Source organism: Pinus tabuliformis, chromosome Q (genome assembly GCF_031772625.1).
Source record: "Pinus tabuliformis cultivar Carrire ecotype Pingquan chromosome Q, CPIR1, whole genome shotgun sequence".
In the NCBI taxonomy this organism is placed as follows: Eukaryota; Viridiplantae; Streptophyta; class Pinopsida; order Pinales; family Pinaceae; genus Pinus; species Pinus tabuliformis.
This window is the reverse complement of record NC_142296.1, coordinates 1,013,008,906-1,013,153,084: the sequence shown is the minus strand read 5'-3', so window position 1 is coordinate 1,013,153,084 and position 144,179 is coordinate 1,013,008,906. Positions and strand designations below refer to the sequence as shown.

General features: G+C 37.9%; 1 protein-coding gene across 1 annotated transcript; it reads right to left on the bottom strand.

The window, feature by feature from the left end:
- Nucleotides 1-57,679: 57,679 nt before the first annotated feature.
- Nucleotides 57,680-129,111, bottom strand: LOC149222930 (U-box domain-containing protein). The gene is made up of 17 exons (XM_089385673.1): nucleotides 128,860-129,111; nucleotides 127,072-127,891; nucleotides 109,059-109,263; nucleotides 108,815-108,963; nucleotides 108,356-108,674; nucleotides 107,217-107,369; nucleotides 92,138-92,341; nucleotides 91,906-92,018; nucleotides 91,676-91,790; nucleotides 91,220-91,309; nucleotides 90,843-91,046; nucleotides 90,587-90,682; nucleotides 68,977-69,099; nucleotides 68,745-68,837; nucleotides 58,528-58,692; nucleotides 58,295-58,384; nucleotides 57,680-58,066 (listed from the first exon to the last, which is right to left on the bottom strand). The coding sequence occupies exons 2-17, from the start codon at nucleotides 127,887-127,889 to the stop codon at nucleotides 57,962-57,964; spliced, it is 3,042 nt and encodes a 1,013-aa protein (XP_089241799.1). The 5' UTR covers nucleotides 127,890-127,891; nucleotides 128,860-129,111; the 3' UTR covers nucleotides 57,680-57,961.
- Nucleotides 129,112-144,179: the final 15,068 nt, after the last annotated feature.

The window sequence follows — 144,179 nt, the reverse complement described above, 5'->3', positions numbered from 1 at the left end:
AGCCATCTACTCGACCTCTGTTCAGCTCGTTTACCTTCCAACTCTTCCATTGTCCACGTAACTCCATTTTCTTGACCTTTCGTTGCTTCCATCCTTCTATCCACCAACCAACTTCGTGCACTCTTTCTCCATCTAATCTCTCTGTCCCTGAGCCATCACAGCTCCATCTCCACCTTACCTATCCACCCATACCACTCCATCACTTCACCATCACCTAAAACTCCCATGGTAGAGCATCCTGTAGAAGTTAGCAGACTTCCTGTAGAATTCCTGAGTTTCCTGTAGGATCCCCTGCAGACATCCTGTAGAAGCCTGCAAACTTGGTTGCCGAGCATCCGAACATTGTGGACTTCTGTGGACTGATGCTAAGGATCCCCTGGGACCTCTCCTAGCCCCCCTGACCTTTCCCAAGCTTTCCTTCCTTTCGCACCACCTCTGCACAACCAAACCCTAATAAGAAACAAAATCATAATCACTCCAACTATTTAAGCAAAAATACAAAAACATGTTCTTTTCAATAGAAGTAGTTTAAGTTCATGCATTTCACATCATTAGAAGTAATGGCATCATTTCCAGACACTTGCACTCCCACCATTGCATCATAGAGGTTAAGCTAGTCAGATTAGGGTTTACTAGGGTTTCCATGTTTTGGTTGGCTTTCAGTTCATTTTTGCAAAGTAGATTAATTTCCTTTGAGATAGCCCTCGTCCATCATTTAGCAAGCTTCTTCTGAGAGCATATAGAAGTTGGCTTGAGCCCTAGCGGACTTGTGCCAGCTGACCAAGTGACAGCTGCGACAAGAGCTAGTACTTGTGCATACAGCACCGTCGCTTCCAAGTTTGTACGAACTACCGGGTTGATAAAATTAGAGATAGGAAGCCCCAGGAGTTGTAGCATTATTGCTACAATACTGGAGCCCACCAATTTCCTTTTCTTTTAACTAGGTCCTTCCAGCTTTAGGCACAAGGACTAGAGCACAATTGGATTTGCCACAAGGTGAATGATAGTGAGTTTAGCCCATGAAAGGAGGTTTACTTGTAAACAATAGGTATCGGACCATTTAGTGTGGTGGATGGGACTAATGGAGAATGATTGTAAACCTTACAAGCAAGTATAGCTAGGTCTGAGTGGGATTTATTCAAAATGCAGCGTTCCTCCATGCCAGTCCATCTATAGTTACACATTTTGTTTTTAAAAAAATGCTCCGGATATCCAAGTTATCAACAGATCTTACCCAGTTCTCAACAGATGCCAATGAGTGGCTTGGTCTGAATTTCACACCTGATTTTCAAGTTCTCATGGGCTGATAAGAAGTTTGTTTGATTTGCAAGGTAATGATGGATTCAGAAACAACGGAATCATCAGCAGGTTAATGAGGAATGGAAAAGCTGGAGGCGCCGCATGAGGGAAAATCTGGGAAGAGTGAGAACAGGATGGGAGCGCCGAAGTCAGTTGGCTGAAAAAGCACTGTAATTCAAAACAGCAGGAAAATGAACTTTGTAGAAAACAAAAAGTAAAAGACAGAAATACAAATAAACTAACAGAAAAATGAAATGAACTCTAATCTACTCAAGAGGTAACCACCATGTGGTGGCTACTGGAAGTATATCTTCAGATGTTGGCCATTAACAGGGAGTTTTTCATTTTCTCCTCGCAAATTTTTCAATCTGTAAGTTCCTTGACCAATTTTTCTTCCAACTTGGAATTGGTTCAGCCATAAGTGTTGGAATGTCATCTTAAGCTGATCTCCATTAGACTCCAATTCTCGATTATATCCTGAAAACACATCTAATAGGGATAACATTTCAATCCCAAAAACGCACTGGAGAATGTGTTCTATAGGAGGGACAGGATAGCTATCTTTCTGTAATGCTTGGCTCAGGTTTCTGAAATCGATACATAGCCTGATGTTCCCAATTTTCTTTCTTATTTTCACGAGATCAGCTACCCAAGGGGTGTGCATGACCAGAGAGATGATTTTGGCATCCAAAGTTTTGTTAAACTCTTTCTTGACCAACGTTCTTGGGCGTGGGTGCATCTTTCGAAGCTTCCATTGGTAGGGCTTAACCTCCTCTTTACTCCCATTCATAAGCTTGTCATCTTCGAACACCTGCCAATTTGAGATGTTATCAGGGACGGATGGCCTAAAAATCAATTTAACATAACATTTGTTCTTATTTAATCTAAAATCAAGTGAAAGTTTAGCAGCCATACTAGCCATCAGATCAGATTTTTATTTTGCTCTCGAGGTATATATGTGGTATTAAAAGAGTCAAAACTGTCAATTAAGTTCCATACCTCATGTTGGTACCTTACCAGGTGTGGTGAATTTCAATGTATCATTTTCCTTACCCGATCCCTGATTATATATGAGTCACCAAAGGCTTTAAGATTTTTTACATTCATATCAATGGCTTTCTTCAGGCTTTGCAGCGAGCCTTCATATTCTATTGTATTGTCGATGCATACAAACTCTAACCGGGTGGCCATCAAATGTTGTTTCCCTTTCGGGTCGATGAGAATGCTCCCAATACCTACACCTTCAAGGCAGTCAGAACCATCAAAATAGAGTGTCAAGAACATAGAATCCAATGTTACATCAATTGAACCACTATCTAAGAGACTATTCCTATCATATACTATAATACAAGATAGTTTATCAGTTGGATTATGGGAGAGAATTTCCAACTGCGTGTATGTCAAAGTTTCTTCATCTATTTCTGCAAGGAATTCTCCAAAACAGGTTTTTGTAGCATAAACATTGAAACTATAGTTCCCAAGGATGGAGTTGGTAAAAATTACAGGTTCATTGGGACCATTTAGTTCCATTACCACATACTTCATGTATCTTTCCCTATCAACTCTTAGCATATCACCTTTTCCCTTCTCAAGCAACAAGAGATGGGACCAATCAGTCGAGAAGTATCCATTCAATTTTGCTGACCAGTCCCTGCTAAGCAGCATTTCATAAGCCTTGAGTATATCGACTACCACTATATCAATGACTTGTGTGTACTGTGGTTTAGCAACTATCCGAATCAACATATTTCAATTCTCCAATTACTTTCATATTTGTCCTATCTAATTGCATGATTCGAGTTCCAATTTTTTCAGGTATGGCCTGAAGTCTTTTAGCAACAGCATAAGGCATAACAGTGGATGAGGCATCAGAATCTACCAAGCAATTGTGGACGTTCATGTTGAAAATTTCAAACGTGATGAGGAATGGTGGAGTCATAGATTTCTATTTCCTCCCTATCATGGCTACGCTAACATCTTGGGGTTTTCGATTCATTTTAGATAACGTGGCCTCCATAGCTAATGGTATTTGGGCTGCACTAGTGGTACTAACAGCTTTGGACATTGGCTTCTTGGTTTGGGTGCTTGGGGTGGTGGGTGTTTTGCAGTTCCACTCATTCATAGCTTTTAGCAGCAAATCTCTTTGTTGCGTTAATTTTAACAAGTCAAAATATGTGATATTAGCCCTAGACTTCTTGAGATCATCCACAATATTGTAATAAATGTTATAAACAGGATAGGGTGGAGTAAACATACCTTTTTTTCCATTCTTAGGTGGGATTTTACCATCTTGAGTAGCCTTTGTTGCAGTGGGAGATGCATTTTCTTTCTCTAGGTGACTTGCAACAAGGGTATTCTTGGATTGACCGCCAGGCCTACTCTTCTCGATAGGAACTTTGGGAGCGGATGCTTTCATAGGGTGAACATCTTGCTTTGTTCGGTCTAAGGGCTTTATCGCACCTGGGAGCGGCCCTTTACTTCGCGTGTGGATTTCATTAGCGTTGATTTCTACAGTGTTATCTCCTTCATCGTCGTTCTCATTACTATGGAAATCCCACAACACATTAATTTGGGTTTCCTCATTCGAGGGTTCTTCTACTTGGTATTCCTCCTCATCTCCTTATCCTGGTTCGATCTCTAGCATAGGTTCTTCTTTGTTAAGGAGAGATCCAATCATATCCAACTCTTCTGTGTTTAAAGCCCCTTCATTAGGTGGAGCAGGCAATGCAAGTTGACCATGACCACCTTCTATTTTCTTTCGATAGAAAGGTTTGAACGGTTTTCTATTATTATAATCTCCTCCATTCCCGCTTGTACGCTCTCTAGCATTTCTTTTCATATTGATCACTGTATTTTTTAGTTTCTTAATGATCTGATGCAAACTTTCCACATCTGTGGCATCCTTTTCTTTGGTCTCATCCACTTTGTTGCCACTCCCACTACTCTTCTTGGATGATTGAGAGGCTTTCTTCACTTCAGTTGTATAATGACATGCTGTGAGGCTGCTCATTTCATTTTCAACTTTCACCACTTCATCGATAGCACCTTGTAAGGTTTTCACATTACTCCTTTTAATCCACATCGTAAGGATAGGGAGAGCAGAGACATAGAACTCCATGAGCACTTCATCAATAGGTCTAGTATTAGCTAGGATTATATTGAATAGAGTTTTGAATTGAATGTTAAAATCCTTTACTTTCTCGTTGGTTTCCATTTTCAGATGGGATAGTTCTAAAACTAAGGCTCCAGGTGTTTTTTCATCATCAAACTTGTTTAAAAAGGCCTGTTGAAAAGCATCCCAAGAGGTGATTGACCCTATTCTCAAGTTGAAATACCATGTGGAGGCTGCACCAATCAAAGTAAAAGAGAATAGGTGGCACACCACATCTTCATCGGTGACCCCCAACCCGCGCAAGGCTAGGAAGAAAGAGCGAATATGGTTATCAACAGTATCTCCCCGCTCAGGGTCGAAATTAGGGAACACTCTTTATACATTTTTGGGTAAGGGATGTTGCTGCCCAGGTACCGCTATAGCATCTTGTGCAAGCTAGGGAAGGAGTGCTCCTGGAGGAGGTGGGGGTTGATTCCCTCCCGGAGGAGGAGGTGGAGGTTGATTCCCACCTAGAGGGGTAACGTTGGCCATACTATGGACAGGGAAGTTTTGGTTGGAGGCTTCTTTATTAGGATTCTCAAAATCAAGCGAGGAGTTACCTTTAGAAGGGGAATCCTCAGGAATTTCTTCCCAAGGGGTGTCGATAATTTGCAAGGATTATAGCACAATATATTCGACAAAGGTGGTTGTAGATGTATCTTCGCTTAGGGTAAAGATCCTTGGCTTTCTCTTAGTTTTCGGAGGTAAAGAGTGAAAGATGGGAAGTTGAGAGAGGGAATGAGTGTAAGCCTGAGTAAGCGTTCTGACTAGTTGTTCCTGAGTAACAGGATACTCCCACAGTCTCTCTTCCTTGGGTGACTCAGAAAAAGGACTTAGAGAGGTCTCTGTTTCTTCGAAATGAGGCTCTTTCAAAAGGGTGGAGTGGTCTTTTCAGCCTTTACGATCCATACATTAATCCTTTTGAATCCATGTGTGGCACTTATAGATGAAATTTTAAAAAGTTGTGGAAGGTGGTTCAAGCCCTCCTTCTAGCGCCAATTTCTTGACATGGTTAATGTTCGTTGTGCCAACAAAGGGAACTAACATGATTGCAAGCCCCAATTAGACCTGCTTTCGTTTGGCTAGTTCCAACGGGTTTAAGGGACCCTGTAAACTGTTAAGTGCGTTGATAGATTGCTTCCGGGAGGGAGACTTCGATTAAATCAACAAAATAAAACATCTAACATATATGTATTAAATCCTATCTATACTACTTCTAAGTACTCTAATCTAGTCCTAGCTATCCTAATCTATCCTGCAGAAGCATAATACAGCGGTTTAAACATCATATATATGTTCGGCAGGAGTGCAATAAAGAAGATTAAACATCATGTATCGATTCAAGTCCAAATGAATCAATCATTGAATTCACAGCTGGACAAGACTGTATTAAAGCTAAATTGCAATCCAATCACTCATATAGGAATCCACATTCTTTTATGGAATTAAAACTTGCAACTGATGTTTAACTTAGTTTCAAATCAGAGACCATTCACAAGTTAACCATGAAACTGAATCACATTCAATTTAACAAGACTAATATTGAACTATAGGTCATCAATATGCATAATTACAAATGACATTTACATTCATGCCAGCAACAACACTCTTATCCAAAACATATAATGAATCTGAAACTACAGATCCTCCTTGAACCAAACAGTCTCCTTTATTCACAATAAATCAAAATTGTTCTTCTCCGAGCCAAAAATCCCTTCTCCTTTCTTCGAAGGTAATATTTATGTAGCCTTGAACGGCCCTCAGCCTTCCATGACCTTTCAGTTCCCTCTTGTTGTTACACATATTAGTATGTACAGATGTGAAAGGTTGGTGAAACTGTCGACAAGCTAAGGTCACCCTTGGTGGAGCGTTCTCCTTCCTGGGGAAATGGATGGATCTCCTTGGAACAAGGGAGGACTGTGTATCATTTCTTAGCACCTGTGAGGAGTGGCTATCATTCTCTGTCTTTTCTTTGAAAGAAACTGAAGATTCTTCCATCATCCCCACATCTGGCATGCTTTGTAATGTATCTTGTGATGATGACATCTTGGTGGATTAGCGTTGTCCTGAACGCTTCCACTGAACTGCAGGAGCGCCTTCATTATGCACTATGGCAGTCTGTCTCCCCTTTAGCAGAGTGTGTTTTGCAATACCGACACTGGTGGCGTAGAGGTGTCATCCTGACATATAGCGCCTTCATCTGCAGCCGGATCCACTCAAACTCGCTTGTAGAGATAATTCGTATTAGCTGTGATTATAAAATATGATAGAAACGCTCAAGAACAGCTCTCGCCATCATCGAAACTTCAAAAATGATAAGGCGCTGTGAAATCAAAAGGAGTTATCGTGAAAGAAAATGGCCCCTGGTTTAGCCAAAAATCATGCCGCCAATGAGTCATAATGGCATATCCTGATGGCACATTACACGCAACATCACCCCTATTGGATTTCATTTGAAAAAGAATCACCCTCAATATCTTTCGAAAACAAAGAAATACACAGGAAAACCCGAGTCTAGCCGTTAGGCCGGACTTGAAATATTATATGCCAGATTCACAATTTTCGGCGGGTCCGGCACAGATAGGCACGCTATATATATAAGCTTTGGGACAAGGCCGATAGTGATGTGCGATATAGCCCCGGATCTGAAACATATATGAAATATAATTGATAATACTGTCGAATCTAGAAGATCGTGATGCATATGTGCATAAGACCCGAGCTCCCGCCGATATGCGATATGTGATATGCGATGGGGCTACGGACCCGAAACACATATATGTTAAGGTTCATAAATCCCTTCAGGTCCGCAATGTTACCCTTCCCTTTGGAAAACCCCGACTTCAATGTTTTTCCGGAAACATAAGGATATAAGCGAAAAACCTGTGTATCCGGCCATAAGGCCGAACTTGAAAATTAATGTGCCCGGTTTTATAATCATCAGTGGGTCCAGGTGGTTATGGTGCACCATATACATAGATTCTAAACCCCACCGATAGCGATGAGCGATGGGTCCCGGATCCGAAACATAATATACCTCTGTTAATATGGCCGTCGGGTCCGGAATATTTATGCACCCTTTATATATAGCTTTGGGGCTTGGCCGATTAGCGATTTGCGATGCGGTGGAGGACTTACTCGCATCGCTCTTATTCATTCATGATAAACCAGCCTTCGCCCTTTGATCAAGGCAAAGTGCGATGAGCGAAAAGGGATGATTCATGTATGCTTTGCGAAGCACTTCGGCTATAAAGAGTTATGAAGGCAAATGAGGTGTGATAGAGGGTTTTGTGCGTTAAGTGCATGAACAGCCATAGTAAGGGTAGGGGTGATTATATATGCGGGCCTATTTTGCCAGAGACACTTATGAGGATTAAGAAAGGTCTGACGAGGGAACAAGAGTGAAGGTTATAAATAAATCATACTGCGGAGATATTTTCAAGGGGAGGTCTTGACCATTAAGAATTGAAGGGTTAACCCGGCATAGAGTTAGAGTTTCTGAGATGAAAGCAGATCATTCGGGGAAGTGAAAAATCCAGCTTCAAGGGGACCCATTTAAAATTGCTATCAGAGAATATTTTAATAGGGTGGTAGTTATGGCCACAATAGAACCCTCCACTAATTCTGAAACCACCATGGTCCAAGAACCCTCCAATGATTATGCAACCACTACGGTCCAAGAAACCTCCACCAATTCTCCAATCATCATGGTTCAAGAACCCTGTATTGACTTTCTAACCACTAAAGTTCAAGAACCTCTTGTTGACTCTTTAGCCACTATGGCTCAATAACCTCTTTTCAATTATCCAGTTACTATATCGCAATACCTTCCTGATGATTTGTAGAAGATGAAGTTCAAATTCCTCGTATTGTTCCTTCAACAACCCCTTCTGGATGTTATAAACAAAAACCTAAGAGTCCTACAATTATGAGAGACAAAAAGAGGAACTAACTTTTGAGAAAGGTTGTTACATCAAATAAGGAAAATTCCACCTTCAAAAGGAATATACAAGAGTTGGAAAGACAACTGGCAGCTAGGAAACATCACACTAGTCAAAAAAGGAAAGTTACGAGAAAACATAGGGCTAGTAAAAAGAGGAAACTTTTTTATTGTCAAACTATGGAAACACAAACTGAAGAAATCATTTTGATTGAAATTGGAGTAAAAACAGACGTTGTTCCTTCATACTCTCCATTAATATTGGAAGTTTAGGTTCAAAACTTGAAGAGAATTGTTTTCAAATACCAAAAAGAGATAGTCCCTCAAAGCCAATATTAGAAATTGAGTAAGCAATTTTGTGAACTGCAAAATGTAGAGTTAGAAATAGTTGTAGAATTAGATGTTTCTCAAGAAAAAATTTAGAATTTACACGGGCAAGTTCAAGAGATAACTCAGGAGAAAAATGAAATTTGATCTATGATTCCAGGTATTATGGATTGTAGGGCTCCATCTTGTATTTATGCTTTATTTTTAGTAGAGCAGTATTTGATGCTAAAAATTCAACTTTTGCAGTATGGTTTTGTCTTATGAATTTACTGATGTCCTGGAATTTATATTTATCTTCCATAAACAAAGTGAACCTATAAAATATATTTTATGTGAATTGTACATGCACAATTTCTTACTTATGGAGCAGAGGGATCAAAACATTGTGCCATTTTTTGGGGATGTTCAACTCCAAGATTATATACTCTTTGCTTAGAACTAGATCAAGTGGAAGAAGGCTTGTAATACTTTTTAGAAAAATGAGAAGAATTGGGAATTATGGGTTAGAGGAGAACCCAAAAATGCATTTTTTTTCATTCTGTGGACATAATAGATTTTCCAAATGGTCAGATGTTCCTTCTACCCTCAAATCCATTCACGTGAGAGTACTAATTACAGGAAAATAATACCTAAAATATATTTCAAAAGATGCAATCAAAGGGGCTAAGTTGAGATGTACAAGATCCTCATGAGAATTTAAATATAGAGATCCTTCCAGCCTTCATAATTTTCAACAATCCCTTTCTCAGATTGATTATTATATTGTTATTGTGATGGAAGTGGATGCCAATTGGATGGTATGTAGATATCCTTGCTCTATGACATGATGTACATTGTCACATTATCAATCTAATTATGAGCTCTCTACACAAGGTGAGTATTTCGCTTTTCAAGAGATCAAAACTAGAGTTACATTCAGAAAGCAAGGGGAGGAAACTTATGAAGCCTATTCCCTTACTACTCTACATGTCAATTACATGTTTGCTCCATAGAGAATAATTGCATGACGACATGCAATCAGGTTAGTTGGGGGTGATGTTTGGCCTTGTAATTTCTTTATTTCTTCTATTTAATTCCTTAGTTCTTATATCAATCTATTGTCCTTTTTATGCACATTTATATTATTTTGTTTATTATGATCCAAACCTTAGTGAAATTTATTTATTTATGAAATTATGTTTTAATGAAAAGAACAGGGTCATTTTACCTATAATTAAGCTAACAATTCGTGGAACAATACTTTACTGTAAACAGGGATTTCGAGGATGGACGTGGGCCAGTTGAATCAAGGATGATTCTTGGTTGATCTAGGTGGGAGTTGCTCCTATAATGAGTTAGTTACAAAAACATAGTTTTTGGTATTTTTGTCGAAGATAGAAGATTTATCTTAATTTAGAAAGAACGTCCTGAGAGTCTCTTATTCTCAGGACATTCCTAATTTTGCAACATTCTATTATAATTCCTTTTTTTAATATAAAAGAGAGGGAGTCACCTTTAGGAAGATGATGAAAAGTTGTTGAACATTAAGTCGGATTGATGAATTAAGTTCTAATTGTATTTACTTTTTGAGAATTCTTAATGCAAAGAACTATCAATTGAATTTCAGTTTTCGTTATTCATATTTTAACTTGAGTTTCTTCTAAAGACAGAATGACATTGGGCCCACTCTCCTGGACAAGGTGTTGTCTCATTCGTGTAAAATCAATTAGTTTAGTTTAGTGTTGTTATTTTTTAATTAGTTTTTGTTTCTCTATCTGAGTGATAAATACTTATTGTGAGTTTCACTTATATTTTTGATAACAATCTAGTTTATTGCATCATTTATTAATTGGTGTTCCTCATCTGTGTGTGTGTGTGTGTGTGTGTGTGTGTGCGCGCGCGTGCGTGTGTGTGTGTGTGTGTGTCCTTATTTCCTCATTTTCGTTTCTTGAAATAGGAGTTGTTGTTACTTAGTGATATCTTTTGGTTTATCTCTTGACTGTTAAATATCTGAAAGTGTGTCAAATTAGGATTTAAGTCTTTGTATGTTGTCCCTTGATTGAGTTCATAGATTGAATTGTTATCTAAAGTAGTATAATTGATTAGTTATATATATGAATCTCATGTATACAAGCAAGTTTTTGATTTAGCTTAGACATAGAGTTATTTTCATTCTTTTCATTTACTCTTTGCACTTTAATTTTTTTATTTGTTAAGTGTTGCTAGATCTAAGATATTGTAAGGGTGAGCATAGGAAAGAGTAATACCATAGAGGATTTCATGCAGTACTAGTATTTGCCTCTGGAAGTTCTCTGCATAGATTTTGTTGACTGGCTTGAAATAAAAATATGCTTCCTAGGTTGATAAATTAATGTTTAGGTAGTTAGTTGTTTATTTTGAACAATTAAAATCTCCAACACCCTCATCAAAATTGTTCTCATTCTCTGCATGCCATTTCTTCATGTTGGAACTACACCTGAGTTTTCTACCTTCTATGTTTGTCAATTGAAGACCTAATGCACTTGACTACCCCTTTGCCCATTTATGTCGTAGCTCTGAAAAATGCTCATCTTCATGCTTTTCAAATCTCTTTTGTGTATGCTTAGGAAACATTGGCATTTTGATGCCTCCTCCAATCTTGCGCCCATTCCTCTCTCGCATCATTTAAAACCCTAGAAATGCATGCTACTCTTCTCTAGTAGAATCTCTTCTATCTATTGTAACCCTAATTACCTGCAATTATGCTTCAGAGACATCCATATCCATATCCAAATAAAATATCAGTTCTTTATGTGCAATAGTCATCCAAAACTAGTCTTGGATATGAAAATGATGTGTCCTTTCATATTCCATAATACTCTAAACCATCAACTTTCATACCATTGGGTTTCTTTAGGACAATTCATCTTCACTTTCTCCTCTTCCACGACCACTAAGTCAGACTCTAAAATGTTAACATTGTGATCATGTTGGCCATGTGAAATATTAGTTTTTTTTATCTTCACTCTTGTGAGTATTGTGGAAAACATAGCCACCATTCAGATAGATGCTCTAGACATAAGACTCCCACAAGAGTGAATATTCACATTGTATGGATCACTTCTTGGCAATGGTCTTCAACATCCAAGAAGATATATTGGTCATACCCCAGAATTCATTCTCAATTATTGACATGTCTTGTAGTGGAGATTTCTTCATATTCTCACCTTGTATCTAACCCAGGGGGGATTGATGGTTAGCTACCAAATTCAGATATTTATCAAGCAAGCTTGAACCACAACCTAAACCAAAACCAACTGCTAGATCCTAGAACCAAAGTTAGTTTTTGTACACAATCTTGGTAAGCACGAAAAACTCTTCTGAAAAGGTAAACCGTGAGAAGAGATGGCAAGTCGGACTAGGCGTAGAGACACAAAGATGCACAAGGATAAATTTGAGAGCCAAATCGACTTGACAAGGATGGTGAAAATTCATTTCCACTTAACATGGATGGCATATAGGAATGTTATATCAAGTTGGAATTACTTATGCACATACAACAGACACAATTTTGACATCTCAAAAAAATTAACTGCGAACAGGGATGAAGATTTTTTATCATCTTTTTGTCCTTTGAAGTTTTCAAGGCAATTGGAAAATCTTCAACCCTATCTAATATTAAATTTTCTAATATGTTATAATTGTGTCTATTATACCTACAGAGATAATTCTAGCCTAATATAACATTCCTATACACCACCCATTTCAAGTGGAAATGGATCTGTGTCATGCCTATAAAGTAAATGTGGCTCCCATATTTGTTGTTGCGTGTCTTAGTGCCTCTATGCTTAGACTCAATTTCCAAATCTGCTCATTGTTTACCTTATTAGAAGAATTTCCTCTGCTCACCAAACTTGTGTATAGAAATTGACTCTAGCTCTAAACTCTGGTAGTTGGCTTTGGTCAAAGGGTGAAGATCAAAACATTGATCTTTCACATGGCCAACACGTTCACAATTTTGGAATTTGATAATATGATTTAATGATTTTCGAACAGGAGTAAGTGAAGGCGAACAACCCTTAGAAACCCAACACTATGAAACTGGATGGGTTTAGAATAGTCTAGAATATGAAAGGATACATGACCGATTTTGTCCTTATTGTTGACAACTTATTCCCAAGGTCTAATGATGACCTTTGGAAATGCAACTTAAACCTCTACATCTTCATCCAAATTTTCTCCCGAAATTGCCTCACTGATTTTATCAATTTTTTAGTGTTGACGGAAGTTAATTCAAGCAAGCTCTGATACCATGTTAAACACATGCAAAATTGATAGGTAATATTTAGATAACTCATGTTATTTCATTCTATTCACAAGATGTACATATTACTACATAGTTTTCTAACCTTAGTTTTCATCTTCGAAGGGTTCATTTGGACTTCAATGATTGTTGGAAATCCTCCACACCAACCCTAATGTATTTGGTGTCCAACAGCTACCTATATTTAGCAGACCCCTTCTGTGTTTAAACTCAAATTTTATTAATTATTTTGATTTAATTAATGTCAATACATGCTTCTCTTAGAAATTTATTCTTTTGAAGCTTAATATAAGATCCCCACATTTAAAGTATAGCATGTTGATTTAACTATCAATTAAAAAGTTAACTCATAAAATTGTTTTTATTTTTAAGTGAATCATATATTGATATTTATATAAATTTCATTAAGTTATGATTTATTATGACCTAAAATATATTAATAATGAGAACCATCACTACTCACTTTATCTTAAGTGATGCAACACATACACCATCACATAATTATCACATATATTTTTTAATATGGTTCACGGACATTGAGTGGCCACTACATCCACTAGAAAATCCAGATAGATCAACACGAAGGGATCTACACTCCAACAAAACTAGCAAGGCCTAAACCCAAGGGCATCGAGTATATTTGACCTCGTGACCTCCCGATAGACGAGATACTTAGCAACAGGAACTCGACCAATTAAACTCTCCCTTGGGGCTACATAATTTTCCCATATATAGGATCATTAGCTAAGATATTGCTAACTGGTCACTAAGTGGAATAATCATGTCATGGTTTATTGGGTCATTTCATATTTTTGTTTAGTTACATAGATTATGTCTTGATGAGGTAATGATGATTATATGATTCTCTACATCATAGTCAAGGCACAATATGTTATCATCCTACAAGAGCTTTATGCAATGCATACATGCTTAAAATGGCACTATTTCTACCATGAAATAGTAAGCACTTTTAAATCAAAAATTATTTTCCTACTATGATCCATCCTTTTCTCTATAATTTCTTTTGTTTAAGATTAATTTTCTCAAAACTAAACTCCATACCTATCAAGTTTATAATATATATACCTACATGATACTTACCTACATAGGTCAATGCAACTTTCAATTTTCAATGTTTCAATGTAGGAGTGGAATTAGGAGTGCATGTATTCTAGACACATTTGTAACCTTGGAGAAATATTATTCAATGAGGAAAATCCTTGAACCTTATTTCCAATTTTAACATGTATCAATCCAACACTCATCATTTAAGTGTCCATACTTCTTGTTTTAAAAACATCACTTTGCTTCTTAAGTGTCCCAGTAGGAGTGGAGTTAGGAAAGCCTATTATTCTAAAAATTATTGTTTGGTTACCCCTTGGAAGTGACAAAAATATTAGAATTAGATTTCTTCAAGGTGAGAGAGTTAGGTTTTTGTAGCTATAGTTGATCATTAAACCTCACTAGAAAGCAAGATCCTTTGATTTAATAGGAAAGAGTTACAGCTCCTTCTAAATTTAGGAAAGGAGTCAAAAATAAACTCATCATGGGTAACATTTGAAAACTATCTACCTCTAATTTTAAAGACATTTAGACGAAAATTTCAATGAATTATTGAATTATTTTTATCAGGATCTGACATGTACATATCTCTCTCCATCACCACTTTGAATGAGGAGGGACACTTTGTCAATTTTTCCTTTGAATTGAACCCTTTGAAGTTACTTAACTCATTTTAATTTGAAATAATCCTTGTTTCATGGGTCCACCATGGATCATAGACCACACATGACACCTTTTATGAAGTATTAGTGGTCCAACTTGAATGTTCTTGTATCGAGTTACCCTTTGAAACATATTACCTTAGTTCATTTGAATGTAATACATAATGACTAGGTCATTGGGTCATACTCCATCTTTGGCCCATTTAGCTTATTTAATGAACCCATAAGTCTCAATCCAAATATCATCCTAATACCCACCAAGACCATTGGACCCCTTTCAAATAACCCATCAAGCCTATTCAAAATTTCACATCGATCCCTTCTTAAAGATAAGCTCATTTCCTAAGCAAAGGCCATTGACATTATATAGGTGTTCCATCCAATTTGAGGGCAAAGCCATTTAGCCCTCATGAAATGTCACCCATTGGGCCCTTTTAAATGTTCAAATCAAAGCATAAAATATTCGTTGTCATACCTATTATGAAATATCTACCCCATAGACCATAAAGCCTCTTAAAAATATGTTTATTGGCCATGTTTTTAAGATCTTCCCAAATAGATAATTTTAAAAGATGTCATTTCAAAATATAGAAACAATCCCATTGAGCCATTTTTAAATATCCCATAGGGCCTCTCTCAAAGATGTGCTTAATCAAAAGCAACAACACATCAAACCAATTTGAAGGATGTCTCAAAATTCTATTTGAAATAACATCTTGTGAATGCTCCTAATAGACCATTAGGATAATTTAAAAGAACATATTTTAATCATCTTGAAATCCCATCAATCCAATTTAATAGAATAAATTTCAAACACCCTTGGTCAACCATCCACATAATTCAAAAGAACAACTTTCAAATTTTAGCTATAAGCCATCAAACCTCTTTCAAATGTGTCACTTCAAAACATGGAGACAAGACCATCAAGAAATTTCAAAAAATCCCATAGATCATGTTGCGAAGATGTTCCCAATAAAATGAAAAGGGCAATTGAGCCATTTTGAAATATTCAACTGATCACCTTCCCAATATTTCATCAAGACTTTTCCAAATTTCTTCCTAACTTCGAAAAGGAGGAGGTAAAGACCATACACCACATTTTTTAGTGACATTTTGAATATAAATAATGGGGATTTGGCCCATTGAAAAGCACTTTCAAACTAAGGCAATTGGCATAAGCACACTTCAAAGAAAAACAAGATCCAACCAAGCTTCACTCAAATCTAACACTTCAAAGGAAAAAATTGGATCTAAACTTAAATAAAGTCTTGTAGGCTTCAAATAACTCTCAAACTTAGAATCTTTGAAGGCTCCTTTGAAACACCCCACTTTATATTAGCATTTGGCATACAACCATGTCAATATGCACAAAGGATTTGAATTGGATCTTAACATACAACTTGTGATAGAAAAATTATTATAATGAGAGGGAGCAGTAAATTAGTATAATGGCCGATTTTAACAATTATCAACAATATATAGTATTTCAAATCATTCAACAATCAATTATGTAAACAGCGCATAAAAAAACCAGATGTACATGGAAACCCATAAAGGGAAAAAACCGCAAAACTTATGTTTGAATATTGTTGTAGGTTGCAACCTACTATTACATTAGCATTTCTGGATCCAACCAGAAGAAGACACTCGTCCCCTGAATTTACAAGCATGCACTTGAAATAAGCACCAACTTCATGATCCTTACAGACTCCAACCTGAAGGAAGTACCAATTCCTTGATCTTTACAGTTTCCAGCCTGAAGGAAGCACCAATTCTTTGATCTTTATAGGCTCCAACCTGAAGGAAGCACCCACTCCCTAAAATTTACAGACACCAAACTTAAGGAAGCACCCACTCCCTGATGTGTAGGCACTAACCTGATTTTGATAGTAGATCCCTCTTTCATTCAAACTTATTTGATTTTACTCCAAATTTTCGTTGTTCTAAACCGTGTACTTCCCACACTCCTATTCAACTGACTGTCAACACATTTCATTATGTCCTTCTGGAATTTGTTCAACAACTTTTCTTTTGACCTAGATATGATTACAAAACTCATATCTACATTTCCCTCTTTAGCCACAGCAAGCTTAACATCTCATGTTTGGATTTTGTGTGTATACCACATTTAGGTCATCATTATGTAGCTTACACACATCGTCTCTCTGTCTGTTGCAATACACACAACAATTTCAGCTTTGTATTCACCTCCAACATAGCTCAAATCTTACATCCCCAATACTTTTCATCTCTTATGATTATTTAAAAATCCATGTGTTAATTTCTCATCGGAGAACCACACTAAGTCTTGTGTCATTCTCTTCTTCTTTTATATATTTAGTCCTTTAACTACCGTGGGCATAAATCCATGGTATTTACCCATAGAATTTCTGACTTGATTGTATCTGTATTTTCACCTTCACAATGAGAATACGAGTCACTTCATATTCACTCGTCAAAATACCTTCAGCATTTATATCTTCTATTATCAACCATACTTTCATTAGAGCCTTCTTTCGACTTTAACAGTTCGAGTGTTTTTCCAATTTTTGTCCCAAAACCACCAAATTTTTAATCATCAAATCTAGCACCCGAACACCAAAATTTATCCATTATATCCCTTTATATTCAACTCCCTTATGCATAATATTTAGGTCCAAAACCATGGGCTTAAACCCAAATCCTCTTTTCTCCCATCGAACTGTTAGGATTTTCTCCATGCATTGTCACATCCCAATGACCTGAGGCCAATAGGTCCCCAGGTGTTCATTCCATATCGCATTGTGACTGAAGGCCATGACTAAGGGTTAGTACTCCATCAGCCCATCACTCACCACTCATCATCCTTTGTCTATACCTATTGTTGCTTTGACTGTCTATGGTCGATATGCCCCTAAGCACTCATATGCCATCCCCTACAACTGGGGGTTGTGACCACTACGTTGCTTCTCATCGCTCGCTACCTAGAATTTGAGTCTTTTCTACCCTTTACTGGTAGTCTAATAGATAGAACCATCATAAGATGATGCTACAATTGATGGACCAAACTCTGTTTGATGCCTCATCGCTTGTCATCCTACTCTTGGATGGCATTCACATTTCTTATTCTCATGCCAATGTGCATTGGGTGATGGCTGATGGCCCCACTACATGAAATCACGAAGAACACAAAATTATCTTAACAATGTGAATATTTTTAAAACCATTCCTTGGCGCATATCCTGAGGTATCCCAAGATGCCATGCATGTCCATTTGCACCAATTAAATCCTAACACATGTCCTTTGTTTACATTTACAATTTCCAAATCACTTTCAGCCACATGTTTTTCCATGTCACTACTATGTGTCATTGAAAAAGGGCCACTTGTCCACCCTAAAATGAAAAATCCACCTGTCCTATGTCACGTGCATAGAGTTACACTTTTCATCCTATACACGTGCACCTACTAGTTATCTCCACATCATTGCCACCTGCCACATGGAGGTGCCACATTGTTCGCTTTCTACCTCACCATTGTGTTCATTTACGTGCAAAGTTTAGACTTGGAAATTTGACAAGTGCTTAGGCATTGGATGCCTAGCCCCTTGTGCCCAAGGGTTGTGACCGAGGGCCTTTCCACTCACTTTCTATTGTTGTTATTTTCACATCGAATGGACCAAGAAGTGTGATAAGCATTTGGGAACTTAAGCCCAACTCCCTGTGATCATAGGCTAGGAACAATGACTTACCGCTCCATTTCTCATTGGCCTTCGTGCTTCCTCCTGAGCTTCTTTCAACTTTGGCAATAGTCTGATGAGGGGCCCACGTTGGAATGATGACCATTTAGAACCTTTCTTGAACTGCAATACTTAAAATTGATTTGTCTTCTCATTCCTTGGGATTTAGGTCAAGTTCCATATACCATTGGAAAGCTCTCTAAGAGAGCTAACTAACCAAGCAGTTTTCATGTGCTTTTGAGAAATTCACATATAGATAAATGCCTTCAAATATAGGCTACTCAACAATAACCAAGGCATCATAGGCTTAGCACATTTTTAATCAAAATAACCAATACATCAATAACAGCATAAGACTTATGCATTAAAACCTCAACAAGCTCCTGTTGAACTTGGCACTGCTTGACATCAATGAAAATAATTGCCAACATGCTCAACAACTTGGAATGCATCACATAATTCCAAATAGGTGTAGTATAAATTTGAATGCAAAAACACTAGTAAGTTGGTCTAAATTATAAAGGCATGTAGCCTATTAATGTGACCATCATACATACATAAAACTTGAATGCAGAAGGTAATCCTAGCCAAAAAACTCTAGAAAATTTTCAAATTCACCAAATAGAAAATTAAGTAATGCAAAAAATATGCATGAAAACATTATGCATTCACCATAAGTTATTTTCCAAATTCACACATAAGCAAAAAATAGTTTAACTTTAGAATTAAAAACATAATTTTATAACAGCAATGGAACACTTATCTTTGAACAAGTTGGGTGAAGGAAACTAGCTACTAGCAAGTAGTTTTCCATCCAACCATAAGAAATCCTTTATTGATGTCACCTCCAATCCAAGCTCTAAGACCAATAAGTACAAAGAAACTAATCAAGGACATTCAAGTCACTTAACATAATTTCTCCAAATCTTAGCTAAAATATTCACCACAAAACTCTCCAAGCAGCCTCCTAACCAACCCAACCATGGAAATCCCTTACATAATCCTACACTAGAATTATATCATTTCTTTGGTAAATAATGTTATGGGTGTACTAGAATCCCTTTCCTCTCTTTGTTAGAGTACCTCATAAAACCCCCCTCCCTCTTTAGTGTTCCTAGCGTGTGCAAAATGAGCCCAACATGTTCTTTACCTTGATGATCAACCTAGCTAAACACTCTTAGTTCCTGAGCACTCAATTAGTACCAATCTGCAAAGAAATGAGAATGGCATATTATTAGCCTAACCTCTATGCTCCTTTGTAGCTTTCCATTTCTCTTCTTAGATTCCTAATCTTCCCTTACTCAACTTCATAGTATTTCTTTCCTCAACTCTCCTTGGTCACTTATAGGTTTGATTCAAGTGTCCAACTTAAAAACACAGATTCAAATGGATGAAGGGATGAATATAATGGAATAAAAATAAAAAAGTTACCAAATTAGTGAGAACTGTCCAGAGTTCTCATTTTTTTATAGGTCACATTTAGTGGCTATTTTTACCCTTGTTTAAAAAAATGGTGTTCCCAATATGACTCTTTTTTCATCAAAGACAAAATTTCAAAACTTTGCAACCTTTGCCAAAAAAAAAAACCCTAAAAATGATAAGTGGTGTTCACAACATCACCCTTCTTTTCAAGGTTAAAAATGCAAATTGGTTGGAACTTTGGTCTCAATAATCAATACTATTTCGAACAAAAACCTTAAAATCAACCCTTTGAAACTAAAAATGTTGCTACCAATAGCATCCCCTTTTTCTTTGGGTTAGATTTACATCTTATTTGGAATCATGATCTCAACAACTACCATCATTTTGAATCAAAACTACACAATCAACCTCTAAATAAAAATGTGATGCTATAAGTAGCACATGTTTTTTCTTTGGGCAATACTGTTGCAAATAAAAACATTAAAAAAAAAAAGAATTAATCAATTAAATAAATAAATAAAAAAGAAATATATGGAAAAACATAAAACAAGGGAGAAAATTGTGTTTTTTTTAATATAATATTGATATATGAATGAGCATTTTAATTGGAAAAAAAAATTAATGAAATAATATAATAATATATTTTGAAGGCCACATCCAAACGAAGCACCATTAGACACCATTAGAGAAAGAATAAGAAACAAACAAAATAAATAATATTTGAAGATACTAAAAAAAGAATTATAAAACACAATTACAAGAAAATTAATAGTTAAAACTTAAATTTAAAACATTTGTAGTTTTTAGTCTCATACCCAAAGCTTTAAAATATTATTATTATTGATTTGCAATTCATAAAATTACTTCTTTTTTTTCCCCGAGAGAAAAATCGTAATTTTCATTATCAAGAAAAATACATGTTGTAAATGCCCTTGGCATGTGCAGTAAGTTGACCATGGTCAGCGATATGAATTTTGTAGAAACTTGTATCAAAATTTACAAAAAAAACCTTGATTGGGTAGACTGATAGATGTTCAAATACATATATATTTACATATGCATATAGTTGTGCAAAAATATAACAAAAAGACTGTAACTAGGGCTCATCTGCCCTCTACAAAACTTGGTCTATATACAGTCTGTGATAGTACGGATAGAACTGTGTCTAGGTGTGTTCTCTGATCAACCATTCTCCTCGAGGATGATTTATTGCCTCTTTCGATAACCTATCTGCAGCTGCATTTCGTTCCCCGAAGATGGAGCGGCTTCTGCCGTAGATCTGGATCTGGTCTTAGGACGAGATGGAGGCGGCATCTGGGAGGCACTGGAGGTTTGGATAGTGTTCCCAGCATCTTCCTTTGTACAATCCGGATCTGTGGGTTGCACGTCCACCATCAGCTCTTTTGATTGCCTACGCGATGGACCCTTTGCTGTAGAGGCGGAATTCATAAGCAGGGGGCAGTCCCTGTAGAGGTGTCCAACCTTGTGACAGTGTCGACACAGTAAGGGCACCCCCTCGTAGTCCACATTTTTCCTGCGAGCGAAATGTGTCCATAGTAGGGTGATCTTCTCCTCCAGCCTGGCTCTAGTATCCAAATGCACCAATATTCGGGCCATGGTCATGATCCCAGTTGATTCGAAGGATTGATCATGATCGAAGTAGGTACCAAAGGCATCCCCAATTCTCTTGAAAATTGTGGGTGTCCAGTATTGCAAAGGGAGACCCGGCAGCCAAACCCATATAGGACCTGCCCCTAGCTGTTCTCTCGGGATCGAACAAGGGATCCAAATGCTTCAGCAATACTGGCACTAACTCTATATGCCAAAATCTGGAGAGGATCCAGTCTGTGTATTCCTCCCGATGGAATCGAAGGGCAAACCAGCCCTTTGCCAAAACATGGATGATGGGAAGTTCTTTGAGGAGGGAGCCCCAAATTTCCTCAGTCCAGAGTTGTAGTCATTCCACGGAGTAATTCCTCCCACGGACGCACCCTACCAAAACCTTGTTGGCAGTATTTTCCACTTCACTGATCATTAGATCCTCTTCCGGGGCGAGCTTGATGTCTTTGTCTCCAGCCCTAAGGCACCTACCCTTTTTTTGCTTGTCTTAGTGCCTGGTCGTCAGTAGTCCTTCAGTAATCCACGAATCCCTTGGTTAACAGCCTACAAGGTGGAAGGGGTGGATTTAGGGGTGGGTATAGGGGAGCTAAAGCAGCCGGAGTGAAAGGGAGTGTTAGGGTTATGGACAATAGGGTTTTATGGGCCTCCACGGGGATGAGGGTTAGGGAGGAGGTTTTTCAGGTAACGAACCAGAGATGGGTGCGAAGCCGGGTGGGGTGGAGACGTGAGGTAACTAAGGGAACAGCACATCAAAGGATGGCAAAGCTTGCAAGTAGGAACCAAGCAGATTTGGGGTCGCAGGGGAGAGTGGGGGGAAATCCAGCCCAGGATCGTCTTCAAGGTGTGTTACAGGGAAAAGTGTCTATATAGAACTTCTCTATCCCACTAAGGTGTGGCATCTGCCTTAGAAACAAACAGAGAAAAGCTACTTTCGTTTTTCCTTTATGAATTATAGATAGAGAGGAACAGAAAGACCAACCTTTGTCTTGCGCTAATCTCCTAATTTGATTCCCCTCTTCTTTGATAGTCTTTAGCTACCTGCTCCCTTGCACGCCCAGCTTCACAAAGTACCTGTAAGATCACAGTAGCATAGCACTATACAAAGACATGGATCTATAATCATAAACAATCTAGGATCAGATATAAATTGACCATACAAATGTAGCAAGCATCAATGACACAAGAGCATGGAGGAAAACTTGAATAGCTTTTATTGATAAACAGGAAAGAGCCAAGAGGAGTTACAACCAGTTGTTCTGACCCAGCATCAATCTCCCAGCAAAGAAGCCCCTCTTCACCTCAAACAAAGCTTAGATCACCCAACAATCTGATGTTTGTCTCAAGAAACCAACAACAATTCCTTACAATATGCAAAATTCCAGCCTCTGGATCTCTGGGATGAGGGATCCATATATAGATATCTGTAATGGAGATGATTCAGCTTATGATTTGATTAGTGTCTTCCCTCTGATATTTCTTGCTTCCACTTGGAGATTGATGATTTCTTACTCATCCTTGGTCGAATTCAGTGAGGCAAGTGTCACAGGAGATGTTTCTGGAAGCTTCCATTGCCTCTCCACCTCGCGGAATGACACTGCCATTTGTCATTTCTCGCCCATCGCACCCCATAGAAGGGCTTTTTTAAATGCAACGCACCCTCACAGTATATTTAGGTGAGATGCAATGCACTTAGCCAGTGGAGCAGCTGAAATGATCCTGTTTTGACCAATTCTGAGCAGTTTTTAATGGAGAACTTCTGGGAGAAGCTGTAATCTGTTGACCTTGTTCCTTTAGGGATTAGAAAAACACTTTTAGGGACTTAGGAGCCCTTGGTTTATAGACATTTCATGCTTGGTGTTGTAGGGCCCAAAAATTTCTATAACAGTTTCACCCTAAAGCATGAGGTCGTTAATCTTTTGATGTCGGGTGAAATGCTTTATTATGAGGATTCGAAGTTCTTTCAAGCTAGGAGGAGACCTGTAATAAGATACAATACAATACATTATCTTCATAATATTTTCATGATCTAGCTGAGGCGGGCATTCCCATGCTCAGCTTTATAAATTCATTTTCATGTACATAGGACAGACAATCGTCTGATTGTAGACTGATGATTCTGGTAGAACCATCATCCCTTTGATTGGATGATTATTTGTGCAGCAATGATGTACATTTGATGTCTTTATTTCCCTGAATATATCGCAGCCCGGATGGATGAAACTAGATTCGAGGTCTTCAATCTCGTTTGATCTTCACGTGAAGAACAAGTCGATCCATGTGAAGGATGTTCTGGAGTCGAACATGGAAAGACATCGCCTGATTACCAGCCAATGATGTAAGTTGTTAACAGGCGCGAGAGGAATCATTGATAATGATAATGACCCTCAAGGTACTGCAGTACAATTCACGTGGTGTGAATAAAGGACTTGGCGTCGAACACCACGCAAAATCTTTCAGTCGAAGGTCATTGATGTAAACCTGTCGTCGGAAGTGAGAAACTTGCCATTGAGGCATGCAAGCTTCAATGTACTAAATGGGGTGTTCCTAGATCGACTTCTTAGATAATGAGCTGATGTCAACAAGAAGCGATCCGTCACAGGAGGGCCTTAATGAATCCCACATCAATGACACGGAACGGAGCAAATGATTTTAATGGAGGTGAAAACAATCTGGTGATATAAGGTTCAGGGTGGCGGTCATGAAAGAATGGAGTATAAATGTATGGTAGTGGGTGAGACACAGGTGAATTCTATGAATGACTTCTCTTGAACATATCGGCGACACTGATGTGATGGATTGGTATCATTAACCCCAAATGTGGATGGTATAATGGGACCATGGTGATGTGACCGGTGAATGAAACAACCCAACCCGACTCGGACACGGAGTGGAAGTGTCATGTTCAAGAGCGACTTGCTACCAACAAAGTTTCTTCAAGTTTTCTTCCCAATTTTCCCCAGTCATTGCTGACCAATACCTCTTTATTTTTTTCAAGCTTGAGGAGGATAACATATTCTTATTCTATAATTTTCCCTTCGGGCAAACCCATCGCTATGTTTTAACGAGCCTAGCGATAGTGAAACTCGTTCTCGTCTATATACAAGTTTGTCGCTATTAATATTTTAACGAGTTTAACGACAAAGATAACTCGGTCCTTTTCAATTTTAGAGAGTCTGAAAAGTGACGTAAAGGTAACTCCAAAATTCCTTTTTTGTCATCTAATCCCTTAAGTCCGAAAAAGTATAAAACAATACAGAAGGGATGAATTTTCGATACTTTTAACGAGCCGAACAAAACAAGCGCTCGATCTTTTTGTGTAATAATCTCTCAGGTCCAAAAAGATTAAAATTTAGAGGAGAGATAGCACTTCCGGTCCCTTTAACTAGCTGGAGAGGCCAATGGCTCAGCAATATTTTCATATTTTACGAGTCAGTTGAAAAGAGCTTAAAGGAGACTTGTCTTTTGAGGAACGAGTGATAAAATGGGTAGCAACTGATTCTAGGTAAGGTTTGGAATTTTCCAATCACGGCAGTGTTACAAGGATGGCTAGTGAGATCACTCTTCGCAGTTGTTCCTCAAAATCGGTAAACAATCAAATGGAGGTGAATGATCGGCCAATGCAAAAGTGGAGGTGACGGTGCAAACACGACCAAGGTTTTAATGGCTGAAGTATTACATTCACGATGGCTATTTACCGGTGAATAGTTCATTTTTTAACGAGCTTAAACATGGGGGGAAACATTTGCTCATGTCTTATGTTTATTTTTTAACGAGCTTGAACTATGTGCTAAAACTGCTCGATGAAATGGTCTCTTTTTTATTTTACCATAAGTATCTTTGTTCTTTCAAAGATTGTACTATATGCTTCATCAAACTAGTCAAAAATGAACAATATATGCTTGAAAAATGAGTTAGAACACTAATATTTTACTTTGAACTACGTAAAAAGTAATTGAAAAGTGTTTTTACCTCTCATTTTACCATTTCATTTGAACTTTGGTTTGTTGGAGCTTTGGAGGTGCTTTTCCCCCTTTGATTTTCATCAGTTGATTTCGCGAGATTCTGTGGACGATTCTTGGCGCCGTCTGGACCAGGTAAGAGCTAAATCTGAGCTCTTTCATTTCATGTTTTCCATTTTACATTCTGAGCTTGATTCCTGGTTTTTCTGAGCCTATGGGGTTTGAAAAACTTGTTCTGCCTTCAGCGCACCCTCTGTGTATCGAAAGGTGCATTGGATGTTGGCCTGTCTAATGGCCATCTGACATGCAACGCACCTAGAGCACTACTGTAGGTGCGATGGGCGCAGAGAAGGAATTTTATGCACAGTTTTTGATGGAAATTTTGCCTGTTTCTTACCAAAATCAGGATCTAACTCTTCTCTTGTTTGTTTTTCAGAGATCTTTGGAGCAAGATGACCATTACATGGCGAGAACGTGAGCATGAGGAAGAGGACATGTTTGCCCTACATGATCTGATTACAGTAAACGCACTGCGGAACTGTGGCTTGCTGAAGTTTTTCTGCATTTCTAGCATGAGACAACAGATCAACTTACTACAGTATTTGCTCGATGCTTGGGATCCTACCAACCAGGTGTTCCAGATCAGGGGCAAATCTATCCCTTTGACTGTAGTAGACATCTATTTCTTGACTGGCTTGTCAAGGCGGGGTGCCCCCATCTCCTTATCAGGTTCAGCCCAAGGAGGTGACTCTGTGAGAGATTATGTTCGCTGGTATTGCAGAGAGGGATCTCAACCGAGTAAAGACATCAAGATCATCATCCGTGAAGTCACTGACAGGTCCCTCAGGACTATTCTGCTTACTTTTGGTAGGATGGCTGGTGGTGCGGCTCTTCATGTAGCCAACCGATCTTATATGCAGTATGCCTTGGAATGCCTCCAACCGAAGGTGTTCAACTGGTGCGACGCAGTACTTCTTGTGATGAAAGAATAGTTGACCAAGATAAAGAGCGGGAGGTTGAAGAACTTTGGGTATGGTTCTATTTTGACCGCCTTTGCCTTGGACAAGATACCACTGATGTAGCCGCAGTATATTGCACTCGATTTACCTTCACCTACTGAACCACGTATGCAAAGATGGGTTGACCATATGTCTAGGCATGCTGGTCAATCTCAGATTTCATTTTCTGATACCTTCTTCAGGTGGTTTGATCGTCAGGAGATGGTTTATTCCGAGTATCCATATGCTGGCATGGACTTCCGGGGTGATCCAGATTTAGTACTGCCGGATGGCGAACAGTGGGGCGCCATTGGTAAATCCTTTGACCATATTCTTGTTTATCGTTTTTCATTTATAATGTCCTTGTGCTTTATTCTATCAAGACTTTAATCAAACTCATGTGTACATGCAGATGTTGGTCCTGTTCGGCCCGTAGCACGCCTGAGAGTGCCAGCTGCCGCCCCAGCAGGAGAGGTTGTTGGAAGGGCTATCCTTCGCGACCTCGATGTGGCCGAGACTCTCACAGCATTACAGGAGCAGGTTGAGGGCCTCACTCTTGGTATTCCAGATGTGAGGACTGATGAGCTGCCCTTGAGGTTGCAGCAGCATAATACTGGTGTGCCAAGACGATGGACGCGTCTCTTACGCATGATCGCACAGGTTGTGACTTGCTATCACGAGCATCATTAGGCTAGGGTGCCTCCTAGCATTTTGAGCTTTTTGGTCATTTGACCAATTTTGTCTTGGTTACAGAACATTATGTGTAAACCATAAACAATTATATATATTTTTGATTTTCGGAGTTTTATTTTGGTTAAGTTACACGATCCAAATGCAAACATTGATGGTATGTTTGTTCTTATAAAATTTGCAAATGCCTATCTAACACATAATTTTCCAATGAGTCAGTTAATGTATTTAAGTTTCTGGAAATATGTTGATATTGAATAACATCAAATTGTCTTTCCAAAATCTTAACCCTTAGGAACATGCGATAAATAGCTGGATTTCGGACAGAATAGATACTAGTGAGTTGTAGTATTACGAGTTGTGAGTCTAGCCTGACAATCAGTCGGTGTATACCATGTGTGATGGCATCAGAGATGTTATAGGCATTTTTGTGCCCTACAACTCTAAGCATGAAATGTCCATAAACCAAGGGCTCCTAATTCCCTAAAAGTCTTGTTCTAACCCCTAAAGGAACAAGGTCAACAGATTACAGCTTCTCCCAGAAGTTCTCCACCGGAAACTGCTCAGAATAAGTCAAAACAGGATCATTTCAGCTGCTCCACTGGCTAGGTGTGTTGCATTGCACCTAAATACACTGTGAGGGTGCATTGCATTTCAAAAGTCCCTTCTGTGGGGTGCGATGGGCGAGAAATGACAAATGGCAGTGTCATTCCGCGAGGTGGAGAGACAATGGAAGCTTCCAGAATCTTCTCCTGTGACACTTGCCTCACTGAATTCGACCAAGGATGAGTAAGAGGCCTTCAGTCTCCAAGTGGAAGCAAGAACTGACAGAGAGAAGACACTAATCAAATCACAAGCTGACTCATCCTCCTTACAGATATCTATATATGGATCCCTCATCCCAGAGATCCAGAGGCTAGAATTTTGCATATTGTAAGGAATTGCTGTTGGTTTTTAAGACAAACATCAGAGTATTGGGTGATCTATGCTTTGTTTGAGGTGAAGAGGGGCTTCTTTGCTGGGAGGTTGATGCTAGGTCAGGAACCACCGGTTGTAACTCCTCCTAGATCTTTTCTTGATTATCAATAAAAACCATTTGAGTTTTTCCTTCATGCTTTTGTATCATTGATGCTTGTTACATTTGTATGGTTAACTTAAATCTGATCCTAAGTTGTTTATGAATATAGATCCATGTCTTTGTATAGTGTTCTTCTGTGATCTTACAGGTACTTTGTGAAGCTGGGCAAGTAAGGGAGCACGTAGCTGGAGACTATCAAAGAAGAGAGGGATTGGATCAAAGGATTAGCGCAAGACACAGGTTGGTTCTTTCTATTCCTCTCTATCTATAGTTCATAAAGGAAATACAAAAGTAGTTTTTCTCTGTTTGTTTCTAAGGCAGCGGTCACACCTTAGTGGGATAGAGCAGTTCTAAATAGACACTTTTCCCTATAACAAGAGATAATTTCTATCAATGCGCTATATTCAGCGATGTTATTTGTTGATCGACCGATACATACCCCTCTGAAACTTACTAACTCGCCGCTTGGATCAAAAATGGCCCAGGCTGCGGAAGATAGGTTCCGCGAACTACGACTTGCTCCGTCGGCATATCCAACACATGACTCCAACAAGTTTGACATCTGCAACAAATGTAAAAAGTGGATTACTTGACCAAAATAAACACTTTAGCGAAAACAAAAACATAACAAAAGCATACAGGTTACCATTACGTATAGTAACGCTTGAGGTACAACCCATTACAAGGTTGCGCCAGTGGAATTCCGCCATAATCCATTAACTCGTAGGCTCCTTTTGCTAACACTCGTTTAACAATATAGGGGCCCATCCATAAAGACTTAAATTTACCTACTCCCAATTTATCGAATTCTTGGTCATAAAGCAATACCAAGTCACCTTCTAAGAAGACACGGGGTTTGACATTTTTGTCGAACTATGCTTTGACTCGTTTCTTATGGGCTTCGTTAGCCAAAGCCGCATTACGACGGGTTTCATCCAATTGGATTAGTTCCAAGAAACGAGCTTCTTCTTCTGAAGTTCCAAGGAGGAGATCAATTGCGAGTTTGAGAGACGAGATTTCGCACTGGATTGGTAAGACTGCTTCCAGGCCATATACCAGTTGGAAAGGTGTAAACCTGGTTGCATTCCTTACCGATGTTCGGTAAGCCCACAAAGCTGAAGACAGGATTAGGTGCCATCTTCTTTTGTGAACTCCAATCATCCTTTGCAGCATGCGCTTCGGGACTTTGTTGATTGCTTCAACTTGTCCATTGGATTGCGGACAATATGGAGTAGAGCTGTCGTGAGACAACCCTAGTTTGGCAGCTAATTCAACCATCATGTGATTGCGAAAACGCGATCCATGATCTGTGACTATAGCTTGTGGTACGCTGAATCTGGTGACTACATGATTGAAAAAGAAGAGGACAGCTATTTCACCAGTATTATCTAATGTAGGCATCGCCTCGGCCCATTTGGTAAAATAGTCAACTGCGACTATGATATACCCATGCCCCCCGGTCGAGGTGGGGTTACATGTCATGAAATCGATGCCCCATTTGGCGAATGGCCCAAAAGCAACTATTGGTTGCAGAGGTGCGGGTGGTTTTCTGGTTTTTCTATCGAAAATTTGACCAGTATGGCAACTTCTGACCGCAGTTATGCAATCTTTGAACATTGTTGGTAAGAAGTATCATGCTCGTAAGATTTTTTGCGCTCTAGCATAACCGGATTGATGCCCCCCACACGCGCCCGAATGACAATCATTCAGGACTTTTTCGGCCTCCTCATGGGTGAGGCACCTTCTCAGAACTGTATTGATACCGCGACGGTAAAGTGTATCACCGACAATCATGTAGTCTTTTGCTTGGTATCGAATATGTTTTTGTTCGGAGCGTGATGTATTTGGCCTATATTTTTGGGTTTGGAGATAAATGATTATATCCCCATACCATTGATTGCTTGAAGATATCAGAAACAAACTTTCGTCCACGATTGTTTCATCGGATGTTTCATCGTTGGACGACGATGGGAGATCGCATAATAATTCTACGAAAACTAGAGCTTTCTTTGACTTGGATTTTACAAATTCCAGATCAAATTCTTGCAGGATTGCTATCCATTTTGAATATTTGCCCCCCAGCAACTGTCGCGACAATATATAAGTCATGGGGTTGCAATCTGACAGAATGGTAGTTTTTCGAAAGAGGACAGAGTGTCGAAATCTCTGTATCGCTTGAACAGCTGTGAGCGCTAGCTTTTCAACATAACAATATTTGCTTTCTGTATCATTTAATTTTTTACTTAAATAATATATAGGATGTTCAATTCCATTGACTTCTTGAACTAAAACCATTGCGATGGTCGTATCCGCTACAGCCAGATACAAGTTAAAATATTTTTGATAATCAGGAGCGTACATTAATGATGCTTTCATTAGGGATTCTTTTAAAGCATCAAAGGAAGCTTGCGCAACCTGATCCCAGACAAAGGGTACTCCCTTTTTCAAAAGACGCGTATAACCTTTAGCAAGTTCGGCGTAATTTGGAATGAACCTCCTCAGAAATTTTGCTTTCCCTTTGAGTTTCTGAATCTGAAGCAAATTCGAAGGTGGAGGAAAATTTATGATTGCCTGCACCTTACATGGGTCGAACGAATCCCATCCTTTGAGACTACAAAGCCAAGCAAACGACTAGAACTGACGCAAAATACACATTTGTGTGGATTGAGTCGTATCTTGTAATGTCGGCAACGTAGAAATATCGCTCTTAAATGCTGCGGGTGAACAGTCCGCTTTCGCGAATGAACCGGAAGGTCGTCGAGGTATGGTTGAACGATGTTTTTGATGTCGTGGAAGGCATAATTCATTGCCCTCTGAAACGTCGCCCCTACATTCTTTAAACCAAAGGGTAATTTTTGATATGCGAATGTGCCCCATGGACAAATAAATGCAGTCTTTGACTGGTCCTGTGGGCGGATATTTATTTGATTATACCCGGAGAATCCATCCATGAATGAAAAGATTTCGCATCCGGCGCATTCATCAATTATCTGGTCTATGAAGGGTGTAGGGTAGTTGTCTTTTGGACAAGCTTGATTTACATCCTTATAATCGACGCACACTCTAATTGTTCCTTGTTTTTTCATAACAAGGACAATATTCGATACCCAATCGGTTAGAGGAACCGAGTAAATGAAACCAGCATGGAGAAGTTTCTCAACTTCTGCCTTAATGACAGCGGATTTCTTGGGGTGCACCTGCCGTAGCCGTTGTCGTACTGGTTTGACATCTGGATACATCTTAATTTCGTGTTCAACGATACTCGAGTCAATGCCTGGCATTTCACTATATGACCAAGCAAAGACATCTCTGAATTCGCGAAAAATAGCGTTATATATTTCCAGTTCTGAAGGAGAACAACATTTGCCAACATAAATATTCTCTACAACATCTGTTTTGGTCAAGATATTTATGGCGATAGTCTCTTCAATGTTGGAAAAGTTTCGCTCGGAATCCACCGTGTTTACAGCATTTGATAGAAAATCAAAAACTGAAGGATGATAAAGGTCATCAGAAGTATCTTCTCCACAATCTGGAAGAAGGGAACGATGGTGGGAATCATTCCATGGTGCCTCTTCCATTACCATTGATTGGACAATTCCTTCGTCGGTGACATGCACTCGCGACCAAGGATATGAAGGGGTACCATATTCTTTAGACCTATCTATCCAAACGCTTGGTGAGCGTTGATTTGGGTTGGCCATCCAAGCTAGGAACATTGATTGCTACAATATTTCCGTTGGTCTTGGGGGCAAAACCATTGCATGATCCATGTTGATATCGTTTTCTGAGATATTTTTAGAAGATATCATATTGCAGGTTCCTACCGACGCTACTTCCGCCAGATTGATTGGAGGTGGAAGGGTGAAAGTTCCCATTAATATAGGATCTTTTAGTAGGCCTACTCCGATATTTTGAAGCGAATGGGGGCTTCCATGGATCATGGGAATGCTTCCTGTAACTTGAGAACCATTGGGGAGGAAGTTTTGTTGATCGACGATTGTAATCCCTCCTTGAAAAGGAAATGCAATCTTTCTAAAATAGGTCGACACAACAGCAGCCATAGCATATATCCATGGTCTTCCTAGTAGGATGTTGTAATCAAGATTTCCATCGATTACTTCAACATCTATTTCTACTGTTTTCCCTCCTAGTTCAACTTTCAAGTTACTTAGAATACCATATGGAGTATATGTCCTCCCGTCGAATGCTTTTAATGTCGTCGAATATCGCGACAAGGTTGGAGATCCTAAAGTTTTCTAAAACTCATCGACATAATGCATGTAGATGCCCCCTCATCAATAATTGTTCGATGAACAGTTTTGTTGAGGGCTTTCACTTGAACAAGGAAAGCTAGTTGAGCTGGTAATTGAGGGTCGTATCCTTTATGATTGAAGGATACAAGATTGGAATCCTTTGGGTCTATCCCACCAATGGCTGATAATAAAGCCTGCTTTTGGGATGGGAAATTTTGTAGTACTTCAAGAGTCGACATAGCGGATGGCGATTGGGCCAAATCTTCCACTATATTATAATGTTGTGTCAATCTAGCGCGGGGATTAAACATCGACTTGTGTACTACTCCCTTCGGCAGTTTTATTGTCAATTCAGGAATGATGGGCGGTGCAACTTCTGTCGAAGTTGTTGTCGAACTACTAGGTTGATCTTTATCCTTCTTGTTCGACAGCTGTGGATTCCCATAATCTTTGTTCCTTGTCAATATCAAAGTATCATTTTGCTATTTTGAAACCGACAACATTAGCACTTGAGATGGGGAAGCATTTCCACTTTCAACCAGATTTGTTCCTGGATTTGGAAACGGATCAGTTAACACTGCAGAGGTTTTTGAATTCTTGAAGAATTTTTTAAGCTCAGCTCTGTGTGGACAATTTGCGGTCAAATGATCCTCATCGCATATAAAGCATAGATTTTTTGGTTTCCTATCTCCAGGGGGGTTTGCAGAATATTTTTCAGGTGATGATTCTTCCTGTTTCTTCTTCTTCCCTTTTCCTTTCTTCTTGCCCCCTGGTTGCTTGGTTTCTTTGCCTTTATCTGTTGATACAGCATTTACTTCTGAGGCAAGAAGTTCATCTTTTGCATTTTGACCTGAAATCATACGGGCCTTTTTGGATGTAGCCTTTGTCAATTTCATGTTTGTTGTGCCAATCACGCCATTGCCGGCATGAGAGTCATTGTTTGATTTAGGAGGAGGAGGAATTGAGAATTCCAGTCTAAGGGCGTCAAGTATTTTATCGTAGAGCGTGCCGGATTGAGTGTAAATCAAGTCCAAATATTGCGCACGAGCGATAACTTGCTCTTCTGTTACGACTCCCCCCTTTGCCACAACTTCCGTGATGGAAGGTAGTAATGACTTGATAAACCATTCAGCTAAGAGCTGATCGGGAACATATGTTTTTACCATTCTACGATGACATCGCCACTCATGTATATGATCAGATATGTGAGTGGTCGTCGTCTGTTTGAAGTTGGTAAGGAGTTCCGTTCCTGTTTCGTACCTTATTGGTAATTGAAAATGGGTTTAAAAGTTTGTGGCTAAGGTATTGAAGTTGTCGAATGAATCTCTAGGAAATTCGATGTACCATTTTTCCGCTGGACCCGTTAACGTCCTCTGAAAGAGGCGAAGTCTTATCGAATCATCATTTAGGGTGTTTGATGAACACCATAGATGAAAGGTCATCACATGATTCGATGGATCTTCACCCGGATTTCCATTAAATTTAGGAATATCTGATGGAAGTTTATGTGGAATCGCTGGCCACCAAGGGGCGTAAGCAATTGGATCGTTTGTTAACCGATTTAAATCAGGTAACTCTAAAGTTGCCACAAAGGGTAACTGTTGATTCAGGTTAGGTGAAGCATACCCAGGATAAGCTGGGATTTCCTGAGCAGTTGGTCTTTGCATACCGGCATAATGCATTTGATGCTGGTAACTTTGGTAAGGTTGGTGGGCATGACCATTGTAAAATGGTTGATTTTGACCGTTTTGAATATACGACTGTCCACTATTTGTAAAGATTTGTTGCTTAGAACCTTGGTATACTTGTTGGAATTGCGGGTGTTAGTATTTTACTAGCCATGGTTGTGAAGCCATGTGCTGTTGCCCAATACTAACAGTTTGACCAAGATGAGGGGTAATTGTACCCGTCTGAACCTGTGTCACTCCACCAGTCGGCGATTGTGGTTGAGTCGCAGGGTCAAGGGGCTGTTGCATTACAACCTGAGAAACCTGAGGTTGGCATACAATAGGCAGTGCTTGAACTTGCAACACCGTCACAATAGCTGGCGTAGTTGGTATATTTGACATAGGTAATCATTTTTGCATCGAATATACAACTCTTGGTTGTTGAGGTAGTATCGGTATCCAACCGCTTGAGGTAATTCCAGTATAACCTGAATGTTGTTGTGAACTCCCGTATGGATATCCTCCCGAAGGGGATAATGAAAGGGTATACTACCCCCCATACGGTGGTAATTCAGAACTCAAGGGAATGGTTTGCCCTTGAGGGCCAGACTGCCCAAATTTACCTCCAAATGGATCAATTTGTTGAGACTCAACATAAGAGTTTCCAGATACTATTCCGGATGAACAAACAAGAACAGACCATACTGTCAAAATGGCCCCTGAGTGGGCTCCTTCTAGCGGTTGAGAGCTAGTTGGGACAGATGGTATACCGCCGAACATTGTTGGAGTGATAACAGGGAGTTCTGTCGTCGTTGTGCTAGACGACACAGTCCTAGATGTTGACGGTTGTTCAGACATTTCTAGTCTATCCAAAAGGTTACCTAGCAATTCTACAAGAGCTTCCGTTGGCAGTAGACTAACTTCTGATGACGAAGGATACAGAGTGATCCCGACTCCAAATTGCGATGGAGTACTAATTGGAGGATCTTCCACAATCTCTTCTATGGCAATCAGACCAGGTGGAAGGGGTAGACCATCAGGTCCGTAGAATATTTCTGGTGCCGAAGAAGGTATGGAATCGGCAGCGACAGATGTTTGAGGAGAAAGACTCTCCGAACCGGTTGTAAATAGAACTGGTTCGGTAACACAAGTGCTTATCCTCAGACTAGGATCAGTACTACTGTCCTTCTGTGGTTGTTGAAATTCTTCTGTAGAGGCAGGGATTCCAGAAATGTTTGGAGTAACTGGAGTCTCTGATGTTGTTGGAACACTTGTTCTAACTTTAACAGGAGGTTTGGAACCGGTTAAACAAGTTCGCTTTGTCCGTACTAGCTTCGATTCCGGACACAAAGACGGCTGACTCGTAAGCCTCCACGAACGACGAGGTTTCAATTGACTTTCTTCCATGATTGCAGATTACTTGATCAACTAAAAATAAAGGGGAATTATGTTTTAGAATTAAATGAATTTTAGACGCTTTGACACAACTTGTTTTTTCAATTTTTAAGGGTCGAGAGAAAACAAAAGATGACTCTAGTCTCCTTCGATTTTTAATGAGCCTGAAGTGACAAGTGCTCAGATGGACCTTTTCTGTTAAGGAGTCTGAAAAGGAACGAAAGGGACTTCTTTGGAAATCTAGGTAGAGGGATTACCAAACGAATCGCAAAACTGCAGAATACTTTTTACGGTACGGCAGTCAACCTTCCCAAATGTTGTGTTCAGTGCATTGCGATCGAGAGGGCAGCAGACACAGCTTCCTATGGATAAAGGATTAAGCCTATTGGGATCTCCCAAAATATATTCGACGGTACGTGGGAGCACAAGTCCGTACTGGCACTTATCGTCTCAAAGTGGAGGAATCACCCAACCATCAGTGAGAACAACAGTTACCAGGCTTTATGACGCCGGAATACGTCTCTAGCCTAGACTTCTAAATGTTGTGCGTTAAGTTCCAAAGCGTTGTTAGATTCATTGAATTTATTTTAAGTTGATCTTGTTTATGAAGTTTGCCTTTCAGGTTCACCGCGAGATGTAGATGTAATTCCTAAAATGCAATCTAAGATGATAAACAAACTTTTTATCTTCTTTGTGCAATGAAAATCCTAGCTAGTAAGGAAAAGAAAGACAGAATCTTTTCACAAAGAGCAAAGAGCACAGTCTAAATGCACTTTCCTAAATCAAGCCAATCAGACTGTCTATATGAAAATGCACATGCATGTATTTGTTTTCGACTTTCTTAGTATATGAATGCTAAAAATAAAGTTGATGCACAAATCTAAATTTCTTTTCAAGCGACAAATATCAACAAGTTTCTTTTCGAAATCAAAAATGGAGACGATCACAACACCTTACGATTTTGAAATGAATACTTGTTCTCGACACTAGAAAATTACAAATTCAGACCAAAAACAACAGTAGCAGGATAATCGACCATCAACAGCAATCAAACTCTTTCCTACGATTGAAATCGACACTTGCGACAGTTTCGAATCAAAGGACGACAGTATGATTATGCTACTTTTGCAAAGGAGAACTGAAAATGACTCAACAAACACACAAAAACATCTACAGTTCTTTTGTACAAAGGAGACGAAATAACAGCAAGGAAAAGGGGTTTCAAACAGACATATACTGATCACAGGCAGCAAAATTCAGGAATAGAACTGGAAAGAATGAATCACAGAAACCAAAACTGCACAGAGCCTATTCTGATCAACGCACCTGTAACACAGAGAATTTGAAATGCAGCGCACCTTTTCCACTCGGGAAGTGCACTGAAGTTCAGATTCTCTGAACAGTACCTGCGTTGGGCCAGAAACGAGACTCTGTTTGGGTTCCGGGTCACAGTTTGCAGTTCAGTTCTTTGGTTTTGGCCGAGCAAAAAGCAATCAGTAATGCAACAGTCAGGGGTAGATCTAAGGAGGATCTAAGAGCTATCACAAGGGAAATCAGATAGTTTGTGAATCAGTTGTTTAAATCATAAACAGATCCAGTAGATGGATTGAAGTAGCAGTTATCTACTTTGCATTTGCTATGGAAAATGCAGTTTGAATGCTACCTGTAAGTTTATGAAACAGACAACAAAGAATGATAAACAAACAAACTAATTCTTCCCCAGTGGAGTTGCCATTTTGTTACAGGGAAAAGTGTCTATATAGAACTTCTCTATCCCACTAAGGTGTGACAGCTTCCTTAGAAACAAACAGAGAAAAGCTACTTTCGTTTTTCCTTTATGAATTATAGATAGAGAGGAACAGAAAGACCAACCTCTGTCTTGCGCTAATCTCCTGATTTGATTCCCCTCTTCTTTGATAGTCTTTAGCTACCTTCTCCCTTGCACGCCCAGCTTCACAAAGTACCTGTAAGATCACAGTAGCATAGCACTATACAAAGACATGGATCTATAATCATAAACAATCTAGGATCAGATATAAATTGACCATACAAATGTAGCAAGCATCAATGACACAAGAGCATGGAGGAAAACTTGAATAGCTTTTATTGATAAAAAAGAAAGAGCCAAGAGGAGTTACAACCAGTTGTTCTAACCCAGCATCAACCTCCCAGCAAAGAAGCCCCTCTTCACCTCAAACAAAGCTTAGATCACCCAACAATCTGATGTTTGTCTCAAGAAACCAACAGCAATTCCTTACAATATGAAAAATTCCAGCCTCTGGATCTCTGGGATGAGGGATCCATATATAGATATCTGTAATGGAGATGAGTCAGCTTATGATTTGATTAGTGTCTTCCCTCTGATAGTTCTTACTTCCACTTGGAGATTGATGATTTCTTACTCATCCTTGGTCGAATTCAGTGAGGCAAGTGTCACAGGAGAAGTTTCTGGAAGCTTCCATTGCCTCTCCACCTCACGGAATGACACTGCCATTTGTCATTTCTCTCCCATCGCACCCCATAGAAGGGCTTTTTGAAATGCAACGCACCCTCATAGTATATTTAGGTGAGATGCAACGCACTTAGCCAGTGGAGCAGCTGAAATGATCCTGTTTTGACCAATTCTGAGCAGTTTTTCAAGGAGAACTTCTGGGAGAAGCTGTAATATGTTGACCTTGTTCCTTTAGGGGTTAGAACAACACTTTTAGGGACTTAGTAGCCCTTGGTTTATAGACATTTCATGCTTGGGGTTTTAGGGCCCAAAAATGTCTATAACAAGGTGTGCAGTGGAGGTATGGGCAGCTGATGAAGGAGTTTGTCCATGAGCAAAGCATGAGGATGACATAGGTCTCCGAGGAACAGCAGAATGGCCCAGGAGCGACACGGCACAGTGTGAAATCCTGTTGACCTCATGGAAATGAGGGACAATTGTTTTGTCTGCCCCCTCCATACTAGGTGCTGCCCGTGATCGTGGAAACTACTGTCGGGAAAATGGGTATTCCACCGAAACTGTGAACCCGAGAAAAAACGTAACTAGAGGAGGTGCGACGATGTCATCTCGATGCTTATGGACCAGCCAAACCAGACCGTCATTTGTTAGGTAGCAGGGTCAGAACCGCCATGGTAGAGGCACCGCCCATGGTGCAACTAGGGTTTCACCATTCGCAGCTAGGGTTTCGCCATGCTCCCAAAACTGCATAGAAGTTCCAATTCATAAAATTACTTATTTTATGTTCTGGTCTATTATTAAATTATTTTAATGTAGTTCTTAGTTTTTTTAATTTTTAATTTTATTTTTGTAAGTTCTCTTTAAATAATATTAAAATAAATTAAAAAGGAAGTGGTATTATTATGTATTTTTATTTAAATAGTTCACATATGTATATAAAGAAAAGAAAATTCAATTGCTTATAATCCAGGTGGTTGGGAGAAATGTTATCCTCCTAATTGACTTCAACATGTAAAAAGTTGATCTCATAATGAATATTTCTTGTAATAGCTTTGAACTTTGTTATTTGAATAGCACTTTCTTTTGTTTTTCTTATGTATTATTTGTTTATTTATTTTACGATTTTTAGACCACTTTTTTAAAATGGTTGCAATTGTAAGCTTAAAAGGGAAAATTAATGTACTATTTGTAATAGTAGGTTTCAATTCTGAAGATGATTTTGAGGTTTTGGTTCTCAACTTCACTAGTTGCAAAGCCATAATTCCAATCAACTAGTTATTAAATAAAAATTTAAAAAAAAATGATGTATTTGGAGGTCTATTTTAAAGTTTTCTGTTTGCAAATTTACAAGGATTTATATCTATGGTGAAAACTTGTTGTAATTCTAACCTTTAAAAAAAGGGTGCCACTAGTAACATCATTTTTTAATTCGGGGTTGATTTTAGCGGTTTTAACACAAAAATATGGATATTCAAAACTATTGTTTTGAAGTCATAATTATTGTTGAGTTAAAAATATGTTATAGAATAAAATTAATGGAAATGGTAAATTCTAATTGTGTGGAGAGAATGCATGAGAATATATATATATATATATATATATATATATATATATATATATATATATATATATATATATATATATATATATATATATTATTTATTTATAATTTATCATAATTTCTATGGTTCTATGGTGATTTTTTATGTTTCTCTTGACTTAATCCCCAAGTTTTGAAAACTATGGAAGGTAAACCAACCACCACCTAATTTAAATGATTGGTGGTTGGAATATTTAATAAAGCACAGGGTGGAAAGATTAAGGTTAGGATACTTTGGAAACTCAATATCATTTATCGACCTCTTAGACTCCTGACAGATGTCCAAATAGACGTATTTTCAACACTCATATGTAACCTTTTTTATTTCATTCTTCCACTTTCCATCACCTCCTTATGCACTTTTGATGGACATTATTACCCCATTTCTAGTATAGGTATGACTAATCTCTTTTTTTTCACTTTTGTACTTATTCTTATGCATTTGTTGTAATAGGCATCATCACACCATGTCCACCCATTGTTGTGCATGCACATCCTCAATGCATACAATTTGATATCATTACCTTTACCCTGCCCTCCCCCACTACCACCCTTGCACACACATGTATGTCCTCAACCAACACCCACAATCGTTGCACACACATTCACATCATCACCCTTCACCACCCATCATTGCACACAAGCATGCATACCATCACTTCTTCACTACCCATCATTTCACATACATGCACATTCTCATTACACACCCCACCCACACTTGTAAGCGCTGAGGATGTGCATCTATGCACAATTTGAAAAAGGTTTTAAGTCATGTGAAAGTGGGAAAAAAGGGTCTTGAAAAACATCAATGACTCTAAGTTGGAGGAAAAGAAAATTTTCCATCCACTCAATACAATCAATCATATAAATTATCATAGCTTCAAAACTGTTATTTTTTAAACTCAAATTAATTTTATTTTTCCTCAAATGAAACATTAAAAAACAACTAGTGTTTCCAAATTGAAATATGTTAAATTAGAAATTAAATGTTATAGAAATATCATTGAACATATGGTTAACAAATAAACGCCTATGTTAGATTATAAGTATGGTTAAACTAAGCATGGGTGTTAAACAGACCATGGGAACGAACCTCTCAATAGGAACATAAAACCTATGGATTGTGTAGTTGACTAGTGTTATGATTTTAACCTCTATTGGTTTCTATGCTTCAATTGCTTGACATTGATATTTGTGTGACTAGTGGTGCAATGTAGATTTTGCACTTGTTTTGTTTTTTACTATGCCTATTTTGACATAAGTGGTGGGATCTTGATGTTTCTCAAAGTTGTTTATCCACCCACCCACCCCCCACTCGCACCCGCCCCCCCGCCCCCTCCACACACACGCACACACAAGCAAGCTTCAAGTTTTAACCTAAAAAATCTAAGAAATGTGTTCAACAATATATCTTAATAAAGGTTTTATATATAAGCAGCTCAATTGGTGATGGCCATGAAAACTAAGTGTTATGTGTGAAGAGGTTTGAGGTTCAAATCCCTTTGATTCACCTATGCCTGTAGAGAGGGCATAGTGGGCACCTAGAGGTTATAGTGGTATCAATTAGAATCAACCAGAGTGATACAAGCCCAATTGTTGATTCTTATAAGTACAAAAAAATAATTAAATAAATAAAGGTTGTGTGTATATATATATATATATATATATATATATATATATATATATATATATATATATATATATATATATATATATGCTTTGGGTTCATAATAGAAAGGGCTACAAGAAAAATCTAGTAAAAGCACATGCTTGCTACTTTTGTGTGTGTATTGATGTATCTATGCATACATAGAAAGCATGTACATGAACATTTTAAAGCTAATTTTTTCAAAAATTCTCTTTGGTTAAATGTTCTATTATAGATTTTGAAGGTGATATTTGGAATTATATTATGGAGAAATCTACACAAGTGTGTTCATATACAAATTGGAATATAATAGTATTGGTAGTTGTTCCATTATCCAATCTGAAACGTAAAAAATAGCTTCATAGGTTTATAAATGGATGTGTAGTTAATTGGATGTAGCTTGGGAGAATGTTACTCTTCCCACCTAGGTGCAATTCTAGCTTGTGACATGTTGAGTTCGAAATGAGTATATCCTTGTAATGGCTTCAAGCCTCGTACGAGAGTCCTTTGAGGACCAAACACATTCCTCATATGAAATATGAAGATATTTCTTTAAGGAAAGAAAAATAAATAAATAAGCAACAGATGTATTAATGGAAAACCTAATACTCTAGTTCTATAGATTGGATAAAATATGCTTATTTTAATTACTATTTATTTTGCATCTCTTAGAGCACAAATCTAGTAAAACTCTTTGAGCTTCACCAAATAAACTCTTCCAAAGATGGCCCTCGGAACAAGTACAAAATTAACCAAATAATAATGTGCAACCATGAAACAATTAAGGAAAAACACATATGAAACTAAAAATGAAGTAGACAAAGTCAAACAACCTTCGTATTGAACAAACAATGAACATGACATCACTCTTCCACTTTTATTCCATCACAAGATCAAGAGGACCTAAACATGCCACACTTAACCTTCATCCCTGGCTATGGAAGCCAATCACAACAACAAATATCCTTCAATATGAACAATGATTACAGTGAGCCAAATGGAGAGTCTCACCTCAACCCTATGTCTTCTTATTGGAGCAAACTTGCCTTTTTTCAAAGATTACACCAAAAGATAGGTACAAGAAATTTCAACTATCAAATCAACCCAAGGGGGAAAGTGAATGAAAATTACACATTTTACTTGTCTTTCTTCCAATCCTCCCAAAGATATTCAACTAAACTTGGAGGGGAACTCCAACGCTTCAACATACCTCTAGCAAATGTTTCTCTTGATATTTATGTCTTCACCTTGAAAAAGCCCAAATTAGGGTGCTCCTAAGGAAGGTCTTTTAAGGTTTAACACATCAACTTTGAAATACAAGTGGAAGCCTCTAAATGAGGGCACACCTCACCTCCTAAGCTTTCAATTTCAGCCATAGCACGTCGCTTTATCTTCATGAGCACTCTATAAGTCATTACCTTCTACTCCTTTAACTCACCTTTTATTGTTCTAGTGTTGTGTTGCTAGGTTCAACCTAAACATAAAGTTATCATTAACTATGACTTTAGATGAGGGTTGACCTAAACATACTCAGAGTTATGTTTAAACATGAAATTTCACTAACTTGGGGCTTCGTTTATTAGGGCCAACCCATCCATGACTTACAAAAAATGCTCATATTCATGTTTATGGCCTCTTTCTTTAGTTGAAACTCCCCCAAATATCTTTGGGGTATGGTTCAAAGAAAGTATAATTCCCCAGAGGATTGTTTTTAACCATATAAATGTTTTATAGTACCACATGGTACAACTTCAAGCAAGGTATTCCTCCTCAAGATCCTTTTGGGGTATGGTTCAAAGAAAGTATAATTCCCCAGAGGATTGTTTTTAACCATATAAATGTTTTATAGTACCACATGGTACAACTTCAAGCAAGGTTTTCCTCCTCAAGATCCTTTCCTTACAACTCGTCATGCCTAAGCCTCATTCAAGCTAGGTCATTCATATTCTAAGGCTCTATTTCACCATTTCCTTAACAAGATTCATCCTCTAAAAATCCTTCAATGTAGGGAAATGATATTCTAGGTCCTCTTCTTGTTAATTCTCCATTCATATGGCTCCTAGTGATGGTATTCACCTAGGAACAAGGCTCAATTGTGTTCCAAGTGTACCCAAGTGGAACTTCATAGTAAAATATGTTTTTGTGAAAGTCTCCATCTAACCCAATGATCCTCCACATTTGTGGCCTTGTCTAAGATAATGACAAGTGCATGGGAAAGTTAGAACAAGGTGCATGACCTACAACTAAACTCAAATATATATTGTGCTGGTGAGAGAAGAAAGGCTCGTGAAAATGTGAAATGAACTATGCATTTTCAAGGGGTAACAACTTGCCAAATTAGGGTCATTGTTAAAGGAAGTCCAATTCTGCAAATTCAATCCACTGGATACAATGATCAAATGAGGTTATTTCTTTAAAGATTTATTTCTCATCAAAAAAATCAGAGAAATAATAAGATTTGAAGTCATATGTTGTTTGTGAAGACAAGGAAATATTGTAAAATTTAAAGTTGTTGGAAAATTCACCTAGTGGACTCCACTAATGGAAATGAGGTATGATAATAATGCATGTTCAAAATTCAAAGTCAAATTTTCATTTCAAAATTGAGAAGTGCATAAACATGGCATTGCTCCATGAGAGTCTAAATCGTATGCATTAGGGAAATTTTGAGGTAAATAATATTGGAAATAATAAAATAAGATTAGATTACATATCAAATTTTAGAGCAAAAAACAAAAACAAAAAAAAAAACAAAAAACAAAAAACCTACTTTTTCAACTCGTATTTCCAACTTATCTCCCTATGGATTTACTCAAATTTCGAGTGGGAACACTTGTTGGATGCATAATTTGATTCATCATCCAAGGAGTACCCATGTTGCATACTTTCGATGGACTTTGCTACACGAAAAATGAAAAATACATGAAAACATGATTGTAATCATGTTTTTTCATGTATTTCTCATTTTTCCTATAACAGGGTCCATCAAAAGTATGCAACATGGGTATTCCTTGAATGAGGAATTAAATTTTGCATCCAACGAGTACTCATGCTTGAAATTTGAGTAAAACCTAGGGAGATAAATTGAAAATACAAGTTGAAAAAATAGTCTTATTATTTTATTATTTTTTAATATTTTTACTTTTTTACCCCAAAAATGGTGAATCATCCCTATGGTTGACATCATCATCTTGAATCCTATTGGTTCTTATAAATTTTATTTTTGTTGTACATTTTTCTTAGGAGGCCCATTTTAGACCTCAAAAGTTTTTTAATGCTCCATTTGATTTCTCGAGTACCCCAATATTTTTGAACGAGCTCCAAACACCACATTAGGATGGAACAAGGTGTTGGAAAATTCACCTAGTGGACTCCACTAATGGAAATGAAGTATGATAATAATGCATGTTTAAAATTCAAAGTCAAATTTTCATTTCAAAATTGAGAAGCGCATAAACATGGAATTGCTCCATTAGAGTTTAAATGGTATGCATTAGGGAAATTTTGAGGTAAATAATAGTGGAAATAATAAAATAAGATTATATTACATATCAAATTTTAGAGCGAACAAAAAAAAACTACTTTTTCAACTCGTATTTTCAACTTATCCCCCTATGGATTTACTCAAATTTTGAGTGGGAACACTTATTGGATATAGAATTTGATTTCATCATCCAATGAGTACCCATGTTGCATACTTTCGATGGACCCTGCTACATGAATAATGAAAAATACATTAAAAATGTGATTGCAATCACATTTTTTCATGTATTTCTCATTTTTCCTGTAGCAGGGTCCATCGAAAGTATGCAACATGGGTACTCTACTTGAATTTTGAGTAAAACCTAGGGAGATAAATTGAAAATACAAATTGAAAAAATAGTTATTATTTTATTATTTTTTAATATTTTTATTTTTTTACCCTAAAAATGGTGAATAGTCCCCATGGTTGACATCATCATCTTGAATCATATTGGTTCTTATCAAGTTTATTTTTGTTGTACATTTTTCTTAGGAGGCCCACTTTAGACCACAAAAGTTTTTTAATGCTCCATTTGATTTCTTGAGTACCCCAAGATTTTTGAACGAGCTCCAAACACCACATTAGGATAAGCACATCGTAAAATTTTAAGGACATACTGATTGAACTATAGTACATACTACATCCTTCATGAACATTATTTCAAATCCATATATTGTCTATGACGATGTCCAAATGAGAATGTTTGAATGTATCTTGGAATATTTTATAGAAATATGTTTGAAATTCTTGGTGGAAAGGAAATATCTTTATCAGCAAGTTTGATCAATCATTTCACAAACATTGTAATGTTAAATATGAAGAAAAAGATGATCTAGTTGATTCCCACATAGCATTCATTGCTTGCCATGAAAAGATTAAGGAAATACAAGATTTTATGTTTATATTGCATAGTAATCTTTTAAAGACACTAATGGTTGAAAGAGGAGGAAAGGTTGAAGCATTGAATGCCCATCTTAAAGGAGGTTATGGATCAACCACTAAGCAGCTTAAAGATGAATCTCATGAGTTGAACAACTTTCCCTTTCATCGCATGAGACACTTGAGCATGATATTTTAGGTCTAAATGATATGTGTGAAAAAGTTCATAAATACTTTTCTTGTAGTATGTCATAAAGATCTTGGTGGTAAGTATGACATTGAATGTTATGCATTCCATCTTTTGTTAAATTGGCAACTAGTGCCAAACTCCATGTGGTCGGCTTATTTATGGCCGTTGATATTTTTATTGGATCCCTCTTGTCGAGAGGTGTAGGATTGATCCAAAGATCATCCGATTCCGATAAGTATTTATGGAGATATGAATTTATTTTGTTTATGTAATTATAGTCAAGCCGACCACCTCTTATGTAGGCTTTAGAAGCCCATCCGACGTGTCTATTCATCATCCTTGTTTTGGTATAAATAGATGAGGATTTGATATCATTTACACACACATTCTTGAGTAGTCTCCTCCTCTCCACATCTGGGTTTTTGGTGAAGGAGAGAGACACCATGAGTGATACGCTGGTTATTAAAGTGATGCCCTAGCGGCTATATGTTGCCCTAGACGTAGAGATCTGGCATCCAAGACTCTAAAAGGTTGTGCTAGAAACCCTTATACGCAGACCCTAATAAGCTGTCCAAAGAAGTATTTACACGCTGTTCATGGAGATATTTACAAGCTGTTCGTAAAGATATTTACATGCAGCTCATGGAAATAACTATTACGTTGTTCATAGAGACACATACACGTTGGCAAACGATGATGGATATTACGCTGTCCAGGAAGCACCATATACGCAAGTCAAGATCCGCTGTAAGTGGAAACACCCCAATCCAATCCACAGTAAATGAAGACACCATATACGCAGACAAAGTGGAGACGTATTAGATGCAGTCAAGGTAACAAAGCCACCGTCATGATAACCTAGCCGCAGTAAGCAGCAAAATAATGATCTACATACGTTGTAATGGGAGTCAACAGCATGAAGACTCTATACAACAGTCTATACGCAGCCATGGAACATGTGTCCTTGGAAACATCGAAACGCAGTCATGAACCAACGCAGTCATAAAGTCTGATCCAACGCAGTCAACACGCTATTATAAAGACTCATTCGCAGGTCATACGCAGATATGGAGACACTATTATATATTGGAAGACCTGATACGACACATAGCGTGGACAGTCTATACGTTGTCATCATATGCGCAACGGAAACTCCTTATACATAGTCGCAGTTAATGAAGAGTCCTTCATCGCAGCAATAGCTACATATACTCAGTGAATATATACACGTTGTCACTCAGGCAATATATATATACACGCAGTCAAATGCAGTCACAATCTACACAGTCAGCGTAATGCTCTCATCTTTTATACACATGGTAGAGAAACCATACACGCTGGAAATTATGCATGCTATGATGGATGAAAAAGGATATTAGTATATATATGTGCTCCTGCTAGCTCAGCAGTAATGTCTCGGCATCAATTTAAGGATGAGCTTCTCAAACTTTGTCACAAAGGTAATCTCTCAGTTATCATTACAGTTTATATATAGTGTTTATGTAATCATGATGAAACTGTCATTATAATAATGAAGCCCTAAATGAAGCTATCTAACAAAAAGCATAGTGAAGATCTCAATAGATCTCATCATTGGAAAGATGCTGATGTAACAACTTCAAAAGGTACAGCAAGCATGATCTCAGTAAAGGTGCAACAATGGTGCAACTGTGGTGAATGATGTAATGGGCAGCATGATGCTAAATGAGATCATGAGCATGGGCAGCATAATGCAGATCATGGACAACATGATGTATGGATAGTATGATATAGATCATGGACAGCATGATGTATGGGCTGCACAGTGATGCATGAGATTAAGAGCAGCATGATGGTGCATGATGCAGCTTGATGTAGTATGCAGTGGCGTAGCTTGAGAACCTGATGTAGGATGATGATAGGTGAAGGAGTCACCTTGGAGGATCAGTTGAATCAGAATGTCTTCAACTGATCTCATTGTTATAGGAGATGATCTATGCTCAGATCTAGACAAGTCAAAGTGTTGACTTCTGTTGTAAATGTACTCTCTCTCTCTCTTTCTCTGCTGAACTTTGAAGATAAAAGAAGATTTGATCAAAGGGTTTCCACACACATTGTGGGGTTTGTCCCTGGCTCACGCCATATCTTGTGTCCTCTTGTCTTGGCTTGTCTTCTGCGTTTTATATTTATGTTCTATCTGCAGTTTATTGTAATGCTGATGTGATTGCTAACTGTGAAAATTTAAATAAATTTCTCTAGCATAGAACATACCTAATCTTAACATGGTATCAGAGCTGAGGTGAAGACAATGCCCAAGCAAGAGTGAAATAGAAATCACCGAAGACAATTGGGACAAGACAGAAGGATCAATGGGTTCCTCATAATTCACCGAGGGTGAATTCAAAGCAAAGGATGTTATCAGAATGGCGCAATGGAAGTCTCTGATGGCCCATCTAATGATCACTTCATTGGGAAGTTCGGATCTAAGGGTGGAAGGAAAGGCGGATGCCTTGTTGAAATAAGTTCGGTCGTTATGCGAAGGAGTGTTCGAATGCCAGAGACACATCTCTTGATGAAGATAACAATTATTCATGGGACATCTTCAATGATCAAAAGAATGACTAGTAATGCAGGTCATCAAGGAAATGGTCGACTCTTCCACGAAAGCAAGGAACCCCAAAATCTCTTTTATGTACCTGATCGAACCTGATGTCCATCTCGGAAATAGAAGTCAAAGGTTGCAAGGTGGCATTCGTCGATGAAAAGGTATGTGTTTGAAAATAGAATTTTCTAAAGATGTTTTTGAGTTCAGGGTTGTATCAATTTGCAGGAAGTCCACTGGGGACCATGTCCATTGACTCAGCTCCGGAGGTCTGTGAGTCAGACGGTGACTAGGATGCCTGAATTCAAAAAGAAGCATGAAGGTACATGTCTGAAATGTACCGAAGGAAAATATTATAAGGGTACCATTCCCCTCATGCAACTGGTTCACGGGTTTGGAACAACCCGAGGAATTTGAGAATCATGATCAAGGAATCTCATATATACAGGTGGAAGAAAGCCCTCTATGGCTTGAAGAAAAACACCTCGGGCATAGTATGAGAGGATTGATAGCTATCTAATGCAGCTGAGATTCACTAGGAATGATACCGATCCAAACCATTACTCGAAGGTTGTGGATGATAAACCTCTCGTACCAGCACCTATGTCTAACAGGTGCAAACCCTCTCATTTATGGGAGACAAAGGGAGTTGGATTCGGAATGTGGGAAGATAAGCTGCAAGCTTGTGACTGCCTCGAGGATCTTAACTTTCAGAAGTTATATGGTAATGATGTTGGACCAGAAGTGCCTCTAAGTTTCATAAACTCATTCACGTTGATGTTCTTGGAGAACCTCCGTCCAGACATCTGTGTTGTAGTTAGCATGGTGAGCTCATATTTGGTTGAGCCTCACTAGATTGGTGCCAAGAATCTTCGGAGATATCTTCAGGGGCACAATCTCTCATGGATCGAGATACACTGCCGAAAATATGAAATCACATGATTATTAGAATGATGAGTGGGCAGGCAGTGTGGAGGATCACTAGAGCACTTTTCAGTGTTGGTTCTCTCTGGATTATGCTTCGATGCAGGAAGCAGAAGTCGGTCACTATAAGCACCGCCAAGATCGAATACATGGCTATGAGTATGATCTAGTATGAAGCTACATGGTTGCGGAATTTCTTATGTTAGCTGTTTTTCTTTGTGACAACCAGAGGTGTGATTCGATTATTGAGGAATCTTGTATTCAACAATTGCTCCAGCAGACAGACATCAGATACTGCCTTATCTGGGATATGGAAAGTCGATGAGCAAGGAGGCTCCATCACACTGAGATGATATACAGGTTGCTAAAGCCCCGGGGGAAAGATCAAATTTGTGATTTTCCCGAACGACTTGGAATCGTCGAGAGACCTTTGTAAAAGGGTCCTGCATGCTGCATACATTGAGCTCTAGGAGCTTTGGGGGGCTTGCAGTTCTATTGGAGCAACATACGACCACAGGGTGACTCACCCTCCCGTGGTGGTGCACACTGAAACAAGATGATTCGCTCTCTTGTGCGACAAGATGATTCGCTCTCTTGTGTAGCAGGATTGATGTGTTCTCCTGTGAGGCCTGGATTGATGTGTTCTCCATGGCGATTGTAGCAGGATTGATGTGTCCTCCTGTGAGGCCTGGATTGATGTGTTCTCCATGGCGATTATAGCAGGATTGATGTGTTCTCCTGTGAGGCTTGGATTGATGTGTTCTCCATGGCGATTGTAGCAGGATTGATGTGTTCTCCTGTGAGGCCTGGATTGATGTGTTCTCCATGGCGATTGTAGCAGGATTGATGTGTTCTCCTGTGAGGCCTGGATTGATGTGTTCTCCATGGCGATTGTAGCAGGATTGATGTGTTCTCCTGTGAGGCCTGGATTAATGTGTTCTCCATTGCAGCGTGGATTGATGTGTTCTCCATGGAAATTGTAGCAGGATTGATGTGTTCTCCTGTGAGGACAAGATTGATTAAGTTCTCCTGTCGAGGCATCCTACCCATGCAGTCTGGGACTCATGGGAAGTACCTCTCATCTGATCAATGAGCAAGGAAATGAAGTTAGGGACCATAGTAGTACCGATGGACGCATCGTTGTATCTACCGTACTCCCTACGCTAGGATGTCCTCCATTGATCTGGGATCAATGATACTGGTCTGGGACCAGTGGTAGGAGTTGTACATGCTATGACGCTGACTTTGGGTCGGTTGAGACTGGTCTGGGACCAGTGGTACATACTCCGATACTGACTTCGTGTCAGTGCAGTACTAGTTTGGGACCAGTGAGAGTGGTACATACTATGACGCTGACTTCGGGTCGGTTGAGACTGGTCTGGGACTAGTGGTATGCACTCTGAGACTGACTTCAGGTCAGTGGAGAATGATATGACTCATTCTCGATCAATTATTCTTCTTCATAGTTCAGCGGAGATGAGCAGAGCAGAGCAAAGCTAGAAGAGCCGAGCTGAGCAGAGCAGAGCAAAGCCAGCAGAGTTGGGCAGAGCAGTGCAGGGCACTGATGGCCGAGATAGTACAGTCGGACATATGGATCAGCAGATGGAGTTCCCCCTAGTTGAGAGGGAGTGTTAAATTGGCAACTAGGGCCAAACTCCATGTGGATCAGCTTATCTATGGCAGCTGATATTTTTATTGGATCCCTCTTGTCGAGAGGTGTAGGATTGATCCAAAGATCATCTGATTCCGATAAGTATTTATGGAGATATGAATTTATTTTGTTTATGTAATTATAGTCAAGCCGACTAGCTCTTATGTAGGTTCTAGAAGCCCATCCGACTTGTCTATTCATCATCCTTGTTTTGGTATAAATAGATGAGGATTTGATATCATTTACACACACATTCTTGACTAGTCTCCTCCTCTCCACGTCTGGGTTTTTGGTGAAGGAGAGAGACACCATGAGTGATACGTTGGTTATTAAAGTGATGCCCTAGCGGCTACACGTTGCCCTAGCCATAGAGATTTGGCATCCGAGACTCTAAAAGGTTGTGCTAGAAACCCTTATACGCAGACCCTAATACGTTGTCCAAAGAAGTATTTACACGTTGTTCATGGAGATATTTACACGCTGTTCGTAAAGATATTTACATGCAGCTCATGGAAATAACTATTACGTTGTTCATAGAGACACATACACGCTAGCAAACGATGAAGGATATTACGCTGTCCAGGAAGCACCATATATGCAAGTCAAGATCCGCTGTAAGTGGAAACACCCCAATCCAATCCACAGTAAATGAAGACACCATATACGCAGACAAAGTGGAGACGTATTAGATGCAGTCAAGGTAACAAAGCCACCATCATGATAACCTAGCCGCAGTAAGCAGCAAAAGAATGATCTACATACGTTGTAATGGGAGTCAACAGCATGAAGACTCTATACAACAGTCTATACGCAGCCATGGAACATGTGTCCTTAGAAACATCGAAACACAGTCATGAACCAACGCAGTCATAAAGTCTGATCCAACGCAGTCAACATGTTGTTATAAAGACTCATTCGCAGGTCATACGCAGATATGGAGACACTATTATATGTTGGAAGACCTGATATGACATAGAGCGTGGACATTCTATACGTTGTCATCATATGCGCAACGGAAACTCCTTATACATAGTCGCAGTTAATGAAGAGTCCTTCATCGCAGCAATAGCTACATATACTCAGTGAATATATACACATTGTCACTCAGGCAATATATATATACACGCAGTCAAATGCAGTCACAATCTACACAGTCAACGTAATGCTCTCATCTTTTATACACATGGCAGAGCAACCATACACGCTGGAAATTATGCAGGCTATGATGGATGAAAAAGGATATTAGTATATATATGTGCTCCTGCTAGCTCAGCAGTAATGTCTCGGCATCACTTTAAGGATGAGCTTCTCAAACGTTGTCACAAAGGTAATCTCTCAGTTATCATTACAGTTTATATATAGTGTTTATGTAATCATGATGAAACTGTCATTATAATAATGAAGCCCTAAATGAATCTATCTAACAAAAAGCATAGTGAAGATCTCAATAGATCTCATCATTGGAAAGATGTTGCCGTAACAACTTCAAAAGGTCCAACGAGCATGATCTCAGTAAAGGTGCAACAATGGTGCAACTGTGGTGAATGATGTAATGGGCAGCATCATGCTAAATGAGATCATGAGCATGGGCAGCATAATGCAGATCATGGACAACATGATGTATGGGTAGTATGATATAGATCATGGACAGCATGATGTATGGGTTGCACAGTGATGCATGAGATTAAGAGCAGCATGATGATGCATGATGCAGCATGATGTAGTATGCAGTGGTGTAGCTTGAGAACCTGATGTAGGATGATGATAGGTGAAGGAGTCACCTTGGAGGATCAGTTGAAGCAGAATGTCTTCAACTGATCTCATTGTTATAGGAGATGATCTATGCTCAGATCTAGACAAGTCAAAGTGTTGACTTCTGTTGTAAATGTACTCTCTCTCTCTTTCTCTGCTGAACTTTGGAGATAAAAGAAGATTTGATCAAAGGGTTTCCCCACACATTGTGGGGTTTGTCCCTGGCTCGCGCCATATCTTGTGTCCTCTTGTCTTGGCTTGTCTTCTGCGTTTTATATTTATGTTCTATCTGCAGTTTATCGTAATGCTGATGTGATTGTTAACTGTGAAAATTTAAATAAATTGCTCTAGCATAGAACATACCTAATCTTAACAGATTTGAAAGAAGTTATCTTGTGCTAATGATTTACACTTGCATAAGTACATTCTAGTAGACATTATTGTTTCCATGGAGGATGGTTTTGGTAAGTCATGGTGCTTGTCCTAGGCCTTGTATTTTGACCATCATGTAACAGATTTTTCTTGTGAGCACTCAATTATTGATGATAGATATTTTTCTCCTTCGAGTCATCACTTATATCTCTATTTTTGCACTAGGTTATGGTCAATACAAACATCACTTGAAATGCCCAAATTCATGCTCCAAAGTGTTTTTGGCCTCTTTCTTGCTTAGGTGCTCCTACAAATCTTTAGGGCATTCCTTGACAAAAGTGAAATGCCACCAATAGGCCTCTTTTGACCATATGAATGCTTTCTAGTACCACATGGCACCACTTCAAGAAAGAGTTGTTTGTCCTTTGGGTCCTCCTCTTTATGCACCACTTCAAGAAAGTTGTTTGTCCTTTGGTTCCTCTTCTTTATGCTTTCTAGTACCACATGGCACCACTTCAAGAAAGTTGTTTGTCCTTTGGGTCCTCCTCTTTATGCTTTCTAGTACCACATGGCACCACTTCAAGAAATTTGTTTATCCTTTGGGTTTGTCCTTTGGATCCTCCCCTTTATGCTTTCTAGTACCACATGGCGCCACTTCAAGAAAGTTGTGTCCTTTAGGTCTATCCTTTGGGTCCTCTTTATGCTTTCTAGTACCACATGGAACCACTTCAAGAAAGTTGTTTATCCTTTGGCTCCTCCTCTTGCCACGTGTCATTCCCTATAAATCCTACAAGTTAAGGGTGTTCATCTTCTAAGGCTTTCTTTCACCACAACCTCACCATGAGTCATTCTTGGAAATCTTGCAATGTTAGGCATTCAACTTCTAAGTCGTCTTGCTCATCCTCCATTCATGTGGCTACCGATCATGGTTTTAACCTACCAACAAGGCTCAAATGTGTGACAAGTGTGCCCAAGCAAAACCTCATGGTGAAATATGTCTCCATGGAAATATCATTTAACACACAATGATCCTCCACACTTTTGTCCTTGCCTTACATAACAAGAAGTGCATAGGTAGGTTGGAACAAAGTGCATGCACTACCAGTAAACTCCAAGGATCTACTATGCTACTGAGAGAAGAAAAACTTATTAAATTGTGAACTAAAATGTGCTTTCAAGGTGTAACACCATCTTTGATAAAGGGGAATCCACTTATCGAGGTGCAATAGATTTGCTCTAGTGGTTTAATAAGGGCATTTCTTAGAAGAATTTTTTCTCATTTAGTAATTCCATGAATGAATGAGGTCTGGTTCCAACAAAATATTTCAAGTGATATGTTGTTTGTAAAGGTGAGGACATGCAACAAAAGCCTCACATGTAGACTTCATTGGTATGGATATGAGGTGTGATGATAATGCATTTTCAAATTTTTCATGTCAAGTATTCATCTTGAAGATTGGGAAGTGAAGAAACATGGGATTACCCCCGTGAAAGGTTGAGTGGCATGCTACATTTGATTTCTCAAGTATTATGGAATTGCCAACTACATATTGAAACAAGTACATTATGTAATTCCATGGAAATACCAATTCAATTACATGACATATTACATCTTTTTTTTAATTATTTCAAACCTTGATATTGTACATGAAGATGTCATGGTAATAATATTTATATGTACCTTAAAAGGTTCTATAGAAATATGGTTTGAAATTCTTGGCAAAATGAAAATACATACCTTAAAAGATTCTATAGAAATATGGTTAGAAATTCTTGGCAAAATGAAAATACATCACTTGCATGTTTGATTAAAAGTTCGCAAACACTCAATGTTAGTTATGATAAAAACAAGATCTAGTTTATGCTCATGCAATGTTGAATGATTGCCACAAAAATTGAGATATAAGATCTTATGCATTGATTGCATAAAAATCCTCAATGTTAGTTATGATAAAAACAAGATCTAGTTTATGCTCATGCAATGTTGAATGATTGCCATAAAAATTTGAGATATAAGATCTTATGCATTGATTGCATAAAAATCCTTCAAAGGCACAAGTCACTGAAATTGAAGAAAATGTTGATGCGTCAAATGCCATTCTTGAAAGAAGAGGTTAAGGGTCCACCATTAAGCAACTTGAAATTGAATTTCACGATCAGTTAATGGGGGACTTGCTTTCTGTTTCATCGTATGAGATTTCAATGTTGGATCTTCATTTTCAAAGGAACACAAGGGATTGGTAAGCCATGATGCACTTCCGAAGCCTAAACTTAGCACACCACATTATTCTCATGAGCATTGTACAATTAATGCCCTTTACCTAAGTCACCTCTTATAGTTATATTTTTGCATTGAATTATGACATAAATTAAAGTTATATTTAATTATGACTATATGCTTGGCCAACCTAAAAATAACTTTAAAAAGTTATATTTAATTATGACTATATCCTTGGCCAACCTAAAAATAACTTAAAAGTTGTGTTTAATTATTTACTTTTCACCAACTTGGGCCTTCTTTATTATGGTAGACATGTCCATAAATAAATCACAAAATTCATGTTTCAAAGTGCTTCATGGTTGTTTTAATGCTTGTTTGCTCCTCCAAATATGGAGAACATCCCTCAAGCAAAGTATACTACTCCCATGGGGGCTCTTACAATTGGAATGTTTCATAGCACTACATGGCACCGCTTCAAATCACGGCCTTCCTCCTTTAGTTGATTCCTATACTACTCTCATGGGGCATCTTACCATAAGAATGCTTTATGGCACTAGCAATTGGAATGTTTTATAGCACTACATAGCACCGCTTCAAATCACACCCTTCCTCCTTTAGTTGATTCCCTATACTACTCCCATGGAGCATCTTACCATAGGAATGCTTTATGGCACTAACAATTGGAATGTTTTATAGCACTACATGGCACCGCTTCAAATCACGGCCTTCCTCCTTTAGTTGATTCCCTATACTACTCCCATGGGGCATCTTACCATAGGAATGCTTTATGGCACTGCATGGTACCATTTCAAGAAAGGCCTTCCTCCTTTCGTTGATTCCCCTAACGCATCATGCCTTGGGCTTCCCCAAGCTAGGGCATTCATCTTCTACGGTTTTGATTAACCACCACCTCATTAGGGGTCGTGCTCTCAAAATCCTTCAATGTAGGGAATCCATCTTCTAGGGCATTTTTTTCATCCTCCACTCATGGCTCTGAATCATGGTTTTAGAATAGGAGCAAAGCTCACATATATATAAAGTTTGCCCAAGTAGAACCTCATGGTGAAATATGTTTCCGCTGCAAAGAAAGCTTAAAACAAGGTGCATGACCTATCACCTAACTCCAAGGACTTGTGCTATTTAATTGAACATCACGCTAGAGAAAGATCTATTGTTGGTTATTAATTTAATAAGGTTGTTATACTCTTTATCCACTTCATTTATGGTTTAGTTATCAATTAAGGGTTCATAGTTGCACAATATAACTTAGTTGATTTTGTACAAGTAATGAGGAGCATCTTTCAAAGAGACCTACTTTAATTTTCTGCATATTGAAGTTATGTGGTTGGTTAGACTGCATGTGTAATTTCAAACCCTCTTGTTTATTGATCCATCTGTCATAGCCCAATTGGATAGGCACTGGTCTTGGCAAGTTCTGCTATCCTTTACTCTAATGAAAGTTTAAGCCATCTTTTCTAAGGTTTCTTCTCTTGCGCTGAAAGAGAACCCACCTAAAGTGAGAGTAAAAGTTGCAGTGATCGTGGGCAATCTTTCTATGTGCCTCTAGGGCTGCAAGCAGGTATGTACGGTAACACATAACAACCATGCACATACACCCAGAGAAATTTTATTTTTTACATCAAATCCATCAAATGTAATTAAAGAAACGAAGTGGGAAGTGTTCTTGGCCAGGAAATTTTCAAGTCCTTGGCCATAATTTTCTTCCTGTGAAAACATTGATATAGATCATAATTTATTTTTTACATTAAAATCAACAAAAATTGGCATCTATATCTATAATATAATAAAAAGGATTGGGAACTGTAATGGTCATGGAAATTTTCAAGTATCAACAATTTTGTTGTAAGCACAGAAACTTTTGTGATTGCTTATAATTCATAATTCTTTTTTATCTCAACTGCAAATCAATCTTTAAATCAGAAGTAATTGTACATGAAACTTCAAAACAAACATGCATGTAATCCTAGAGACTATAATTTCTTTTTTCACATCAAAATCAGACACAAGTTGGTAGCTGTACATGTGATCGAAAGAATTGAAATGGAACTGTTATGGTTAGGGAAATTATAGAAGGCCAACATATTCTTACAAGCTCAGGGACCTGGTCTCTGAAATCAGATGAAGTATCATACATGGTACTCCAAAACAATCATGCACATAATCCAAGCAATCATAAAGACTCCTTTGGCAACTCCATTGTAATCAAAAGCACTGAAGTGTGAAGTGGTTCGGGCAGGGTAATTTTTAGCCACAAATTTCATGCAACTGCATAGACCCTGGCAATGATTTATAATTCTCTAACTGACAATATTTTGTTAAAGTTTTGAAATGTATAAGGAATCTGTACAAATCATAGAAAGGTGTGGTCATCTTTTCATATAAAATAATTTGATTCCATGGAAATTAAGGTATGGTCATCTCTTCATATAAAATAATTTGATTCCATGGAAAGTTGGGCCGATATCCAATTTTGAATTGCTGAATCGTTTTGACATGTATTGGAAAAATTAGCCAGATGGCAAATGTCACCCCCTTCTCTGATTATGGGACAATGGAATCAGTACTTGCAAAGCCTATCCCCATAATTTGATATTATACAGATAACCATAATTTTCCCATAATGCTCAGCTCAATGACTTGGACTGAATAAACTCCTCGATTTTAGCCTTCAGCTCAATATCAGGGATCAGCATCTCGGGAGTAAGATGAGATCGGTTGAATGGATCAGTCTGAACAGGAACAAGTTATACAGGATTAAATAGCATAAAATATGTAACTAACTAGAACAATATTGACAAATTCAATGTAAATTAAAATGACAATCAAGATAAGATCACTCTGAACAGGAACAAGTTATACAGGATTAAATAGCATAAAGAATGTAACTAACTAGAACAATATTGACAAATTCATTGTAAATTAAAATGACAATCAAGATAAGATCAAAGCTCACGCACAGGATCACTCAGTAGATGTCTTTGTATTGTTGCTCGATCCACAGTTGTTCGTGAAGAAGGTAAAATAACAGGATCCATCATCAGTGTGCACTGCCATATACAGAAAAAAATCAGTACAGCTTAATCAAAATAAAGATTTAAGACCTTGGTCAACTCTGCAACACATCAGTTGCTTTGCATACTATCAATGGATGTGAATTATCAAAAGAAATTACAAACAAAATCCTGCAGACCTGAATTGGATCAAGGAATTCATCTGGTATGTCTCCAAGCATAGCTTCAGTGTCCATCGCGTCAATAGCTGCAGCTTTGGCTTTGGCACCAAGGTCTACAAACTCTTGAATTAACCTTGCATCTTCACCTATTTTTTGAAGGACTTCGGCTGCAGCTGAAAATAACTAGCAGCATGCAAACAAATTCAAAAGCAAGGTTTATCTTAGATCAACACTAAAGCAGTGGAGGAATAATCTATTTATTTCCTTACATTCAACCATAATGAAAATACCACAACCCTATAATTAAATGCCATGAATTGTATTATCAAACTGAATGTCAGTTTCCAAAACTAATTCAACAGGTAACAAGGCAACCAACACACTAATTTTCTAACCTTTGAGAACTTGGAACAAGAAAAGGACCAATGATACTGCTAATTTGGTTTCTGTGCAATTTCCAAAATATTAATAAAATTCCAACGTCTATCAGAGACTAGGTACGTATATTGCTAAGGCTTCTAGACGAACCCCTTGATGTTTAATACAAGATGGATAAGTCAGAACCTTTCTACAGAGATGGAATTGACTTCAACAGTAAACAAAAATAAGATATTCATCTGTTCAGAAAAGAAAAATGTAAATTGAACCTTACAAATGGTATCTTCCATAAAGAATCAAACAAGACTCATCATGCTAATCACACCCACCAATTGATATGGTTTAACAGTAGAATTTCACTGAAGAAATTGTGACGTACAAGCAATAGTTGCAACTTGCAAGGTACAAGAGGTATTTAAGGTATAGGCACTGAGAAAATAGAAGGCAGGACTAAATAGTTTTAGAAACTTAGAAAGTTTTAGTTATCTTCACAAATCAAGTTTCAATAGAAAAATAATACATGAATCATTGCTAGGTTAGAGTTGAATATATAGAAGTTCAAAATGGATCTTTCTTAACCAAAGTTATCATACACAGAACCAGCCGAGGGTCAGACTGATACGCAACCAGAACCAGCATATGGACCAGTTACAAACTAGGAAAAATAATTCATCAATAGGAAGTTTCCAAATCATATTCAACCTAATCCTCTCAAGTGTATAAGCTAAAAGCCATCAACTAGTTTGGCACAAGGCTCAGACAATTTAAAATTTTGACTCAAGTAATTTTATTAATGTCCATTAGTGATCAAAAGAATAATTTATAGGGATTAAGACATTTGACTTAGTGTCCCTATAATGTTTCATTGAGGATTGAGATATTTACCTGATTCCTTCCAAAGCTTATAAGAAAAAACTACGAGAACTTTATACACAACCAGAACCAGGCTGTGAACCAGTTCCAAACTAGAAAAAGTAACCCATCAATGGGAATTTCCCAAATTATATTCAACATAATCCTCTCAAGTGCATAAGCTAAAAGCATCAACTAGTTTGGCACAAGGTTCAGATAATTTAAAATTTTGACTCAAAAGATAATTTTATTAATGTCCATTAGTGATTAAAAGAATAAGTTATAGGGATTAAGACGTTTGACTTAGTGTCATTACAATGTTTCTTGGAAGATTGGATATTTTCCATGATTCTATCCAAAGCTTATAAAGAAAAAATTGGAGAACTTTTATTTGGCTGCAAAAGCCATAGGGTTCCCTTTCCTAGACTATAAGCTAAAAGCATCAACTAGTTTGCACAAGGCTCATATAATTTAAAATTTTGACTGAAAAGATAACTTTATTGACGTCCAATAGTGATTAAGAGAATAAGTTATAGGGATTAAAACATTTGGCATAGTGTCCTTACAATTTTCTTGGAAGATCGAGATATTTTCCATGATTCTATCCAAAGATTATAAAGAAAAATTTGGAGAACTTTTATTTGACTGCAAAAGCCGTTTCCTTTCCTAGACTATATGTGCATGCATGAAGGTATCAAAATAACATATACTAATATGAAAAAATAGTACCTACGTTTTGGAATATATGCTAGATATTCTCCTAATTCAATTGATAAAGTGCATTATATTGAATTACATCTTTTGAAATTTGATATGATTTATAAGGCATTGGTAAAAATCATGACAGTTATAGACTATAGTTGATGTTGGTATATGCACACATCATGTTCATACATGTTAGAAATCTATATGATTAGGAACTGATGAGAAGACCTTTGGTTGCATTCATGTTGTATTTTATTACTCTACAACCTAGATTATTTTCTAGGATTCACGTAAGCATTTGATGGTTTTCCTTCTTGGGTATATGTTTTAACTTTTCTCTTAAAAAATTGGGTTTCACAAAAAAAATATAATAGACAATATATATATATATAGATAGATAGATAGATAGATAGAAATATTCTACAGTGGTTCAGAATTTCCAATTGTGCGAATGAAACATCAAGATGTAGGGATGTATTATCATACTTTGAAAAATCTCTCCAAAAGTCTACGTTATGTTCATGTTTCAAGCTCTTCTGAGCAACCAATCAATGAGAGAGTAACTCTTCTCTTGTGACAATGCATCTAATGTCCATATGATGGATCACAAAGTAGGTTCTTCTGGAAATCAAAGTGAGATAAATACACTTTCACTAGAAATCGGTGAAAAAAATATTAGAGTTTTTTCTCAGAAGGTTGTGAACCAGCTGACCTGATCTGAATGAACCAGTTCAGTGTTCTAGTCCAGTTCAGCCACCAGTTCAGGTGCTGAAGGGTCTGGACCAGTCCAGAGCAGCAGGTTCTGATAACTATGTTCAGACAAATTATTTCGCTTCAATATTTGAGTACAGAACAATATCAGCATGTACTCTCCGAAAAAAGTATCACTTTTGTTTCTTTAATACTTATTACAGTTACTTTAACTGAACATGAATATTTAGTTTCATGTGCCCAATATGCCAACTAAGGCGTGCATACAGTTGTACAAATATAATTGTACTTTCTTGAAATTTATGCATACAAATGACTGGTATAAACCTTTCACGGTGCATCTTATAATAGCATTGACATCTAACATCATTGTTCCTAGTCAGACTTCCAGCTGTCTACAACACATGTTTGTGTCTATGTAATGGCACAAGCAAAACTTATTTTCTTAAACAAGATTGCACTACCATGCAACAGTTCTAAAGATAAAAATAGGCTTTTGAAAACTTTTTGCCATCTTTACAGTTAACAAGTACAACCTATATAAGATTGCTTGCAACAATCAAAAGGTTCCTGATTCATAATCCTACCAAACATTTCAGTCATGATCACCAATAATTATACTTGACAAAACCACATCAAATGTATGGAGCTACCTAAGCATTTTGTAATATGTATGACTTTAATGCATTCACGGAAACCCTATTGGGCCAAGCGGTATGTATGGCAAAGTAAATAACATATTTAGAGGATCACACTAGGAAAAAAGTGCAATTTAAGATTTGGAGAAACAATAATAAATTTAAGGTACTTTCCTCCATTTGAATATGAGATTGGAAGTATTGGTAAAAAAATTATAGTAGTACTATCATATTGACAACTCAAGGAACATCACATCTGCTACAAATTTATTTCCACATAGAGCTAAGTGGTATGTATGGCAAAGTAAAGAACATATTTAGAGGATCACACTAGAGGTCAGACTGAAGTCAACTGCAGCCCTAAACTAGGGCAGTCAATACCAGTCAAACTAGAGGTCAGATCACCTCGATTTTTGTGCCAAAAATTGTGGCCTGCCTAGGAGAGGCCACCACACCCAATACGCACTTCTTGGAAGGTTAACGCTGGTCAAAGATGACTTGCTGTCCATTTTCTGCGTCCTCTTTGCCCTAGGACGTCTTCCTTTCAGCCACACGTGTGAGAGAGAGAGAAAGACTCTTTTCTGCACAGGAGAGAGCTTTCTACATCCTCTTTGCCCTTGGACGTCTTCCTTTCAGCCACATGTGTGAGAGAGAGAAAGACTCTATTCTGCACAGGAGAGAGAGAGAGGTGTGTGTGAGAGTGAAGTTTCCAAATGAGGCGAATGCTCCTTGTATTTATATGCAAAACGTTGAGGTTGAATAGACATGACTTTTGGGCTTCTGAGCCTACATAATTTTGCTGGCCGACCTTGACAATTTATCCACAATCAAAATAAATTCATATCTTCATAAATACTTATCCGAATCAGATGATCTTTAGATCAATCCTACACCTCTCAACGAGAGGAATCTAGGAAAAATATCAGCAGCCATAAATAAGGTGACCCACATGGAGTTTGGCCCTAGTTGCCAATTTTTAACACTCCCTCTCAACTAGGGAGAACTTCATCTGCAATCTGTCGGACCGTCACTACTATCCATCCATCAAATGCACTGTCCTATACAGCTTGACCCCACTCTGCTCTGATTTGCTCGAACTATGAAGAAGAAGAATGATCAAGGATGTATCACACCATCCTCCATTGATCCGAAGTTAGTCTCAGAGTGTGTACCACTCTCACTGATTCCAGATCAATAGAGGTCATCCTAGCATAGGGAGTACGATAGATAAAATGATGCATCCATCGATAGAACTACTATGGTCTCTATCCTCATTTCCCTTCTCATTGATCAAATGAGAGGTACTTCCCATGAGTCCCAGACTACATGGGTAGCATGCCTCGACAGGGGAACTAATCATCCTGTCCACAGGAGAACAAATCATCATGTTCAGTGGATGCCACGAAGAACTAATCATCATGTTCCACAGTCGCCACGAAGAACGAATCATCCTGGCCCACAGGAGAACTAATCATCTTGTTCCAAATTCGCCACGGGGTGTCACAGGGGAAGGTTGAACCTTTTACCCTGTACATAGTGCACCACCAGGGGATGGTGAGTCGCCCTGTGGTCACATGTCGCTCCAAGAAGTACCCTGCGCCCCCCTGGAGCTCCTAGAGCTCAATACATCATACACGACCCTCATAAGAGGGTCTTTGAACGACACCAAGTCATTCTTGGAAAGTCAAGAATTTGACCTTTCCTAGGGGCTTTGTCAAAATGTCGCGACTTGTTCATCTGTATCGATATGTTGGAGCCTTATTGCCCCTCGCTGCACCATATCTCGAATATAGTGGTACCTGATATCGATACGCTTGGAGCGATCATGAAATACGGGATTTTCTGATAAACAGATCCCGCTTTGGTTGTCACATAGAATCACGGTGGTATCCAATGTAAATCCAAACAGCTCACTGAAGAGCTTTGGCAACCAGACTGCCTCACAGGAGGCCATGCTAGCAACAATGTACTCTACCTTGGTGGTGCTCAAAGCCACCGACTTCTGCTTCCTGCTCATCCAGGATATCAAGAAACATCCCAAAGAGAAACAGCACCCGGAAGTGCTCTTCCAGTCCACCACACTGCCTGCCCAATCAACGTCAGTATACCCAAGTAGTCTCACATCTCCGACAGTATATCTCAACCCATGAGTGATTGTGCCACGAAGATATCTCAACAGATTCTTGGCACCAATCCAATGTGAGTGGCGAGGCTCAACCATATGTTGACTCAAAGTGTTGACTGCAAAGCATATATCCGGATGGGAGTTCACCAAGAACATTAATGCTCCAATTAGTTGTCGGTACTCAGTAGCATTTCGTAAAACAATTCCGGCAGCACTACCGCTTAACTTCTTGAAGTCAAGCTCCATCGGGGTAGTTACGGGCTTGCAGTCCACCATGCCGAATCTTTCCAATATCTTCACCACATATTTTCCTTGAGATAGGAAAATCTCCCCTGGTTTCTGCCAGACTTCCAGTCCTAGGAAATAGTGCATGAGTCCTAGGTCTTTCATCTCGAACTCAGAAGCCAGCTCCCTCTTACATTCGTGAATGAGAGGGTCTGCACCTGTTAGAAAGAGGTCGTCAACATAAAGCACCAGTATGAGAGGCTTGTCATCTATAACCTTAAAGTAAAGGTTAGGGTCAGCTTCACTTCTAGTGAATCCCAGCTTCATCAAGTAGCTATCGATTCTCTCATACCATGCTCGGGGTGCTTGCTTTAACCCATAGAGGGCCAATCATAAATCTCAAATCCTTCGGGTTGCTCTACATAGACTTCCTCTTTGATCGAACCATGTAAGAACGTAGTCTTGACATCCATCTGATGTAGGTTCCATCCTTGCGAAGCAGCAAGGGCTATGATTGAGCAGATGGTGGTACATCGGGCAACAGGTGCAAATATTTCATCATAGTCTATACCCTCCTGGGAGAAGCCACGAGCGACAAAACCAACCTTATACTTTTCCGCACTTCCATCAACTGCATGCTTTATCTTGTAAAGCCATTTTGAAGTGACAACGGTTTTGTCCTGGGGTTTGGGGACCACATCCCATACATCGTTTTTCATAATGGATTCATATTCCTCGATCATAGCATCCTTCCATACTTGATGCTTGACAGCATTTGTGAATGATGAAGGCTCATTTTGGATGATCGTGCTCATGATGGTCAGGTATCCCTGAAACCTGTTCGGCTTCTTACTTTCACGGACGGTTCCTCAGGGTGTACCTTCAGCATCATCAAGTGTCCCCCTAAGCCATGAAGGCCTCTTCCTAGAAGAGGAAGGCTCTTGCGAAGGAGGATCAATAGGATCCATAGGTTCTTCCACATCAGGCATCGTCTCATCTTCCTTTTCCTCGGTTCCTTGGTGTCAGCTTCTTTAGATCCTCTTAGAGTAGGAAGATTGTCTACTTTGCTAAGAGCCATATCTTCGTCAAAAGTGACATCATGGCTAATCTCGACTTCTCTTTGACTAGCCACATAGATTCTATAGCCCTTAGTATTTTCGCTATAGCCCACGAGGATTCCTTTCTTTCCAGATGCATCCAATTTATTCCTTTTCTCCTTTGGCACATGAAAATATACAGTGCTTCCAAAAATTCTAAAATGAGATACGTCAGGTTTCTTACCAGTGAACATCTCTTCGGGAGTCTTGGAACCCAATGCTTGATGAGGGCATCGGTTTTGTACATATACGGCAGTGTTTGAAGCTTCAGCCCATAAAAACTTCAAAAGTCTTTGATCATGGAGCATAGCACAGACAGCTTCCACAATCATACGATTCTTCCTTTCCGCCACACCATTCTGCTCATGAGTATATAGTGTAGTAGTCTCCCTCTTAATGCCAGCCTCATTGCAAAATTCATGAAACTCATTGGATTCATATTCAATCCCATTATCACGATCAAGGCTTTGAAGTGTCGAAACCAAGAGAACACTTCATCCTTTTTTAAGAAGTATATCCAAGTTTTGCGAGAATAATCATCTGTAAAAGTGAGGTAATATGAATATCCTCCCAAGGAGTTCACAGGCATCATACCAGATCTGTCTAAGTGAACCAACTGCAATATATCGGAGGTCTTGCTTTGGCTTGAGGGGAATGGTCCCCTTTCGAGCTTTCCTTCGGCACATCCTGGACATACACCTTCTTGTTCTACTCGGAATTTGGGCATCCCTATCACCATTTGTCTCACATCGGGTAGAGCTTTATAATGAAGGTGAGCAAACCTCCGATGCCATAGTTCGGATTGAAGAGATGTGTCACAAGACATGACACCTAGCGGACTTCCTCCGACTTGATATAATGAATCAACTCGAAACCCAAGAGTGAAGGCATCTTTAATATTCTTTTTCCATACACGTACCTTGCCATCGCTGAAGGCCACCTTGTAGCCTTTGTCTTCCATAGCCGAAATGGACACCAGGTTCTTTTTGAGATCAAGTACATATAATACATCTTGTAGGTGGATTGTATTACCCTGATTCAATTGAAGAGTGACATTTCCTACGCCTTTCACGAGATATTTTGAATTATCTCCAAGAACAATTTCCAGGTTGGTTTCCTTCTCTATCAGATTATAGAGAGCTTCTTTGTAACCAGTGAAGTGCCTTGAGGCACCACTATCAATAAGCCAATTTCCCAGCGAGTCCGGGGGAGCAAAGGTAGATAGAGTTGCTAGTAGATAATATTCATCTTACTTATTGTTAACGGTGTTAGATTCATACCTGGAATTTCTTGCCTTCTTGAATGGTTGTCCTCTTCCTTGATTTCCGACACTTCTTTTGCCTTTGCCATTTGACCTGCTATTCCTTTGATTGCCTTGAGAAGGATTTTGATCATCGTCCCGGTGTGAGTCCCTTTTATCAGGGCACTCCCTTGCATAGTGACCTGTTTTATTGCAATTGTAATATCGTCCTTTTCTTCCACCTTTTGGTCCAGCCTTTCCTTTGAATTTAGCCCCGGAATTGTTTCTTATTTTAGCATGAGAAGAAAAGGCAGTGGGATGACCTTTAAGTATGGGCATTTCTAGCTCTTCCATCCTTGTTTCTTCTTGAATGCATCTCGCCATTAACTCCTCAAATCCAGGAATTACGTTATTGTTGAGAAGAGTAGTCCTGAATATATACCATTCAGATGGTAGTCCTCCAAGAGTTGTGAGTGTCATTTCCCTGTCAGGAATTACTTCCCCAATAGATAGGAGATCGTTCTTGATCTCGGTGATCCTTAAGAAATATGCTTGCATACTTTCATCTTTGCCCTTCTTAATTTCCTTCAGCTTATTTCTAAGAAACAAGACTTGATTTGCATCATTAACTTTAAATAAACTCACCAATCTATATAGATTTCCTTGGAGGTGTTCAGCTCGGAAACATAGGCCACCAAGCATTTGTCAATAGAGTCCCGGATGATCTTCCTTGCTTTGACTTCCCCTTGGTCCATTTGTTCCAAGCAGCAACGGATGCATTTCATGGAGGCTCAACAAGTCCGCCTCTCACATGGTCTAATACTTCCTGCTCTTCTAAGGTTAGATCAGGAGACATCTTCCATCCGTGATAATCAGATTTCTCACGAAGTTTGTCTTCAGCAGGGAAGTGCGTTGAGGACCCTATGTTTTAAGACAGTCCGCCAATCTTTCTCTTCGGTGATTGCTCTTGCTCTTACTTGGGCTTTGTCTTCACCTCAGCTCTGATACCATGTTAAATTATGGTATGTTCTATGCCTAGAGCAATTTACTTATTTTTTTTATTAGCCATAGATTAGCAATCACATATACATTAAGTAAAGTGCAGATAGAACATTAAATGATCAACCGAAAACAAGCCAAGACAAGAGACACAAGATGTAGCAACTAGCCAGGGACAAACCCCAATTTTGGGGAAACCCTTTGATCAAATCTTCATTTATCTTCAATAGTTCAGCAGAGAGAAATAGTACAAAATCTGAATTCTGTAATTTTATATTAACAACAGCAAACCCTAGATCAGCAAAGTCAAACTTGGTCAAACTAGCTGAGATTGACCTCTAAAATACTTTCAATTTCTGGTCAACTTGTCCTCTAACAGCCTGAAGAAACAGCCTTGGAACAGCCCCAAAAGTTCAGTCAAAGTGCAGATTTCTGAAGTCAACTGCAGCCCTAAACTAGGGCAGTCAATACCGATCAAACCAGAGGTCAGATCACCTCAATTTTTGTGCCAAAAATTGTGGCCTGCCTAGGACAGGCAACCACACCCAATCCGCACTTCTTGGAAGGTCAACGCTTGTCAAAGATGACCTGTTGTCCTTTTTCTGTGTCCTCTTTGCCCTAGGACATCTTCCTTTCAGCCACACATGTGAGAGAGAAAGAGTCTTTTCTGCGCAGGAGAGAGAGAGAGAGATGTGTGTGTGAGAGTGAAGTGTCCAAATGAAGAGAATGCTCCTTGTATTTATATGTAAAACGTTGAAGTTGAATAGACATCATTGTTGGGCTTGTGAGCCTACATAAGTTTGCCGGCCGACCTTGACAATTTGTCCATAATCAAAATAAATTTGTATCTTCATAAATACTTCTCGGAATCAGATGATCTTGAGATCAATCCTACACCTCTCGACGAGAGGAATCTAGGAAAAATATCAGCAGCCATAAATAAGGTGACCCGCATGGAGTTTGGCCCTAGTTGCCAATTTTTAACAATCACGGGTTCTCAAGACACTATCATTCTCTACCAATCTAAAACTACCATGGTAAAACTGCATAACTAGAACATTTGGCTCTACATCCTGTGACTATGTGTAGCTTTTTGGCTCTAACCTGTATACATAATCCCAACATCAAATACTTTTGTTGCAAGAAAGAATAATTCATGCTGTACTGGGGATAGTTGTGATTAATCTTTACTTGAATGGTGTCCAAAAATGAGCAAGAAATATGATAGAGGTCTTCCCTCAACAAAAAAGAGAATAAATATGTACCTCATCATTATAAGAGCGGCCATCCCTTGATATAGCAAGTGGAAAAGCATTCTCCTTATCTCCCCTAGCCAGGTGCACATAAATTTCAACAATCTTCACAATCAAAAGAATAATGTTAAGTGTAGAGTCTAGAAAACCATTCAAACATATGAAACAAACAGATTAAAATTGAATTTCAGAGTAAATAAAAGAACCAGCATCTAATTAATGAGGCTTTGAAAAAATTACTAACTTGCTTCAACAGTTGTTTTGGTCTGAATTCATATTTTTCAGGATCCTTGAGTGTGAGAGTTTTACGTTGAGGGCCCACCAATTGTAACAAGAAATAATTGAGCATATTAGCTACCCTTTCAACCTGAAAATCAAACAATGCAAAACACCCATTAAACTTAGTTCCTATAGTGACCAAGGATAGCATTTCTCTTGGGAAAAAAAAACATTTTCTAGCAAATCTTGTAATGAACCAAACTGGTTCATCAAGTGAATATCCTAACTAAATAAGATAAAATAAGAAATTCATGTAGGATATATATATATATATACAACGAACTCGTGACAGTATATATAAAGACATTGTGGTCAAGAGGAGAAGGGATGTGGCCATTTATTACTATCGTTATTATTGTGTAATGTTGTTGTATATTTTATGTATGTTGCATCGCCTTCCTGTTCAAGGATACTTTTCCCTCAAAAAAATAGCTTGCAGAAGGCTATATCTTAGTTTCCGTTTGTAATATTTTTTCTTGATGCTCTGTCCTTGTTGAAGAGACAATGTTATGATCTTTGAAATGCTGAACAGAGCTGTCTCATTGCATATGGAAAGATCCATTCCAACCTCTAACCTCTTGTGTTGTGTTTCCCAGTAAAGTGTTCATTCCTTCCCCACTCTCTTTCAGAATTGTGATCCTTCTAAATGCATGAAGAATGTCATTTATATTTATAATGATTTTGTCATTGGTTAGTTCGTTGAAAATTACAATGACTCTAATGATCTTCATTGAGAATCTTTTTTGGCAGGATTTTTGGACACAACCTCGTGTTGTGTTTCCCAGTAAAGCGTTCATTCCTTCCCCACTCTCTTTCAGAATTGTGATCCTTCTAAATGTATGGAGAATGTCATTTATATTCATAATGATTTCGGCACTGGTTAGTTCATTGAAAAATACAATGACTAATGATTTGGATAATCATAACGTATCCTTATATCCCTACAATATTCCAACATAAGCCTTGTTCTGATTTATGATGTTGATATGACTGTATTTGTATCCATTTTTTAAATATGGTTCAGTCCCCTGAGATAGGTGACCACGTCCACAGAATAATTGTACTAGGAAGATCTACTCGAAAGGATCACTTCCTGTCCGCTCAACCACAGAACCTTACCCCAAAAGCATCGAAAGAATTTGACCTCTCAATAGCAGAGGTGTTTTAACGAGGGGGGGGCTCAACCAACTGAGCTCACCCTCAAGGGCTATCCTTTTGCATGGTTTATATTTTAACTTCTTGGGATTTCCATGCCCTTTTTAACAAATTCGGGAATAAGTAAGTCGTTTCTCCTGTCTTTTGACTTCATTAAGCAAAAACTGACTTTTTAAATTTCATTATCCTTGATTGATAAGATTTTACTTTTATCTGATTTTGTCAAAATTTCTCTTAAGGTATTGCATTTCTTCTTGTGATTTCTGCTCCTTTTTGCTGATAATTTTTCTATTCATTTTTAACTTATCTCATATCAATCTCTGTAGCCAGGGATCTTGTTTCCCTATTAATTTCATCTTTTCCACATTCTTTGATTGTATTGAGTTTCCTCAAATCTTTATAACTGTACTCATTTATTTTGATATGAGTATCCCATGGTTACTTTTGATAAATTTCAAAGCATGAGGATCCCACAAAGTGATGTGATTCTTCACTATATGGCACTTTTTATTATTAAGTATTTTCCCTCTCAATAATACTCTTTTAAATATTTTTTGCTAGGACTGGTAATGACCAGTGTAGATCTATCTTAACTCCAAACCTATCAAGCACCAAGAGGGATCAAATCTCTGAAGGTGTAAATCTCTTTTTTTAGCACAAACCTTGGTGCTTGACAGATACGGAATTAAGATGGATCTACGTTGGTTTAATATATATATATATATATATCAATGTTGCAAAGGTTTTGAAAAAAAAAAATCAAAATCGAGAAAATATTAGTTAAAATCGCAAAACATCAACAAAATTAGAATAGCACCAAAACATAGGTAAAATTCAGCAATTTACGATAAAATCGGGATGTTTGCAATACACAGACACATATATATACTTGGTAATTATGAATTAAATGTATACACAAAGCATGAGGATCCCACAAATGTGATAAGATGATTTTTCGCTATGGCACCTTTTATTTTCCTTTCATATTTATTGAAGTATTTTTCCCTCTTGATAATATTCTTTTAAATATATGATTCTTCACTATATGGCACGTTTTATTATTGAAAATATCTATATTTCTTAAATATTAATATGATATCATTTTAAGCTCACAACTTAAACAATAAATTAAAATATTATATATATATTTTGATGAGTTAACTTTAAATTTCACAATTTTCCATATCATACAATTTTAAGCTCACAACATAGTTGTACAACCAATTGAAATATATAATATTTTTATTAGTAAAATAAATAACTTTTTATATATAATACTTTTATTAGTAAAATAAATACTTTTTATATATAATATTTTGATTAGCCAGTATTTTTATTTTCCCTGACACTTTTTATTATTGAAGTACACACACATATATAAATGCTTGGTAGTTTTGAATTAAATGGATACACAAAGCATGAGGATCCCGCAAATGTGATAAGATGATTTTTCACTATGGAACTTTTTATTTTCCTTTCATATTTGATATTTATTGAAGTATTTTTCCCTCTTGATAATATTCTTTTAAACATACGATTCTTCACTATATGGCACTTTTTATTATTGAAGTATTTTCCCTCTCGATAATACTCTTTTAAATATTTTTTGCTACGACCGGTAATGACCAGTGTAGATTTATCTTAACTCCAAACTTATCAAGCACCAAGAGGGATCAAACCTCTTTCGTGTAAACCTCCATTTTTAGTGCAAACCTTGGTGCTTGATAGATACAGAATTAAGATGGATCTACGTTGGTTTAACATATATATATATATATATATATATATCAATGTTGCAAATGTTCTAAAAAAACAAAATCCAGAAAATATTAGTTAAAATCGTAAAACATCAGCAAAATTAGGATAGCACCAAAAAATAGGTAAAAATCAGCAATTTACAATAAAATCGGGATGTTTGAAACACATATACATATATATGTATATATATATATATATACACACATATACATATATATATATATATATATATATATATATATGCTTAGTAATTTTGAATTAAATAGATACAAAAAGCATGAGGATCCCGCAAAAGTGATAAGATGATTTTTCATTATGGCACTTTTTATTTTCCTTTCGTATTTATTGAAGTATTTTTCCCTCGTGTTGCAAAGGTTCTGAAAAACAAAAATCAAAATCGAGAAATATTAGTTAAAATCGCAAAACATCAGCGAAATTAGGATAGCACCAAAAAAAGGTAAAATTCAGCAATTTACGATAAAATCGGGATGGTTGCAACACGTATGTATATGCTTGGTAATTTTGAACTAAAAGGATACACAAAGCATGATGATCCTACAAAAGTGGTAAGATGATTTTTCACTATGGGACTTCTTATTTTCCTTTCATATTTATTTAAGTATTTTTCCCTCTTGACAATACTCTTTTAAATATATTTTGTCTTGATAATACTCTTTTAAATATTTTTTGCTAGGACTGGTAATGACCAGCATAGAGCTATCTTAACTCTAGATCTATCAAGCACGAGAGGGATCAAATCTCTCAAGGTGTAAACCTCTTTCTTGAGTGCAAAACTTGAGGAAAGGCTTGCACCTCAATAGCACCAAAAAAAGGTAATTTTCACCAATTTACGATAAAATCGGGGTGTTTGCAACACACACATATATATGCTTGGTAATTTTGAATTAAATGGATACACAAAGCATAAGGATCCAAGCGATAAGATGATTTTTCACTATGACACTTTTTATTTTCCTTTCATATTTATTGAAATATTTTTCCTTCTTGACAATACTCTTTTAAATACATCTTGTCTTGATAATACTCTTTTAAGTATTTTGTCTTGATGATACTCTTTTAAATATTATTTGTCTTGATAATACTCTTAAATATTATTTGCTAGCATTGGTAATGACCAACATAGATCTATCTTAACTCTAGATCTATCAAGCGCGAGAGGGATCAAATCTCTCAAGGTGTAAACATCTTTCTTGAGTGCAAAACTTGAGAAAAGGCTTGCACCTCAAGAGATTAGATCGCTCTTGGCACTTGATAGATCTGGAGTTAAGATGGATCTATGTTGTTTTAATACATATATATATCTCAATGTTGCAAACATCAGAATCCGGATAAAATCAGCAAGGGTTTGTGTTGTCGCGCGGATTGACACGACAACGCTCGGATCGGGGGCTGTCACTCTGATCCCCGATCCCTCCGTTTAAGCCTGTCTCCCGCGGCTAAGGGGGGTAGACCCTGTGAGGTGATGGAGGCCAACTGCCAAACAGTTGGGCTGGGAGACGAGATGCACGATTGAGACAAGCACTAAAATGATTTAATGAGTTGAGCAGACCAGTGCCTTATGAGATCTAAATGATTACTAGCTGGATAATACAAGAACATGAACTACAGACAGCAATCATCCATCATCAGAAAAAGAGAGCGATGCTTTAAATATCTAGTAAACCACAAAGCTCTTCAAATAACGGTATCCAGCAAACTAAGAGAAATAAATCGTTTTAAGCAACAGTGAAACCAGATATCTACTTTATGCTCAGATCTCAGCACGAAAGGTACAGCATAAATAAAAGACTGGAACTGGCAAAATAAATTTTCCACAATTTTTTTTTTTATTTTTTTTTTATTATTTTTTTTTTTATTTTTTTTTTTATTTTTTTTTTATTTTTAATAAAAATCAAATCTAAGAAAATTTAAAATCTCTAAAGCCTAAGTCCAAAAGGAAAATTTAAAATCTAAATCTAGAAACTAATCAAAATAAAAAAAAAATATTTTTTTATTTTTTTATTTTTTTTTTTATTTTTATATGATTTAAATCGTAAACAAATAAAATTATAGACTAAACTAAAATTTAAATCTAAAATCTTAAATCCCTAAAAAAAGAACTAACATAAAATCAAAATACGACTATGGCGATAAATGAAACTATATTAGAATCAAGCCTAAAAATAATTTATTTTTTTTACGGAAATGCATATACGGGAAATAAAAAAAAACGAAATTCAAAGAAACCCTAATCTACAGCATGATGCGAAACTATATACACATGGATAACACCAAACTCCTGCGCTCAAGCGATTCCAGCATTACTATACCCTAGCCACGAAATGTAAAATTCGAAACAGTGAACGAAATACCTGTGCGTGAGTTTCTGAAGGAGACACGGGCCGAGAGAGCACTGGTCCGATGCTTTGACGCCCACGCAAGTTTACAAACATCAGCTTTCGATCTCAGAAATATTATCGTCTGCCTTTTGGTTATGCAGAGAACCCGTTGGCGGCAGACACAATGATCGATCCGGCAGCGTTTTGGTGCGTAAATGGCAACGTCTCGGCCGCAGGAGGAAAGGGCAATGACCCGGATTTGATGCTGGCCAATCCGTCTTCGTTAGAGGAATACGTATTGAGGCCTGAAACAAACAACACTTCACACTATTTGCTATGATGCAAACGCTGAGACCCCTGTTGCTTTGAAGGGAGAAACAGATATATGGCGTGACCTGAGAATCGATATGTGACTAACTGACTGTAAAACGAGAAAGGGAAAAAACGTTGCACGCTGCCACAATACCACTCTAATCAAAACGCATTTGAATCAACGTTAAATGCATGACCAGAGTCTTGCTGCCAGCGGGACTCGAGGAAAAAAAAGGTTCAGGGTTTCACCTTTTGAAAACTTTGACAATGACCCTATCCATAAACCCCAGAAAACCCCAAAAGACTATCGAAATATGCTTTCTTTTGGAAATCAAACACTGACACAAAGACCCTTTTCTGAGAATACAGGATGCGTTGGCTAAGAAAATTATCGGGGAAATGCACAGAGTCGAATCACTTCAATTGAAAGAGACTTTCGTACCTGGCGTCTGAGAGACGGATTCGCTGAAATTTTACCTGAGCGTTTTATGCTGCTGAGACCAAATTTGAAGATTCCCTCAGAGAATGATTTCGTTTTGCCTGTTTGAAGCATGAATTCAATGCATTTCTGCTGTGGACAGGGAAAATGGCGGATAGAACAGTGTAATGATAACCCTGGAAAACAGCAAATAAGAGCCCGGCAGATATATGCAAAACTTCAAAATAAGACCACTTCAAAATTAACCTAGAATTACAAGGAAATTACAGCTCTTGGACAGCCAAATTTGACACTAATTGCAGTAATGTTTTCGATATGATCAGAAATTTTGAACTTTACTGTAAGCAGAAATAAAATTCTCTCATGTAAAACAGAAAATAAAACTCTTAATGATTAACCCAGGGCCAAAACCAGCTAGGCTCTGCAAAGAAAAGCCTGTGGGAGTCGGTTGGTTCAGCCCAGAACTTCCCCAAACGCCCACAAATAGCCTTCAGCTAAAATTTTCCTGCACACCTCAAGCAAACATCAGCAAAGAGGGCAAGAAATGCTGCTAGATTTCAAGAAATAATGGAGATACATGCCATTATTTCAGAAACCCTACAACATTCAAACCCTAGCACGTGAGCAAGATACCTGTACTCACAATGCTCTGAAAAACCAGCTATTTTAACTGCTGAAAACTAAAACATGCAGAAAAGCAATAATCTCACAGCAATTCCAGAGAGTAACACCAGCCAGTTTGAACCCCAAAGTCTTCTTTATTAATCAGAAATCAGATTACAAGAGAGCTTTCAGTACAGACTCACAGATCAGATAAACCCGTAAAAAGACCCCCTAAGACCCTATAAGAAGGAAATGATCCCAACGGCTAGTTTTGGGTGATCCATGTAGAACTGATCTCGACCGTTGATGAGGATCAAGACATCTCTTGATCTCATCCGTCGATTTTATTTAAAAATGATATTTTGCATGTGTTCACAAAAAATATTATTATTTTATTATTTAGGGTTTTTGCTTTGTTTTATGAATTTTTTATTATTTTTTATTTTATTTTTTATTTTTTATTTTTTTTATTTTTATTTTAATATTTTATTTATTTTCTAAATGGATCATTTGAACCAAACCGTTGGAAACATCCCCTAGGACCTAGGACCTAGGACTCATGAGGGGATTTAAACATTTCTCAACCCTCAAGACACATTACATCATGACTTTTACAATTTACATCTCAAGGGGACGAACCCACTTTAACATAGACCCTCATAAACCACCCAGTTCTGCGACACAACTATAATCTAGCAGATTAACACGCTAGGATTCTCCTAAAGTCCTAATAACAAAATGCATCCCGGCTTTGGGGTCGGGTTTGAAGGAAAACTCTGCCGATCCATGGATCGGTGAGACTAAAAACCTCCCGGGACACAGATCATCATTAGAAAGTTAGGTCCACCTAGGCAACTTTACATACATGACTCTGATCTGCTTAGATTATTTACAATTCAAACATGCAGACTGGGTTTACAACAAAAATGATCAAGCTGTCGATGACTGTAGGCTGGCACGGACATGTCGCTCAGGAGCTACCCCTCTCTGCCAACAGAAAGGAGGTGGACTGCATGGGCAATTGACCAGTAGTGGTCAACATCTGGCTCTACTTGGGGACACGTTGCTGCACTGGTAGGAATGTGAGAATCCAGAATCTGCATCCATACACACAAATAAAAATAAGTAGCGTCCATCCCAAAATCATCATATACATTAAGCACAGGAAAGATAAAAGCTCATCATTTATTGACTAACTAATAACATGAAAAGTAAATCTAATCCTAAAAACAGAAATAAAATGCTGAAAAGACAAGGAGTAGGGATAGAAATACAATACAAAAGATGCCCCATGGCATCAGATATCATCTCTGAAGAACAGCTTGAGCATTTGGCCGTTCACTGGTAGATCAAGTGGTTCGCCATCCAATCTGCTCAAGTAGAATGAATTTAGCCCAGCTATATCTCTAATGATGTATGGTCCCAGCCACAAACTGTCAAACTTTTTATGCTTTCCTGGTTTTTCATTTTTGCGATCCCAAAGTAAAACCATATCTCCAACCTGCAAAGATCTAGATCTAGAGCATTTATCAAAGCTTTTCTTAATATTAGATTGATTTTTACATGTAGTTTCAAAAGCTGTCCGACGAGTCTCATCTAATTCCACAATCTGATCTATCCTATTCTAAACAACATCTTTATCAGTGGAAAAATTTTGGAGAAGCTGATAGGCTGGCAATTTTAGGTGCACAGGTAAGGTAACATCCAAGCCATAAACCAATTCAAAGGGAGATTTACCAGTAGATTTCTTCTTAGTAATTCTGTCTGCCCACAAAGCATACTTGATTTTGCTGTCCCAAGACTTCTTGTTATCTCCTACTATTTTCTTGATAATGGTTATGAGATCTTTATTACTTGATTCAGCCAAACCATTACCCTGAGGATAATAATTCGACGAATGAGATAAGACAATACCATATTTGAAACAACAAGATGTAAACTCTGAAGAACTGAAAGCCTTGGCATTGTCAGTAGTGATCTTAGCGGGGACACCAAATCTAGTAATGATATTATTCTCAATGAAATCCATAATCACCTTTTCAGTGGCATTCTTAGCAGGAATGGCTTCGACCCATTTAGTGAAATAATCAGTAGCAGTCAAAATCCAAGAGTAGCCATTGCTAGAATTTTCATGGAACTTCCCTATGAAGTCCAGACCCCAATGCTGAAAAGGTGCCTCTACAATAACAGGTTGTAGAGGAAGGGCAGCAAGCTTCTGTTTCCCAGTGAACAGTTGACAGGCTTGACACGTTCTAACATACTTGTGCACATCAGAAAAAATCGAAGGCCAATAATAGCCAGCTCTCAGGATTTTGTGGGCAGTAGTTCTAGCGGCATAATGACCACCACAAAATCCTGAATGAAATTCGGAGATTAATCTTTTGGACTCAACATCGTCAACACACCTAAGCACCATGCCCTCTGGATTTCTCCATCCAAGGCCATCCTTCATAAGGCAGTACTTAGTGGCTTTTAGTCTAAGAGCCCTTTTCTTATGAGCAACTAAGTGGTTAGGACATGCAAGGTTTGTTAAGTAGTAAACTATGTCCTTATACCATTCATGCTCAGCTAACCTTCTTAATTCTGGTGAAGAAAGATCGTCAAGGCAGAACAAACCAAGAGTCCTTTCATTACTTTCAGCTAACATTTGAGCTAGACCTTGGCCTTTGATCAGTTTAGTGGGTCTAATTTCTAAATCATACTCCTGTATCTTAGTAACCCACCTAGCACGAGTCCCTAAGCAATCAGTTTGAGTTAATATGTCTTTAACAGCAGAATGTGGGACGAAAGCGATGATCTTAGAATAACCCACATAAGTTTTAAAATGCTTAAGAGACTTGACCAGGGCATAAGCCTGTTTTTCCATGGTATTGTACTTCAATTCGGAGTTTTGAAGTGCTCTACTCATGAAAGCGATAGGCTGCTCATGACCATCTTTATTCTTTTGAAGCAAGACACCGGCAATGGTATCCTCAGAAGCGAAAGAAAAAATCATGAAATCTTTGGAGTAATCAGGACTAACAAGGACAGGGGCTTTCGCGATAGCAGACTTGATTTCTTGGAAAGCCCTTTTGCCCTCTTCCTGCCAGACAAATTTCACATCTTTCTTCAGAAGACTTTGAATGGGCTTAGCTATTTCCGCGTAATTCAGGATAAATCTTCTAATAAAATTTATCTTTCCAAGGAAAGACTGAAGGGACTTGAGGTTATGCGGGAGAGGAATCTTTTGAATTGCTTCAACTCGTTCAGGATCGACCTTGACTCCTTCCTTAGAAATGATATGACCCAGAAGTTTCCCTTCAGTTACCCCAAAGACAGATTTAGCCGGATTCAAAGAAATTCCATATTCTCTGCATCTATCGAAAACCTTCCTAAGATGATCTATATGGCTGATACCATCTTTAGAGAAAACAGTAAGATCGTCTTGGTAAATTTCGATGATTTTCCCGATTAACCCTTTGAAGGCATAATCCATGGCCCTCTGGAAAGTAGCCCCAGCATTTGTTAACCCAAATGGCATTCTGATGTATTCAAAAGTGCCCCATGGTGTTGTGAATGTGGTCTTATGTCGATCTTCCTTTTTGACCCAAACTTGATTATACCCAGAAAAACCGTCTAGCAATGACATCATTCCAGACCCAGTTACTCTTTGCAACAAAGTTTCCATTTTTGGCAAAGGGCAATTATCCTTTTTGCATGCTAGATTAAGGTTTCTAAAATCGACACAGAGTCTTATTGTACCATTCTTTTTCCTGACAATCACTAAATTCGAACACCATGTCGAATGCCTAGTTTGAGCGATGATCCCTGCTGCAAGCATTTTCGTAAGCTCTTTCTGGACCAGGGGGGCTAACTTAGGATTGATCTGCCTAAGTTTCTGCCGGAAGGGTCTAGCATTTTCGTCCTTTAATGGGATAGTATGCTCCATAATATCCTCCCTATAGCCCTTCAATTCATCATAGGAAAAAGCTAAAACATCTCGGTATTCGCGAAGTAAATCGGTTAACTTTTTCCTTTCCTCCAAACTAGTACCTTTACCGATTTTAACTATTTTCGGATTTTCAGAAGTGCCAATGTTGACTTCAAGGTACTCACCTGGGTCCATCTTGTTTTCTTCTCTCAGCTTCGTGGCATCATGCCAATCAAAATGTTGCTCTAAGGCAACCACATTTCTGGGAGTGGGATTTATGATATGTCTATGATCTAAAGACCCATCCTCGTCAGAAACTAACCGGAAATCCTCAAACTCGTCTAAACCATTGAGAAAACGAACGACTTGCTTCTCATCATTAAAAACTTGCCAATGCTCTGAGTTGTCTGGGACAGATGGTCTGAATATTACCTCCATTTTAATTTTATCGTTAATTAACTCATCAGACAACTGGAAAGTGGTAGCAGCTACGGCAAGTTCATCTGCCGAACTATTTAGTTCTCTAGGAATTGCTTCAAGGTTAAGGGCATCGAAGTGCTCCATAGTATCCCACACAGCATTCCGATAGTTTCTTAATCTCTGATTTCTACATGTGAATTTGTTCTTAAGCTGCATGATAACCAGATCGGAATCCCCCTTTATGCTAAGCAACTTAATCTTCAAAGCTTTGGCCAATTCAAGGCCCAACAATATGGCTTCATACTCAGCGACATTGTTGGTCGCTTCAAATTCGAGACGATAGGCAAACTTGAATTGGTGACCAAGGGGGGACTTAAGCACAATTCCAGCACCCTTACCATGACTAGAGAACGCACCATCGAAATACATATACCAGACTTCATCTTTAAGACTTTTGACCTTTTCATCGGGAGGAGTTATGAAGTTAGACAGGATAGCATAGTTCCCGATGTCAGATTGCTCTCTAATTATTTCGTTATGAGGCTTTTTAGGATTTTCAACATGAAATTTCCTCTCAGGCTCTCTATTTAGTCTAACGAAACCGTCACCGCTAGGAGAAGGAATCATAGCATATGACCAATTCATCTGAATGCTTCCCCCTAGATCAGAGGCCCACTTCCTAGATAACAGCATACCCCAAGCATCAGGTACATCAACGACAACAATATCCATAACAACCATGATGTCTGGATAAACCGAAAGATGAACTTGCAAATCCTTGATTAAACCATGTACTTCGATTTTCTTGGAATCCATGGCACATATATTATAATAGGGTCTGGAAACTCTTAAGTTAAGCTGTTCCATAACCCTTTTAGTCATGACACAAGCAGATGCACCTGAATCCAACATGCAGTTATTCAATTTATACCCATTGACTAACAAGGTGATAAAGAAGGGTTGATGATCCTTGTTATCAGCATCTACGCTTTGCAGGTAAATAGGAGCATCCTGATAGTCAACCTCACGAATCTTCTGTTGAGAAGCATTGACTTGAGGACCCTGAATTGCTTTTAGTAACTTGTCTCTTTGGGAAGGGATCTTAGCAATCTCAGATACGGGAACCCAGATTTTAGCATTATTAAACCAACTCCCCAAATCGACATCTATTCCAAAGTTTATACCAGGGTTTAAAGTTCGAGGAGGAATTTGATTCTCGCTCTGATCTTTATCCCTTCTCTGGTATGTTAAACCCTTATCTCTAGCAATTTCCAGAATTTTCTCAGGAGAGGGTTTCTCACCATACAACCTAGCCAAAATGTCATCTTCGTCTTTAAGGTTATTTATATTAAAAGCAGATTGAGGATTCCCAACATCATAGCTCCTTTCCTTAACATCTATCCAATCATTCATAGGCAAAGGAAACTTGCTCCCTACTACGTTTATTTGCTCACCTGTCCCAAACATTCCATTATCGAAAAGTCTTCTGATAATGGGACAAGAGGACTCTTCGTGAAAATCAGCACAAGCACGACAGTAAGGAGGAGCATTATCCACCAGGTTGGTAAGTGGATTAGGGGGCCTCTGCTCACTAGATTGACCCTTTCTTTGCCAGTTACTATTTCTGTTATTATTATTTCGAGGCTGAAAATTTTGCGGTTGCGCTCTTTCCATTTGAATTAACCTATTCTGCAAAGTGTTTATTTCCTTGTTATGATTAATTTCCATGGTTTCAATTTTTTGAAGTAACTTGAGAACAAGTTCATTTTCAGGCTCTTGGGCTGCTTTTCCCTTAGGTTCCTTTAGTTTTGTAGCAGCCCTATCATAACCTGGGATTTCAGACTTCCCAGAAGCTGCCTTGTCCTTTTCAAGTTCTACAGCTAAGGCTTGGCAATCTCGATAATCAGTAAGTTTAGCACGCCTTAACTCATAAGATGGTTCAGGACCAAAGGCATCGATATAAAAATCTTGGAGAGTTTTATCTGAAGGTTTATAGTCTTGAGGTAATTCTCTAATAATACCATTAAACCTTCTATTAAATTCTTCAACAGTTTCGTCTTCTCTCTTTTTCATCAGAGTAAGAGCTCTTACAAGATGTCTTCCCTCTCTCTTATCTCCAAATTTTTCTCTAAATGAATTAATGAGTGATTGTAGAGAGTCAAAAGAATTAGGAGGTTTTTCTGTATACCAGTCATGAGCATCACCTCCTAGAGTCAAGATAAAAAGGGTCATCCTGACATCTTCATGATCAAAATCAGGAGATCTAGCATACTTAGCCATCCATATGTTGAAATCACGCAAATGGGAATTAACAGTAATGGCATTATCTCCATGAAAGCTAGGCAATTTGTCTATCCCAACAGATGGAATATCATTGGGGGCTCCAGGAATGTTGGAAAAATCACAAGGGGCAAACAGACTCATGGTGTTGCGCCTAACTTGACCCCTAAAGAGCAGATGAACGTCAGAAAGGGCTTCTTGTCCAAGACTTGTAAGGAGTGCACGAGAAGCGAGTTTGTGTGATCGCACCCTGTAAACCTTTTCAAGATCCGGAGTGGGGTTGCACAGACTGCCTGGATGTCTTCTAGTGTACACTCTTGCAGATAATATGGGAAGTGGAGTCGCCACTTGAACAAGAAGCTAAGCACGGAAAAGCTTGAAAAACAAGGACCAAGGACAGAAAAATTCTATCCCCGGCAACGGCGCCAAAAATGTTGTCGCGCAGATTGACACGACAACGCTCGGATCGGGGGCTGTCACTCTGATCCCCGATCCCTCCGTTTAAGCCTGTCTCCCGCGGCTAAGGGGGGTAGACCCTGTGAGGTGATGGAGGCCAACTGCCAAACAGTTGGGCTGGGAGACGAGATGCACGATTGAGACAAGCACTAAAATGATTTAATGAGTTGAGCAGACCAGTGCCTTATGAGATCTAAATGATTACTAGCTGGATAATACAAGAACATGAACTACAGACAGCAATCATCCATCATCAGAAAAAGAGAGCGATGCTTTAAATATCTAGTAAACCACAAAGCTCTTCAAATAACGGTATCCAGCAAACTAAGAGAAATAAATCGTTTTAAGCAACAGTGAAACCAGATATCTACTTTATGCTCAGATCTCAGCACGAAAGGTACAGCATAAATAAAAGACTGGAACTGGCAAAATAAATTTTCCACAATTTTTTTTTTATTTTTTTTTTATTATTTTTTTTTTATTTTTTATTTTTTTTTAAATAAAAATCAAATCTAAGAAAATTTAAAATCTCTAAAGCCTAAGTCCAAAAGGAAAATTTAAAATCTAAATCTAGAAACTAATCAAAATAAAAAAATTTTATTTTTTTATTTTTTTATTTTTTTTTATTTTTTATATGATTTAAATCCTAAACAAATAAAATTATAGACTAAACTAAAATTTAAATCTAAAACCTTAAATCCCTAAAAAAAGAACTAACATAAAATCAAAATACGACTATGGCGATAAATGAAACTATATTAGAATCAAGCCTAAAAATAATTTATTTATTTTTTTTACGGAAATGCATATACGGGAAATAAAAAAAAACGAAATTCAAAGAAACCCTAATCTACAGCATGATGCGAAACTATATACACATGGATAACACCAAACTCCTGCGCTCAAGCGATTCCAGCATTACTATACCCTAGCCACGAAATGTAAAATTCGAAACAGTGAACGAAATACCTGTGCATGAGTTTCTGAAGGAGACACGGGCCGAGAGAGCACTGGTCCGATGCTTTGACGCCCACGCAAGTTTACAAACATCAGCTTTCGATCTCAGAAATATTATCGTCTGCCTTCTGGTTATGCAGAGAACCCGTTGGCGGCAGACACAATGATCGATCCGGCAGCGTTTTGGTGCGTAAATGGCAACGTCTCGGCCGCAGGAGGAAAGGGCAATGACCCGGATTTGATGCTGGCCAATCCGTCTTCGTTAGAGGAATACGTATTGAGGCCTGAAACAAACAACACTTCACACTATTTGCTATGATGCAAACGCTGAGACCCCTGTTGCTTTGAAGGGAGAAACAGATATATGGCGTGACCTGAGAATCGATATGTGACTAACTGACTGTAAAACGAGAAAGGGAAAAAACGTTGCACGCTGCGACAATACCACTCTAATCAAAACGCATTTGAATCAACGTTTAATGCATGACCAGAGTCTTGCTGCCAGCGGGACTCGAGGAAAAAAAAGGTTCAGGGTTTCACCTTTTGAAGACTTCGACAATGACCCTATCCATAAACCCCAGAAAACCCCAAAAGACTATCGAAATATGCGTTCTTTTGGAAATCAAGCACCGACACAAAAACCCTTTTTTGAGAATACAGGATGCGTTGGCTAAGAAAATTATCAGGGAAATGCACAGAGTCGAATCACTTCAATTGAATGAGACTTTCGTACCTGGCGTCTGAGAGACGGATTCGCTGAAATTTTACCTGAGCGTTTTATGCTGCTGAGACCAAATCTGAAGAATCCCTCAGAGAATGATTTCGTTTTGCCTGATTGAAGCATGAAGTCAATGCATTTCTGCTGTGGACAGGGAAAATGGCGGATAGAACAGCGTAATGATAACCCTGGAAAACAGAAAGCAAGAGCCCGGCAGATATATGCAAAACTTCAAAATAAGACCACTTCAAAATTAACCTAGAATTACAAGGAAATTACAGCTCTTGGACAGCCAAATTTGACACTAATTGCAGTAATGTTTTCGATATGATCAGAAATTTTGAACTTTACTGTAAGCAGAAATAAAATTCTCTCATGTAAAACGAAAATAAAACTCTTAATGATTAACCCAGGGCCAAAACCAGCTAGGCTCTGCAAAGAAAAGCCTGTGGGAGTCGGCTGGTTCAGCCCAGAACTTCCCCAAACGCCCACAAATAGCCTTCAGCTAAAATTTTCCTGCACACCTCAAGCAAACATCAGCAAAGAGGGCAAGAAATGCTGCTAGATTTCAAGAAATAATGGAGATACCTGCCATTATTTCAGAAACCCTACAACATTCAAACCCTAGCACGTGAGCAAGATACCTGTACTCACAATGCTCTGAAAAACCAGCTATTTTAACTGCTGAAAACTAAAACATGCAGAAAAGCAATAATCTCACAGCAATTCCAGAGAGTAACACCAGCCAGTTTGAACCCCAAAGTCTTCTTTATTAATCAGAAATCAGATTACAAGAGAGCTTTCAGTACAGACTCACAGATCAGATAAACCCGTAAAAAGACCCCCTAAGACCCTATAAGAAGGAAATGATCCCAACGGCTAGTTTTGGGTGATCCATGTAGAACTGATCTCGACCGTTGATGAGGATCAAGACATCTCTTGATCTCATCCGTCGATTTTATTTAAAAATGATATTTTGCATGTGTTCACAAAAAATATTATTATTTTATTATTTAGGGTTTTTGCTTTGTTTTATGAATTTTTTATTATTTTTTATTTTTATTTTTTTTTATTTTTTTTTATTTTATTTTAATATTTTATTTATTTTCTAAATGGATCATTTGAACCAAACCGTTGGAAACATCCCCTAGGACCTAGGACCTAGGACTCATGAGGGGATTTAAACATTTCTCAACCCTCAAGACACATTACATCATGACTTTTACAATTTACATCTCAAGGGGACGAACCCACTTTAACATAGACCCTCATAAACCACCCAGTTCTGCGACACAACTATAATCTAGCAGATTAACACGCTAGGATTCTCCTAAAGTCCTAATAACAAAATGCATCCCGGCTTTGGGGTCGGGTTTGAAGGAAAACTTTGCCGATCCATGGATCGGTGAGACTAAAAACCTCCCGGGACACAGATCATCATTAGAAAGTTAGGTCCACCTAGGCAACTTTACATACATGACTCTGATCTGCTTAGATTATTTACAATTCAAACATGCAGACTGGGTTTACAACAAAAATGATCAAGCTGTCGATGACTGTAGGCTGGCACGGACATGTCGCTCAGGAGCTACCCCTCTCTGCCAACAGAAAGGAGGTGGACTGCATGGGCAGTTGACCAGTAGTGGTCAACAGTCTGAAAACAAATATTGGTAAAAATTAGGAAACATCAGCTAGGCCAGTAAAAATCGGGAAACATCAGCTAGGCCAAAAATTCATAATGTTGCGATATTTTCGCAATAAAATCGGGATGTTTGCAACATTTGTGTGTGTAAACATTTTGACTCTGTCAAATAAGAATAAAAAAATGAATATATATATATATATATATATATATATATACATTTTAGTTTTTTATTTTATTTTTTTTATTTGACCGAGTCAAAATGTTCATATATCTCTTGCATATCTCTTGCATACTTGGGCAAGAAAGCACCTCTTTTTCTGCACTAACAAGACATTACTGTCAATGTTTTAAAACTAGGCTACCTCTTTTTCTTTTTTTGACTGAGTCAAGATGTCTAGATAACATAACATAACAACATAACAAGGCATTACAGTCAATGCCTTAAAACTAGGCCAATCTGACTTCGTTTCAACTTGGTTGACCAAGACATACCCCTGCCCATACCAACTAGGTCAATTATCTGGTTCGGCGGGCAGTGCATTACCAAACTAGCCGAGTTGGTCACCGACTCAACCAGTTCAATAACAGACCGACCGGCCTCGGCAGCGGGCAAAAAAGGTGGGTTGGGCGGACTTGAAATAATTTTTTTGTTTAAACTATTTCCTAGCCCCTCTACCCCTCTCCCACGCCTATAAAGGTGACCCATCCCCCTCATATTTCCTAGCAACTATCTCATTGCATTTGTGTGAGCATTTGTGAGGAGTTGGAGTTGGTTTTTGGAGCAACATTGAAGAGGTTTGACTCTGATTCAAAGTCTGAGCCAGATGATGTTGCCTTGTCTAGCAGTAGTTACTAGTGATCAATAGATAGTATTCTGTATTAGTGACTTCTAGTCTTGTACTAGTGACTTGTAGTCTTGCAGTTGTATTGATTTGTTGTGGAGGCCATTTAAAGCCTCCTTGGTTATGTGTTTTTGTTCTGATCTCTATATATTACATGTATCAAACAGTGCACTGGGTGCCACTTTGATATAATAGATATATTCATGAGTATACTTTGATCATATGTTGTCATCTCTCTATTAATATAATAGATATATTCATGAGTATACTTTGATCATATGTTGTCATCTCTCTATTATTCTAATGCTTTGAGTTTGGAAACAAAAATGAAAATCTTTAAAAAATATGTTTTTTCATAAAAAAAGTTAAATATTTCATGTACTTTTTACCAATGTTATCAGACTCGAGTGCTCTGGGTGCCATTTTGATATAATAGGTATATTCATGAGCATACTTTGATCATATGTTGTCTTCTCTCTATTATTCTAATGCTTTGAGTTTGGAAACAAAAATGAAAATCTTTAAAAATATGTTTTTTCATAATAAAAAAGTTAAATATTTAATGTACTTTTTACCAATGTTACCAAACTCAGAATTGGCAAGTGAAGAGTTTTAATAGGACCAGGAAGAAATCGGCAAAAAATCAGAAAAAATCAGTGAATTCAATAAATAAAAATACACATATATTGAATTACCCTATCTTTTATTTGACCAAAAAAAAAAAGAATTACCCTATCTTACCTAAGTGATCCAAGTTTCCAACCCCCATAATCCATGTTCATCTTTAGACTTTCTCCAATTAGGATAAAACACAATGATACAAAGCACATCAAAATTCAAATTCAAATTTATAACTTATAAAAAAATGACATACATTGATATAAATTCTAAATAGTACTAAGTAAATAATAGACAGCTAAGTTTGAAATAGTAAATTAAAATTACTTAAAAATGGTAAAGAGTGATGAGTCAAAGACTATTAGTGTCTAAGTTAAAGCTGAAAATTAACAATGACCATTGAAAACTCAAAGAAGCTAAAGAAATCAACATCAAATGAGCATGAAGGAGTCAATGTGATTGACTAGTTCTCCACATCTATATATTGTACAAAGGCATCAGGGGAACATTGATGGAAGTGTCACTATCCAAGTTAAAGTCACTCTCATGAGTAACCAAGGCAAATTATGACTCATTCTCATCTCAAAATCAGATGCTAAATCACCTATAAATGTCAAATAAGAGAGATGTACAGTTAAACGAGAATTAAGACTACCTTAATAGTTTTTTGTTTCCTTTAAACCTTTTTATGTTTTTCTTGAGCGGTGCACCTGACCCTACAAGATGCATCTGTGTGTAGAATTAATAAAACACCTATAAAGCAACCTTGCAAGGAGACCGTGATTATTTGTCAAGACTTAAAACAACATTGCCCACACCAACATTTCTGTTCCATACCCACTCCACCATGTTCAAATCACCCCCAATGATCCACTCCGTAGAGGTAAGAGGAGGCCATCCAATCACAAAGAGAGCATCTATCAATCCTAGAATTAGGGTTATAATTGGAACAAAATCTCAGTAGCCTATCTAGTAAAAAACCATGACCCACACACTCATGTATAAATGATGAAAACAATGTCTGAATACAATGTTCTGCAAAAAGGAAGAGAAAAATAGTACCACACCACCACTCACTTGAGAGTGCTCTAAAGTCCAATAAGGGCCCTTCAATGTAACTAATCTAGAATGTCAACTCAAACTAGCAAACTTTACCTACTAAAGAAAAACCACATTAGGGTTTTCTCTTTGCAGCATATCCCTAGCAAACATCTTCCAACCTGGGATAGCCATCCTTTTGACATTTGAAGATACAAAAGAAATTCATTCAGGGAGTATCCCCATACTCAAACAATTAAACTTTTTGCTCAAGTTGTCCACCCTTCTTTAATATTCATAACACCAAATGCAAAAGGTTGAGGCTGGACTTCTACTAATGAATGGGAAGAGGGTTTAGATTGCAGCTTATCTCCAAGGATGAAAGTTGGGGTTCATTAGGAAGAGTTAATTCATGTCGAGGGACTAGGTCAAGCATGGGTAAGAATAGGTTTACAATGAGGCTAGTCATGCATGAGAATCTGAGATGGTCATGGGCATGATAGGAAAAGCAGGCAATAGAAAGATCCATGTATCTCTCTTTTTTCTGACAAACACCATTAGTGATGAATACTGAAATGAACACAGGAAACTTCTGCTTTGGATCTACCTCAACATGGACATGCAGATTGGCTCAAAATGAGCGCAGCCACCATCCAAAATCAATATTCCTTCAAACTGTTGGGCAAACTAATCCACGTAAGAGAAAATATTAGCAGGGAACTCAATTAATAAGGGATAATGCACCTAAGCTCTATTATCAAGGTTGTAATCAGAATGTTGGAACCGAACAAAAGCTAACAAACCAGCAATGTTCCAAGTGCCATACTAAAGGACATTACATTCAGCCGCATCAGAACTTTAAAAAGGGCAAAGATATTTAGACCCAAGTCCCAATACGAGTTCAAGGTTCATCTCCCTATTCATTATCAGCCTATGTCCAAGGCTCCACCAGCCCTGCTTGTATTCCTTGTTGCAATTCATGAAAAAATTGAAGTCTCCCACCAGATCCAGAAGATTAACTTGTGTTATTGTGGTTTTCTATAGGCAGGGCATCTGTAACCCCAGCAAAGTGAGTCACTGGCTTAAGATTTCTCTATTTCTCAAAATTGTAAACTGGAATAGTTGCCAAACACTGATTGGCACCCCATCGCATTTGGAAGAAGGTCAAAGGGGTTGATCGTGCAAGGCTATGGGCATAAAAACAATACTAGACTCCTTCCCAACATATGCAAATGCACCACATCCAATGTAGTAATCAACTCTAGCTTGGAGTTTTAATAGCCTCCCCACAATCATGGGTATAACAGTAACCTCATCCTCAAACACCACAAAAACAAACTGGGTCAGCCACTAACAAAGATAAAATTCCTCCACAACAACCACCTTCTATGTATCCTCATTCACCAAAAACGTTCAAGGATGAACGGCTAGACTCCCATTGAGTGAACACACTACTGAGTTCTTGGCATCGATCTCCTCCAAAAATATGAACACATGAATGAGGCTACGGTCTCTTGATTTACTATACCTACTATGTGCCTTCTGTTCACAGAAAACATTAACTATAGAGAACCTCTCTTATACCAAATATCTTCCAGTAAGGTATCTCAGACAGAGATCACATAAGTATGAGTGGTATCCAATCTGGTATTTACTTCACCAGCCACAATCTCTTTAGCACCAGTACAGACTCCATCCATATGGGATAGTTCCTTGGCAACAGCATTATGTACAGCAGATTGAGTGTGCAGGTTATTTCCAGCTTGATCACTATGGCTAATGATGGGAGAGTATAGTTTTTCTCACCCTTGTAGTGTCTCTCCATTGTGGCTAGCGAGAGCTTGTATTCCTGTTAAGTCATATCTAAACAAATAATTGCATTCTAAGGAAGATTTGTATACAAAACTATTGTTAAAAGAGCCGAGCGAGATATATGGATATCAAGATGCATGTGCGAACAAGAGGTCCTCTATATCAATAGTAAATACATCTTAAAAAATCAACCCAAAAACTGGGAGGGACATTTCAATGGCATTTGCAACTATGATAGACAGCTGACAAGCACAAGACTGGTAAGCCACTCACCAGTTCTGGAAGGAGAAATGGTGCTGTAATTATGGAAGATGTGTAAGCTAACATCCCAACATCCTCATTTGCCAATGTCATGTCAATACGAACAATCTGTAGATATAACAAAAGCAATGTTTACAATAAAGAAAATATACTGCCTGCATCAATCTTCGATAGAAAAATGAAACAGTCCAGAAAATTAGAAGTCAAAGTAACTGCACAATATTGCTTTCCCAAGAGATTTTATGAGTCATGGAGTTTGAGAACACACATTCTGGTGCTGTTGAAGAAGGCGAGCTCTTTCCTGCCTCTCTTGGGGTGGTCGCTGCTCCCATTCTGCACTGTTTGCCATTTCAGCTTCCAGTGTTTTCAATTCAGGTATCTTATTCAAACTCTCATCGAGCAGAAAGATACTATCATTGATGAGAAAATTCAAAAAGTTCAAATAAACTCCCTTTTCATGTATCTTTGCAACCTATCCACAAAAATGGAACACAAGATCCCACATATGAGATCAGATGTATAAGCTCCTCGAGAAATCTTATCTATTAAACTTGAACTCAGCTAATGGAAACGCAAACCAAGAAAACTCCACAGAAAAATAGAACTCTCCTCTCAAAACAGATAAAGTTAATATGTAATATGTACCTTTATCCATGCATTATGATGACTAGGCACCTGCCAGAGATACTCTAGCAGTTCTGCAATATTATGGCGTATGTTGAACTTATCATAGAACTGTCAAACAAGTCCGCCTAAACTTTGTTAAAAGAATATCTCTCACTATAAGACTTAAGAGAAATATGATAACGCAGAAGTCAGAACTACCAGCTTCACTTTATTATTTTTATCAATAATATCATGTGGAAAAACAAACCAGTAAGACATCCAATAAAAACTTCAATCCAATTAAACAGATCACATGGGTAATTAAGTTGAATATGCTTTATCATTAAGATTAAAAACACAACACAGAAATAGTTCATAGTATATGGGTGCTGGCTAAAATGAACAAAATGACAAAGCCATGGATGAACAGGTTTTGCAACTATTAATGGAAAAAATAACATATATGGAAGGCATGGAGGATAGGCAGGCTACAACCTGAGTATGTGATCCAGTAAATTCAATGTCCACAAAAAGTTTCAAAAGGTTAAATACAAGATACTCTTGCGCAAGCTGATGTCCTTCAAAAAGAGAAGCCATTGCTGGCAGCTTACTGCAAATTAATATAATGTGCACTATCAGGTGACCACAAAATCAAAGCATGTTATTAATCATGCATTCAACTAACCTATACACTTCACAAAAAGCAGAGATGTCAAGGAACACACCTTTTCTCTGGCATCCAGGCATTCAAAACCTCCACCATCTTCGCCCTCAAATAAGGGTTCTTGACATAGAGTGGACTCGCCATAAACATGATAATAAAATTCATGAAAACATCCTGCAAAGATTAATCAGACACAATAAATCCTTATTGTAGTTCTAGAATAATCAAACATCCTACATAGCAAGATAACGCTGAAATCAAATGTCCTATAGGCTTAAAAGAAAACTGCATACCAACACAACACCGTCTAAACACCTTGGAACCCGAGAGGTAATAAGTAAAAGCTCCATTGCATCATCCACAAAGTGTTCTGGCATGGAAGCAAATTCCATTGGGCATTCAGCAGGCAGAGGTATTTTAAATCCACCAACAAGGTTAACTAGCAATATCAGCATTAGTCTGTAGAAGCTCAAAGCTTGTTGGAGGACTGGCACATCCTTTCAAACATCAACAAAAAGCAAAACATTAAAAAAATGTCAGAATTTATTATGGATAATATCCACTTGAACCCTAAATAGACAGTGAAACAACACTAGTCTCATATAATTTGATAAAGTACACAATCACTAACTAAGAAGCAACGTCAATTATGATTTCATCTAGATCTTGTTAAATCTCCTAATACCATTTATTTTCTCACGGCAATTATTTATTCCCAGCAATTTATTTAATTAAACAAATAAATTATGTATTACCAAAAAAATAAATTCACTGGTATTTTAACCTCTAGAAATATATGCAGCTGAAAATAAAAATTCAGAGAGATCAATCACACATTACAACAGAAATACCCACAACAATTCTGCATCATTTATTAATCTGGAAAATTAAGGTTTTCAACCCACAGAGTATTACAAGGAAAAATACAATTGCTGAAATCTGTAACTTGGTCCCCACTGGATGAAGTCGGCCCACGTAATTCAGCCTTCTGGAAATAATTCAGCCACGTGAAATTCAACCCAGTAATCTGCTATTAAATTGACCCTGCCGCTTCCCTACAAGCTGCCACTGCATCTCGTGAAATTTGGCCTCCGGCAAATCAGCTTCTCCAACTAAAATGACCTCTCTCTCTCTCTCAGAGCTCTCTCTCTCTCTCTCTCTCCAGCAACTCAGCCTCCTGGATATGCCCCTTGAATCCTCCTGATGTCTTCCTCCTTTGTGCTTTAGTCTACTAAACCACTAGCACTAGAGAAAATCACTCCCTTGTTGTGTCTCCTCTCTTGTGTCTTCATCTCTTCCTCAGGCTTCTTTTATAATCTTCATTAAGCCCAAATCCCTAACTCTAATCTCCCTTCGAGAAGATCTTGGAGATAAATGGTTGAGACCATTACTAAGTCACTTAAATAATTAAATTATTTATCCTTAGAAAATGAATTAATGGTACACAATAATTAATTGACTTTAACTATTGTACTTTTCCTACAAGAAAGAAGACATAAATCACTTACACCACCAAGAAAGCACCTAAAGAGGCAATAAATCGTCTCCTACATGCTAAGACACCAAGCTTATGCAGAAGACCTTCCGAAGCTACAATAAGCTTCAATAGATCTTACAATCAATTAACGACTCTGAACTAATACAACACAATTTTAACATATAAGGTTACTCCAAATGTGTTTCCACCTTGGCTAGGAGAGAGCTAGTTCTGCTAGTCCCTTGGTGATGGACACATAGATCGCTCAATTTGAGTGGGATGCTTGACCTTGGACAGAATGCTAGCATAGCACTCTTACCTAGGAGGTTGTTATTCTACGTTACATGATGATTAACCCATTGGGTTCACACAATGGGCAAATAAATTTGCTTGATTAGAAGAGGAACTACCTAGAAGGATGAGTGCTAGGCACTTGGAGGAGGGCACATAGCCCTAGAAGAAAGGGGCAATGTGACATACTTAACTAACTTGATGATGCTTAGCTTGAGAAGCAAAATTCATAGATGTTGGTTGTGGACCCAGACACATGTTCAAGAAAAGCATTAGAGAAAGTAATTATATTGGCACAAGTGTTGAGGAGAATTGGGCACAAAGGACGTGTGGCTCACAACTAGAGGAGCACAATGCATGAAGACATTTGAGGAGCGAGCATCCATGCAATGAGAGCATTGGGCTAGCAATTTGTTGGATAGCAGAACATCTTGGACAGGGGGCATCATTCTTGAAGAAGACTTGGAGCTTATGTTGATATTCCATTGTAACATTGTTTAGAATTATAGGTGCTTGTGGGATGCAAGAAAAGAATACCTTGGGTTTCTGGGATGCAAAACATAGGATGGATAAGAAGCATGTTAGAAGAGTGCTCATTAGATTTGTGTCTTGTGGATAAACATGTCTTGAGTCTTTTAAGTAGTCTTTATGCAATAGAGGAAGGCACTAGGGTTTGTGTGAAGGAAAAAAAAAAGACAAGTGTTGGAGTTGAAATCCTCAGTGTAAGAAGGATCTATGATTTGTGGCAAAAAAAAACTTGGAAGAGACTTTGAACATGCTTGAAGAGCTATTGTGAGGTAATCTTAGAGAAAAGATCAAGGTGTTGATGCTAGCTCGTTGTTGAACCTTTTGAGTGGCTAGAAGCAGCTTGATGTGTTGCCTTGCTAGGCCATGTTTGTTGGTCAGGGTTTGCTATTGATGGTGGATTCCCTAGCTAAAGTTTTGGGGGCATTTGAGAGTCCTAGCTTGTAATAAGCTTGAACGATTGTCGTGTACTAGCTTGTGATAAGTTGTTTGCATGTAATTGTAACTTTTCCAATGCCTATATGAAGTGTACCTTGCTGCACAAATTGTGTACTTGCATATCTGATTTCAGCATATGTTTTCATGGTGATTGAGCGGTTGCTAATTTTCTAATCCCATATCTGATTCGATTTTCTTAGCAATTTATTTTATACCCAAAAATGTTTCACCAAGTCAAATCTTTTTTCTGAAAATTGGTGAAAATAATACTGGTATTTTAACTTTAAATAAAATTTCCAGCAGAAAATAAATGGAAAATCAGTCACAGTACACAGCAAAAAATTATGCCCAACAAATTCTCCTTCACTTTCTATTACTTGAAAAAATTAAGGCCTCGTTTACAAAGGAGATCACCCCACAGAGAATACATAGAAAATACAGCAATGGAACTTGGCAATTCGGCCCCCTCACAAATTCGGCTTGCACCTATGCTGGCTATTTTTCACAATTCAACCCACCTGTAGCAACTCAGCTTCCTCCCAAGTCTGGCATAAACCCTCATGGCCTGCCTGCTAGAAATCAACCTCACAAGTCTCAGCCTCCTCCTCCCTGTGGCACACCCTCAGACTCCTCCACAAAGAAGTCTCGGCCTCCTCTTGTGCACTCAACCTGCAAACCTGTGCTCCAAAACTCTTGTACTTGCACACTTTTCACCTCTTCAGTCTTGAGTCTCTTTCTCACTTGAGAATATCACTTTCAGAAGAATAATGTGGCTGCACCTCTCCCTTAGGCTTCTTTTATAATTTATCCTTGAGTTAGATCAAAAACCCTAGATCTCTTAAGTGATGGACAACTAGGATTAGATCCTAAGCATCCCTTGAGATCAACAATTGAGGTCAGATCTAGATCACTTAATTAAATTATATATCTTTAGAAACTTAGCTCAATAGTCATCATTAATTAATTAATTCGTAAGTTAAATTTAGGAAAGATATTATAAAGGTCACTTACTCCACACAAGCAAGAACCTAAAGAGGAAAAATGACATCTTTTGCATGCTTGACTCCTAGCCTATGCAAAAAGCACATGTCCAATCTATTAACATCAACACTCCCCCTAGCAAGAAAGGTATTTTGCACCACCCCTAGCTTATCACTAAAAAAAACAAACTTCCCCTTCACAAAGGGCTAGGTGAGAATATCTGCAACCTACTCATCTATGGATATGTATTGAAGCTTCATAGCGCCCCTCTGGACCTTGTCTCTGATGAAGTGGTATGTGATCTCTATGTGCTTGGACTTGTCGAGAAACAATGGATTCTCAAAATGGTTGATGCAACTCTGGTTGTCAAAGGGAACCATTGGTGGATCCAACTCAAGACAAAATAACCATGTGAACATCTTCTGAAGCTAAATGGCCTCACAACTCGCCAAGCTAACTACCACATACTCTGCCTCTGCCAAACTAAGTGCCATGAAAGAGTGCTTCACGCTAAACCATGAGATCACTATTTACCCCAAACTAAAACAGCACCCAGGGGTGCTCTTCTTCCACTCCACTCTCAACCCATTCTGAGTCTGTATAGCCCACTCACTGCACTCCACCAAACTTCACATATCTAAGTCCATGCTCCATTGTACCTTGTAGATACCTAAGCACATGCTTCGCTACCACCCAATGAATCCTCCTCGGCTCAACCATAAATTGGCTCAATGTGTTCACAGCAAAGCATATATTAGGCCTGGTGTTGAGTCTTGACCAAATACATCAAAGAACTTATCAGTGGTTTGTACAATGTGGGATCCACCAACTCAAACTCAAAAGCCTTCAACTTCCTCAAGTTGGTAATCATGTGTCGACATAGACCTGCAATCCACCATCCCAAATCTCTTCAAGATTTCAACAGTGTACTTCCCCTTGTAGAAATTCCCACTATAGATCACCTGGTAATGCAATGTACTAAATCAAAACACTTGATCTACTTCTACAAACAATTTAGCGAAATCTTAATCGAACATGATCAACATCAACCAAGAACAGATATAACTAAGAATGAGAAGTATTCAACCATAACACAGAAGATATATCGTTGGGGAAAGCACCAGCCTAAACCCCAACTCTATATTATCATACAAGTGGAAATCTTGTTCAAGTTACAAAAAGAATCAGCTCTCAAGCTCTCCTGCTCTCTCTGTAATCAAACAATACAGCTCACGAACAATAGGCATAGAATATATCTTCCTCAAGCCCTCCAAGCCTCCTATTTCCTTGCGCAGTTTTGATTGGGGTCCAATGATGTCACATGTGTGAATTGGCCTCATCACACTCACTGTAACCTCTGATCCAACTGCGCAATCCTTAAGGAATACAATTCCTTCTGCATGCAAGGAATATTCACAATAGAATATTCTTGCAACTGATAGTACACTGTCCCTCCATCTGATCACAACTGGGTCTCTGATTGAACTGACATGCATGAGTTATCCATGAGTGAATACTCAATTATCTAAAATACAGTAGTCACATGCATGCAAGCATTAACTAACTGAACTTTCATTAATTTAACAAACTGTTAAATTAATCTAACTGGACTTGACTCAGTTAACTGAGCCAACTAATTACAACTCATCCTTATCTCTTTAACTGATGGATAAATTCCTCAATTAATAGATAAACAGTTGCATGTCCTCACATAGACTTCAAATTTGTTTTTCCTTAACTAATTAACTCAAGATGAATTAATTAATCAATCTACAAACTGTTGTTAATATCAACTTCGAATTTTACTTCCTATGTTTAGTCCAAGGATTGACTAAAATAAGAAGGGATCCCAAAATGCTATTTTTAGAAAAGTTATTTTTAGCACTTTGATCCACAATGGCTGAACTGCTATTTATAGCAATGTTATTTTTAGCATTTTCTATTTTTAGCATTCCTTGTTGCACATTTCAACACCCCTATCCAAGGAAGATCTCACTTGTCCATTGCCACACCTCCAATCCCAAAAATTAGTGAATATCTCAAACTCTATAGCTAAGTCTCTCTTGCACATCTCTATGAGCTTCTCTAACCCTATACAAAGACGTCATCCACATAAAATACCAGAATAAATAAATTGTCACCAACTAGTATGTAATATAGATTGGGATCCGCCTCACTCTTGTTGACCATCAATACTTGAGTACCATGCTCTAGATGCTTGTTTGAGACCATATAGCACCTTCAACCTACATACATGATAATCTCTGCCATGCACCTCAAAACCCTGTGGTTTCTCGATATGCACCTCATCCTCAATCTATTGCACACCCCCTCTATTGCACACTTAGCATGTAGCTCTAAGTCTCCTTCTGAAATGTTGGTGAACAAATCTTGCAAACCCATCATGAGACAAGAAGCAAGATTGTCAATGAACCACAGACCCCTAGCTATGGTGCCAAAAAGACAAGACACCAACAAGAACTCTTCAAACTTGGCAGCAAACTCACTCACTTGTCTACTAAAGTAGCTACTTGTTCCTTACCCATGCCCTTCTTCTTGAGCAGACATTGACTTGCATAATGGCCAAACTTGTGACATGCAAAGCATTTAGCTTTGCTCATATCTTTTTTCTTTCCATACTATGAAGTAGCTTCCCCATTCACATTCTTCTTGGGCTTACCCTTACCCACTTATGCGAATTGTTTCTAGGGAAACGACCCCTCAAGACCCCTTAAGACCATTTTCACCTAGGAAACGACCCCCAAAATGGAGGAAACAACCCCTTTCAAGTTTCCTCGCGTACCCTATTTTTTGGGAGCGTGGGGAAACATCCCCCTCTCGTCCCCAAGTCCCCGGAGCGCAAGGGAGCTAGGAAACTCGACCCCCAAGTGGGGGGACAAGACCCCATGGAACACTACAAATAGATGTTGAACCAGCACTAGTGCACAAGATAAAAGTGCATATACTCTATGGGGAGACTGAAAAAGCCATCACCATAACCATCACAATGCTCAAAAGAGAGATTAGCAACAATAACCATCAAAAGAGGTAGCAACACTCGATTGAGTGTTTGTAAGCAAAAAAATGAATCACCTATGTAAGAGAACAATAGTTGCACTAGTGCACAAGATAAAAGTGCATATACACTATTGGGAGACTGAAAAAGCCATAACCATAATCATCACAATGCTCAAAAGAGAGATTCACAACAATAACCATCAAATGAGGTAGCAACAATCACCTACGTAAGAGAACAATAGCTCAATATGATGTTACAAATGAGTCCTGAGTGTGCATTTATACCAACTGAAGAGTTGGGGCACCCTCACCAAGACAGGTTATGGGCCCACATAACGACTAGGTCAATCTTATTTGCCTAGGAATAAAATGGATGTTGACTAGATGACTTTAAACCAAACCCTAGAAACTCACTAATACACTAATAATGATTACAAAGTAAGGTCAGCTATGCCCATATGTAAAGATTACACCATCATATCAACATCCCCCATTAAGAATTATGAAATACAAATAGGATACTAGGTTTATAGAGACCCAACTCTATTAAATCTAAGACTACTTGATAAAAAATTAAGAAAGTATGAATATATAATGAGAACAAATTTATGGATACCCAACTCAAGTACACCTCTGAGAGCTCAAACATAGCCAACTTAAATACACCTAAGGAAGATTGAATATAGCAAAGATAGCTAAAATATAGCTAAAGTGACTTAAATATGATTGAAGTGGGTGTGTGGATAACCAACTCAAACATAAGGTCAGTCCATGATACAAAGGTGAGTGTGTTTATAGATACCAAGGTCAAAATAGAGTCAGCCTTATTTACTGCATCCCCCCTTAGTGAACAAGAGGCCTTGAATAGTTAGATCAACCTCAACATGTGTGCTTAAAGGTTATTGCTCAAATATAACCATAGTCCTCCTCCCAATCAATCACCAACAAATCACATCACCTTGAACATGTGGCAATGAAGGGTACACTTTAATAAAGTGTAGTACCATGCAAATAAAAAATCTTCTCCCTAGCAAAATGCTTCCATGATAACAACAAAACATGAAGTCCAACCTAAACAGCACAACAACCAAGGGATTATGCAAAAGTCAATAGGAAACTTCACGAAACATGTATCTCCTAACCACCATCATCTAACCCCTTGGGGGGCTAGAACCATTTTCCATATCAAAGATAAGCATATATATCAAACCATCATAAAGAGAGCAGAAAAACAAACACCATCCAAAGGAGAAGTATGACTCCCCAACCACAGATCTTGTTAAAATTGGCAACTAGGGCCAAAATCCATGTGGGCCATCTTATTTATGGTAGTTGATATTTTTCTTGGATCCCTCTCATCAAAAGGTGTAGGATTGATCTAAAGATCATCAAATTCCGATAAGTATTCATGAAGTTATGAATTTATTTGTGTTATAAGACAATTCGTCAAAGTCGGCCAGCAACCAAATAAACCCCACATGTGCTCAACCTTTTAGTATAAAAGGACATGACTTGAGAGCCATTTCACACACACTTCTCACTTGATTTCTCTCCACTTGTATTGGGTTTTAGTGTGAGAGAAATCTAGGAGGAAGAAGCCCTAGACATTGGAGGAAAGGAGGTTGCCCTAGCCACAGCAAAGATGACAGGCCAGCAAAGCCATGGAAGGAACCTCTACACTAACCTAAAGCTGCCCTAACGTTGTCCTAAGGATGCCCTAGCCGCAGTCCTAAGGATGCCCTAGTGCAACACATACCTTGGAGAAAGCTCGTTGAAGGAGGACAAGCCGCAGCAAGAAGAGGCCAAGGTAATGAGGGATGTTCAGCAATTCCTTACGTTGTCCTAACACCAAAACCTAGCCGCAATTAAGAAGGCTGAGGAGATTCTGGACAGCGTAATGTGGAGGAGATTAAGGAGGCTGAGGGAGGCCTTAGCAAGCCCTAGCAAGAGCAAGAAGAGGCGAAGACAGCGAGGAGATCAGGGACTGTTTTAAGGGTTAAAACAAAGCACCGAGCTGCTGGAAGGAGGCCGAGGTTACTTGCTGGGTAGGCTGAGTTGGACTTGCGTAAGGTGAATTGAGGGCTCATTGTATCAGCTATCTCATGTCTCATATTTCATTCATTCATTATTCAATTATACATTTATTATCCTATATGGATATCATGTCATTATCCTTCTTATGTTAGGTATCTAGGTGAATTAAATATTGTTCATTATATCGATATCAGAGCCAAAAGTCTAACCACACCAATCTTTCAAAGTTCCTTGAAACCTTGCATTTGGCCAATTCATCAAAAACCATATTTTCACAGTTTCTCCCATTACCAGTTCTACGGCCATAATCAGGCATTTGGCCATTTTAAATTCAAAAGTTTTAGAAAGATTATTCTACTATAAACTAATTCAGCTACCAAACACATAACAGATAAGGTTATTGAGTTCACATCAAGGTAAAAGGCAAGGTTAACATTTCTTGTGTGATTTCTACTCCAAAACATTGGAAGAAGGCATCAAAACAATTAAAGTGAACGTTGCACATCAAATTGGTGCCATTGAGTCCCCCTCCAATATATATATATATCAAAAAATTTCATTGGAGACTACTACCATACTTTGAAAAGTCCAAGCGGAAGATCCATTATGTTGAAATTTAAAGAAGCATACGATGAATTCAAAGAACATAATATCATACTAATTAAAATAGCAACTAAAATACATGGCACTAGACATGAAGCATACCACAAGAATTCACATCTTAGAACAGAGTGGAAATAAGTTGAAACCACAAAAGAAATTATCACCTCTCCAATTAATTGGAGAGCCTCTCTACAGTCAGCATGTGAAGAGTCAAGTGCTGAAGAAGTTTGAGAAGTAGCACTGTCAAAACTAAAATTACAAAGCATGACAGATCACACCGGTGATTGCCAACACACCATATAGACACCAAACTGTTCTGGAACACATTAAAACTATATCTAACTGATATCATCAAGGGCATATCCAAAATTGCTGTCAACCAAGGCCAAGGGTTTGAGGATGTTAAATCCATCTGTTGCAAATATTAATCCAAAAAATCTCAATTCATAAGTTGTGATTTGAGGGTTTAGCTCAATTGGTCAAGTTCCTGTCTTTGAAGCATCTCCATATTGAGAGGTTGTGGGGTCCATTCTCCTTGACACTCTCGGGGTTAGGCTTTGTTAATAAGCGATTTGATCCCTTGGGTGGATCTGCCCGAAACAATGTTTCCAAGGATGTAGCAATCACCAATCTCCAGAGTCCATGAACCACATCCAAAAAAAATAAGTTATGATTTGTTCATAAGAGTCAGTTACATTATAATATTATATAGTATAATATTGACTCAAGACTCAATCGAAAAAGTCATAATTTTTATATTTATAGAATTGTGGAGTTTTAAAGGTACCTAGAAAAGGAAAAAAATTGATGACATCATCCAGGTACGAGGAGAAAAGATATATAAGGATTTTTAATTAAAATGCTATTTAGAGTTTGGATATCCAACTTCTCGTTGAAGAAGTGGGTCCTTTTTATTTTCTATGCCATCTTAACATCAAAGGTATAATGGGTATTAAACTACGGCAAACACATGTATACCTACAACATGAACTAGAACGGCTGTTTAGAGTTTCGAACTTTCGATATCCAACTTCACATTGAAGAAGTGAGTCCTTATTTTCTATGCCACCATAATATCAAAGATATGATGGGTATTAAACTAAGGCAAACACATGTATACTTACAACATCAACTAACAACTAACAAGAGTACGAAAAAAATACAAAGGAAAATCAAGATCTCAAGAAGAAACTTGCTCAAAACTTACTAGAAAAAATATGATGAAATTTCTCGCCTAGAAAATCAAGAAGCCAAAGGATAACTAGCAGTGCAATCAGACAAGAGAATCAAGATATCAAGAAGAAACTCAATGTAAACTTAAAAACAACAATGAAAATTCTTGCAAATCAAGATATCAAGAAGAAACTCAATGTGAACTCAAAAACAACAATGAAAATACTTGCCTAGGGAACCTTAGTCGAAGGTTGCTTGAACAAATAAAAAGGTTAAAAGAGAAGAATCCAAAATCAAGATATTCAAAATAAATTCAACGAGTCAAAAAATGATGCATAGCTTTCACATCAAAGGGATCATATCAAAGTTTGGTTGTGCAAATCAAGAAGTTAAAAGGGAGAAATAAAAACAAAATCGAAAAATTTAGATCAACCAATGATACAATGACCCATCCAATTGAAATAGGGATATCAGTATGTCGAAATACAAATAACAGATACAAGAACCCTAGCAAATTCAAGCATCTTAACTAATAAAATTTCAGTGATCAATAGAGCAACATATGTGCATGAAGTTATAATACCAAAGGCGAATCAAGAAAACTCTAAAAACATGAGGAAAATCAAGTTACACAAACACCCTATCAACATCCTAGCCGCGACAAACAACATTGTAAACAATCAACATATCTACATCACTCTAAACAAAAGCAACAATTGACCTTTATTTCAAAGAATATCAATTCCAATATAATCGGGTCTCAAAAATAAAAGTCATTTAGGAAATCACAATACAAAAAGTTCAACTTGGGAGCCCTGTACATAGAGTTCCACAGAAGAGTTCAAACCCTTACAATTCGACAAATTCTACTCTGCACTTAGTAAATCATATCATCTCATGTTTTCAACCATCACAGCTTCAAGGGTGGATAATCATGAGAAGGCATTGCAGTCCAAAATGAAGATACAATTTTTTCCATAAATGTTTTGAGGAAAAAGCATCTTTGAAAGGAGAAGCAATTTAAAGGAATATAAAATACATAATAAATAATAATTATAATAGTAATAATAAATAATCTAAAGGACACAACCCTTTCCTTTCAGGTCTGTCAATGAATATAAGTACATAGTCCCAAGGCATATTGTATCATCTATCTCATATATCTAATTGATTCGTTATTCAATTATATATTATTTGTCTTAGATGGATTTCAAATATTCATCCTTCTTGTGCTGGATGAGATACAATTCATTACAACAATACCAGTGCTAGCCTCCAATTCCACATGTCCATCTGAGTGTTGAGTCCCAAAAAAACCTAGGTCTTTGACTCTTGCGTCAACACAAGCTCCAAGACCTCCATGGAACATCAAGGATACAATAACCAAGTCTTCATCCAAGCAAGGCATCACCACAAGCACAAGACTCATCAAACTAATTTCTCCATGATATTGCCCTAGCCTCACATCCCAAAAGAACAAAGTTGCAAAACCATGCAAGGCATTAACTCCACTCTCCATGGCTTCTACCAGGGTACAAGCCTTCACGATATAACAAAAGCCATGATAACCACCATCATCTTCAACATAATGTTCTTCTCTGGGTGATACATGCATAACACAAAGTTCAAACCCTAGCTTGACCAGATCAAACATTTGTCATCACACAAGAGTAATCTCTCCTGGTGTCCTCGTACATCCAAGACATACATCTCTCTCTCCTCGTCTTCTATTAAGATTTCCATATGAACCCTAATGTATCCAAGACAAGTACAAAGTCAATGTTGATAATGAATATAAGAGCTCTCTCCTACCTTTATATATAGAGTAGGTGAGGAAGGCTAACAAAAATCAAGGACCTAAGTCCATACATTAAGTGCTCTATGATACGAGGATGTACACATGTTGAACTAGGGTTTATCCAACCCCCTCCAAGCATGATCTTCCTTGGGCTAAATGATCCTCCTCCAAAATGGCATTCTCTCCAACATGTTATTTGTCCAATGCACCCACTTCATGGTGATCCACTATCCAAGTGTCCCCATGCAAGGTGCTCCTCTAATTTTGTGCCACATATCCTTTCTGGTGCCCAATGCTACATTCATGTGAACCAATGTGATCACAAAGCTACAATGCTCATCCTCCTCTCATGTGTATGAACCTCCATAGTAAATATTAAAAAGTCCCAAGCTCCATTAGTTGAGTAACCAATACTCCTCCCAAGTGTGCACCCAATGGGTTGGTCATCATGTTGATTGAGGTAACAACCTCCTAGATAATGACAATATGCTAGCACTCTTAACCAGAAGTCAAGCATCCACACAAATCGCACCATCCATATGTCAATAAAGTGTCACCAAGGGATTGGGAGACCTAGCAAGGTGAAAACACATACGAAGTAGCCCAAAAGCTAAGATAAAAAAAAATGGCCAATAGATTACTCTTATTAACATCTACAAAATTTTTGACAAAGCCCTAATGCAAAACAAAATTCTATTGTCAAACAAAGGGATGCTTTACCGCCCAAAAGGACATAATGAATAGGTGGAGTGGAGCACTACATTGCTCAAGAATATGTTATATCAATAGTGAAGAGTGACTCAGGATTCAATCCCTTCATTTTACATTCCATCAGTCAATAAGAAAATTCCAATTGCGTATGCTATAACATTACAAAATTGAACTGAGGAACCCTTTAAACATTCAATTGCAAAGGGTACAATTTAGTGTGATAGGCCTCAATGATGCAATTAAATAGTAGATTCCTGGTATAGGCAATCTTAATATACCCAACCATAGAATTTTTGTTTAAGGAAAAAATATGTAACATCCCAAATACTAATGAAGCATGTTTCAGTTAACAGTTATATCAAGGATAAAGCAAGAGGGAAGAAGGCGGCATAGCCAGTTACACACATTGGTGGCTGGAATGAATCGAGTATTGCAGGGCTAATAGAGAAGCCCAAGCACTTTTGGCATGTAGGATGGGATTGTTTGAGGTAAGCTCACAATGGCAGCAAACATTGATTTCTAACAGCTTGTGGATTGATCTAAATGGTTATTTTCTGCAGGGATGCTGCCCTTTCCTACATTTTTGCATCTAAGCTTAGGGATAGTTCACGGGCAAAAGGTTTGTTGGCAGCAGATTTCATGGCAGTTTGCAGTGGGCTTCAGTGCATTCCTGCATTTTAGTGCCTATGTTGCTCAGAAGCCCATCCTGAGACAACTTCAAAAGCCCACTGCAGGAATGCAAAACAAAATTCTAGTGGAGGGAAACTAGATCTTCTTGGTCCTGCAGGGGTCTTGCTTGCAGGCCAATCAAGGGGCCTGCGGATCACATTGTTTCAGTGTTGGAGCAATGTCTATTCCACTGTAACCTAGTCCAGATGATCTTAAGGTTTTTTCTGCACTCAGATCCAGTAGACATGTTACAAACAACCTGTGTTACTATTTACAAGGTGCTGGTTCTTTAGCCTAATTGCTGTTCCCTATGCAGTGCAATATCACAATCACTTTGGCATTTTAGGGTTTGTTGTGCCAGGACTTCAGTGGCTTCAGTGGTTATGTTTATCCTTGCACGTCCTTCCTAGCAGTGTGAGGGGGAAGGATCTTTCATTATTCTTGCCTCAGCAAATACTGCTCCCTCGCATGTTGCCTAAGAAGTAATGGGAGGATTTGTAATGGCAAGCTCATAATGTTGAGCTGTTCCCTCGCATGAAGACCCTAAAGGGGCCCCCAATTTGGTTCTACATATGTATGGCTCTTCCTTGTATGTCATAAGGCGGCTCTGAGGGATCTAGTTTACAATTTTGGGCTCAGTGTTTTTTGCCATCGATCCATGTGTCCAGCAACAAGCTATATGCTGTTTAGTTTGTCCCATGTACTAAACAGAGATGGTCAGAAAATTTTATAAGTCCAACAAATAACCAGAAAATTAGGCCAATGGGACTAAAATGAGTACAACTAATATGAATATCATGTAGAAGCATGAGAGAAACTTCTAGAACAATACTGAAAGCAGAAAGGATGAAAGCATATAGCTAAAAGTTAAGATATAAACAACTGTTGAAGTACAACAAAGCCTCCATGTAAAACGGAAAGTACGCCAAGGTCTGCTTGAGCTGGCTGCTGAAGCGTATTTTGAAAACAAGGAATGTAGAACAAGGAAGTACTTTAATTAATGAACATGTTTCTATGTTCATCAAAAATTAAATCTTGAAATATAATTGGGTTTCTAGCTGCAGCAGGTCAAGGCAACAAACAAACAATGCTATCTACAACAGCCACACAACCTAACGACAAACTAATTTCTTTCTACATGGGAAAACATTTAGCAAATGAGACATAAAGATGGTTTTGCACTGAAAATTAGTAAAATATTCAACTGCTAAATGACCCTTGAATCAAGCATATATGGAACATTATAACTATAGATTTATCTGAATTGTATGAGGACTGTAAAATTAACTTATATGTGGAACATATATAGCAAATTCATCTTGTCAAATCCCTCTTCAAAATCGAAGTATATAATAATAATAATAATAATAATATTCATTTTAAGGTCACAGCCAAGCTAGACACCAAATTGGTGTATGAGACCCCCTTGTTTGTGGGACAAGGGACCCACCTCCGCGCAGCGATTTGACTGCTAAGTCTACGAAGGCATACATACTCTACCCCCCTCTGGTTTTGAACCTGTGACCTCTTAGGAGGAAACACATGCTCTTAACCATTAGGCCCACTCATACCTGAATTTCAAATTAAAGAACACTCACTAAAGAAATATAGGTACCCATGTTCCCAAACTTCAATGTAGCAAGTTGCAACATACCCTGAGTATTTGAGCCTCATAGCAAAGCCTTTGTTGAGATAACCGATCAATTTCTTCCTTTGCATTAGCAATTTCTTGCTCTAATTGTGGAGGAGCTCCTGCACCACGTTGGGCTTCAAGTGTGGCAAGTGCATCTTTACTCCTCGAGAGATCCTACATTTTACACAAACAAAATATGCTAGTAATTAAAACACTTACAGCCTACCATAATAAAATATACTCTCAAACTCGTCTTTATGTGTGCAACATGCCTAAAAGCAACATTTAAAATTATGTTCCGGAGAAACCCTTCAAAATGCACAGCAATAGGTCCCACATGTGAATCACTACTAACCACCTTGTTGCATTTCAGAGAACACAATGGTCAAAGCATTAGTCATTTGAAAAAAAAATATCTTTTCCTGAAACCGAATCAAGCATTAAGCACCAATGTGTTGCTTTAGCATCTTGTTAACTACAGTAAATGACCATAATTCATTTCAGTATAACAAAGAGAAAATAGCCACAACTCCCATACTCAAGTTGAAGCTCTTCCATGGAAGGACATGAATGGTCTAAAAGGGACTTGTTCAACTACTAAGTCCACCAAAGCAAATCCCATTTTAACTGATATTACCTTGATATGCAATTGGAAAACTTTGTACAACCAAACAAGTATAAACCCCAGAGAATTATGTTTAGTAGCATTATATAATATAAATAAAGAATTCAAAGTGGCAAATTGCCAATGGTTCTTCATATGGATTCTATGCAGTGTCCAAAATATTTGTTTATAAAACTACCTATATGTTTCAACCATTGTTGAAAATCTAGCCAGCAATTCTATTACTCAACCTAAATAGACATTAGGATTTGACACAAGCAAGGTATTTAGATTCTAGAATGAACAATAGGTTTTGACAAGCATGATATTCAGCAAATTACTCATACAATTCATAATCACAATTTTCAACAAATGTCACATTTTTCTTTCAACTATTGGAAAGCGCAAGCCTATAGGCTAATAGCATTTCAGCAACGCCTGAATATAGGTCACATCTATAAGAGAACTAAAGTTGCCATTTCAATTGCAACTTCGAAAATCCCAAAGAAAACTACTTTCACCATAGAAAACAAATAAATATAATTCCTAAACTTACATGCATTAGGCTCTTGTAGTCGGACAATGCTCTCAAAAGACCTAAGTTCAGTATTCTTGCTGTCATGAAAAAACATTCAGTAACAAAAGAATATCTGGTCTGTTTTTCATCACTCGAGGATTTATGTATGGAATTAGAGATAACAGAATCAGAAGCATGGTTACTGCCAGAACTCGTGGCTCCTTGAGATCGTAAGACACGACGTTCCTCTTGTTCCCTCTGTTGTTGAAACTGCCTGAAACTTTCAGTACGTGAATAGTTCCCTCTATCCACCCAAGCTGCAATCTCTTCAGATGATGCATGAAGTGCTGTCAAACTCCTACAATAAATTTATCAGCTAATACGTCAACACCAGCATAATTTATTTGCACGAAACGTTTATAGAGGAACAAAGATATAACACTAGAACTTAGGGAAATGAAAATTCCAATCGAAATAAAAAAAACAGTAATATCTCACTGAAAATCAAGACGGCTGCTGTGCAGGATATAATTTGGATCAATCAAGGTCAATTTTTTCAAATCTTCTAGAAATGGTTCACAAAGCTTTAGCATAACAGCACTGAGATTCACAAACATGCCAGTGCTGGCACATTTAAGAGGATTTATCTGCAATATATAGCAAACACAAGGCAGTAAAATTCAAAACAGAAACTAAAGATGAAAAGCATCATATTTCCTTGCAGAAAGCAACCAATGCATACATTGATTCCTGCCCTTGCTGCATTTTTTTCAATGACTTCCGCCAAGTATTCAAGAACCTTTTCACGCGTATTTGAATTCTTTAAGAGATGATACAAAACATTATGGAGGCCTTCATATAACTGATGCATAACCGTCTTTATTGTAGTGAATGTGGACTGTAAATCGGCCTGACGGCGAGTCTCCGCTTGAGAAAAGCATTGGCGCCTAGCAATTTGCAAAAATATTTCAGTCAGTTTATTGATGTCTTGATGGTAAATGCTTTAAGTAATAAAAAAAACAGATGTTCAAAAAAATGTCTTGATGGTAAATGCTTTAAAGTAATAAAAAAAACAGACGTTCAAAAAAAATGTCTTGATGGTAAATGCTTAAAGTAATAAAAAAAACAGATGTTCAAATTCCTTCATGTACGTCAAATTTAGATGTTGCTTTGAATGATTCTTGAAATATTACTGAGAATCCCAAAGAAAACATAGAGATTTCAAAAGAAACTAAATTGATTTTTAGGGGAAAAGAGAAGGAACTAAGGGCCATGGTAAAGCTTGTCTTAAGATGCAAAAGCAACCAGAAGTCAAAGAAGGAGGATGTTCAAACTCCAAATTATGCAACCCCCAAAATTCAAGATACAGAAATAAACACTAATAATGTAAATGAGCCAAATATTGTTTCACGTCATGATGAGATTGAAAACAATAGTCTGTATAGAACCTTCAATGCCTATTGAATCCTCACACACTTTTAAAACAAAAATTTCCAAGGAGTGTATTAATGTGAAACAAAATCCCATCATGGGGATATGCCACCTTAGTAAAGATAGCTTACAATTACAGACATTCATAGGTAGCAACCACAGGCCATAGAGGCCCACAAATCATGGCAACAAAACCACGAGTAAATACCTGAGTAACAAAGGATACTATCACATCAAATTGAGGACTTGCAACCAAAAGATAGCTTCCAGATTGGCAAACATTTTAGTGGAGGTAATGCCCCAAGGCTCATAAACTACCTTTATAAGGAAATTGTACAATTTACAAGCTCAATGGATTGTAGTAGTTTTCCCCCTTTCCCCAAGAGGAATGTGTCTTTCTAAAAAGAAAGGGGGCAAGGATAAAACTTTAAAGTTCTTGCAATTCAAAAGAACACATTGTCCTAAGTATTAACTAATAAGTACAAGGCAGCAGCTTCTGGAGTCTAATATTCCTAATAGAGATTGTACAAAAATCTGGCATCTTTGCAAGAAGGCAATACCATTCATGAATCAAAACATATCTAAGGTTCCAGGTGGGGGAAACAGTATCAATTTCTCTTTAGACAAAATCCTCGGGCAGCAGCCTATTGGATCAAAAGCAGAGGCAATGCCAATCATAAACTGGCTCAATGATAAAGGACTCTTCCACCTGTCCCAAATATCAAAATGGGATACCCATACTCATGCCTGGATAGGCTGGAGCTTTCCGGATCCTCCCAATGTTTTGGATAACAGTCTCACCGCCCTAAAAACGCTCCTCCACAGCAAAGCTCCGGTTCAAGAAGGTGCACTGGATGGGTATCGATGGGATCCATCTGGAACACAATACACGGTTAAAGCGGGACATCAATATCTTTGTGACAGCACCTATCAACAAGAATCCTGGAACCACTGGAAAATAGTATGGAGAGCCGAGGCTCCCCCCAAGGTTAAGTTCTTCTTTTGGCTTCTTCTGAAAGGGAAAACATTAACAGCGGAGAATCTAAGAAAGAGAGGCATAATGGGCCCATCCAGGTGCCCAAATTGTTGCAGATCAGAGGAAACAATGCAGCACTTATTTATTGATTGCCCGGTTGCCGGTGAATGCTGGAAGGAAATGGCCTCAATTGGAGAATCACCATGGGAACCCCAGAACACAATTGCAGAAACGATCTACAAATGGAGGAAGAACTGCCCTTGGAAGGAGAAAAGAAGCCAACTGGCTCAAAGAGTATGGAACACCATACCTCTCACTCTTTTATGGCGCATTTGGCTAGCGCGAAATGGCAAGGTCTTCCAAGAAAAAGGATTCAGCACCAGGAAAATTTGCCATAAGGCCAAAATGTTGGCTCTAGAATCAATAACAAATCACACCAATGGCAAAGTTAATGCAACAAACTACAGTGCAGAGGAGAGAAATTTCCTCAGCTACGTTCTGGAGAACATATCCAGTGCTCAGGAAACCAGCAGGAAGGGGACCAAGGTGAAGGAAGTAAACAGTGCATGGAAACTGCGATTGAAAGAAGAGGAACTCTCTAATTGGATGAGCAACTGTAATAGATTCTGCCTATTCTTCGATGGCGCATCAAAGTCGAACCCAGGTTTAGCAGGTGCAGGGGGCCTTATTTGCAATGCAAACGGAGACTGTATCCTTCATTATGAATGGGGGCTAGGGGAGAACTCCAACAACAGAGCTGAAGGACTAGCCCTGTTTCAGGGACTCACCCAATTAATTAAGCTCGGGATAAAGAAGGCAGCGGTGTTCGGGGATTCCTCAATAATCATCCGACTTATGGCACACCGGCAGAGCACTCCAAACATACTCCTCCAGCAGATAAATCAGCGAAATCAACTCCTTCACGAAACAATGGAAGAGGTAAGCTATTATCACATTCTACGCAGTCTGAACAAGGAAGCGGATAAGCATGCCAACAGGGCATGTGAAAGGCCCGTTGGCAGTCTGTGCTGTAATTCCAGCGTGTCGTTCCAACCATTACCATGACCGTTTCAAATCAAGTCAACAGCACGCGGTTCCCAGCTGACAGAACTAGTGGGATTGATCAGGTAATCCGTGCCGGCGACAGAATCAGGCATGTGGGGAGGATTTTGCCCGGATATGCAAACAGGAACTCGTCTAAAAACGCGAAATGGCACAGGCTCTCAAGCGAGGATCGTCCTTTCAGATCGAACCTCCATACTAAGCAAGATCTGCATCTGATCACACAGCGGGTCAGCAATAATCCCAAGACATCCAGGTCGACATCTTCCCGCCTTCGAAGCAAGCAGTCCGATTCTATAAATACAATAGAGAACAGAGCTCCTCAACGCATTAAGCATAGTGGTTTGGGTGAGCATTGGCACAGCAGTATTTGGCAAAGTGCTCAATCCATCAAGCCTGCTCGAATCACAGTAGCAGCCTCGCCCAGCTACATTCGTGCATCAGAGACTCGAGTTTTAGTGGCTGGTATATCAAACAGGACGTTGCCGGAGACAAATATGAATCGAACAGAGGACTGTCTTCATTGCGCAGACCTCCAAGCAGAATTTGAGGAGCTGAGAGCGCAGCAGCGCATCATGGAGGACCAGGTCAAGAGTCTGGAGGCAAGAATGGAGGATCAGTATAGGATTCTTAATGAGAAATACAGGGCAGAAATCAATCTCTTTCTGCATAGAGTGTCTTCTCTCTATGAACAGTTCAGAAACTTGGCAAATCGTTGTAGTCATGCAGAAGAGTCGATTGCAATCCTTCAGTACATGATGGATAAAAAGAACAAGGCTGCCCCCAGCTCCTCCAGCGCAAAACAGGTGGATCTAGACCCAAATCCAGAAGAGTCCACGGCCAGGCAGATCAGTCAAATTGAAATAGATTAATTATGATGTGTAGCTGTAAATTTTGGTCTTTGCAGTTTGTTAGGATTTATAGTAGTTTAGGAAGCTTTAGAGGCAGAACTACTAGAACAAGGATCAAGGAAGGGAACCTTTTTGTAATTCCTCTGATCCATGATATCCAGAAAGTATTGTATGTATGGAGAACTGACTCCTTTTTTCAGCTCATAATATAGCAACCGAAATTTGTCTAAAAAAAAAAAGTATTAACTAATAATCCCATAAAATTCCTTATATCCAAAGAAAACTTGATTTGCCTTATGGTCTCTAATAGATTGACAAGATGCAAAGAATCCACTCAATGAAATCAATAAATGCAAATAACCCAAATAAGCCATTAGGAAAGTAATCTGCAGCAATAACATGGTGGGTATTCTTGATACCCAAATAATCAATGAATAGTATAAAGAGTAGTTCACAAGACACGTTACAAGTGAGGAAAATCATCATGGTGGGTATGCTCGATACCCAAATAATCAATGAATAGCATAAAGAGTAGTTCACAAGACATGTTACAAGTGAGGCAAATCCCCAATACCTAAAACATGGGACCACTAAGGTCCCACTCTACTTATCAATGTTGGCATCAACCAACCACTAAGGTAACTAATGACTTTAATAGCCACTAGGACCACACATCAAGATTTCAATGATTACACAAAGTATCACACTAACAACACCAACATCCCTCATTAAGCTTGAATCAAGCAAAATGAAAGGGCATTACAAGTTACTGGCATTTAGTGATAGCTTCCTTCGACCCAAGCAAAGTGTGAAACTTAACAAACTCAGCCTTTACTATAGGTTTGGTGAAAATGTCGACAATCTAGTCCTTGACACAAGAATACTCCATTTGAATATTTCAATTATATCTGAACGTTGAATATAGTAATGATGGAGCCAACGAGACAAAGAAGTCATTGACAAGGTGTTCTATTAAGGCACTCCATGGTGAAAAGGTCACAACTATGTTGCAAGAAACGTGAGACCCTCCCCCATAAAAGCTAAATTTCGCCTCACATGTGCCACATAAGCATGTTGTATCGCCGCACACATGTCGTGTAGATGTTGAAATGCATGCTATGGTGCTTGAAATGTGTTTTAATTGGGTTGAAATGTTTGAAACATTTCAAGCACCATACCATGCATTTCAGCATCTACAAAACATGTGTGGGGCGATACAACATCCCTGTGGCATGTGTGAGGCGAATGCAAAATATTTTTTAAAAACAATAATTTATGAGTGGAGCAGCCTAACATTCAAGCCTAAGGCCCTACTAATGCTAAGTAATTACTATGTTAAGATCATGTTATGTAATTAATGGTAATGTTAAACCTTTTACTTAAATTTTTAGCATTACCATTAATTGTTTCAAGATGTTTGAGAGTGGTTCCAACCTCAATGGATTTCATATGGAGAAAGTAAAATTTTAGATTCCACTCGAAATCCAGACTTAGACTTAACATTTAATCAAGAGCACCAAACCCTCTATGTACCTTGATTGTTGGAACTCCTCTATCATGATTCATCACCCTAGTAAATTGTAAAAGTGTACCCATCACTCAAACAAAACCTAGATTTGACATGTTAAGCTTTTTCTATCTTATTTGAATGCTTAGAGGTGATATTGATGACAAGTATACAATATAGATGAATATGTATCTATATTCTAAATTATAATGTTAAAATTTAAAACTTAAATGCTTTCTTTCAAAGTTTTTGTATATATATATATATAGTTTCCCATTTCTTGATTTTTTGGGGATCTCATTCCCTTTTCAAATACGCATTTCCATTTCATCGTACCATGCAACTTGGGGTCACAAATTTGAAACCCCACAAGCACAAATCCATCCATGGGTACAAGTTGTTGTGCCCTGGGCCAAGTGCCATCCCCAACTAATTTTGACAACTTAAATGCCCCTAGGTCGCAGTTTCTCAAGCCGCAATTTTGTCTCGCCAACTTGCAAACAAACTAACAAACAAACAAAAATGGTAATAATAGACCTTAGTATGTTTGGCCTTTGAATGATACACTAGATCACAAACACTTTGAATCACATCCTAATTATTGCAATGAAGTGACATCTCTAAACAAAGTCCAAGGTCATCCAAATGTGCACACATCCATACAGGTTCCTGCCTAGTTGTGACAACAATTCTACACTCGGCCTTAGTAAAAGAAAGGGAAATCATAGAATTTTTGCTTGACCATGAAATAGATCATGAGGAGAGGAGGCAGGTATAACCAAAACTAAACTTTTGCACATCCTAATAACCATCCCAAATTGAATCTATATTCAACCAAAGTAACCTCACCCCCCGCAATAGTATTGAATACCAAATCGTTATATGCCTCTAAAACATCTCAAAATATGCTTTACTACAAGTTAATGGCTTTCCTTCAGCTCACACATATATCTAGAGACAAGATGAATAACGAAGGTGATATTCCACTTGCTATGAGTCAAACATAGACTACCTACAAGTTGCCAATATAAAGCAACATCAATTATCAAAGATCTTAACAATGAATTCAATTCCGAGCTAAAAACGCTAGGACAAGGTGTGTAACCTTCCATGTGAAACCCTTCTATGAGATCAATAACATTCTTATACTGCCAAATGACAATATCATCATCTAATTGCAAGACACAATACAAGGTATTAAATTTTCTCAAACCATGGTAAATAAAATTTGCACTCTAAAATGTTAAATCTCCTAATACCAGCCTAAGTTTATTTTCCCACGACAATTATTTATTCCCGGCAATTTATTTAATTAACAAAATAAATCCTGAATTAATTAAAAATAAAATCACTAGTATTTAACATCTAGAAATATATGTAGAAAAAATAAATCAAAGAGATCAATCACACACTGTGATAGAAATAATTCACCCACAACAATTCTCCATCAATTATTAATACAGAAAATCAAGGTTTCAACCCACAAAGAATTTACAAAGAAAAACACAATGATTGGAACCTACAACTCAACCCCACTAAAATAATTTGGCCCAAGGAAAATCAACCTCTAAAGAAATTCGGCCCAAGGAAAATCAGCCCTCCTCTCACCAGAAAATCAGCCTCTACGCCTAGCTCTCACTCAACCTATGCGCACTCACACCTCAGCCTTGGCAAATCTACCTCCCCAGCAATTGTACCTCCTCCTCACTTTAGCAATTCAGCCTCTCCAATTCCCAGCAAATCAACCTTCTCGAAACACCCCAAAATTATTCTTGTATTCTTCTTCCTTCTCCTCGGTCAACTTGAGCATCACGCTCTATAGATTCACTCTCTCCTTCTTGAGAAATCGTTTTCCCAAATATGTTGTAGCTGCCTCTCTCTCTTGTGTTCTTGTCTTCACCTCTACACTAGGCTTCTTTTATAATCTTCATTAAGCCCAAATCCCAAACCCTAATCTCCCTTCTACAAGATATTGGAGATCAAGGGTTGAGATTACTTCTAAGTCACTTAAATAATTAAATTATTTATCCTTAGAAAATGACTTAATAGTCCACAATAATTAGTTGACCTTTATTATTGTACTTTTTCCTAAGATTTAGGAAAGACATAAATCACTTCCACCAAGCAAGCACCTAAAGACGCAATAAATCATCTTCCACACGCCTATGCAAAAGACCTTCTGAAGCTACCACAAGCTTCAACATAAAAGAATTTCTACAAAAAAACTAGACAGCAGAAAACTTAAAGCTACTCAAAACTGCACTCTGTAATTGATGCTACACACTATAAAGGCATACTAAAATATATAACAGAGACACACTAAATTGACTGTCAAAAACTGTTACTGCTTTTCATTACTTCTAACAACGAAATCCACTACAGAAGAATAGCAGGGTAACTGTCAAGCTGAACTAGATGCATAAACCTAGAGCCTCAACTAGAGATTTTCTGAGGTATGCAAGCATGCATCCTCCTTGAGATCTGTACCTTAACTACTCGGCCACATGCATTTCACTAAATTGAGCTAAGTTGCATGCACCTTACCTAATTTATGCATGAAAACTTCAACTAAACTAAAGCCAAAAAGAGAACTGAACTACTAAATATAAAGGCATCTAAACTGGAACTAAAATGAGAATAGCACATGCATGCTTTTGGCATGCCTGCACTCTCTATCTCTCTCTTCTCCATAAATGCTCCTGCACCCTTGTTATTGCTGTATGGAATTGTTGAAGTGGACTGTACAAAACTGCTAGAGGAGGGTCACCTTGCTGTGGTACAGACCTGCACACCTGTCACACATGCCTTCTCTATGTGCACAGAGGTCTCCACTACTCGTTGCTAACAATAATGGCACTCTGCCATATCCTTTCTGAGGTAATGAAAATCCAACACTCTCTTGCGAGGAAAGAGTTCTGCCAAACACAAGATACCCATTCTATATCTGGAACCTCCCCTCTACTAAGGGCTTGGCCAAACCACTGACCACTAACAAACCTGAAGAAACATGAATCAAGATCACTGCTATCTTCTGTACTATGAACCAACATTGCATGAAGCAGGGACAAAGCAAGTGCATCTTTTGGAAGCGAAGCATCAAAAGTATCATTTTCCTAAAACCCTCAGAAGCAAAGCATCCTAGAAGCGTGTATATATATATATATATTCAAAAAAACATCCAGAATGCTAAATTAGTTGCAGAATATATCAAAGCAAGCATACTTGTACATAAATAAAGATAGAAATGGCGTCCATGATACATTAATGATTAATTATTCGAGTATCAACCATCTAGAATCTAGATTCTTCACCACTTCTCTACCATTTGCCTCTACCTATATTCTCTAAGGACATTAGTTAACATTGCCCACTTTTGATCTAACTGCCTAATTCAAGCCTTAAAATAATAAAATATGGTAGAAAAAGCTTAACATGCTTGATCAATGATTTTGACTTGAATGAAAGGGTACATTTTTGCGAAGGCACTAACAAAGGAGTTCAACAATAAACACCACCATCAACAGGATACATATAAGCCTTGGTGCTCTTGATTAAATGCCAATCACATACCCTAATGTGTGATATAATTTAATGAAATGCCACAATCCCATTGAACTTGAAATCCTAAAAACTATTAAGTCCGTTTGAATGGGATACGAAATCCTATTTTCTCCATATGAATTCCAATGAGGTTGGAACCACTCCCAAACATCCTGAGTCATCTCATTGCAATTTAAAAAAATTAAGTAAAAGGATGAAAATGAAAGATAAAGGAGAATTTAAGAATTTAACATTACCATTAGGGAGCATCTAGGAAGCACCTAGGGAGTGTCCAAGAAGCATGATTCCTCACATAATGGTTCCAAAATACCAGGAACCACGTAGATCCAACCCGAAGCACAATTTCAAGCGTGCTTCGCTCATAATTCCGCATTATGCGCGATTTCGAGGTCTAGTGCATGGGTGGTGAGGAACAATCCCTGCAGCAGTGCTCTGAACTCTCTTCAAAAAATTCGAGATGAAAACTCTATACAAGGAACACTAGATCAGGGAACTATTCACATTCTTTGTCCTTGATGACATTTTCACTGGTCAAAATCTTCTCACAACATCATGCACTGTTCCAAATTTATAGCAATAATGAATTAGAGGGCCAAGATAAGTGTATCAAATCTATCAAACAACAAATTGAAAAACTCAAAAAGGCCCAACATGAGTACAAATTCATTGGTATTGAAATCCAAACTTGGTGGTGCATGCATCAACCCATCCAAGGCAACTCCCTCTTCCTTGGCAAATCCTCCAACAACTAGAGTAAGAGTCTCACCAAGGTCAACTCCCTCTTCCTTGGCGAATCCTCCAACAACTAGAGTAAGAGTCTCACCAAGGTCAACTCCCTCTTGTTTAGACAATCTATCTAATACAACATTACCCAGGCACTCTTTCATACTCCCATCAACAGTAATCAAGGAATCAATGACTGATTCCACAATTAGTTCCATGACTGTCTCCTCAAGGCTAGAGGCACACTCCTCCATCATGGCTTCCAACCATACCTCACACAACACAATCCTCCCTCTTGCTCTTGAAAGCCACTAAAAATCTATCTATCGTAAGTCATGCGTCTGGAAGCTCCACTATCCTCGTATGATTCAACACTTGATACTATGTTCACAAAAAGACACGACTACATGGAAAAAGTAGTACCAAGCCTAGCAATCAACTCATCCAAACCTGAAGCTTTTACACTCCCTGCAGACTCCTGATGTTTATTGCTTGCCCTTTTCCTTCTCCTCTTATGGCACTAAAGAATAGTGATCATGCTTATCACACTTAAGGCACTAGATATGACTGAAGTATTTCTTCCCCTAACATGAAGAATTAGAATTTTTAACTATGTTCATGGAAAGATGACACCATGGCAAAGGTAGTATCTGGCCTGGTTGTCAACTCATTCATGCGTGAAGGTTATGCACTTTCTACAAACCCCTATATTGATTGCCCTTTCCCTTCTTCCTCTCAAAATAATGAGAAGCATAGTGACCATGCTTCCATTCAAGACAATATGACACATAGTGATCATGCTTGTCACACCTCAAGAACGAGAGATGACTCAAGGTCTAGTGCATGATCATCCTTGTAACTAGCTGAGTTCTAGTAATCTCATCTCCTCTACAATGAAAGCATCCCACAGCTGCTCAAAGACAGGTAACTTCTCCCAACCACCAATAACTTGGACAAAGTTATGCCACAATGGACTAGAACCATTCAGAGAAGCCTAAACTGGCTAATTATCCTCAACTATGTCCATGACTGCAACTATTATATCTCAGCACTGCGACATTCATGAGATAGTTTGTAATTGTATCTAGCTGGCTCATGTGAGTAGCGTTGAGCTTGTTCTTTAAGGATCACTCTAATACAAGATTCCTGCAACATTTCTTTGGCAATCTTCTTCCTAGCGATGAAGGATTAGGTGACCCTTCACCACATACAACAGGATTGGCTTCACTGCCACTGTCTTCTTCCTATGTTTTGCCAAATCTTTGGGATTTGTAGGTAGCATAACCACCTTCTCGAAAAGGTACCATAAGTCCACCCTTCCCAACAGGTTCTGGAATCTCAAATTCCACATCACAAAGTTGGAAGCTCCCTCCAACAAATGACTTTCTTGCATACTAGAAATGCCATTATTACAGCTTTGTCAAATAAGCTTCAATCTCCACTCACTGGATCAACTAGGGTTTCACATCCCACATCCATTCTTAGGTCCACAAGCCGATCAGTAGCACAAGTCCATTTCAGTCATTGAAGCTTGGACATACTACCCATTGAAACCTTCCAATAGCTCTCTATCCTATGCAGCTTGCCTCTCCAGACACAAAATATGGAAGATTTAAAAAACTAGGCTCTAACACAATGTTACATGCACTACGAGATTAGATGCACTTCACTAAACTGAGCTCAACTGCATGGACCTTACCAAATTGATGCATGAAAATTTAAATTAGAAACTTAAAGCATGCAAATCCTAACTAAACCAAAACTAGAAATAGAACTGAACTGCTAAATATAAAGGCATCTAACAAGTAATGCCACATTTGGTATAAAATGTCCTCAAAATTCATGAATAGTGTATAATTAAACAATGAATAGTTCCTTCTCCTTTTATTACTTACTTTACTTCCTTACTTTCTAATATCTTTATTCTTTAGCTTTTAGGAGTAGCCTTGGCACAATATATTGTTACTAGTACTCCCACTGGTCTACATTTCTTGTCCTTCTGGACAATAATAAAATTATCTTATCTCCACCATTATCAACACTTGAGATTAAGTAGTGTAAATACGTTGATTTTCAACTAGGGATCTGAACTTTTGAAACTTACTCAGGACTTTACTCTCTATCTTTAAAAGATAGACTCATTTGCACCTCGAAGAATCATCAATAGAAGTAAAAATATACTTTGCACCTAAAAGAGAGGACCTATCCATAAATCCACACAAATCATTATGAACAATCAACAAGAGAGTCATCACACACCATGACTTTCCCTCCTTGAACTTCTCTTCGATGCTTTCCCATGACACATGCTTCACAAACACAATATCACAAAGACAAGTTAATCCATGCAACATCTTCAACTTGCTCATCCACTACAAACTTTGAAAGTTCAAGTGTCCCGTTCTTTCATGCACCAAATGTCTCATAGGATCATTCTTAGAAAGAAAGGCATGAGTGGCATGCCGCATGAAACATGCAGGCAAAGTGATCTACACTCCTAAAGGACACTTGGAGATGCCTCAAACATTGGGAACACCACTAACAATGCGGTGAAAGCTCTTGCTCTCTACCGAGGACAAAAGATTCTCAAATCCCCGGAAGACAACCAAAAATAGTGATTGGGATTCTCATTAACCATCAATGTCAAGAGATCAAAAAGGCATGTAGCCTCTCCTACTCTAGCTAGGCCCATTCATCAAGCTAAAACTCTCTCTGGGAATTTTAAACAAGCCCGTTTCTATCATATATATGGGATAAACAACAATTGCAAATGAAATGGCCAACATCAACACAACATTACCAAATGGCTTGTTGCAAATTCATGGAGGGGAAGTCACCTTAACACCCTACAAATTTGCCCCACGAAGACTTGTACGCTAAAATTGACTTTAAAGGTGGGGTGACTTCCTTCCTACCCTCCCCGTTGCCAGTAGTCATGTTAATTTATGACATATGAGGCATTCAAAGCCTCCTACCCTACAAACAACAACACCAAGCTACTATGCTTCTCGTCATGGACTTGGATCCCCCCTCATCCTCTCCATTGTTTGAATCCTAGTCAAGAAAAGCCTCCATCAAATGAAGCCTCTATATAGTTGATGGAGGGATATTTCTCTTTGTTCTACGCATCTTGTAACAGTGACCAATGTTGTCCTCGATTCCCCCATCTATTCAACCAACTACTGAATTAGGTGCCATAAGGGAATAGTCAAGTGGTTGATTGCTTTGCCTCCTACCAATATGAACACCCCACCATTTCAAGTGCAAGGAAGAAGAAATGTGGCTCCCCTATCAATCTTCTCACTACAATGAGAGCAGAGAAAATGAGGCCTTCATATTAGCATCAACCCAATTAAAATAATTCTTGAGGAAAAGACAACTTGAGCTCGCACAATGACAATCCATCCCTTAACAACAAATCTCCAAGAAATGAATGGATATTTCCAACATATAAACAATGAGAAATTGAAGGGAAATTTTCAATTGCGTCTTTGAAAGCCAAAGCAACAAAACTAGAGGCAGCCACTAATGTGCTCAAAGATCTAATGGTCCACATGTCAACCATTGTCAACTTCCCAATAGTGTTGTTATCCCACTTGCTTCACCACATTCCCAACTCAAACCCAACACCAACAAAAAACTCAAGTTCCTTTTCTAAATGGAATAAAAAGGAGCCCTAGATAGACATTAATAGTTATTGAGCAAATTAGCACTTAAACCAAGGACATGGTAAGCATCATTTACAATGCCATTTTTAGCTTTGACATTACCAATACAACAAACATGATATGCAATGCCATCTCCAAGATAAGCTCTCGTCAATGTTTTGGATAGTACCAAGGGAAAAAAATAAGGAGTAGTTCCTAACCATGTGTTCAATGCACAACCAAAATCAACAATCCATTTAGTATTAATGCAAAGCTTTAGAAGAAGTTGAATGAAAGGCCCTACCATCATTACAAGGGTACAAGATTACCCTGATGCTAATTGGACATTGAAATCTGCCTCATTTGCTTCTTATTATTTGCCAATTGCTTACAACACTTGTCATATAGACACCCCAGTTTGCCACAAACTAAGGTTTCTTGTTCAAATGTTTCTTTCCCTTCTGCTTATACTATAAAAGAGATGGTAAGTCCTTTTTGGGACTACTAGGGATCCTCTGGGTTTCTTCCCATCAAGAATAAGCAATCAACTTGGAACCAAGTTTACCAAGATTCTTTTTGCCCATCAAAGAACAACAAAATTCATCAAAATCTAACTTACATGAACACCAAACAAATGTTTCATAGAGCAAAAAGTGAGAATGAAATACCTCATAAGGAGTTGTAGAGCTGCAAATAACAATATGAATCACGTGAGCACCAGCCATCATGAAGTTAGACCCACAATCTTTCAACTACATTCTCTTCAATCTTGTTGAAATCAAGTGTCTTTAAGAACATCAAATCAATTTCATGTTGCATAACTCAAGCCTACTGAAGAAAAAAGTCTCAAGCATATCCCACGATTCTTTTTGAGCTTTCAAATCTTGAATATATAAATATAATTCATCCAACACATGGTACGCAATCAAATCATGAGCTTCATCAAGGTTGTTCAACCAATCTTTGTTCTTCCCTTGTACTCTTGGAACAATCCCTTTATCACATGTATGCTTTGTACCAAGGAGATCGAAATTCCCTAAACTTTGAACATTAAGATTGACAAATGGCTCTTAGCCCACAATTCTCCTATAGCCAGCATAAGTCGTGGTTGTTGCCCTTCCACATCCCCATTCAAATATTTTACTCTTATGTCAACTCAAATCAAGCTAGCATCTTCTCGAGTGAAGATACATGTCAACCCAAAACACTACAAGCCAACTTGTTTCACACCTAGTTGGCTTGATAACACACAGGTAGACTTACTTTTAGACACACATCAACTCAAACAATTTGGGAGTGGTTCCACTGGTCTTCTTTAAAAATCACCTTATAGCAAATCATCATCTTTTTCTATTTCTTTTTCTCTAGTCTATTTTTTTGTGTTTTCCTACAACATAGCTCCTCCTCATAGCAACAATCTATGGCCATTTCCTCCCTACTCCCACGCTTTTATCCCTACCCTCCTCCCATATCATGGTTTCAATGGTCTTCTTTCAAAATCACCTTATAGCAAGTCATCATCTTTTTCTATTTCTTTTTCTCTAGTATATTTTTTTGTGTTTTCCTACAGCATAGCTCCTCCTCATACCAACAATCTACGGCCATGTCCTCCCTACTCCCACCCCTCTATCCCTACCCTCCTCCCATATCATAGTTATGACGCTCCCTCACTATGATTACCTTTCCCTTATCCCTCATTCCTCTTTACCCACCACACTCTCCCTAACCCCCTACTCTCCATACCTCATTTCCCCCTCTTAATTGCAGGTATCCTAGACCCCACATCCACTACTAACATACACCCCTGCAATCCCCCAAAACCACCTACACACTTACCTCACAAGCATCCTCATAGCCTCTACAAAAACTAGTAATGAACCAACAAAATTACATTAAGCTCTCAATAAAGGATTACCATATAGGTCAAATCACTAACCGTACAGCAAAGACACCCTGAAATGACACCCCAAAACAGGTGTAGCCCAAAAAGACTTGGCCTCTTCTAACCCTCCAAGAGAAAAAAATAATAAACAAAATTAGGTAAAGAAAATGGAGGATATGGTATTATATGGTATTCTTTTAAAACAATTTATGATTGATGCCAAGAGCAAGAAAACCTTTACCCGACCGAGGATTCCCTACCCATGGAGATCTAGGATCTCAAGAACAAGCATGAGGAAGTCCTTCTCAAGAAGCTATTTGGACCCTCCAATCTTGGGTTCAAATTGTCAATAAAAAGGATTAAAAACCCCGTCATACTGAGGTTGAGGAAGTGATGCATGCCAAACTCAGAGGAACAAAGTAGATAGACTTGTGAACTAAACATGAAGATCCCCTCACCCTCAGCTGAAGCAAACCCTATGTGGGCATGGGTTTCTTTCCTTCAGGGCACCTAGGTCATCCTGATCTTAATCTGGAAAATGCATGGTATGGCAAAGATCCCACTCTTTCCTTAGGTTTCAGGACAAGTTGATGGCTCCACGAGTGAAAATTCTTCTCACTTCCCAACAAACATATTCCTAAACATTGGCATCAGATGTTCACAGGTGTGAAAATTCAAAAAGAAAGTCCAGAGATCAGGAAGCTGCAGGACTAAGATTAATTGGATAAAATAAAGGGTTTGAGAACCTAATATCTCTTTTTATGTTTAAGGCAACGGAATACATTGATAGAGTAAAGGATCTTGATAGACCAAGAAACCCCCCCCCCCCCCTTGATTAGGTGAAATACTGAAAAGTGCTGCCAAATACTGTCCATTGAAAATGTGAATCAATAAATAACACACCTCTATTTTTTCAGAAAAAATAGGATAATAGAACCCATCTATAGCCCCTACATCATCCAGATCCACTCACAAAACAACCCAAGATGACACATTGCCTCTAAACAGGTTACATGGCACAAACCATTTAGGCCACCAATATTTGCACCTTTATCAGCCTCAGATATTGCATAAAAAAAGGATTTTTGATGAAGTCCAATGGAAATATGTTGCATTGTGTTTCCATTGGCTAGCTAGTTTGTTCGATCTCTGCCCTTTTGTAGAGTGAAAGGCATTGCTTTCACACTCCTACTGTGTATTCTTATTGGTTGTACTTTTGAGTTCCAATGACCAACTTTGTGGTCACTCTTTGGACATTAATAAAATTATCTGATCTCTGATTGTTAAAACAGAAAACATGGCTAAAACTACAATAATCAGCCCTTCATATGCACAGAATTCAAACAGCGTAATCAAGTTTAAGAATCCACCACAACCACATGAAAGGACTATCTGGTTTGAAATATTGCTAATGGATGTTTGGAAAGGAGTCCTGGTGTTTCCAGAGGCACCCAGGCTAGAAGCAGATTGAATTTTTCCAGGAATCATGATAATTAGCTCTGTTATCTCTCAGAGCTATGAATTTTAGTGTTTGGAGGCAGGAGTTTTTAGCTTGCCATTTCAGTGTTATTGTTTCTTCACTGACTCTGGATTTCCAATCCTTCTATCCGGGACCCCTAAGTGAAGGAAGGAAACATGAGACGGAAGGAGAGGAGGTGGTCAGTAAGCAAGTAAAGCTGAGAACTCTGAAGCAGTTGAGGATGATTGGACAGTACGAACATGTTGGCAAAAGAATAAGGTCTGTAGTAAGCACACAGCATAATACTGAAACTAGACCCACTAGAGATCCAGGTTATAACATGGGGAAGGCACAGACCTTATCAGTATCACCCCACAGTTAAAGTGGAGTTCTTTCCCCAGGATATTAAGCCGGAGTATCGGAAGAAGCTGGTAGAAAGCATTCAAAATAAATTAATGATATACAGGTGCGACTAACAGAATGAATGCTTAACACAGTTAAGGAAGCCCTTCATGCTCACATATGCAAAGAGGAAGAGGTTCAAGGCAGATGATAACATCAAGGTGGTGGAAGAACATATGAATAGCTGCAATAGCATGAAGGATATGATTCAGAATAAGACCATGGAAATAAGCAACATCAAGGGGAAGATAAGTAGTCTGATGGGGACACTAGCAGGCAGAAAGGAGCCAAACAAGCAACCAGAGATGGTGAGTGGAGATAAAGACAAGGCTCCCATGTCTATTCCAGATGAGGAATAAGTGTAAGAAGATAGCTATTGGAAGCCACCCTTTGCTTTAATTCAATGTTACCAGTAGGCCGCTGGACAAGCTATAAGAAACAGCAAGCAATTGAACATTGCATTTATAAAAACATTCAGTATAAAGAAGGAAGCAAGTAGCAGAAAGATGAGCTGAGAACCCTGAAGCAGCTGCAGATAATTTAGTAGGAACATTGCAAAAATTAAGGTCTGGAGTAGAGCCACTGGAGATAAGGTTACATAACATAGAGGTAATGTATTCAAGATAAAATCATTGGTACACAGGTGAGATTGATAGAACACTTGACTCAGTTAAGGAAGCCCTTGACATGCAGAAGAAGATAACAAGATAAGTGGTCAGATGGACATCCTTGCTATAAGAAATATTAAGTGATTGCATATATAAAAACATACAGTATAACAGAGTTAGGATTTAATCTTCAGGCAGATTTAATGAGTTTTAGTTCGAATGTAATGTCACATCAAGAGTGGAATGACTGAATCCCAGAAGGCCCTGCCAGTCTAAGGCTTTGAAGCTCATGAAGAAGGTGCTCTGCTCACCTGAATATCCAAAGATGAAATCAGCCAAGCTTGAACTTAGCCCTGAAAAGTTTTTTGTTTCCTCTCCACCAGTATAATAAACAGTCATCATGCAAAGACTCCAATTACGATTAGATGTTTTTTATAATGCCCTTTATCTCAGGAATGGGCAGAACTAAATCTGATAATCCTATGCAGGTCATGTCCTATCTTTCTTGGGGGCAAGCCAAGGACCACCCAAAGTTCGTAAAATAATGTACCTATATTAAAATGAATTAATAGTTTTAACTTTTTAATTATCAAAAGAAAAATGGATAAACCAAAATAAGTAAAACATCACTCAATTAAGAACATACCCAACATCGTGTTCTTCTCTAGTAAACACATCAGGTAAAGCACTGACATGGAAAAAGGGTCCCAGTATACTTTCAACTTCAATGAGTCGTCCGTCCACAACATTGCCTTTGCATATCCAAGATGGATGATTGACCAGATATTTTGCACAAACAGGAATATCAATCAGTTTTTTTAGGGCTCTCAAGGGCTTCTGAAAGTCTTGAAGAGGTGAAGCCACTTCCCTTGTGGTTAATTTCAAATCTTCATAAAGCTGATTTAATATAGGATCCAAACTATCTTCTTCAAAATCCCTGAAAAAATCATCTAGAAACCCAGGAGGGGTTGTAATTACAGGAACACTGCTCCCGCCAAATGCAGAAAAATCAGTAGAAGCTTCAGAAAGGAACAGATCCAAGAGAGGTGACTTCTGCTCTGCAGGTTGAGGAAACATATCTGGGTTTCCCAAAACAATTCTACTGTATGAAAGAGACAACTGTCTTGCATGCTTTACAATTTCTTCCATTTTGGGGATTAATGCTTTATCCTTCATTGAAGGCAATCGCCGCAGCTCTTCCTGTGCTCTTCTATAACATTGGACTAGATACTGGAAAGGGGGCTCAAGGCCAGGAGTGGATAACCTGTCTATCAAAACTCTCTCCATTATGTCCATGAACAAAAGTAAGGGTCTACCTTCACTCAGTAATTCAGCTGCTGTCTGCTCCAAATATACCACTGAGGGAACTTGGTTTCTTCCAGCTCCCAACGTTACCTGAAATATTCGACGCAGTATAATATCTTCAACCTCAGCAGAGCTTCTGCTTGGCTTAGATTGTGCCATCTCTGCAAAACAATAATAAAACCTAGATTGGTCCAATGCAAAAAAAATAATAATAATACTAGGACTAATCAATGTACAAGGTATTTATCTAGGAAGATAACGTCAGCCACCGAACTACTCTTTAAAATATGGTTAATGGCAAACGATATTATGGTGTGAAAACATAATAATTGGGCATTGATCAATTTAAAAAAAAAAATGTCCCAAAGATAATAAAAAGAAGGCCAATGTGTCAATGAGGTCACGGTTCAGCGGTGAAGATGGAGATGTCAGGCAACCCATAGTTGAAGAACTAACCCATACACATCATTTTATTTTTTCACAAATCTAATTGGGAACAAAATACAAAGATCCGCATGCCTGTCTTCAGAACTAAGCTTTTTTACGGAGTTAGACCTTAGGTGACAAACCATAAAATTGGGCATTAAAAACAGTGTAAAAACCACAGAGGATGATTAAAAGCCCAAGTGCAATGGATACGCGGAAATTCTTCGATTGTTACACTCGCATTTTAAAAACGAAGAACACACAAACCAAATATCCGCAAATATCCAATCGTAAGGAAAATAAAGAGTCCAAAACTCTGTTTTTAAAGAAGAAATGTTTCCATAACTCTGCTTTTAAAGATATCGGATCTTAAAAGTGCCAAACCACAAGACATGGGCATTGATCGATTCAACAGTGCCCGCTTATGATCGAAAATAGGCGATTCACAATTGCACCCGATACACCGAGCGCAAAATTCAACAAACAGGTTGACAAAACTAATAAACGGAGAAGCAAAATAAGCAAAAACCCCAATCATAGATCGAATAAGAGGGCAAAATGCTAATCAAAATTGCTACAATAAACTGAATACAGCATCTCTCCATACGGGCAAATTATGCAGGGTCTCTAATGCCATTCTCAACTGAACTTCTGTAAAATCAAAAGCTGAAGTCAAATGAGAAAATTTGAACAAATGGCTTACCTGTTTATGCAGAAGTCCAGAGTTTAGATATGAGAGTTCTGGCTTCAGAACAGGATGGCACTGCTGACAGCAGAGAGCCGCTGGAGTGCAAACCGATCCCTACGAAATAAATATGTAAGAGCTTTCGGAAAATGTAACATGTTTAATTGCCACCGTTACGGTGCTTAGAGTTGGCTTTTTTAAACCTGCAAAAAGGACCTTCAAAGCAAAACGGTTTTAATACTCTCCACATGACATTACACCATGGATTTCATATTTTAAAGTCCCCACTTTTACATACCTCGTGAGAAATTAGGGCCTCATAGTTTCATTCTTCGCCACATAAATTAGGGCACTACGAGTTTTATACTTTAAAATCCCCTCCTTTTTCATTTTTCTTCCTATAAATGAGGGCATTACGGAAGACAACCACAAAGGCAGTGTAAATATAAAAAAAATTCACATATTTTAGTTTATAAATTAAGAGAAAGACTATTGTGTATGTTTTTTTTTGTTTGGGTAGCTAAATTGACAATGGTTATGGAAATTAAGTCTTCCCAAATAAGAAGTTTTAGGTTCAAATGTTGTGCTATTTTAGATTCAAATGTTGTGCTATTGTGCTATTTCGTAATGAAGGTGAGAAACTAGACATAATGAAAATATAATCCTACCAAAATATATATATATATATATATATATATAAAAAAAAAAAAATTAATGAAATAATAATAATAATATTGTTATTTTAAAATTATAAATTAATTGATGTATAAGATTTCTGGTACAAAATCTACCATTTGAATATACAAAAAGATATATATTCTATTTGGTCTAAATTTGAATGCTGATTTTTAGAAAGGTAAAAAGAAACATCTTCTCAACCATTAGGATCATTCAAGTTTTACAACTCGTTATATATCATACAATGATATCAATTTTACTTTGAGATATTGTCATTTCAATGCCCTTTTTAAAATTAGATTCATATTAATTTGCATCAATATAAATCAAAAAAAAAATTATTAATTTTTGAAATGCTTAAAAAATCAAAGTCAAAATAGCTTTACACTAGTTATTATTTTATGTCATGTTCTTTTTCTTTCTTTCTTTATAATTTTGTTTTCTCTTTACATTAAAGAAATCAACTTTTGCTTCATTTTAGTTGAGTATTACTTTGCAATTAAGATATCCAAAAGAATTTATTTAACTTTTTTCTATATAACAATGCATTTGAAATCGAGACTTCGCCGTCCTTAATAGGTGGTAACCAAGGTAATTATCGGTGCCTAAGTTCCAAACACCTAAGCTAAAAGGAATTAAGAGAGTAAAACTCATGACCTCCTTAACTTGGGGAGAGATCTCATGTGTAGGTTGTCACTGTTTGATCTAACTTTTGGGGCATTTTAAATATGAAAGACTTTTGGGTGGGCTTTGATCCATTTATGTGTGTATAGGTCATAAAATCATTTAATATAATCTTTCAGGGCACAACCACACTTTTGACCACTACCTCAAGATGACCCCATGGCTCCAAGAACAATCCTCATGGGCATTGAACTTTGCTAGAGACATCTAGTTGACTTATATGTTATTATTTTTCTTTTGTGATCATTGGTGCCATTGTGATGTGTTATATTGCACCTTACCTCTCTCAATTCAATAATGTAAGCCAATTAAATGGACACAAAATACTACTCAGTTTCAGAAGAAGCTCTATAGAAATTGCAAGGGGGGGTCAAAAAATATTTCTCTTGCACTATCAAATGATGTTTTGGTTTGCGGTGTTGCAAGCGGACATGCAAACCTAAATTAATGTAGTCTTGCAAAATCTTTCAACCATACAAGGTTGTGCAAGTAAACCCTAATTTTGGAAGCGCTAACACCAACTTTGATTGTTGTCATTAATGACTATAGTCACCTATATTGGATGCCTTCATGTGCTAATTTTACAATGTGACTTAGGATTTTATCTACCGATACCTAATTCAAGTATACAAGGAAGTAATCGACAAAAGAATCAATTGGAGTGAATACCAACAATGAAATTATTTACTTCATTATAAAGGTCAATGACCCTAACCTTATTACTAGTTGGAGGCCCATAACCCTTTAAATGTGTTATAAAAAAAATCCATATGAGTTGGTGCTCGAGCTTAAGTACATCCTTCCAAAAGTCATGCACAAGATGAAAGTTTCATTAAAGGACAGTTCAAATTATAGTATCATCACAATGTGGAAGGCACAGAGTGGATTGATGCTACTCTCTTCACCAAAAATGATTTTGGAAAAGCATATGATAGGGTTTAGAAGCCTATTATTATGGTCATGATGAAGGTCATGAACATCAAACATTCTTTCTACAAGCGCTTGAAACTCTATTAGTTGAAACCTTGACCTATTTATTTATTAACATATCCAAGTCGAGAGATGTGAGCTTGTTTTGTTTAATCTATTGAGGGAGTGTGATGGTCTCTATGATGGTTGTAAAAGTCTTGGGATATTTAATTGGGTCAGGGCTTAAGAAGGGTATCCCTCTTTCTAAACTTGAAGTTGGTTAGATATTTTAATGGGAATTTTGTGGATGACTCCTTCCTTACAACCCTTGAAGGAAAATATATTGTGGATAATGTAATGCCTCCCCCCACATTTACCCATTTCTACAACCTCATCAGGGTAAACATGAGACGAGTGTCACTATGATATGACCCGACCTCCAAGATCCAGTTATGAAAGTGGGTTCGACACACCAACAACTTACAACATCCATCAGGGACTATAGACCACTCAAGAGCTTGCGAACCACCCCAAATGGTCATTGCCTAAGCTGGAGCTCTTTTCATAGGGGAAACTCCCCAACCACTGCACAACACAGCATCATTGCAGTTATGGGGTCCCAACCACACGTATAAGCCTGCTTCCATGCGGTTATGACCTAAAAACTCTAGTTATGTGCCAACAGTTCCAAGATCTAAGCCACTTCTTTAGGCTAGCCTCCACACCACTGCCCATAACTACCTATAACATTCCACAATGCATTCAAAGTTGATGACAATGTTAATCAATCAAAACTCAAGCAAGAACTTGACCTAGACATGTTTAATCCATGATAGACATTTCGTCAAACATATAGTAAACATGAAAGTTACAGGTCATGAATGCATATCTAATCATAGACATCCAAACTTCATCTAAAAATCATCGAGAAGGTTCTATGCCCTCTTTATCAAGGTGCAATAACACTTGTTAGCACATGTATTCATTAACCATTCAATAACTTATCCAAACACGGCAAGAGACATAGATAGAATACATCATATAACCATAATAGAAACCATGGAAAATCCACCATAAGGTCACCATAATATCTAATACAAGTGCTCATATATCACAATAGGAAAATAGCTCTTATTAACATATAAAAATGTCAACCAAGTCAAGGACTTCCACGTACCACCCGACCATGGGTTGGACTGAACCAAATCTCTCTTTCAACCAATCACCCTCGCGCCATATTTCAAGCATGAATGTGGGATCTCATGGGATAAACCAAGACAAAACCAACCAAGGATTCCAAAGGTTAAACCACCTCAACCCTTAACCATAATCATCTCACTTATATGATCTAAAAATCACTAACATCAACCAGATCAGTATCTACCTAAGTTTTCCATGGCTCCAGGAACTAGTAACTCAACCCACAACTAAGTTTTGGCTCTAGGGTGTTTGTTCCACCTACGACTCCAGGAACTAATAACTCAACCCACAAGGCCCTAGACTGTTTGTCCAAATCTGCAAGTTCCAGGAACTAATAACTCAACCTGAGTTGTTCCAAGGCTTCCAGAGTGTTTGTTCCAACCCACAACCATAGGGAACCAATCAAAAAAATAAGTGGAAAACCCACAACACCCTGATTATCCAAGAATTGGCAAGGCAAGGCTGAAACCACTGTCAATCCAGGCAAATATCCATGCCAATGATAGCACATAACCAGAGAATCACATGCATATACCATGCATCCAAAAACCAACAAGGATATCATACATGCAAGTTGTTACCTGCAAAGCAATCCAATTGTATTGTTGATCCAACAATCTCCTTGTGCTTCCTTGGTTTCCTTTGCTTTCTTTCTCCAATCCAAGTAAATGCTAAAATACTCCAAGAATGCTCTAAGTGTGCAAGAGTATGAGAGAATGAGAGTGTGAAAGGAGAGAACCAAAGTTGCACTGGCAAAAGATATGAATTGTTTCTCTGATGCCTTTTTATTATTGATGTCTCATTTTTCCTTCATTTTCCTTCATTTTCCTCTAATTTCCCTTGCATGCAAATTTGTGTCTCTTCACCTTCCTTTTCTCCTATTTTCCTTTATTTTCATAGTTAAATGCCAATTATTACCTCTTTTCCTTTTTCAATTCCCATAGTCGTTAATTAATCCACAAGTGATGCCCACTAAGATGTTTTTCCAAACATTCAGCTTATAATACATGTCTCATGACCTTGTTCTTATTTTATTTACATGTAAAATCAACCAGGGGCTGCTACAACCCCCCCCCCTTGGGGGAACACCGTCATCGGTGTTCAATTACTCTTGTAAACAAAAAAACATGTTTCCCATGGAGCTTTATAACACATCTCGATGCAACATTTACATCATATCAAATTGTTGAAACCATGAACACCATATTGCTTATTGGAGCTTTATAACATAGCACAATGCAGTATTTACAACATATTGCTTATTAGAGCTTTATAACACAGTTCATTGCAGTATGTATAATACACATATGCATATATAAATATAAATCAAAACACATATACCAACACATCTACTCAACCAACAAATAAAGAAGGATACAAAGCTCGCATATGATCAACTATCTCCCATGTAGCTTCATCGGGCCTAAAGTGCTTTCACTGCACTTTAACTTGCTCAATTTCTCTGTCTTGGAGCATGAGTTGTTTCTGTTGAAAAATTCACTATGGCTCTGGCTTGAATTATCCCTTTGGTTCCACCTGTAATACAGACCAATCAATCGCATGATCAACATCCTAGACATATCTCTTAAGCAATGAAACATGGAAAACATCATGGACTTTCATTGTTGGTGGCAGTGCAAGTCAGTAAGTCACTGGTCCAATCCTCTCAAGGATCTCAAAGGCCCACAATAATGAGATGCGAACTTGGCACATGACCCAATCCTCAAGGAGCTCTACTTGGGCTTGATGTGCAAGTACACATGCTCCCCAACCTGAAACTCCTTGAATGTTCTATGTTGATTTGTGTAACTCTTTTGCTTTTCATGTGATGTGTTCAAATCCTCTTTATAACCTGAATCTTGTGCTCCATCTCAGCTAACATGTTTGGTCCAATCAACACCTTTTTGACTAGATCACTCCGGCTGATATAAGTATTACAACTTCGCCCATAAAGAGCGTCAAATGGACTCATCTTCAAGGACTCTCGATAACCATTGTTATATGAAAACTCCACTACTGGAAGATACTCCTCCCACTTCTGTTGTTGATGCATGGTATACATCCTTATCATATCCTCAATAATCCTATTAAGCCTCTCTTTCAGTCCATCTGCCTATGGATGATAAGTTGTACTAAAATCTAACTCTATCCCCAAGCCTACAAACAACTCCTTCCAAAACCTGGAAGTGAACTTGGCATCTCTGTTTGATATGATATTCTTAGGAACATCGTGCAACCTCACTATCTCCCTGATGAAGATTAGAGCTAACTCACTAGCTGAATTAGTAGACTTCATTGCAATGAAGTGAGCTACCTTGCTCAACCTATCAACCACAACCATGATGGAAACATGTTCCTTCAATGTCCTCAACAAACTTGTAATGAAGTCCATGGAAATAACCTCCCATTCCCATTTTGGAATCAGGATAAGCTACAACAAACTAGCTAGATGCTTACACTCTACTTTCACCTACTGACAATCCAAACATCTTACAACAAACTTAGCCACCTCTTTCTTCAGATTCGGACAATAAAGAACTTCTTAACAACTGCCAAAGTCTTCTGGTATCTTGGGTGGCTTGAATATGGCTTGACATTGTAATGATGCCACCCCACATCTACCCGCTTTTAGAAACCCTCCGGGTAAATGTGAAGCGGAGTGCCATTATGACAGGACCCGACCTCCTAGTTCCAGTTAAGGAAGTGAGGCCTACAACTAAGACTTACTGACCACAAACAGACATCCTAAAGGGACTACAAATCACCGAGGAGTTGAAGAAACATTCCAGGTGGTCAATCCTTGAGCTGGAACCTTGTTTCACTAACCTAGACCACCAATCGCATGCATGAAAAGGCATGGGTGCAGTTATAGGCCTCCAACCACATGCACAACACTACCTCCATGCAGTTGTTACCCAACTTGCCCATTTCAAAGGGTGCGGTCTCGAGATCTAAGCCACAATTCTAGGCCAGCCTCCATGCCACTGCCCAGAACTACCTGAGACTTTTCAGAATCATAATAGACATGAAAACAAAGCTAAACATTCAAACTTGAGTTAGAAACTTAACCTAGAATAGCCAAAACATACTAGACATTTCGTTAACACGTGTGGTAAACATGTAAGCTACAGGTCATGAATGCATATCTGAGTGTGAACCTTTGTTATTTAGTTGTGAATCACTGAGAAGGTCTAATGCCCTCTCAAGTAGTTGCAACCACACTTGTTAGCCCATGCATTCATCAACCATTCATTAACTTATCAAAGCATAATCAAGAGTCATAGTTAGAACATATTATAGAACCATGCTTATAACCAACATATAATCAGAATATTGGCCATGACAGAATAGTCGTCAAAGGCACATAATAACAAGTATAAATGCTCATGGATCACAATAGGAAAATAAATCTTATTAACATATGCAAAAGTCAACCAATTCATGGACTTTCACATACCACTTAGCCATAGATTGAGCTTAACCAAATCTTTATTTTAGCTAATCACCCCCGTGCCATATTCCAAGCATAAATGTGGGATCTCATGGTATAAACCAAGACATAAACAACCAAAGGAATCCATAGGTTAAACCACCTCCACCCTCAAACTACCATGATCTCACCAGAATCGGTTAAGAGATCACAAAACCAAACAAGCTTGGATGCCTCAGAATTCCTTCACCATACGTTGAGGAATTTGCTTGTCTCCACCCACCTGTCAAGGGCTTCCCAGAGAAAACCATCTCCACCCCCAACCCTTGGGAATTTTCCTGAGACCACCTCACCCAGTTCCAAAACCTTCCAGCAATCCAAAGCTCAACCAAGAAATGAATCCCATCACACCATGGTTATCCAAGAAATGGCAAGGCAAGGTTGAAACCATTGTCAAACCTGGCAAAACACATGCCAATGACAACAAATAAACCAAATAAATAAATGCATGTACCATGAATTCTCACATCAACTAGGAAATCACACATGCAACCTGTTACCTGCAAAATCTTCTTGTTGAAGTTGTTGATCCAGCCTTCTCCTTGCTTCCTTCACTTTCCTTGTTTGTCCTTTTCCTTCCTTTGCTTGCTTGCTTCCTTTCTCTTCTTGTTGTTCTTTCTCTCATTCTCACTAACTCCAAAACAAAACTGACAAAAGGTTAACTAGAAAAAGTTGTGAACTAATCCTCATAAGCCTTTTTATCATTGGGTCCTCTCTTTTCTTCATTTTCCTTAATTTTCCTTCTAATTTCCCTCTCATGCAAATTTATGTCTCTTCACCTTCCTTTTCTCCTATTTTCTTTTCTTTCATAAATAAATGCCAATTAATGCCACTTTTCCTTTGCCAATGCCTTTTCCAATTCCCTTAGCTATAAATAAACTAAAAGTGATGCCCACTATAGTGCTTTTCCCAACATTCATCTTGGAATACATGTTCCATGACCTTGGTCTTATTTTTCCTTTATTAACCTTTATTACATGAACTTTAACCTAGGGTTGTTACACTCATCTGACAAGTACTTTAACCCAAGGTTGGTCATAATATCTCTCTAACAAGTACTTCTTCCTGAAGAGTCTTTTAAACTCATGCCAACCAAGCTCCTCTATCCTGATGCCTCTAACATGCTTCACATCTTCCCCCCAGATATTTGCTCTTCCCTTGATACTAAAATAGTTATCTTGGCTTTCATATTCTCTGAATAATCATGCAATCCGAAGAACTTCTTCATCCCAAGCATCCATGATTCCGCATCTTCTGGTTTCTTCACATCCCCATCAAAAGCAGGAGCCTTGGCTTTCTTTAACTCTTCTGGAAAATATTGCTTCTTACTCCTGTTGTAAGGATGTTAGCGGTAATGACAATGATGCCTCTATGAACTAGAAATAAAATAGAATCCATGAGTGTTAGCTCGCCTGTCAGGTGTATCCAAATATCTGCCACATTTGGTTGTGTCATCCATGTCCAACCTATATCACAATCAAGACTTATTGCCATATGCCCCATTTGTCTTTTCTTCTTGTCCCTGACTGACCCTCAGTTGTCCTTGCTTCTGCAAATCTAAAAGAATCTAAAGGATGACTGCATTAACCTCTGCTTGCTTTTCTTGAGCTTTGGAAAGCCTTTCTTGTGCCTTAATCAACCCGTTATTATCTGCCTTCAACCTTCTTAGTGGATATATTATATCAGAAGAGTAATCTTCTCCTTCATGTTCAATTGACTTGTCCCATTCTGTTGAATTCACATCAGGCATGTAAGGGGAGTCATGTGAATTGTAGTCCACCATTATACTTTTCATCTATGATCCTCTATCTCCTGCAAACATGTCATGTTAGACAAACCAAATGTAGACATAATCAAATCATACCAGGGGAGGCTATCATATATGCACAAGTCAGTTCAAATTAGCATGATGACATTAATCATATCAACATCTCAACATCATGCGTGATAACAAAAATTGTAACACCAACTATATACATGACAAGCATAGAGACTGCAATGTGTGTCTGACCTACTATGCATGCATAACAATCACATCTAGCCCATCCAGCCCAAGTGTTTGAACATGGAAGCTCTGATACCACTTTGTAACGCCTCCTCTCACATTTAAACATTTCTATAAGCTTGTCAGGTTAAACATGAGACGAGTGTCACTATGATATGGCCCGACCTCCAAGATCTAGTTATGGAAGTGGGTTGACACATCAACAACTTAAAGACATCCCTAAGGGACTATAGACCGCTCAGGAGCCTGCAAACCACCTCATATGGTCATTCCCTGAGTTAGAGCTCTTTTCATAGGGGAAACTCCAAAACCGCACACACAACATAGCATCAGTGTAGTTATGGGGTTCCAACCGCACGCATAAGCATGCTTCCATGCGATTATGACTTAATAACTCCAGTTCTGTGCTAGTTGTTCCAATTTCTAAGCCACTTATTCAAGATAGCCTCCAGATCACTCCCCAAAATTACCTATAAATTTCCAAAATCCATTAAAAGGTTATGGCAATGCTACTCAATCAAAACTCAAGCAAGAACTTGACCTAGACATGGCTAATCCATGATAGACATTTCATCAAACATATAGTAACCATGAAAACTACATGTCATGAATGCATATCTAATCATAGACATCTGAACTTCATATGAAATCACCAAGAAGGCTCTATTCCCTCTCTAGCAAGCTACAATAACACTTGTTAGCCCATGCATTCATCAACCATTCAATAAATTATGAAAACATGACAAGGGATATAGATAGAATACATCATATAACCAACATATAACTAGAATAGAAACCATGACAAATCTGCCATGAGATCACCATAATAACTAGTACAAATGCTCATAGATCTTAATAGGAAAATAACTTTTATTAACATATGAAAATGCCAACCAAGTCAGGGATTTCCATGTATCACTTGACCATAGATTAGGCTAAACCAAATCTCTCTTTCATCCAATCACCCCCACGCCATATTCCAAACATGAATATAGGATCTCATGGGATAAACCAAGACAAAACCAACTTGGGCTTCCATAGGCCAAACCACTTCAACCCTCAACCACAATGATCTCACCTATATGGTCAAAAAACCACTAACATCAACCATATCGGTGTCTATCCAAGTTGTCCAGGGCTCCAGAAACTAGTAACTCAACCCACGGCTAAATCCGAGCTCTAATGCATTTGTTCCACCCGCAGCTCCAGGGACTAATAACTCAACCCACAAGGCTCCAGAGTGTTTTTCCCAACCTGAAGGTTCTAGGAACTAGTAACTCAACCCAATTTGTTCCAGGGCTTCGAGAGCATTTGTTCCAACCCACAACCATAAGGAACCTGAGAACAAATTAGAAAAACAAGTGGAAAACCCACAACACCATGGTTATCTAGGAATTGCCAAGACAAGGCTAAAACCACTATCAATCCAGGCAATTCTCCATGCCAGGCAACACATAACTAGAGAATCACATGCATATAACATGCATCCAAAAACCAACAAGGAGATCATACATGCAACTTGTTACCTGCAAAGCAATCCAGATGTAGCCACTAATCCAACAACCTCCTTGCGATTTCTTGCTTTCTTTCCCTAATCCAAGTTAATGCTAGAATACTCCAAGCATGCTCTGAGAATGCTCTAAGTGTGCAAGAGTATGTGAGAATGAGAGTGTGAAAGGAGAGAACCAAAATTAAACTGACAAAAGTTGTGAATTGTTTCTCTGATTCCTTTTTATTGTCGATGTCTCCTTGCTTCTTCATTTTCCATCATTTTGCTCTAATTTCCCTTGCATGCAAATTTGTGTCTCTTCACCTTCCTTTTCTTCTATTTCGCTTTATTTTCATAATTAAATGCCAATTATTGCCTCTTTGCTTTTGCCAATTTCCATAGTCATTAATTAATCCACAAGTGATGCCCACTAAGATGTTTTTCCCAATATTCAACTTGGAATATGTGTCCCATGACCTTGGTCTTATTTTATTTACATGGAAAATCAACCAGGGGTTGTTATAGATAACATAATAAAGACCCTATAAATGTTTTATATAACCCGTGGCTCAAATGTACAATGGGCCAAGACTTGACATCTATGATATTTCAAATTAGTTATCAAACCAATGGTGATCCTAAATCCACTTAAGTCAAGTATTTCAACTCTTTAGACCCTCTTTTTTCCTTCCACAGTGTGCCAAAGGCACTGCAAAATATGCTGATTTGGAGGGTGGAGAATCATATTGAATAGTGGTTCAATAAACCAATCATGAAATATTCCCATCTTCAAATTTGCATTAAAATTTTAGTAATAGCCCATGTGTGTTGCTCACCCTCAATGAGTGCCTACTAAAGGCTTAAAAATCTCCTTAAATCTTTCTCTAAGCAAATATGGAACAAAGTAAAGGGTTTTATTTGGCTAATTTGAGTCTACCTAGCACCATTAGAGACCTGAGAAGGATGGAGATCACAGAATATATATATATATATATATACATATATACATATATATATGTATATATATATATATACATATATATATATATATATATATACATATATATATATATACATATATATATATACATATATATATATACTATATATATATATATATATATATATATATATATATATATATATATATATATATATATATATATATATATATATATATATATATATATATATATATATATATATATATACATATATATACATATATATATATATACATATATATATATATATATATATATATATATATATATATATATACATATATATATATATATATATATATATATATATGTATATATATATATATATATATACATATATATATATATATATATATATATATATATATATATATATATATGTATATATACATATACATATATACACATGATGAATGCAAAGATGTATTTTCTCACATGTAGGCCAAATGTTCACTTTAAAAAAAGTGTAGCAGGTTAAATTACTTGATGAAAATTATAATCAGTAGTAGAAGTATAATCAATTTAATTATGAGTTTCATTATAGTTCCATGTTTAAATGTTTTATAGTCAAGTTTTTTAGATGATATTTTATTTTATTCTTAATATTTTTACATGGAACTAGTCTCTTTTTGCTAAATGAGTCACTTGAGCCTTAGAAGGTGCTCTTGCATAATTGTATAAGATATAAGGATCACCATGGCCAAAAAAACATGGTTAAGCTTAAACCATTAGCCTCTAATTCTTTCATTAGTCATGGTTACAATTAAAGGAACTTCTATTGCCCATGACATTTATAAATCTTGGGAATCTATCAATGCATTATGGGTTTGAAGGGTCATAGATTCAAATTTTTATATATTTTCTCTTGTGTGAGTCAAATTTCCCACTATATTTACACCATATATTCTATTAATAAAAAACAACTATATCTAATAAATATTAAGACCTATGTTTCTTCTCATGTTAACTATTTATAACAATCATTTATTGTGCAGTCACTCACATGATCAATCAAAACTCAAGCAAGAACTTGACCTAGACATGGCTAACCCATGATAGACATTTCATCAAACATATAGTAACATGAAATCTACATGTCATGAATGCATATATGATAATAGACATCTAAACTTCATATGAAAATCACCAAGAAGGGTTTATGCCCTCTATAGCAAGCTGCAATAACACTTGTTAGCCCATGCATTCATCAACCATTCAATAAATAATCAAAACATGACAAGAGCCATAGATAAAATACATCATATAACCAACATATAACTAGAATAGAAACCATGACAAATCTATCATGAGATCACCATAATAACCAGTACAAGTGCTCATAGATCAACCAACCATAACTCTTATTAACATATGAAAATGCAAACCAAGTAAGGGACTTGCATGTATCAACCGACCATAGATTAGGCTGAACCAAATCTCTCTTTCATCCAATCACCCCCACGCCATACTCTAAACATGAATATGGGAGCTCATTGGATAAACCAAGACAAGACCAACTAGGGTTTCCATAGGCCAAACCACCTCAACCCTCAACCAAAATGATCTCGCCTATACAGTCCAAAAACCACTAACATCAACCAGATGGGTCCCTACCCAGGTTGTCCAAGGCTCCAGAAACTAGTAACTCAACCCACAACTAAATCTGAGTTCTAAAGCGTTTGTTCCATCTACAACTCCAGGTACTAATAACTCAACCCACAAGGCTCCAGAGTGTTTGTCCCAACCTAAAGGTTCTAGGAACTAGTAACTCAACCCAAGTTGTTCCAGGGATTCTAGAGCGTTTGTTCCAACCCACAGCCATAAGGAACCTGAGAACCATTCAAAAAAACAAGTGGAAAACCCACAACACCATGGTTATCTAGGAATTGGCAAGACAAGGCTAAAACCACTATCAATCCACACAATTCTACATGCCAATGACAACACATAACCAGAGAATCACATGCATATACCATGCATCCAAAAACCAGCAAGGAGATCACACATGCAACTTGTTACCTGCAAAGCAATTCAGATGTATCCGCTAATCCAACAATCTCCTTCTGCTTTCTTGCTTTCTTTCTATAATCCAAGTTAATGCTAGAGTACTTCAAGCATGCTCCAGGAATGCTCTAAGTCTTCAAGAGTATGAGAGAATGACAGTGTGAAAGAAGAGAACCAAAATTGAATTGTCAAAAGTTGTGAATTGTTTCTCGGATGCCTTTTTATTGTCGATTTCTCCTCGTTTCTTCATTTTCCTCTAATTTCCCTTGCATGCAAATTTGTGTCTCTTCACCTTCCTTTTCTCCCATTTACCTTTATTTTCATAATTAAATGCTAATTATTGCCTCTTTTCCTTTGCCAATTTCCATAGTCACTAATTAGTCCACAAGTGATGCATACTATGATGTTTTCCCTGGTATTCAATTTGGAATATGTGTCCCATGACCTTGGCCTTATTTTATTTACATGGAAAATCAACCAGGGGTTGTTGTAGATAACACAAAAAAGACCCTACAAATGTCTTATATAACCTGTGGCTCAAATGTACAATGGGCCAAGACTTAAAATCTATGATATTCCAAATTAGTTATCAAACCAATGGTGATCCTAAATCCATTTAAGTCAAGTATTTCAACTATTTGGACCCTCGTTTTGCCGTCCACAGTGTGCCGAAGGCACTACAAAATATGGTGATTTGGAGGGTGGAGAATCATATTGAATAGTGGTTCAATAAACCAATCATGAAATATTCCCATTTTCAAATTTGCATTAAAAATTTAGTAATAGCCCATGTGTGTTGCTCATCCTCAATGAGTGCTTACTGAAGGCTTAAAAATCTCTTTAAATCTTTCTCTAGGAAAATATGGAACAAAGTAAGGGATTTTATTTGGTTAATTGGAGTCTACCTAGCACCATTGGAGACCTTAGAAGGATGGAGATCACAAAATATAATAAAAATATATATAAAAAGCTGAGAAAACACATGACATATTGAGTGCAAAGAGGTATTTTCTCACATGTAGGCCAAATATTCACTTTAAAAAAAGTGTAGTAGGCTAAATTACTTGATGAAAATTATAATCAGTAGTAGAAGTATAATCAATTTAATTATGAGTTTCACTATAGTTCCATGTTAAAATGTTTTATAATCAAGTTTTTAAGATGATCTTTTTTTATTTTTTTCTTAATATTTGTACACGGAACTAGTCTCTTTTTGCTAAATGAGTCACTTGAGCCTTAGAAGTTGCTCTTGCATAATTGTATAAGATACAAGGATCGCCATGGCAAAAAAACATGGTTAAGCTTAAACTATTAGCCTCTAATTCTTTCATTAGTCATGGTTACAATTAAAGGAACTTCTATAGCCCATGAAATTTAGAAATCTTGGGAATCTATCAATGCATTATGGGTTTGAAGGGTCATAGATTTCATTTTTTTATATATATTTTCTCTTGTGCGAGTCAAATTTCTCACTATATTTATGCCATGGATTCTAATAATAAAAAATGGCTATATCTAATAAATATTAAGACCTATGTTTCTTCTCATGTTAACTATTTATCACAATCATTTATCACACAACGACTCACATGATCAATCAAAACTCAAGCAAGAACTTGACCTAGACATGGCTAACCCATGATAGACATTTCATCAAACATATAGTAAACATGAAAGCTACATGTCATGAATGCATATATGATCATAAACATCTGAACTTCATATGAAAATCACCAAGAAGGCTATATTCCCTCTCTAGCAATCTGCAATAACAGTTGTTAGCCCATGCATTCATCAACCATTCAATAACTTATCAAAACATGACAAGAGCCATAGATAGAATACATCATATAACCAACATATAACTAGAATAGA

Coding starts and splice junctions, on each gene's coding strand:
- LOC149222930 (XM_089385673.1), bottom strand. CDS start 127,889: ATGGCACAATCTAAGCCAAGCAGAAGCTCTGCTGAGGTTGAAGATATT. Junction 108,675..108,814: donor AGCAGCCGTCTTGATTTTCA/GTGAGATATTAC, acceptor AATTTATTGTAG/GAGTTTGACAGCACTTCATG. Junction 68,838..68,976: donor CAAAACAACTGTTGAAGCAA/GTTAGTAATTTT, acceptor TTGATTGTGAAG/ATTGTTGAAATTTATGTGCA.